This window comes from Dermacentor andersoni, chromosome 1 (assembly GCF_023375885.2).
Source record: "Dermacentor andersoni chromosome 1, qqDerAnde1_hic_scaffold, whole genome shotgun sequence".
In the NCBI taxonomy this organism is placed as follows: domain Eukaryota; kingdom Metazoa; phylum Arthropoda; class Arachnida; order Ixodida; family Ixodidae; genus Dermacentor; species Dermacentor andersoni.
The window spans coordinates 183,646,028-183,790,206 of NC_092814.1; the positions used below are offsets into that span (position 1 = coordinate 183,646,028).

General features: G+C 44.7%; 2 protein-coding genes and 1 long non-coding RNA gene across 5 annotated transcripts; 1 reads left to right on the forward strand and 2 right to left on the reverse strand.

The window, feature by feature from the left end:
* Positions 1-208: 208 nt before the first annotated feature.
* On the reverse strand, positions 209-1,456 carry LOC126547267 (palmitoyl-protein thioesterase 1-like). Its single transcript, XM_050195233.2, has one exon. The coding sequence runs from the start codon at positions 1,325-1,327 to the stop codon at positions 371-373; it is 957 nt and encodes a 318-aa protein (XP_050051190.1). The 5' UTR covers positions 1,328-1,456; the 3' UTR covers positions 209-370.
* A 240-nt stretch (positions 1,457-1,696) lies between these two features.
* Positions 1,697-82,890, forward strand: p115 (General vesicular transport factor p115). 2 transcript variants are annotated; one of them, XM_050195182.2, is made up of 20 exons: positions 1,697-1,801; positions 2,307-2,393; positions 2,488-2,626; positions 3,026-3,129; positions 5,510-5,668; positions 9,176-9,296; positions 12,176-12,540; positions 16,684-16,772; positions 19,890-20,044; positions 22,488-22,693; positions 27,108-27,218; positions 32,066-32,187; positions 34,871-35,052; positions 36,632-36,750; positions 56,271-56,409; positions 61,565-61,677; positions 71,490-71,666; positions 76,447-76,578; positions 77,743-77,757; positions 82,525-82,890. In XM_050195182.2, exons 1-20 carry the CDS (start codon positions 1,724-1,726, stop codon positions 82,618-82,620), a joined length of 2,709 nt encoding a protein of 902 aa, XP_050051139.1. In that variant the 5' UTR covers positions 1,697-1,723; the 3' UTR covers positions 82,621-82,890. The 2 variants fall into 2 exon arrangements, with proteins under 2 accessions (XP_050051139.1, XP_050051141.1); XM_050195184.2 differs by lacking the exon at positions 77,743-77,757.
* Positions 82,675-90,599, reverse strand: LOC129380820 (uncharacterized). Of its 2 annotated transcripts, none has more exons than XR_008609022.1 (2): positions 90,521-90,599; positions 82,675-87,082 (listed from the first exon to the last, which is right to left on the reverse strand). It is a non-coding gene; the product is annotated as an uncharacterized lncRNA (long non-coding RNA). The 2 variants fall into 2 exon arrangements; XR_008609021.1 differs by having other exon boundaries at positions 82,675-89,707; positions 90,521-90,585.
* Between the last annotated feature and the right edge of the window lie 53,580 nt (positions 90,600-144,179).

Here is a 144,179-nt window from a genome sequence, read left to right on the forward strand (position 1 = left end):
GGGGGGGGGGGGGGGGGGCTTCGGCATCACCGGGCGGGGGAGAGGGGGGCTCTGCCCCCTCCGGAAAACTCCGGAGAGGGCTCGGGCCCCGGAGCCACCCCGTGGTCGGCGCCTATGGCACGCGCCCTTTCCCGTGGCGCATTTGCATCGCAAGTCCGACCGCCTCCAACCACGAAAACGCACCACTGGGGCAAATAAAGCGATTCGATTTTAAAAGAAAGGAAGATTTTATTTTTCTTCGAAGTTCATTAGTAGGATTTAAAAATGCCCTAATGTGTGAAAAGCGTTCACTCAACAGCTAAATAAGTATCATTGGTATATAAGGTGTCACTGCATGGATGTATCGAGAGATGGGAGAAAAAACCCAAGCTCACAGCAAATATTGCTTAATTATGTTCTCTGTGAACCACTCGTCCTTGAACTGAAGGTGGTCGCCAAGCGTGGACAAGAAGTGAAGCCTGCCGCTCTGGTCAAGCTCCTTGAGGCCAATCCAGTCTTCCGTGTAGATCTTCTGGTCGCGCAGAGGCACTATAGTCTTGTCGTCGTGCTCCGCGTAGTAGCCGAACCAGCTGGTTGCTTTGGGATCGACCACTGTGTCGTTTTCGAACAGGACGAGCACGAGATTATTCAGCTTGAGCAGGTTGGCTTTGTACGTCTCATTCTTGACGCGCTCGTTGTTGATGTCGGAGAGGAAAAGACTCTTGGCAATGTACGTATGTCGGTCGAAAGGGTCCTGCCAGTACTGAGCGGGGACCAGATGTTGTTGAACGACGTCCCAATAGGCGCCGATGTCCAGAAGCTTCCTGGCATACTCGCAGAGCGCCGAACTTTCCCCGGGACACCTTGGAAGCCCGTAGACTCCCTGGTGCTGCCCGCCGAGAGAGATGAGGTTTCGTATGGGCGGCTCAGGACACCTCTGCGCCACTGCCCTTAGGAACTGGCCGCCCTGGGAAAAGCCGAGCGCATTGTAGCCCCCGGATAGCTTCGAGTCGTTAGCGATGATATTGCAAGCCTCTTCAACCTGCGCGTTCGTGTTCATGAAGTAGCTGTTGCCGATTTCGTCGATCATATTGGTGCCGATACGCAAGGAGTTCACGTACACGCCGGGGATAGACTGCTCGAGGAAATTCTTGAATCCGCCCAAGCTCAGCGGATTGCAGCAAGAATCACCCAGGCCGTGCCACATGACGATGGGAAAAGCTTGCGACACGCTCTCGCCATCTCTGCTCAGAGGGCGGATCCTGTCTCCATCAGTTATGTGCGCACCGCAAAACACGACACCGATGCACAGACTGAGCTGAGTCCATAAGAGCAAGTCAAATTTCATTGTAGCTGCGCAGCAATCACCTGTGAGTTGCAGCTGATGTGAGTATCTGGTCCGAACGAACTCCGCAACAGCCCAAGCAGCAAGTTTTGGAGTGCGTATCTCGCGCGATTTGAGAGACGGAGAGCGGTGACAAAGCGGCGTAACCAAGGCGACCAAGGACACAAGTAAAAGTTGGATAAAATAAAGTAAAAATTAAAATTAAAAAGAGAAAAGCAGCACCCAGAGTTAAGTGACCTAAAGGAACATCTACAGGCACATTTTAAATATCCTTTTGTTTGGTATATGCTACTACAACATGCTTACATGAAAACAAAAACCGAAAGCGAGAAACAGAGTAAATCCGTGCGGGAGCGCACCGTACGCCGGAAGTCGTCTGCGCCACGCCATAAGTGCAAGATGGAGCTGTTCAAGTCGGGCTTGAAAACTGTGCTTGGTGGACAGCCCGGTGCTCATGCTCCAACCGGGGCAGAAACGGTACTATAACTATTTATACAGTGATTGCAGCGTTTGGTCGGAAGGATGTCGGTGCCTATTATTGAGCGGGCTTGTGTCGAGGTGACATGCCCACGCTCCCGGCATCGCTGCTTTGCGAGCTCGTATGTCTTGCTCGTGTCAGTGTTTACAGTATTTCTGTGCAGCTAAGGCAGTAGGTGCTTTGCGTGAAGTATGTTTTTTTTTCTCGTTTGATTGAAATATATAGCGGCGAACGTGCATGCAATTGGGCCGGAGCTGACAGTGAAGAACACGGAGTTAGCGTTTAAGCGATGAGCTATTCGTTGCTCTGCGATGTTATTTTACCTTCACAGCTTGTAAATATTTTGCTTCGAAATGAGAATGCTCGTAAATGTTGTGACAACTATAAGGAATAAGCACCGACAAGGCTGCTTTAATGTGCTGTGCTGAATAACATTTGTTGTTCGACGAGATGCTACGTCACAAACCGAAACTCAAGATAGCGACTGCAAATCTCATCTTGTAGGTTGAGCGCCTAGTCAACAGAGTTCAGACGTCGACGCTTTTGGAAGACCGGCGAGATGCCTGCCGCGCTCTCAAGGCTTTGGCAAAGGTAACCAATATTGTATACCTATTTTACTACTGTTTAGGGCGAAACAAACTGTTTCGGCATGTGGTTAACATGGCTTGGTGCGTGCTGGTTTCAGAAATTCAGAGTGGAAGTCGGTGCTCAGGGCATGGACGCCCTGGTTCACATTCTGGAAACTGACAGAGGAGACGGCGAAATCATTGGCTACGCCCTAGATGCCCTTTCGTACGTCATATCGGGTGCAGAGGAGAACGAAGGTACTGTGTTTGCCAATGCACCGGTTTGTTTCTTGAGCTTGTTGCGTTCTGCTGCACCAACAAATACGACTTCGCCAAAAATATTGTACACTCACTGTTGCGAAAGCTTCGCAGTACTTTTAGTAGTCATGACAGTTACTTCAGCTTAGCTGTGTTTGCTACAGAAAGCTTGTTTTGGAAGAATTTTTGACAACCGGTTTTTCGTAGCATGTGCTATGGCTGTTGCTATATTTTCAAAAGTATTTATTTTTTATAGGTTGCATATCCAAATAAATATTTTAAGTTCTACACTTTTCTTCTTTCGTTGTCAGGCCATTAGGAGGCAAATAATGCTCTTTGTAAAATTGTGTTGTGGTAGCTTCACCACCTGTGTGTGTTTTTTTTTTGTTTTAAATACAGAGGACTCTCAGGATGAAAATGCAAGTCGAGAACTGGGAGAGCAGTTCACAGAAATATACATAAAGAAACCTGAGAATGTTACACTTCTGTTGGATCTCATGGAGGTAAGCCAGTTAAAAATGTTCTGTGGCACTGCTGATGCTTAGATACATTGGTACTGTTCACACTATATTGAAGGAAGCGGTAAATGATAATGGGAAGTTCAGTGGAAAGGTGAGACACCATGTGTTTGCTGAATGAATCCTCTGTACCACTTTAATTAAGGTGTGTATACACTCATTGGCATCTTAATAAAAGTAATGGTCAGGCACAAAGATGTAACAGGGCAAAGGGTCAACAGGATGCCACATGCTGGCATGGACAGCATTACACAAGGGCATTCCAATGGAGAGCATGTGTCCACATGGGAGGCAGGCACAGTGCATGTCAGCTGGGATAGTAGGCTGAACCACGCAGTGGCTACTTGGCTACTGAAGGCGTAACTTTCAGTGAAAAGCAAAATAAAGATACTGTGTTATGCTGTATACTTAGTAAGTTTGTAGCTCTTCACACATGCTTGTGGCCAGTTTCTGAACTAGAAGGTTCTGAATGCTTTGCCAAGATATTGTGTGTTGAGTCGTATTTAGATTGAACTGAATGATGCATGCATGTGCTTTCAACCACACATATGTCAGCAGGTATTATACCTTCCCATTGAAATGTGGACAGCGGAGTGCATGATTTTTGCGGAGGCTAGCAAAAAGCTAAGTTCACAAAGATGTATGATGAACTTTAATGAATCCTGAACACCTGAGTCATCAGAGTTTGTTGTACATCATTGTGCCCTTTGCTTTTTGTTAGACAGCGCAGGAGCCACACACTCTGCTGTTCATATCTCAATGTGTATGTATAGTACACCTGAAAGCTGCTCTAGAAGCTCATTAGGCCATCCGCATATTAACGCGACAGCGTTAAGGAGCTCGTGTCGCAGAAAAGCTGGTGTCGTCGGCGGCGTTGGCCGTGGGCGAAAAATCCGAGAAGGCAATTCATAAATGAAAACAACTTGCAAGATGGGCTGGGTGGGAATCGAACCAGGGTCTCCAGAGTGTGAGACGGAGACGCTACTACTCAGCCATGAGTTCGATGGTTCAACGCGGGACAAAAGCGCCTCTAGTGAATGCGGTGTTGCCTTAGAAACGTGCCCTAGAAAGTTATACTGCTATGTATATAGGTAATTATGAGCATGTAAATTACAGAAATCGCAGTTAAACGAGTAGCGAAGTACGTTTCTGCTACATTTCTTCTGTGCTGGGCGCACACGCAGAGCCTTGCGGCAAACACAGAAAACCCCCTCCTCGCAATGTATGACGCTGCCCCGACAGGTGGCTCGTCACTCGCCCGCTTCTCCCCTTCGTCTCGTTTGAGTGCATTGGGGCCGTGCGGGGACTGGTGCGAGGATGCCCCAAAGTTGTGCTGTGTACTTAGAAGTGTTGTATATGAAAACCATGTCTTTGTGTGACTCAAGAGCATGCCGAGCGAATGAATGGGCGGTGCGAACGGGGTGCGATAACGCTATCGCATTCCACTCTTGAAGGCGAAGCTTAAAGGGACACTAAAGGCAAATACTAAGTCAAGCTAAAGTGATAAATTAGTGTTTGAGAATCTCTAAGGCGTCAATATTATTGCGAACAGAGCCTTAATAATAGAGAAATTAAGGCAAATGCAGGACATGATTAGAGAGAGACTCCCCCAGGACATTCAAGCACTTGCCCGATGACAAAAATACTCCTCAGTTAAATTCTGTCATGAGTGCTCAACTACTCGTTGCAAGAAACATCCTTTTATTGCACTATACGATGAAATAAAATGCTACTTGTCCACTTTTATTTCATCTTTAGAAAAAAGAACTTGTTGAAATTGCCGTTGACAATGACGCGCGCGGTCGAAAGGTTTCGTTTGCGCTCGACTTTGTGGCGCCCATGCTTTCGCGTTTCAGCACTTTCCTGATCGCGTAGTGTTGCGCTGGTTTTGCTGGCTCGCGAAACTCACACAAACTGCAAGTAGCAGATAATTCAACTTCCATGTGATGTCACGGGATGCCCGAATGGTCTACACCACTTGACCAGAAAGCAGCTGCAGCAGCGATTCCACCGCTCTGTCTTGACTTGGTACCGCCATCTGTTGGGCGCTGTTTTACTCACCGACGGCAGAGAGCAAAGCGTGGTGATGACGTATGCAACGTCACCACTCCGCAGGAGATTTTAACTTTGAAAAAGGCATTCAGACCCTTCAGATGCAATTTTCTCGTAAATGAAGTCTTTTCCTGGCATGAGTCAAGCGTTGCGAGTTTTCTGAGATGGCATTTAAACAGTCCACGTTGACTTAGTATTAGCCTGTAGTGTCCCTTTAAGCATCTTCCAATTTTTTTTTCCATCCAAACTACCCTGACAGCATGCAGACTTTCGTGGTGCTGCTAAATAGAATGTGATTATTCATGCACTACAGGAATTTGACTTCAGAGTAAGATGGCCATCCGTACGTCTACTGACTGGCTTGCTTGTTCATCGTGCTAAAGAAGTTCAGGAGTGTGTTCTCACCAGTCCAATGGGTGTGTCCAGACTTATGGACCTTCTCTCAGACAGCCGAGAAGTCATTCGAAATGATGTGAGTATTGGATGGCATTTTCTTGTAGCGTCGCATGGCTGATGACTTGCCAGTAATTTGTTACATATGCACTTAAGCCTTTCGACTAATTGTGACATGGCTGTAGCACAAAGACTCCAACTGTGCCATTAGCTTCTGTTGTTGTTAGTGCGTGTTACAACAATCAGACATTAATCATTTGCAGTATTTCTAAGCTGCTTTAGTGATGGCTGTGTGCTCTCACCTAAGAACTTGGAGACCATCTCACAGTTACAGTGGAACCCCGCGTTAATACGTTTTTTTTTTGTGGGGCTATGGATAAATAAATTAAATCTGAAAATACAATACAGTCAAACGCCTCAACAACAAAATGACCTGTATAATGAAGGATTCTATATGTCACAACCGAATTTTTATCTTTTGTATATATTGTGAGCACCTCTACAGTGAAGACCACTATAACAAATTTGCCTGTTGTATGTACGAAGGAAATTAAGTGTCCCCAATGGTTCTGTCCTTTTGGCTGCACCACAGAGATAATATTTTGTTTATTGGCTGTGCCATAAAGCTCCATTTTCCACTTTGTTCATTCTATGGTGCTCATTTACCAGACCTTGCACTTTTGCATTGGTTATCGAAAGCTTAACGCCATCACAAAGTGGGATGTTTACCCACTTCCAAGAATCGATGACACTCTAGAAAAACTACGAGATGCAAAATTCTTTTCCTCTCTGGACCTCTAAAGTGGGTACTGGCAGGTAGAAGTGGATGTATGAGATTGTGAAAAGATGGCATTTGTGACGCCACACGGACCAATGACCTCCATTCAGCCTTTGTTACGCACCTATCACATTTTAGCTGATGATGGACACTGTGCTCACCGGTCTGAAATGGCAATCCTGTCTTGTTTATGTTGACGATGTCGTGGTTTTTTTTTCTGCTACCTTTGAGCAGCATGTAGAACAACTGCGGTTTTTGATGAAAGCTGTTAGGGCAGCAGGTTTGACGATAAAACCACAGAACTGTCATTTTGCCTTTCAAGAACTCCTTTTCCTCGGCTATGTCGTCAGTTCAAAAGGCATTCGCCCAGACCTTGAGAAGACTGCAGCACTTGAAAAATTTTCCAAAACCAACCGACAAAAAGGCAGTTAGGCAATTCTTATGACAGTGCGCCTTCTACAGACGCTTCATTAAAAATTTGTCAAGGATTGTGGAACCACTAGTGGGGCTAACAAGAGAAGACATGCCTTTTGCTTGGTTAAGTGAACAGGCGAATGCCTTCAGGGAACTACGAAAGCATGTTCAGAATTGTCCAGTTCTTGCGCATTTTGACGAAGAAGCCGAAACTGATCCACACAGATGCAAGCAATTTAGGCCTCGGGGCCGTCCTCATTAAGTGGCAAAATGGAGAGGAACATTGCGTATGCTAGTCGAACTCTTTCGGAGGCTGAGGTGAGAGAAAAGGAATGCCTGGCGGTGATATGGTTCATCAACAAGTTTAGACCATACTTTTGTGGTAGACCATTTCAAGCTATCAGCGACCATCATTCATTGTGCTGGCTTGCGAATCTCAAAGACCCATCTGGACAACTTGCAAGGTGGAGCCTCCGGCTACAGGAATACAGTATAACAGTCGTGTACAAGTCCGCTCACAAGCACACTGATGCTGATTGCTTGTCGCGTGCACCGATTGAATCCACGGAATCTACACCTGCAAATGGACAGGATTATCCGTTCCTAGGAGCTGTGACATTGTCACAAATGACGCAGCATCAGCAGTCTGACGCGGAGTTGCGTCTGCTCATTGATTACCTAGAAGGACACCCTGTCGAGCTTCCACAAGCTTTTGCCCGCAGCTTGTCATCGTTCGTTCTGAGAAGTAATATCCTGTATAAAAGAAATTTTAATATAGTTCGGAGACATTTTTACGCATTGTACCTTCAAAGTTACGACCCGAGATATTGGAAGCGGGCCACGATGACCCATCATCAGTACACTTAGGTGTGAGCTGAACATTTGCACACATCCACATGAAGTATTACTGGCCAAAGTTGTTGAATTCTTTGCAACACTATGTGAGAACCTGCCTGGATTGCCAAACATGCCACCATTGAAGCCAGCAGATCTCTTTCAGCTCATACAGCCACCCGAAGCTCCATTCACACAGGTGGCAATGGACTTAATTGGCCCCTTTCCTACGTCATCGTCACAAAATCAGTGGATTGCAATTGCAACTGACTACCTAACTCGATATGGCAAGACAGTCTCTTGTTAGGCGAATGGCCATCGAAGTAGCTGCATTTTTTGTCACCAGCATAGTGCTACGGCATGGCGCTCCTAAAGTTATCATCACGGACTGAGAAACCATACTTACTGCCCGTTTGACAGTCTATTAGGAAATGGACGCACACCAGCCACAGAAAAACCACGGCTTATCATCCGCAGACAAATGGACTGACTGAACAGCTCAACAGAACACTGACCGATATGTTGTCAATATACGTGCACATGGAGCATTGAAGGTGGGATGGGATACTACCACACGCAACATTCGCGTACGATACCGCAGTGTAAGAGATTACTCGAATGGCCCCCTTCCAACTTGTCTTTGGCCGGACTGTCACCACACCCTTTAGATGCAATGCTACCTGTAGATGAAACCTCCGAAAATGACCATGATATCAGGGACTTCACACAAAGCGCTGAAGAGGCATGACAGCTGGTACGACACCGCATTCAGCAGCAACAGCAAACCAATGCGGATTGACACAAGTTGCGACAAAGAGAGGTCCAATACACACCTGGAGACAGAGTATGGTTGTGGACTCTCATACGGATGTGCAGCCTTTCCAAAAAGCTTCTTCATGATTATTTTAGCCCGTACAGGATAATTTGCCAACTCAACCTCTTGAATTATGAAGTTGTACCAGAAGGTCAAGTAACCTCAGCACGACGATAGCATTGCACAAAAAATTGTTCATGTCGTCTGAATGAAACCTTATTACGACAGGTAGTAACTGCTTTCACCAACAAGCATTCTGAATGACAGCCTGGAAACCACTGCCTTCTTTATGAGCATCGGCGCAATGCACTTTTGGGAAGGGGACAATGACACAAGCTGCTTTCAAATCACTTGCACCAGCCATCTCCTGCACCCTTCTATTTGTTTTCGGCTACGTTTCAAAAATAGTAGCAGTGAAGCGGGCAACACATGCTCACAAGGCTCGTGCAATCGGAGCAGCATGTCATCAGCACGGGCCACGAGGAAAGGAGACATGTGGAATGCTTGGAAGAAGACTGTGTATGTTGGTGCCAGGCTCTCACTTTGCTGCTTGTTGGGCACAAGTTCACCCAACGTTCACCAAACATTCACTCTACTGTCTGTTAATATCAGCTGCCAAGTTTCATGTAAGCTCTATTAATAAATTGGTGTCTCCCGAGTGGACTGTACTATACGCATTGCAAAGATATTTGGAAACAATGCATACTGATTGCAACATGTCAACACAGTACTCTTCTTCTCTCCAGGCACTACTTCTGCTCTCTCACCTGACGAAGGCTAATGCCAACATTCAGAAGATTGTTGCATTTGAGAATGCCTTTGATCGTCTTCTAGACATTATCATTGATGAAGGCTGCAGTGATGGAGGTGAGATTACGTTGCATTGTGCAACAGCATGGTTGACAAGTGATGCTGGAATTTTTTGGAGAGCAGTTACTTATTCTCATAGTTACCTTATGCTTATTGTTTAAAAACTGCTAATAAAGTGAATGTGCCAGCTAGTTGGTTGAACATCTTGCATTTGGGAACGCCATGAAAGACGACGCAGAAGAGGCAGAAAACAACCACACGCAGTGCACCACACAGTGCTACATGTGGTTGTTTCGTGCCTCTTCTGCTTCCTCGTCTTCTGCGCTGTTTCCTAATGCAAGGTTAATAACAGCTGTGAAAGAGAAGGCAACCGTCATGTCGTCATTTGTGCTGCTGCCATAGGCATGCTACATACTCATAATGAATGTGCCATGTAAGTAGGAGTGGAAGAGTAATAATTTGTTAATGGCACTACTTTCTTTAAACCTCTGATTGACCTACTGTACCTACTTCATTCCCACTTTTCAGGGTAACTTCATTGTGCTGTACTGGTGAAATGCAACATGTGACTGAAGTTTTTGTGTGTGCTGTCTTTCTGGGCCTCATCTAAAAAATTTTCTGTTCGATTTTATATTCATCAATAAGGTGGAATGGATAGAATGACCATTTGCTTCCTCATCCTTTCCTGCTATATATTGTTATTCGTTTCATCTTTTTTGAAGCACCACAATGATAAACGAATTCTCTTGTGAGCTAAATTTCTAAAGAGACAGAAAAAGCTGAAGCCCATTTTTCTCCATATATATATATATATATATATATATATATATATATATATATATATATATATATATATATATATATATATATATACATACACATACCTTGATTGAAAATGCATAAAAATGTGTATTCAGTACCGCTGTGTGGTTTCTAATTTTGGTGATGTTAGCCATCTCATTTGTCATATTAACCTGCCGTGGTTGCTTAGTGGCTTATGTCGCGGGATCAAATCCCGGCCACGGCGGCCGCATTTCGATGGAGGCTAAATGCACAAACGCCCGTGTACCTTGCATTGGGTGCACGTTGACGAACCCCAGGGGGTCAAAATTTATCCCGAATTCCCACTACGGTGTGCCTCATAATCAGATGGTAGTTTTGGCACGTAAAACCCCATAATCTAATTTTTCTTTTTTCACTTGACACACCTGCTTCTACCTGTAATAGATTATCCATATATTAGCTTTACCAAGACATCACAGCGCAATATGTGAGAAATTCACCCCTTTTGAGTCTTCTTAAAGAGACACTAAAGGCAAATATTAAGTCAAGCTAGAGCGATAGATTAGTGCTCGAGATTCTCTAACGCGTCAACATTATCGCGAACAGAGCCTTAATGATAGAGAAATTGAGCTAAATGCAGGACATGATTAGAGACCTCCCAGGACATCCAAGTACTTGCCCGATGATGAAAGCACTCCTCAGTTAAATTCTGTCACCAGTACTCAACCATTCGTTGCAAAAAACATCCTTGTATTGTAATATAAGACGAAATAAAATGATGCTTGTCCATTTCTATATCTATTTCATTTCTAGAAAAAGAGCTCCTTGAAATTTCCCTTGACGACGCGGGTGGTCGAAAGGTTTCGTTTTCGCTCTTGTCCGCGCCGTCCACGCTTTTGTGTTTCGGTAGTTTTGTTATTGCATAGTGCTGTGCTGGTTTTGCTGGCTCGCGAAACTCGCACAAACTGCAAGTAGCAGAGAGTTCAACTTCCACGTGATTTCGCGGGATGCCCGAACGGTCCACGCCACTTGACCAAAAAGCAGCTGAAGCGGCGAATCCACAGCTCTGTCTTATCTCGGTACCACCGTCTGTCGGGTGCTGTTTTAGGCACCGATGGCAGCAAAGAGTAGTGATGGCGTATGCAACGTCACTCCTCCCCCAGTTGGGTGGCGGGAGGTTTGAATTTTGAAAAAGGTATCCGGACCCTTGAGACGCAATTTTCTCGTAAACTAAGTTTTTTTTTGGCACGAAACAAGCATTGTGATGTTTCTGGAATGGTATTTAAACAGCCCACGTCGGCTTAGTATTTGCCTTTAGTGTCCCTTTAAAACCATCTGTTTTATAATAACTTTTGAGATACTGCGCAGCCCTGACAGATGATAATTTTACAAAGGGTGCTCAATAAACTCAGCAACAAACTGGAGAGCATGCACATGTTGCTTGCATAGTGTGCTAACCTATACAAGCTGCTTCTGACCATTTTGCAGGCAGCCAGGAGGAGGTAGAAACGGAAAATGAGGATATGTATGCGTCGCTTGAGGAAAATAGCCTAGGCGGATAGTGGAACATAGAAAAGTCCTACTTTCTTTCTAATTTAAAATGTTTCTGAACTTTCAGATTTGACTTCTTGCAAACACTACTTGATGAAGAACTCAGTCATGCTTGAGACATGCTAATATGATCCATTCTCTTGTTATGTCCATCATAGTAGTTAAGTTGCACATGTGTCAACAATTTTTTGTATTGTCAGTGCGCATATCTAATGTCTCGTAGCTACACATAAGGTTAATAGTACTCATTTTTTTTTTTGCAGTCTGATAATACTAAAATAAGTTAATGAGCAGCCTGTATATGAGCAGGGCTTAACCTTAAAAAATTTATCGGTCGCTGCCTATTTATAACATCGTGATCTGTTTGAGAAAGGTCATCTTAATATGGTAGTATTGCTATAAAGGGGTTCTTTTTCCATTCATCTTTCTACATTGCTTTTCTGTTCTTGAAATGTTGCTACTCAAAATGGGTTTTTGTGCAAGACGAGGTTGCATTAACTGTGCATGTCTATGTCACTCCTTTCCTTGTTTCTGGCATCTGTAAAGGAATATGGCTGATGGAGTGCACTCACCTGAGCCTGTGTGTTGTGCTGCCTATACAGGCGTGGTTGTCGAGGACTGCCTGGTGGTCCTGCTACACCTACTGAAGAACAATAATTCAAACCAGAACTTCTTCAAGGAGGGCAGCTACATACAGCGGCTGAGCCCCTTCTTCAACTACCACCACAGCCAGCAGCAGCAACAGGAGGGCTCAGAGGCACAGCAGTCTGGTGGCGGAGGTGGATGGTCGGCCCAGAAGGTGTCCAACATCTTCCACATGCTCCAGGTGGTGCGCTCCTTGGTGTCGCCCAGTGCGCCACTCAATGTCACTTCATCATGTCAGAAGGCAATGAACCAGTCTGGCCTGCTTGAACAACTCTGCAACATCCTTATGGCCATTGGTGTTCCTGCTGATATCCTCACTGAGGTAAGCATGTGCTCCTTTCACCTGCTTTGAACTTAAGTGAACTTTGAAATTTCCATGTGAATGGCAGCTTCACTGCATGCGAGCAGGTGTGTGAGCTGTGTGCCATATGACTGCTGAAAGGGCAACTTTGGTGATTTTTTAACCAGTCGCTTCCACAGCCGGTGATCCGCCAGCTGTGACGACAAAGTCCAAAGTAAAATAATTGCTGTTTCTGGCTATTTTTCATGGATGACAGTACATTGCCAGCTATATTCCGTTTTAGGTTTCGCACACTACCTAGACATATATGTCTACACTTTCAACAGTAGTAGTTTGTAAAACTATGGGTAGCTTCCTGATCACCAGACTCTGCTATGTTGTAGCCATTGTAGTCAGAGTACCAGGCTCGAAAATAGGTCATACGGGCTCCCGAGTGGGTAAATTTTTTTTTAGCGCATACCACTGAAAACTTTGGAGCAGAATCATTCAATGCAGGAGGGCCAAGTTCATAAGTCCAACAGGCATCCTTCTTGTGTGTTCTTTCTTTTTTTGTGCTGTATCTGATGCAGAAGCCTTTTGTGAACAAAATAAATCGGACATATTGTAAATGCGATGTCTGTAGCAGATTTTAGAGCAGTTTTCGTGCAATTCAATGCATGCTCAATGCAGCAGGAAAATGTGCCACGGAACAGCAAGTCCAGCGGAGTGCCAAAAGGGTGGAAGCGAAGAGGTATACGAGCCTCAGTGAACCTTATGTTCTGAGTGGTTTGGTCAGATATTCCAACTGGGGCAATTAATTTGGAAGGTTTGCATGCGCAATCCTCATCAGTGCCCTGGAATTAATATTTTTACTGGGGCCTCTGTGCTTTCTGGCCATGGTGTTAGCACTGGAGCAGTTATGCTAACATCATTTTCGAAGCTATTATTAAATGAAATATGCAGGGCTCTTATCTTTATCTCCTTTAGCTCTTTATCTCTTTATCTGCCTTGCAGAAAGGTTTTGAAGGCAACATAACCTTCATAAAGTAATATTTTTGTTTCTTTTCTTCCAGCAAAAAGAGTTGTGTGACAGAAGAATGTTTAGAATTCATTGTAGTTGAAGACATTGTTTCAAGATAATGTTATTAGCAGTTCTGTACTTTGTGTATGCCTACTCTAACATCAACACTGGCATCTTGAGAAACAGCTCCCTGGGCTGTCCAGTCAAGTTTCAGTTTCAATGTACTGTCTTGAGTCTATTTAATTTCTTTCTATATTTTTATGTGACCTGAAAAAATTTATGCTTGACAGTAAATGCAGTAAAATTTGAAACCACCACTTTCCTGGCAGGATAAGAAAGATCAGCATAGTTGCCCTTTAATTGGGGGCGCAGTCAACTTTCTTTGTGCCACTTTGTTCCTAGTGTTATCCTTTCTTGGTATAGACACTGATAGATGAGCATGCATTTCATGCACATCAGTGACTGATACTACAATCTTCTAAAAAAATTGCTATAGCATCCACAGGCTATGCATGTTTGCAAAGGAAGTGAGGAAGGGGATGCGCAATATGGCATACTAGGGAGCATGAAAAATTGTGCTACTCCAGGACTCTAGGTTCTAACTGAAAGACGCGTGCACATTCGGACTCATTTCTTGGCTGTCTGTACTTAAAGTAGCTTGCATCAAACATTTACTTTTTGCAGCCATGACTGTCCTTATAAACATAGCACACATTGAGGCACTCAGTGGGGTGGGGAAGGGCCAACCTTCTGGTAGCAGCCCTTTCATTACTGGCTTATCTTAGCTCTATACTAATTAGCTGCAAAGTTGCCAAGCACCTCAACAGAGCCATTGCTTTAAGAATATTTCATTATAATGAAGTTACAGGAAACTTGAGCTTTAAAGGCAGCCTTAACATCCCCAGCATATACATAACTATTCTGAATTACACTTATTTTATAATAATTTTCGATCGAACATGAAACAAAATGGGCCTTCCTTTAGTAGGCCTGGGAAGGTTCATTGCCTCCTTTCCCCCACCCCACCCTTGCACACATGTCTGTACTTAAAAATATGAGTGCCTATTCATTCTTTTCATACACTGGTCCATTTTGTGCCAACAAACAGCTCATGTATAGAATGTGGGATAGTCTACTTGGCTTTGAGCAGAGTTCGCTTCACGTGTATTTTACAGGCTTTGTGTGGGGACAAGAATATAGTGAATGAAAACGTTTATTATACAGTTGTAACGTCTTTATGCAAAAATATAAAACTAAGTTACTTGCATTTTTATTGAATAAGAATAGAAGAAGCAACATTGCATTTGAAAAAAGAAACCTAAGCTGCTTCATGCTGTGACGCTTACTGTTGCGTTGGCCTGATAACTTGTATTGAAACTTGAATCCTTCAATTTTGCATTTCACTTTGATTAGAACAGCTGCCTATGTATGGTAGTAGCTGTGCTGGCCTTAAGTGCTAAGGAGAAAATTACCAAAAGTGTTGTCTCTACTACTTTTGAAATCCTGCATATTTTTTTTTTTTTTACCATGTCGTGTAGACATATCCATCTCCTACCTCTCATCTCTGTTTGCGATGAATTTCCATAACCATGAATCTCTCCTACCTGGTTAAGTTATTTTACTGTGTAACGAAAATTGGCATTCAGTGCAGCTGGCCCTACATAATTTAATTATTGTCTCTATTTTTCGTGATTCTATACAGTTCAGCTAATGTTGATTGTAAGTCATTTTTTTTTTTCGTTTCTCTTACATGTAATGCACAACTTTTTTTTCCCACTTTGTGTTGAGATATAGGTATGCTGTCTTCTGTTCAATAATGACGTATTCGCCACTTATGAGGCGGTCTTTGGTGATGTCGCTGGCCTGCAGTGTGTTGTAAATAAGAGGACTTCCGATACAAAAATGTGGGTCTGCACAGTGGGTTATGAGGGATGCTGTAGAGGAGGGCTATGGATTAATTTTGACCCCCAAAGGTTCTCTAATGTGCACACTAAGCATAGTACACGAGTGTGTCTTCAGTCTGCCTCCATCAGAATATGGCTGCTGCGGTCTGGAATCCTACCTACAGCCTCTTCCTCAACAGCTGAGTGCCATAGCTATTGAGCCACTACGGCAGGCGATGTCCCTTGAATAAAAATACCTTTTGGTGCAGTGCTTTTAGGAGTTCAATAAAGCAACTAATATTGAAGAAGAAGAAGAAGAAACCTTATTAAAGAATGGTCTGGCAGTTTATTGAAAAAAATATTGAAAAATATTAAAGCACAGTGACTTCTATATGGGAATGTAGTTGGTTTTACACTGACTGACTTGAGTAAGCAACGATGACAGAGCAACTATTGTGATGTGTAAGGTATGTGATTTTTATACCACCATGTTCTTGTCATTCTTACACCTGGGATTAAAAAAGAAATTTGTAGGGTTATGTTGATATCTGGTTTTAACACACTGGTATGCAGAAAAGAGTAAATGGAATGCAGTTCTGAGGTCATTCGTGTGATATTGTCATTAAACAATGTTCTGCCCATGCAAAAGTATGCCAGTGCTACATTTGCATGTGAGCATGTAAGAATTTCCTCTAATTCCTATTAAATTGTACTGTAGCATACATTTGGCCACAAATGTTTAAGGGACACAGGATTTGCAAGCACTAAAAAACTGAATTCCCACAAAGCCTAGGCACTTGGCATGGAGTTCAAAGCTTTTATCTGTAGTAGTTTTTGTTGCCTATGATGCCTTGACAGAGTAGAAATTCACATTTGTCATGAAACCCACATTGAGTAAACTTTTTTTGGCTGACTGCATGTTTAGATCGCAGAACTGTGTCCTTTTGACTTTGTTTCTGCTGTGAATAATAGAAGTGAGCTCAAAGCTGAAATGTCCCTGGTGTTTCTTTGTTACCAGTTGCAGAAGACTAGGACTGTTATTATGTAGTGATTCCTTCCACTTTGTTTTATGGCACTCTTATCATTAGTCACTCGTGGCCGGCTGATCTCGTTGATAACATGGGCAGAGCGCTGCTTTGACAACTGACAAAGTGTGTAGCATAGTGGCATTGGAATATAATTGTTCCATTATCCTGACCCAGGAACATTCATCTCTGCAAAATGTTCAGTTCTGCCTTATTTTCGGTGAACAAAATATTGGAAAAAAAAAATATTTTTCAGACAATAAACACAGTGGCAGAAGTCATACGAGGCCATCACAGTAACCAGGAGTACTTTGCTTCTGTGAATGCTCCTTCCAATCCCCCTAGGTAAGTCAGCTTTCCTGTAGCCATTTGAGCTTGAACATTTTTGTTAAAGCAAAAGGCATAGTAATGTGAAATACAAGGATCTTTACTGGTATCGGATAGACATATTAGTGTCGGACATTTTTGTTTTACATAAGTATAAGAGAAGTAACAGTATAGTACTTGATTGTTGATAATATATGGCGGTGAATTTTGGCTCATGAAATCTCTTAGCATCTTCATTATTGGTGCTTTGGGAGGTTTTCCACCCTGTCACCACGTGGCAGACGCAGTATACTTTCTTTGCTTTCCCAAGGTAAAGGATTTTGATGCATATTGGTGCAGTGAGTAGTACATGCATTGTATGACAATTTATCTGCTTTAACTACTGTCACTTGTTTATAGATGAGAAACATGCGGACTGACTTTTTTTTCATTGCAACAGATGTTCTGAAGGTCACCTGTGGCACAAAGCACTGTTCCATTTCTGCAGCAGGATTACATGGAGAGGCAGGTGTTACTTGCATAAGAAACCAAAACGTATATCAATTTCATGAAGATTTGATATTACTTGGGTTAGGCTTGCATTGCACAGTTGAAGCGTGTTGCTTTCCAAGGCTGTTCCATTTTGCAAAGTCATCCTAATGCAATTGCTTCAACTTTTCTGGTTTTGAATTTGAAATCTCAGTTGCCATTTGACAAACTGGCAGAGGTTTTATACCTTTAACTGGCTGACCAAGGTATCTCGTGTTGAATATTATATTGCTGAAGCAAGCATTTATTCTTTTCCATATTTTGACTGATGTTCAGGCTACCTATGTTTATTCTTGTATCTGGTGAACTAATCAGCTGCTATAATTTGTAATGCCCAACTAACACAGTATGACTCACTGCCATCATCATGCTGCCTTGCCATGTCCCAACACAGTATGGTCAAGGAAAGTTTATGAACTGTAATTTTGGCAAGATATACCTTGATACGCAATCGCTAATAAATCTTTTACAAATAGAAAAGTTTTAACAAAAGGCCTTGAAGTGGTTTCAAGTATTGCATCAGTATATACATTTGGATGCTTTTACAATGAAAACTGTTATTACAAAAAAAGACTTGAATAATAAGGGGATAAGCGTGTAAATGTGTCTAAGAGACAAGGATGAAAGGACAAGACAGGACACACATAGTACACATAGTGCCCTCGTCTTGTGTGTGCATTTACATGCTTGCATTGCTGAACCAACTGGCCCAGCTAGATTCTTATCTTCCAACGTTATTGTGAGTGCCAATACAATGAAAAATTTACTCTTGTTTAACAAAATGTTGTTGATTGCTTTTGTTTAATAAAATTATTTGTTTCTCCAATAATATTCTGGACCTCTTTATCTAATGCACCTAAGAACACAGACAAAATCTGTGGCTGTGATTTCACTTCTAATGTGCAGGATCTTAGCTTCCGAGTACTCGCATGGCTTGTGCTGTCACATTTGATTTTTGCTTGTGCAGTTTGTGCCCCCTTTAGTGGGCCTGGGAAGGGTCATTGCGTCCTTGCTGATTATTTTCCAACTCATGTGGTGATGTGAAGTAATGACTTGTTTGTCGGAGATTTGTAATTTTACAAAATGGAAGTTTTGAGAGCACATGCACTCTGTTTATGCGCGTGTGCTTGCTGCCAGAGGTAAAGCAGAGGCTGTGTGCGTGACTGAACTCCATGTAATTTAATAATTTCTTGGTTTTGCCTGTCATCAAACAGCTGTGCTCTTTGGAACTGGTTTACGAGTATGTTATCCCATGCATCAGCGTTCATCACGGGCTCTCTGCCATGAGTGTAGGTAGCTCTGGGTTTCACAACCCTTCACACAGTCGTAAAGCTGAGAAGTCACTGCTCACGTAGTACTCTGCCAAAGCAGGAGGGGTGCATGGCGTAATGACCAGTGAGTAAATCACTGTTGACAGCAGCATCCATGTGCTCGGAGCTTATGACCTATGATGTTGTTGGTACCATTAATGGAAGGACTGAATCCTGAAAAGCTGCCCCGGTGGACTGTGACAAGGATTCAGAGGCAGACCTGAAAATCATGACGACCAGTGAAGCAGTAGCAGCAGTTCATTCCTTGCAGACCTTTCTTGCATCATTGCCAGGACTTTAGGCTGAGCACGATACTATGTCTTCAGATCATCAGTTCAACAGTAGTAGACTACTCTGTGAAGTGAAGCATTCAGAAAAAAAAAAAAAGAAAAATTTCTTGAAAATGTGCTCTGAAACTTTTCTTTTGGTAGAGTTTGGTTTCGTTTGGCACACTTATTGTGCTTTATTAGGTGCTCTAGGGGGGACAGTCACTCTAATGGAGTGACCTATGCAACGGGGGAAATTCAAGGCATCATGATGTAATATTTATAATGAAAAACGTAATTAATGAAGAAGGCACTGTGGAAAGAGATGCGACCTGGCAGGGTCAAGTCAGGATGAAAAAATTTAAAAGAAGATTCAGGTGCTTTGTGCGAAGGATACTAGCTATCTTTAGTGGACAGGCTTACATTAAAAGGTAGTCTGGCTGTCAGTGTTGTGTAGAACTAAAAAAGTTATGACGAAGAAGTCTTAACAGCTTGATGATGCAAGTGTCTGAAATAGAGAGCAGTGGTGGAAATGTGGATTCGAGACGACTATGCCCTGGTAACAGCCTAAGTTGGGAGTATTTCAGAAAACGTTCAAGTTAGAAAACTAAGATGGTTTAGTTGGGTTATGAGAAGGGACAAAAGCTCTATCTTGCTAGGTTGCAAGAGGGAATCTGGTAAGCGAAAGAAAAGGTACAATGGCATATTAGGGAAGGTATCAAAAACCAAGAGGCCAAGGAAGAAATGACAGTGGAAGAAACCAATCTATGAACAGTGGTTGTATATAAAAATGACATGGCTGAATAAAGAAGTGAATTTTTGTTAATTATCCCAATGAAAATTTTAATTTGTTGTGCATGTTATGTCTGCCTCTTCATATTACCTTGCTGCAAAGACAGAGTCACAATACAGGCATATTCAACAGAGACTTTTCAAACACCTTCTGTAAATGTGTATGCATATTCTTGTAAGTGTATTTAGCTTTCTTCTTCAGCTTGACTCTACTATTTCTACACACTATTTTTTTACAGACCTGCCATAGTCGTCCTGCTAATGTCCATGGTCAACGAAAAGCAGCCTTTTGTCTTGCGATGTGCTGTCCTGTACTGTTTCCAGTGTTTCCTTTACAAAAACGAGCTTGGCCAGGCGCAGATCATCCAGACTCTTTTACCCACATGTGCAGACAGTAAGTTGATCCTGCATTTTGGATGGCCTTTTAATTTTTGCTTTATGACCTATGGTCACACTTCTGAGCACAGCTATATGGGCGAGATTTCAGGCACCCATTGGCTAATCACACTATGTCTCCAATCAGTGTGAGTGCCTTGATTGTAATGTATATGTATTGATGAACTTGTGCTAGCAATTTTATTATTTCTTGTTATTAACTTTATGGCTCATTACTCATGTTAGGCAAATTAATAGTTAAGATTAATATGCAAGGATTATAATGCCAGCCTCTACACTTCTCATTTACCTCTGTTGTGTACAAAGCTACTATGTCAAGAACAAAGTGGACTATGACAAAAGTTTAGTGGAACGTGTCAAGTGACAGGCAAATGTGATTTGTAGCTGTGAAGGAAGTGTTAGGAATGTACTATAGTAAAACTTCATAACAAAGATGAAGGGGGTCCATAATTGCTTTCTTATATGGATTGTTGCATCTATTGCAATATGGATCTATAAAAATTTCAAGGGGAATCTCAATTACTTTGTTGTAGCCATTATTTCATTATATCCCATTTCGTTGTTATGAGGTTTGATTGTATAGTGAACCCCCCTTAACCGAAGGCATAAAATGAGAAAGATAATTCAAGATAACTGGAGATTCAAGGGGTGCTATAGCGTAAAACTATTCCAAACTTTTCTATTCCAATTCTGCAATCAGCCCTCCATGATTGGTCGAACACTTTTTTGGACCACCCCCACTTAACCTGTCTGTCACGCGACGTCACAAAAGCTGTGATAGCTCCCCATCTGATATGACTTGTACACACTGATTATGCATGATTTGATCAAACAGAAGAAAAATAGTTATTTCTGATTCGACCCCTTTTTGCCATGAACCCTCGGCTATTGGCCAAAGTTTTCGGGCTGCAATCTCTTCACCTGCCTGTCACATGACGTCACAAAACCGTAAAAAACTCACCGCGTCAAAGTGACGTGTACATGATAAAAATGCATTAATATGCCGAACAAAACTGAATTTTCTTCTGAATAGCCGCAGGCTGCCCCGTTCCGAAAGGAATAAAAGATGGCTGCCGCCAATCACTCAGGCACTGGCAACTCGCACCTGCCAGAGAACATGGGTTTAATTGTGTATAATAAAACTTTTTGCGTGGCAGTGTAACGTTTTCGAGCACTTTCGGCACGTTTACGACCTCGTTCTGCCAACTCTTCTTTGCTGAGGATCCATTTCAGCGTCATTCTTAAGCTTCCGTTGCATGCTGCCACTTTTTTCGACGAGCCACCGCAAGCTAAGTAAGGGAAAGCGGACCAGTCACAGATGCCGGCATCACCCTCTTCATCCGGTTATCGATTTCCAGTGCAGTGGCTCGGCCCCATGGAATCTCTCTCCACTTGAGCGTGCTCCTCGCCTCTTGTCAGCCAATTAGATAAGACAAGCCGCCCAGTGTAGGCGATTTTATTCGTTTTTCAAGCAAAAAAAGAAGTGACCTCCTATGAATGAAGAGAGGGTTTGATTGGTCTGTTTAGACAACCCTGCGGGTGACCTCCTGATCCTTGCGTCGGCGGTTACGCAAATTTGACGTCAGGAGATTGGAATAAAAATATATTGGAGTGGTTTTACGTTATAAGGCCCAATGTATGCAAAATGTCACTGTATTGGGTGCACATTGCAAATTCAGAAGTTTAAATAAACCACAATGGTGCAGCTGCCATCTATGCATAAAAATGCATGACATAGTAGGATGTAAAGGATGCAGGTATATTGGAGTTGCCTTTTGGCACTGTCCTCGTGTGGAGCACACTGCCCAAGCACACTCTGGACTCTGTTGCTGTAGATTTGTCAAGTAGCCGTGGTCCACTCACAGTGTGCCCACATTATCATTACTTATCACGAATGTTCACGAGCTTCTTCGAATGTTCTTCAAAAATCATCACAACCACTACATTTTTTCCTTCATTCTTCTATGCTTTATGTTTTCCATTCTCGAGTGTTAAGGTCTGCTCTGTGTCTGCTACCCATCGGTAGTGTCCTTTCCTGGTCTAATGTTTAGAGATAGCACTAGCCTACCAGGAGAAGCACTCGAAATAAGGAGGTGAGAAATACATGGTGCTATGGAAGCTTACAATGTGCCATGAAAATCATTTCAACTTGGCTGATGTTTTGAGATATATGCAAGTTCGAGTTAACAGGGGTTATCTGTAGTGTGAAAGACAGGAGTTGAGCATGCTTGTCCCACGCATCTCCATGGTCTCAGCAGCATTAGCATAAGTAAGGTACTGACATCGTGGTCTTGAGCACTGAAATGGTCTTTTTCTGCATCACCCTTGAAGACTGCCCCTCCATGGTTGCCATCTCTTGTGGCACTGCTGTTTCCTTGGTTGCTGCCAGTGTGTTGTCTTCTGATGTCCCTTGCTTCCCCATCCTCCTGCTTCTCTGCCAGTGACGAGTGTGACAGCGGGTCAGCTGCTGTGTGGGGGTCTATTCAGCACAGACCCGCTGAGCAATTGGTTTGCAGCCGTGGCCCTGTCGCATGCACTTGTTGACAACCCAACGCAGAAAGAGCAGCTCCTCCGTGTGCAGCTTGCCACCAGTGTGGGCAACCCACCAGTCTCCCTCATGCGGCAGTGCACCGCTATCCTTCAGCAGGTGAGAGCCGTCTGCAGGGAGCAGAAACTGGTGATAGGCGGGCACAGTGCACTGGATTGTGATCTTAATGTTAGCAAAGAGGGCTATTTGTCTTGCACTAGTGACTGGAAGGAGTTGTTCTAATGATGATTGATGAATGTTTTATTTGGTTAAGGATTAATCATTCATCATTTTAGCCTTTAATCGATTAATTGCATTCAATGCAGGGTTTTTCATCGATTAACTGATTAATCAATATTTTTGCCGGGTACTTTTAAAAAGGTTGAAACACAGTTGTCTACTCTTGTAGGACCCTATTTTAAGGTTAGAGAGGTGGAACCAACTTTGAAACACAAGTGTATAAATGTTTGATAAAGGATAATCTTTAACTCGTTAAAGACTACGTAAAGTTGACACTAGTGGCTTTTGAGAGGATAAACAATATATGTTATAAAATGGCACTTAGTGCAGAATTTAATAAGAAACATGGCACTAGTGAATAGTACAGTTAAACAAGAAATAAGAAAAATGGCAAAAGTGAAAGGTGAAGTTAAACTAAAGTATGCAATAAATTGCACTATGCACAGGGAAAAAGAATATTACTGGTTTAGGATCTTAAATCACATGCTCTTTTCCTGAGAGCGAAGGAATGTCAATTGGCTGGGATGTTTAGGCAAAAACAACACTTTCTTTGAATGCCCACTTAACAAGCATGCGAGAATAGATGCTCGGATGCTATAGATTTGCTGGGATCGGCATGAACTCCATTGCTACGTCAAATACATAATCCAAACCAGTGTGCATGCTGTGCCATGTCTTTAGTAGACTGGAAGTGGCATGATGATCAACGACTGGGTTGCTACAGTATGCCTTGAATTGCGAGGACATTTCAAACCTCCGGCTTCAGGCGCTGTGGTGGCATGTGTGGTGTGTGGGAAGACAGGGAAAGCGCTCGGCTCCGCATCACTTGGTGCTCTGAAAAACAGCCGAAAGTCGCTCCACCACAGCTGCACAGTCATTGCTCATGTGCTGCCATTCCAGTACGATTTCATAATTTTTGCGCCACTCCTGTCAAATGCTCAAAAACAATCAAACGGGTCTAATTGATTAAGTCGATTCAATGGAAGATGGACATCGATGAAGATTAATTGTTTTGGCGGATACATTTAGTTGATTAATCGATTAATCATTCATTGATATTACCAACCCCATCTTCAGAGCAAAGCTGCTAGCTGGCTTCGCTTGCATGGTATCAATGATCACAGTATGGCAGTAGAGGCCATCCTTGAAGCATGGGAAGTTTGCACATACATGCCACAGGCATCAAAGGTATGCTTAGTGCCTGTGATTGACTGAGTTACAGCACATTTCAAGCATATGCAATGTTTTGTCAAAAAGTTTCTGGATTGGATCTCAAAAATGTTTCAGAATAAATTCATTCCCCTCTTGTACAAGTCACTGTTACTACACCAGCAAATAAAGGTACTGTCCCCAAGGTATGATGAGTCAGTGTTATAAAATTGTGTGTGATTTGCACCATGTGTGGCAGTCAAGAAAAGCAAGGAAATGTTGCATAATGTTGACTCAGCTCTAGGAGAGAAGCTATGGGTGGTCCCTCAAATTTTGTGTTGTTTTCTTTGTTTAGTGCATTCAGAAATTTGATTCATGTTGATGAGTGCTCTGGTTGACCAATGGCCAGTTCAGTGTTGAAATGATTGAAAGAGTGTGTCATATTATCTGCAAAAATCATTGTCATACCATTATTGCTACGAAAGTACTAGTAGGGATTGGTCATGCATGTTGTCAATAGAGTTTGTTGGGGAATTTCGGGAATAGGCTAGCTGCATCAACATTTGTGCTCAGACTCTGGAGTACTGACCAGAAACAGCAGCTACAGCTTTACATTTTGTTGGGCATCAAAGGGGCTCCTAGTAATCTGAACTTGCTTTCAAATGTCGATATTGGTGATGAAATCTGAGCTTGCGCCTCTGATCTGGTAACCAAAAGGAAACGCATCATTGAAAGTCCAAGGTTGCCTCAATCAAAAACGGAAAGTAAGAAGCAATGTCAAGCCAAGGTTGATTTGTTGTTTGATTACGAGGGAATTTCTTCCTCTTGCTCAAACAGTTATACTAGCTGCATTCTGCATCAAAGTAATAGACAAGAGAGGTCGGGTGGAAGTGACCTAACTAGTGTTAAAAAAAGACAAATTGCTGTTCCATCATGACAGTGTGCTAGCTCATACTGTCTTCATGACTCAGTAATTATAAAACATTACAAGAAAATAGCTTTCATGAATACTTCAACAATTCACAGCTTCTTTGGAATTGTTCTCAAGCCTCAAAGGAGGACTAGTTCAAAGGTGATGGAAACCACTAATACCTGAAGGAAGCCTGTCTGTATAGCCATAGGTCCGGAAACTTTGACAAGGCCTTGTACAGGTGGTTGATTGAAAATGTAGGAAAAAGACAATACATCCTTGATGGCACATAACTTCAAGCATCACAGAGTAGATTCACACTGCCCAAAATTCATATCACATGAAATGAAAGTACCATATATAGAAATGAAACTTAAGAAAATTTAGTTTTGGCCGAAAATTTGTATTATTTAACAGTGTATTATGGGGCTTCAACTCTAATATCCAGTTATTCAGTACCTTCTGGCATGCTAAAAGGTGCACTGTCAAGCCTTATCTTGATTCATATTGTTATCCACCTCAGTAGCTTAGTGGCTATGGCGTTGCACTGCTGAGCTCGAGGTTGCGGGTTTGATATGGCCGTAGCAGCGGCATTTCGATGGGGGTGAAGTGCAAAAACACTTGCATACTTAGATTGAGATACACATTAAAGAACCCGATGTAGTCAAAATTAATCTGGAGTCTCCCACTACACTGTGCCTTATAATCTGATTGTGGTTTTGGCACGTAAAACCCCAAAATTTTATTGAACGTTTTTGAGTGATACTGCATGTGCCTTGCCTTCTTTTTTTTTTCTTGTCACAAAAAAATTTGCCTCAGTTTGCTGACACGTTGCTCCGTCATTATTTCGTGATTGCAAAAAAACTGCATACATATGGAGTAGTGCAATATAGTATGTTAAACAACTGTTACCATGCCAGAGGCACTTACAGCTTCATCTTGTGGGGATGCCCAAGCAACTTTTCCAAGTTATTTCTCATATCTCAAAATTAATAAAGCTTCTTTTCCACATTTTTTTGCATTAGCATTTATGTACTTTCAGTAGCCCATAGTGACTATATCAGCTTCAGTTGTTTTTTATCGTTTCTGTGCAGAGTTGTCAGGTTTGACAATTTAAATTGATAGCAAAAGCAGATTGGTTAATGATTTTAATCCCCAATCAATTCCTGGGCTGTGAAAGATGCCATAGCGGAGGGCTCTTGATTGTCTGCACTTGGTTTTCCTTAATGTGCTTTTAAATTTAAGTACAGGAGCATTTGTGCCTCCTCCTCTCTTCAGACTGCAGTCATGCCATAGCTGAGCAAAAGAGAGTTGACAGGGTTCATGTTATTGGAAATGCTCTATACCGTAAGTTTTTATGCACCTAATGAAATATTTTCCCATATTGTGATTTCACCGTAGTTGAGGCGCACCACAGCTGAAGAAACTTAAGCCACTGGTTATTGATCCCTGTCTCAGTGAAGCAGTTGTTGGCATACCATTACATGTGTATACTAAATGAGTACAGCACCCCATGACAACCAGAAAAAGTTAGAGATGTTGGGTGTACGACAATAAAGTAAAAAGAAAAAAAACCTGCAGCTGGGGAAAAGAGAAAGAGTAGCCATCACATCTTGATGGTGTTGTGTTGTCAGTGTTATAACAATATTTTAGCAGCAGCTTTAGAGCGAAGCTCTTAGGTGGCCATTCCTGCGTTGAGTGTCAGTGTAACCGAGCAAATGAGTACAGCGGATGAAAGAGCAAACGCAGAGCATAGCGGGGGATGAAAAAAGTGGCAAGAGTGAATGGAGTGAGAGGGGGAAAGCAGAGGGGAAGGGTATGGTGAAAGCGTGAGAAGAAAACCATAGTGTCGTGCAAGACGCAATGGCTACGTTATAGTGCCAGAGTAACGCACGTCATCTGGGAGATCTGTCAGCGGCGTCTGCTCTGAATCGTGCCCATGCGGCACCCATGCGCTGCTTCTCACAATCTCCCGATTAGCTGGGCAGTCGCACCACACTTCGCACCATTTGCATCATACCGCATGAGACAGGTTGTCCATGCCAGCCAATATATCACAAAATGAAAACACGTATAGAGCTGCGCTGAAATTTTGCATTAGGGAGTATCGTAATCGTTGGTGAATTCTTTTCTAGGGTGAGGGGCTGATATCGTTCTGCTTTTTTTTTTTCTTGAACAATGTTTTGTGCATTGGGGCAATAATTGTCTCCTTTCCTTTTTAATACTTCCTTGCAGGGTGGAAAACTGCAGACACGGTTAGGTCTTCTGATGCTTATGAGCACGTGGCTGGCCAACTGCACACTTGCAGTGACAAGTTTCCTCAACATCCCAACAAATATCCCTTATGTATCCTTTTGTTTTCATGAAAATTAACTCTAGAGCCTTAACATGGCTGCTAGTGCAAGACTGATGCTATAACAGCCAAGACAACTTGTGTATCCAAATTTGCTCATTGATCAAAAGTGGTCGAACAAGAAATATGTCTTTGGAGCCTACGTTTTGTCAGGCGGACTTGTTGTCAGGGCAACAACTGCTTTTGCAAGTCTCTGGATCCAACTTTTCGACAAGAGGACTTGTATCTGTCAGAGTAACAACTGTTTGTACAACAGAAGAAATTTGCTGAGCACGAGGTCGCGGGATCGAATCTCGGCCACGGCAGCCGCATTTCGATGAGGGCGAAATGCGAAAACACCGGTGTGCTTAGATTTAGGCGCACGTTAAAGAACCCCAGGCGGTTGAAATTTCCGGAGTCCTCCACTACGGCGTGCCTCATAATCAGAAAGTGGTTTTGGCACGTAAAACCCCGTAATTTAAAAACAAATTGTTGGCCTAACGAAAGACCCCTTGTGGAAACGTTGGTTTCAGACTGGCATCTCTTGTTCGACCACTGTTGATAGTTTCAAGTCTCCATCTTCCTGTGTACCTCTGTCTCGTTAAAATTTGCTGCTTAGTGATAGGGTAGTTAGACAGGGCATGCTGTAAATAAGCATGTGTCACACAGCATGCAAAGAAAGCATGTGTTTCGGCATACCATGGGCCACAATGACAAGAAAGCTTACAGCCATACTATTTCAAGATAATCATAACTGGGTGTAAGCAAGTTTTGTTATGCCTAGGTATTATTTATATATAGGAAGAAATAAGAAACAAAGCTTGTAAAGGCTTTGAAGGCTGCATTATTGAAAAAGTAAATAAAATGTATATGGTGCTGCTTTACACCAAATCTTGGTGTTTCTAAAATGAAAATTAAGGTAAATGTGGTGGTATAGAGAAATTAAGATGGTTTAAAAATATTATGAAGAAATTACGCATGGTAAAGAATAATAAAGGAAAAGGTGTGCTTCAAAGGGTTTTGTAAAAATTTTCGCTGCACACTTCTCAGCACAGACGCTCTTCTTGAGTCTGCATTGATGACCTGCCCATGTGCCAAGTTCCTGAGACTGTGCCTCATTGAGTACCTCACTCTTAAAAGGAAGGTTTTGCCTTTCTATTCCGATCACAACAGTTTCAATATGGCTTTCTTTTGTTCATTGTTAATTACGAGGAAGCCGGGCCATTAGCAAGAGCAAGGGAAAGCACATTTAGTTTGGTAGCGGTGGTATGCATACTGAGTTCTGTGTACATATACAATATCCATCTTTGTTAGAGCAGTGTGCTGTACAATTAAAATGATTGTAGAATTGCTATTGTTTTACACAGGGTATAATATCTGTAGCAGAGTTATTTATAATCTTGGTGTGCAGTAACAGAAGTGGAGGCATTTTGAGATGCCCCAAGAGAGCATCCCTTGCTTTATCTGGAGAATTCGGTACCCATCTACTAAAGAATTCCTATATGCACTGATAGTTTTCTGCTTGAAAAGCACTGAAGCCGAAGTAAAAACACCTATAACAGGATCATCTTTGTACACGCAGCTTTTCATTGAGTAGCATCTCTGCATAGAAACACAGGGGTGGGACTCCTACACCAAATGCACCATTTTGATACAAACACAATTTCCCATGCCAAATTGCGCCAAACATAGAAAATTTACTAAAGTTGTGTCACACTGCACCAGAACAGCTTCGGTGATCCGGCAGTGGCCGAGAACAGTGGGCTGCTTCATTTTCCAATGAAGAGTGCAGCCGTTCACATTCCACACACCGCGTGATGGCGCCTCCCACAATTTCTCCTAATTTTCGAGCTTATAACACTAGACTGTTCTGCGCTTCCGGCAAGTGGCCGGTGTGCACGCGGCCACTCCCGGCTGTCGCTGCTGTCGGAACGGCCAGGGCGGCTGTATTCAGAGTGTACTAAAATACGGTTTAGTGGGCCGAGTGGCGTGGTGCTCCCTATTTGAGGCACAAAACAACAAAAAGTAGGCTGAGGGCGCTGCAAGCTAACTAAATATTAGGGAGGCACCCGCTGCTGCTGGTTCAGCGGGCAGGTGTCTGTCCTCAGGGTTACTGTAACACCAAACTATTCCAATCTGTTTTTGTACCCATGTGAGTGAGGCCTGAGCCATTTTGACTTATCACAATGGGCAAATGGCGGATTTGGAATAAAAAGTCACAGTTTCGCCTGTAAAGCAAAGCATCAACTGCAATAGCCAATTAGTAGACAGCTATATAAAGGAAGGATAGCAGCCTTATTGGCCATATAAACTCGTAAAGATTCACTTACTAACTAAATTAACAAGCATGATGTCATGTGCGCACAGGCAGTTATAAACACATCTAGCTCTATGAGAGCGGACACTCGCTGTCAAAAGCTGGTGTGAGCAAGAGCGGTAGCAGCAGCAGGCAGATTGACCTTTGTGATGCCTCTCGCTTCAGTGTGAACTAAGCAACGAGAACACAGCTCACACGAAGCTATGAGCCCCCGGTGCACTTAGACTCTACATGTATTCATCACAGATCACTTTCAAGATAGCGCCCGCACGGCTGCGCCACATGCAGCAGCCGTCGAAGTAGACACTCCCCCGCCCCCCTTCTTCCCCTCCTCCCGGTAGCTTGCATGCAGCGGAAGACGGTGCGCTTCCTCCATGCTTTCCACCTTTGCGTATGCGAGATTGAGCTGCCGTTGTCGACTCAGCCTCGCACGCTTTCATTTGTGCATACAGCATACGGTGCGTGGTGACGATGTTATCGGCCTTGGACTTCATACGAAACATCACAGCGACATTACGGCAGAAATGTGCTTCGATTGTTCATATAATTGCTATCGCAATAAAAACAGATTGTAATAGGTTTGCATTATATCAGCCCAGGGTCCATGCGGCTCTCTGGATCTGCGGTGACATATGGTGACCCAGAAATTATGTTGAATGAGTGAATTCTGGGGTTTTACCTGCCAAAACCACGATTTGATTATAGGGGGGGGGGACTCCGGATTAATTTTGACCATCTGGGGATTGTTAACATGTCCCTAACACACAGGACACGGGCATTTTTGCGTATCACCGTCAAGGAAATGCAGCCGCCGAGGCCAGGATTCGATCCCACGACCTCATGCTTAGCAGTGCAATAAAGCTGCAAGTCACCACAGCGGGTCAGAATTTATGTTACCACGTCGATTGGACCGCATAATTTGAGAAAATTTTTTGCTATCATCATGAGTATTGGCACGGGAACATATAGTTCCATCGTAGTGCCACCAGTATTTTCGTCTTTACAGGAAAGCGTGCGGCGTCCCATTGCTTGAACCACTCTTCCGTATTCTAGTACGCTATAGCTACAAAGCGCGCTTCTATGGCTGCGTGTTCTCATTGGCTTGTGGCAAGGTGAAACTATCCCTATTATGTAGAAATGTTCAATAAACCACAGTAGTCCATAACTATGGCTTCTTTGTGTGGTCTGTTGGTGTAGTGCATCTCCAGGCACTTCACCCACATTGTCGAGACGCTAATGAAAAATGTATTTATAAAAAGATGTGCTACTTTTCGAAGTTTTCGGATTCGATATTGCAGAATGCATGTTTTTTGTGATTGCTACCACTAATTAAAAATCTACAGGCCCTATTACCAAAATTAGCATGCACTAAACGGTTTCAGTATCAGCTAATCTGCTTAAAAATTCAGCTTAATAAGACGTTGGTTAAGGCAGTTGCAGTACAGCACTTGTGTTGGTTTATTCTGTGTTCCATTGTGGTTTCGAGGGGCGCTGCCATAGCCCATTAGCCCACCAAAATTCAGATTGGCCTGCTCCAAACGCAATTTTACTTGCTCCAAAAATTGCTCCAGAATGACTTTGGGCAGTCCCATCCCTGGAAACAGATGGTTGAACCTGAGGTTATTGGTTGGAAGTTTCAGGCATACTCTTAGTCTCCCATTAGGTTTGGGCATTGCAAATGGGCTAATGCAGTGCATAGGTCATGACCTAGTGATCGTGTCTCCAAGGTATCAACCTGCTCCACGATGCGAAGATAGCTCAAATTTCATACGAAAGCCAGTGCACCCTTCCTCTCCAGGGAGTCCTGCTGCCTGCCCGGGAATCAAGGTCACAGATAAATGCGCGTCTGTGTAAGATGCACTGCCTGCAGTGTTGCTATTTATGGTACTTGATTTTGGTACATCAAATCCAATGCAGAACACTGCGAAACTGCCACTGTAAGTGTGCGGTGCAGCAAAAAACTGAAAAAAAGAAAGGAAGAAGAAGCAGAAGGCAAACCTCTAGATGTTAACGTGTCTCAGTTCTGCAGCTCCAGTGTAGGAGAAGGCAGAGCATGAATGTTGCTTGTGGATGCTAGTTGAGGCAAAGGGAGATAGTGTCTATCATAGCAAAGAAGCTTGTCCCTCGGTAGCTTGGCAATGCATTTCAATTTCTTCTATCTCTCCTAGTAATAAACCAATTTGTAGAATTGTTGCAGTAAAACATTCTATAGACGGGACGCTATAACTTCCTGTATATAAGCAAAATTTTCAATGGAGCCTAGTCAGGGGCCCTTTAAAGCAGCAGTGCCTGTCCACAATTTCTGGTTCATGCTCATAAAGTACCACTACGCTATTGACCTTGAGACCTAGACCTGCTTTTTACTCGTAAACCACAAATATAAGATGGTTTGTAACCAGGAGTGGAAAGATGTGTCATCAGGTGAAAATATCCTATACCATACATTGCAGTGCTATGCAGTATCCACAAAAGTGAAGGGCCTGTGGGAGGGGGCAGAAGTGGGTAGCAGAACTGGATTGTGTATTCTCCTTATCTTGTTCATAGCTTACTTCGCAAGTTGGCCTTGCAGAAGGTGATGAGCACGAAGATTTAGTTCAAGGCCTGTGCGCATTTCTTTTAGGAATTTGCATTGAATTCAACGATGATTCTGTACCAAGCTTTACTAGGTGAGCACGTTTATTGATTGATGATGCTTGTGAATCTATACTAGCTGTATTGGAAATTGCAACATATGGAAATAATAAAAAAGCCTGGTGACTTTCATGCCCATTTTGTGGTGGAAAATGCTGTTAAATTTGACATTGCAGTACAGGAAAGGACATTGAAACATGGGACATCAAATTGATGTCAGTGATGCTGTGGCTGAAGTGCTGGAATAAAATAAGAAATTTAGCCTTAATTCTCTCCATTTACAACCCCTCATCCTCCTTAATCATTTATTTTGTTATTAAACATGCAAAAATGTTGGATGAGTAATCAGCCAGCATCATTTAATATTTCCCATTAGTTTCTCACCAAGTGCAGCGTTAAGGTGGTATTTTTGCCATGCTTGCTGGTAATGTCGAGTTTCAATGCAGTGAAAATGTGGATTAACTAACTCAAATTGGCTCAGTGTGTTATCAAATCGACTCGCTTATTGCTACCAGTGAACTTGTAAATTACTGTGTTGCTGGGAGACTGGCAGCATAAAAATTTCAATTTTTGTGAATAGTCATTTGAAAATGTCATGTCTTACATGCGAGTGTGCTTCAGTGTTCTGTGAGCATCTATAGAAACCTGCTTTTTTGTCCTAAAATGGGCCCTTGTATTCATCTATTTTGCACTCACTATCAGTCTTCTCAGCATTTGCAGCCAGTCTTTTTTTTTTTTTTGCTTTGACAGTAATTGTTCATGGTTACTGAGAAATTTAATGATTAACTGTGATATTTTATTCACCCTGGCACTTAGTGGAAAAAAGAGAAGACAGTGCTTTGGCGTGCAGCTTGTTTTGATACTTGCCTACTCAGAGCTGTCCTTTAAAGTATTTGTTCCACGGAAGCCACGAAAAAAGAAAGAACGAAAGAAAGAAAAGGAAAGACACTCTCTCAACCTGGGTACTCACTTAGGCTTGAAATTGCAGAATACATGCCATGCCCCTCAACTCCAGGCTGCATGCTTAGGCTGTTGGAAGTTCTGAAATTTCCTGGTTGCTGCGCTGCAAAAACCTTCATGGGCATCCCTGCTATTGTGCTTGATAGAAAAGGCCACATCAGTTCGAGGCTGCAAGGCGAGCCTCCTGACTTAGCTGTGTGTTGGACTCCAGAGAGTCTTCGACCAAACTACTATCATATCCAATCACCAAAGCTATATTTGTGGCCCAACTTCAGACTGACAATGATGTGCACATTGTGTGCCATTGCTAGTGTTTACTGCAGCCTGCTCACTCACTGCACAAATATTTCATTAGGTATCACTTTTGGTCAAAATTTCAAAATTAACTTTTTGCTTGAAAAGTCTTGCTTAAACATTCTTCTTTTGCGTGTAGTACATAAAAAAAGAAAAGCTTGTGTAATGAAGTCGTGGTGGCTCAAGAAGCTGGATGTTTTCTTCTTGTTTGACTGCCTACTGCTTGACACAGGCGTGCCTCATAATCATGTCGTGGTTGTGGCACGTAAAATCCCATAATTTTTTAAACCCTTTAATGACAGTACATATAAATTCTCCCAAATAATGTTTATTTTCTATTTAAATGTGCAATATACATCGAGAATAAACATAATCAATGAAAAGAAAAATATATTTTGCTCAAACTTTTTCAGCAATAGGGGGGAAACTACAGGAAGAAAACTGGAAGTGGGCTTCACTTTGAGCCACCCAAGGCTTCGTTTGGAATTTGTACAGACAGCTCTCATCATTTGTGAACCATATGTGTACATTTAATTTGCTTTGCATCACATGTGTGGCACCACTGTAACCAGATATCTTGCATTGGTCTCTCTCTTCTGACAGTGCTTTTAAAAGAAAGTGAGTCATGTACCAAACTTGTTTCTTGTCCTATATTTCTGCTCTAAACCAACAAATGGCTCTTGCTGCCTGTCAGTAAATGTTGTCCAAAGATACATAGCCAGAAACTTTGTACTCAATACCAAAACTTGGCAAGAAAAAATTTTTTCATCTGGTATGTTGCCTGTAGGCAACACTCATCAATAAAGGATTATTAAGGGTCAGACCACCATGGCAGTCGCATCAAACGTATAGATAAAACTGCCTGTTTTTGCATGTAGCATCGTTTCATTTGGAATTCTTTGAGTGGAGGTTTCATGCTGAATGAAAATCTTTCTGGCCTCAATCATAAAGCCATGATAAGAAAATGATTGCAAACTGTAGACAGTGTGTTCAGGAACATAAGCCAAATATTATGTCACCACTGTTTTGTTGCTCTTCAGCACGTTTGTTGGACAGCAACCTTGAATAGTTAGTGCACAGCCCCCCAAAAAAGTAAGTGATAAAGGAGCAGTAGCTAGAGCATTGTCCCCGCTGTGCAAAAATGTGCTGAGGGGGAACAGGGAAAGTAAACATTGCGCTCTTTATTATTATCGTGTCCTTTTCTAACATTTCTCTGGTAATACATCACACTTACTCCAGTGTGTTACCAGTTTTGAAGAAAAGGTGTTGCAGGGTCCCTTTAAAAGCGATGAACCTGAGGACTCCCGAAATATTTTATGGACTCCCGATAGGGTCATAAGCTTTCTTATTTAAAACTGCTTACACTATATGCTATATTCCTTTTTCATACTATTACTGGATGGTTTGTGTCTTTCATCAGAGCTATAGCAACTTGCTTGTTTTGTATTCCTTGCTGGCGCACAGCGAGTCCCTCTGCCAGCTGCTGATGAAGCGTGTGGGCCTGGACACATTTGTGGATAAGCTGGTGGCCATACCGAAGCAGGAGTGCTACAGTCAAGCAGCCCAGAAGCCGCAGCTCAAATACAAGCACCCCTCAGAAGTGTTCTTTGACTACGAGTTTTGTCGCCTATTTAAATCCCTTGAAGGTAATGGAACAATGCTTTAAGAAGAGATATATTGGCAGGGACAAAGAGAAAAGATAGACAGGAAGGAGCATGCACACACACACAAACGCTAGTTTCATCCATCTATTGCTTACATCTGCTGAAACTTCTTGCATACACATATGCTGCCTGTTTCAGCCAAGATGAAGTAAAATTTTTAAGGCACTGAAAACGGAAATAAATGTTTTCTTAGCATGACATGGTAAAGAATTACATCTTATGTGCAATAGCAGTCTAGTTAATCCAATTCTGCTAATTTTTAATTAACTTTATGGCAGATAATACTCTTGCGAAATTGAAGCTGTTAAAAGCCCAAGGCATCCTTGGAATCATAAGACCATCACCAGTTGTGACTTATTTGTCCCTAAAATTTGCTACGAAATGCGTTGTCATTTCATGCAGTTTTATCTTGCAGTTCATAAACAGAGGTCTTTTTCTTTAGTAGCATGCAATAAAAACCCAGCAGTTTGTATCTCATGGTACCCATACAGGGCTAGATTGCACAAACGTTGAAAGCACATAGAAAATACATGCACTAGTTGGAGCCTTTGCTTCGGATTAGATTACTTTAGATTAAGCAACATTATGTTCTGGCAACGTCACAGCATTGTCAACTATAGCATCAGTGTGTATTTTGCATCCCTTTTGTGCTCTCATTATAGCTGGAACACTTAAGCATGGCACATGCACTACAATATCTTCTCAAGTTAACCAATGAACATTAAATTGGCATAAAACTGCAATTTTACACTGTATACTTCCACATATGTTTGACAAGACCATTTCATCTGCTAAAATCTTGATTTTCAAACTAGTGAGAGCTAAAGTAATGTTTTCCTGTACTACGTTGAACAAAACTTATTTTATAACACATTTTGAAAATGAATATATTGAATCTGGCTTTAGTTTCAGGGCTTTTAAAACTTACCTTGCACAAGCTGTCTTTGACTGTGCATTTGAAACAGCCTTGTGTTATCTAAATGACTTGTCCAGAAGCTCGTAAAGTGATGTAACATTTTTAGAGGGAAAGTTGGGGGCATCTACCTTGAAGTAGCTGCATGCTGCTCCTCAGACGCACCAACTCATAGTTAACATAAATCATTATTGATTTGTTGTTATTAATATTGTGTCATTTCATACATATTTCACACATTCCCCTGGTGGTTCTACATTCAAGCTGCACAGTGCAGTACTGTCAATTGTAGGCTGGAGTTTCGCTGCTAGTTAAATTCTGCACATTGTTGTTAAATGCTAACAATGGAATATTTAACTTCATGTTATTCTAATTACCATCACATTATATTTACTACAAGAAAGAAGTTGATCCATTGCAGTTTTATATTTTTTAGCGCTTAATTGGAGATAGATTTAAAGTTGTTTAAGAATGGTAATTTACATTCAGTGACATTCACTGCTAGGTTTCTGTGACAGTAAATAAATTCATTCCACACAAAGTGGCAATGCCTTTACAATGGGCTACTCACACAACCATGTATGACTGTTGGTACACTGATGCAGATTATAAAATGAGTAACAGAAAGAAATTCTCTCTTGGTTTCAGGCACAATTATAAAGGCAGTGCAACCGCGACCAAAAGATTTACAGAATGGGCCTGAGTCCAACATGACAGCACAGCAGCATTCATTGCTGTTGCAATACAAGACAGTTATCAGAGATCAGGTAAGCCAAGACAGGGACATAAGCCAGGGAATCTTTAAAGCTTCTGTAAAGGGTAAAGGCTGGCCCTCATGACATATGCAGTTTGCACAACAATTTGGCTAACAAGATAGGTGTGAGCACAGTAGTTGTGGGAGGCCCCAGTGTTCTGCTGCTGAGCATCAGGTTGCGTGTTCGATCACCAGCTACATTCTGATGGGGATGCTGTGCAAGAACAGTCTTGTGCTTAGGTTTACACGCACTTTAAAGAACTTCAGGTGGTCAAAATTAAACTGGAGCCCTCCGCTACAGCACCTCTCGTGCTTTTGGGTGCTAAATGCAAAAATTTTATTTGATTTCAGTGATGCAGCCAGTGCCTCCCCTTCCTTCCTTCTTAAGCAGGAAAAGGGGGCACAACTTTGCTGCATGCACGTGGCATTCTTTATAGAATGCATGGATAGTCGGGAACGGCCAGTAATTTTGAACAGCATCATGTGTGTTGGTGAATTCAAGGGTGCCAAATAGCTGTAATGTGCAATTAAACATGTGCAGTCAGTTTGTGACTGTGTAATTGCAGTGCACTGCTGTAAGCAAATGAATCTCAAGGCAGCAGCACTTTTATTTGCTTGCACATTCTAGCTCAACGAAACCCTGCGTTTTAAGTCATCTGGAGGTGTGCAATAGCTGTGTCTTACCAGTACTCACCTACGGGGCAGAAACCTGAAGGATTACGAAAAGGGTTCTACTTAAATTGAGGACGACGCAACGAGGTATGGAAAGAAGAATAATGGGTGTAACGTTAATGGATAAGGAAAGAGCAGATTGGGTGAGGGAACAAACGCGAGTTAATGACATCTTAGTTGAAATCAAGAAAAAGAAATGGGCATGGGCAGGACATGTAATGAGGAGGGAAGATAACCGATGGTCATTAAGGGTTATGGACTGGATTCCAAGGGAAGGGAAGCGTAGCAGGGGGCGGCAGAAAGTTAGGTGGGCGATCAGATTAAGAAGTTTGCAGGGATGGCATGGTCACAATTAGTACATGACCGGGGATGTTGGAGAAGTATGGGAGAGGCCTTTGCCCTGCAGTGGGCGTAACCAGGCTGATGATGATGATGAGGTGTGCAAGCTGCTGAGGGTCGTCGCGCTGCAGATTTCTCCTGATCACTGTTGCAAATTTCGCCTAGTGCCTCCTATGTTAAATTACAGTGTGTGACTGCATATGGAGTCCACCTTCCAGTAGGGCCATACAGCCCAAGCTGAACTTTCTGTCCCATCTCCTTTGCTGGCACCTTTCTTTCATGATTTAATCTCACTCCTTCCACCACCCGCCATAATCCTTGTTCACTTAATATACTCGCGTTCTAATGTGTGACCACACTACAGTTTGGGCACCCACAAAACAGCGAGGCAGTAATGGTGTCTACTGCCACACCTTTTTCTCTTTTCCCTCCACTGTTCCATTTTATTTTTGATACAGTATGTGAAAAAACATCCAGTCACTCAGCACTGACTGTCGACCATGTAGTGGCAATCAGTGTCTATGAGCTTAATACTCAGTCCAGCAGGTGGCTTGTCATGGCATAAGCACAGGTCACTAAGCTTGTCTTTTAAAGGGGCCCTGAAAAATTTTAAACATAGTAAAAAAACATTGCTGATCTGTTAGTGAAGCTCGTGTGAACATGCAAGCCAAATATGATTGCACTGCATGCAACAGGGAATTAACATTCTCTTGTCGAAGGCACTCAAAAATAACTTTCTCACTCCTTGGCAATGTCATCATGCAGTGTTATTGCAAGCAGCTGGACCCACTACAGCATGTCTCATAATCAAATTGAGGTTTTGGCATGTATAAACCCAGAATTGATACTTTGATGCCTTGAACAAGCTAAGAGCCGCTGTATCACACATCACATCACGAGGCTACCCAACACTGCTGCTACATCGACATGTGAGAGTCGACCGCGTCAGAATATTCCCTGTGACGACGTAACCCGTATTGTTCGCTGCGAGCTCGAGGCTGCCTGTTCGCCAGCTTTCTCCGCGACGCCTCCCGATCCACCAGCAACCACGATTGCGTTGATTCAGGCCGTCGTCAGACAGGAATTTGAGAACATGGGTCTCAACTCCGTGTGTTCATCGTTCCCACCCACGGTTCCCCAGTTCTCTAGCAGCCCTCCTCGTCCCCGGCAGTCCTTTTCTGCCACATCTCGCCGCAACCCGTCCGAATGGCGTACCCCTGATGACAGGGGTACGCCCTGTCATCTGCCCTGCTCGACATTCTCTGCCCGACATTCCACTACAGTATGACGTTACCGTGCCTCAAAGTATACTTACTATTACTGCGAACCGCACTTTCATGCCTATCTTTAACTTTGGATTGGCAAAGGAAATTCTACCGCAAGGTATTTGCCTTGCCAACGTTGATTGTCTCAGCGACCGATGCTTCTTGCGAGCTTAACAGGCCCATCGTGCCAGCCTCGGCCGCTGATCCCAAGATACAGAAAATGGTTGCGACGGACCTGTCTTCTGTGCAGGCTGAAGACCTTTACCAAGTATTATCGTCCTACTGTGATATTTTCGACTTCGACGATCGCCCTTTAGGCCAGACGCTCGCGGTCAAGCATCGGATTCTTACTGGCAATGCTACTCATATTCACCAACAACCGTATCGAGTTTCTGCGTCGGAACGCCGAGTAATTCAAAACGAAGTCAACAAAATGCTAGATAAAAACATCATTGAGCCTTCTTCGAGTCCCTGGGGTTCGAGTCCCTGGGTATCACCTGTGGTGTTGGTTAAAAAGAAGGACGGCACATGGAGCTTCTGTGTAGATACCTTCATCGGAACAACATTACTAAGAAGGATGTCTACCCGCTCCCACGTATAGACAATGCCCTTGACTGCCTCCACAGTTCCAGCTATTTCTCTTCTATTGATCTTCGTTCTGGATACTGGCAGATTGCTGTTGACGATATGGAAAGTGAAAAAACCTCGTTCATCACACCTGATGGCCTATACCAATTTAAAGTAATGCCGTTTGGATTATGCAATGCCCCTGCCACCTTTGAGCGTATGATGGACTCCTTGCTCTGAGGTTTCAAATGGTCCACATGTCTCTGCTACCTCGACGACGTCATTGTCTTCTCGCCCACGTTCGACACTCACCTTGAGCGTCTAACAGCTATACTTGATGCATTTCGAAAGGCGAAGCTGCAACTCAACTCGTCCAAATGTCGTTTCGGCCGCCGCCAAATTACTGTTCTGGGCCACCTCGTTGACGCTTCCGGAGTACAGCCTGATCCCGACAAAACTTGCGCTGTCCGAAACTTTCCGGTTCAGAAGACAGCCGCAGACGTTCAAACTTTTGTAGGGCTATGCTCGTACTTTCGTCGTTTTGTTCAAGATTTTGCGGCAATTGCTAGACCCCTCACTAATCTTTTGAAGAAAGGCGTACAATTCTCGTGGAGTACTGCAGAAGCTGCCGCCTTCTCTCGTCTCATCACTCTTCTCTCCTCACCACCCATTCTCGCCTACTTCGACCCTGATGCCCCTACAGAATTGTGTACAGATGCCAGCGGTCATGGCGTAGGTGCCGTCTTAGCCCAGCGTCAGCGTGGCCAGGATCGCGTTATTGCTTATGCGAGCTGCCTCCTCACACCATCGGAGCGCAACTATCCATTACGGAACGAGAATGCCTTGCTGTAGTCTGGGCGGTTGCGAAATTCCATCCTTACCTTTATGGTCGCCCTTTTTCCGTAGTCACTGACCATCATGCTCTCTGCTGGCTCTCATCGCTAAAAGATCCTACAGGCCAGCTTGGTCGATGGGCTTTGAGGCTACAAGAATTTTCATATTCCGTGGTCTACAAGTCTGGCCACCTGCACCAAGACGCTGACAGCTTGTTGCGTTACCCTGTTGACGACCCTGACTTCTCCAATATTACCATTGCTGCTTGCGTATTCTCTGTATCGCAGCTGCTTCATTTCGCCTATGAGCAACGTCGTGACGCCTTCATCAGAGCACTCAACGACCGTTTTGAACACTCTCCGGCCGATGCCACTCTACGCCTCTTCGTCTTCTGCGACGGTACTTTGTACCGTCGTAACCTTCATCCGGACGGCTCTGAGTTCCTACTTGTCATACCTAAACGCCTCCGCTCAACCATTCTAGAAGAGCTTCATGACGCACCAACGGCAGGACACCTTGGCGTATCTCGAACCTGTGACCGTATACGTCGCCGTTTTTTCTGGCCGGGCCTGGCCCGTTCCGTACGACGTTACGTCGCCGCTTCTGAACTTTGCCAATGACGCAAGAAGCCTTCCCAGCTCCCCGCTGGTTACCTGCAGCCACTCGACATCCCTGCCGAGCCCTTCCATCGTGTCGGCTTGGACCTTCTCGGCCCATTTCCGGAATCTACATCAGGAAACAAGTGGGTTGCAGTCGCAGCGGACTACGCGACCCACTACACCGTAACCCGTGCTCTTCCGACCAGTTGCGCAACTGATGTTGCGGACTTCCTCCTGCATGATATCATTTTGATTCGTGGTGCTCCGCGTCAATTTCTAACAGACCGTGGCTGTACGTTCTTAGCCAAAGTCATTGACGACATCATGCGTGCCTGCTTAATACAGCATAAATTTACCACCTCCTACCACCCTCAAATGAACAGCCTCACTGAGCGTTTGAACCACACCCTTACAGACATGCTATCCAAATACGTTTCAGACGACCACTGTGACTGGGACCAGGGTCTACCATACATTACGTTTGCATACAACTCTTCCCGTCACGAAACTGCTGGCTTTTCGCCTTTTTACCTCTTGTATAGCCGTGAACCGACGCTACCACTGGACACTGTGCTTCCGTCCACCACAGCTTCAACTAGCGCTTATGCCCGTGATGCTATCGCCCATGCTGACCATGCTCGTCAACTTGCGCGTGCTCGTCTACAAGTCTCTCAAGGCAAACAAAAGCAACTCTAGGACCTCCGTCACCGTGATGTCTATTTTATGCCCGGCACCCTCGTGTTGCTTTGGTAACCATCGCGTAAAGTTGGCCTGTGTTAAAAACTGCTTTCCTGCTACACAGGCCCATATCGCGTGCTCCGCCAAGTGACCGATGTCACCTATGAAATCGTTCTAGCCACGCCCACTACGTCATCCGCTGTGACAACCAGTGACATTGTCCACGTCGCCCAACTCAAACCCTACAATTCTCCATGCGCCTTGGATATTTAACAGCACCGTGACGGCACTTTTGCCGCCGGGGGGTAGTATTACGATGTCATCGAGCGATGCTCAAGGGACGAGCCCCCGCGAGAACGACGACGAAGTGGGTCTGTGCCCTTGGCGCGAGCGAGTGTCTGACTCAAGTGTAAATAGCATGTATATAGCCTTTTTCATCTGTCTTTCCACACGTAGCAATATAAAGGAGATTTATTGAAGTTCGTAGTGACTGCCTACACTTCTAGGATGCACCGAGCAGTCTCCTAGCTCGAGCCTGTGCTGCACGCTTGATACTGCTGATGCTGCTGACTCTGCGCTCATGTTCGTTATCTTCCTTACAATGGCCCCGCGGAAATAAAGGAGCCATCCTGGCGACTTAGTTTTCTGGAAGGATGGTAGAATGGTGATAGGGCTTGAGACGCTGAACGTGAACAACTTCGCGGTTACGTCGCATGTCGGACGGCGGTGTTAGCGGCTCAACCAGGTAATTAACGGGTGATGTTCTCTAGAGAGCTATGGAAAGAAGAACGAAATGATTGGTATAACGTTACGGGATAAGAAAAGAGCGGATTGGGTGAGGGAACAAACGCGAGTTAATGATATCTTAGTTGAAATCAAGAAAAAGAAATGGGCATGGGCAGGACACGTAATGAGGAGGGAAGATAACCGATGGTCATTAAGAGTTGCGGAATGGATTCCAAGGGAAGGAAAGCGTAGCAGAGGGCGGCAGAAAGTTAGGTGGGCGGATGAAATTAAGAAGTTTGCAGGGACAACATGGCCACAATTAGTACATGACCGGGGTAGTTGGAGACGTATAGGAGAGGCCTTTGCCCTGCAGTGGGCATAACCAGGCTGATGATGTTCTCTCTAGAACACGGTATGGCCCATCGTACTTCGAAGGAGTTATGAAGCGAGCCCATGCGTGCGGTGTGGCACTAACAACCAGACGAAAGTACCCGGGAGAAAAGTGGGTGTCGAGTTCTGGCCGTCGAGAATGGCTTTTTGATGGTCCTGGTCGTCCGAAGTGAATCGCCGGGCCAGCTGGCGACATTCTTCGGCGTGTCTGGCAGCTTCTGAGATCGGCACGATTTCGGATGGGTCCGGCCAGTAGGGCAGAATGGTGTCGATTGTGTGCGAAGGATGACAGCCGTAAGGAAGGTAAAAGGGTGAGAATCCAGTAGTGGCCTGAGTGGCGGTGTTGTAGGCGTAGGTAACAAACGGAAGAACTAGGTCCCAATTAGAGTGATGAGGTGAGACATACATGGCGAGCATGTCACCAAGAGTTCGATTAAAGCGTTCCGTGGTACCCTTAGTCTGCGGATGATAAGCAGTGCATTTACGATGAAGAATAGCGCATTCAGCAAGCAGTTGTTCGATGACTTCAGATAAGAAGGCACGGCCTCTGTCGCTTAAAAGTTCATGTTTACCTCCATGATGAAGGAGAAAACGGCGAAGTATGAAATTGGCGACCTCCTGCGCTGTAGCATTTGGTAGAGCAGCAGTCTCCGCACAATGGGTTAAGTGGTCTACTGCAACGATTATCCACCTGTTGCCGGTAGGAGTCAACGGAAGTGGCCCGTAGAGATCTATGCCCACGCGATCAAAGGGTCAGATGGGCATTGTAAAGGCTGGAGTTCACCGGCGGAGTTGTGCGGTGGCGCTTTGCGGCGTTGGCACTTATGATAAGAGCGGACGAAGTTTCGAACAAAATTGTACATTCCTCGCCAGTAATAGCAGTGTCGAAGTCTTTCGTAGGTCTTGAAGACTCCCGCTTGGCCACATTGAGGGTCGACGTGGAACGAGGAGCAGAACTCTGGGCGCAAGATTCTCGGAATGACGAGTAACCAGGTGCGTCCCTCTGGGGCATAGTTGCTTCGATACAGTAGCTGGTCTTGAATCGCAAAATGAAAAACTTGGCGCCAAAGCGTACGTGACGCTGGAACTTATGACGTATCCGAGAGAAGGTCAAGCAGAGATGCAGTCCAGGGATCATTACGCTGTGCAGCAGCGATAGTGTCAAAGTCCAGAGAGGACAATGTGCACTCGCAGGAGGAGTTGTGACTGGCCTTCGGGGGAAGCGGTGATCGAGATAGCGTGTCAGCGTTGGAGTGCTTTCGCCCGGAACGGTAAACCATGCAGATGTCGTATTCTTGGATTCGCAATGCCCAGCGGGCAAGGCGGCCCGGTAGGTCTTTGAGTGTCGACAGCCAACATAGTGCGTGGTGGTCGGTCACTACATCAAAAGATCGGCCGTATAAATATGGGCGAAACTTTCCAAGCGCCCACACAATGGCCAAACACTCCTTTTCTGTAACGCTGTAATTGGTCTCCGCCTTGGTTAACGTGCGACTCGCGTATATGAGGACGTATTCTGTGTGGCCAGGTTGACGCTGTGCCAACACAGTGCCAAGGGCTACACCGCTTGCATCGGTATGGATTTCGGTTGGCGCTTGAGGGTCAAAATGGCGAAGAATGGGTGGCATGAGAAGACGGTGCAAGGTTGTGAAGGCGTTGTCACACTATGGAGACCATGATGAGAGATCTCTAGTGCCACCAAGGAGCTGCGTGAGAGGCGATATAATTGATGCAAAGTTTCGAATGAATCGCCGGAAGTGAGAGCAGAGGCCGATGAAACTGCATAGCTCTTTCATAGTGGTAGGTTTTTATAATTAATTTAATTATGGGGTTTTACGTGCCAAAATCAATTTCTGATTATGAGGCACACCGTAGTGGGGGAAACCAAAAATTTTGACCACCTATAGCACCTAAATCTAAGTACACGGGTGTTCTCGCATTTTGACTTCGTGCGACTTCGTGCTCAGCAGCCCAACACCATAGCCACTGAGCAACCATGGCGGCTGGTGGTAGGTTTTGGGTATGCAGTAACGTAGCTTCTTGAGATCCGGGCGAATGCTTTCCTTTGACACAACATGGCCTAAAATTGTGAGCTGACGAACAGCAAATCGACACTTCTTCAGGTTAAGTTGCAGCCCGGCGTTGGTCAAGCAAGTGAGTACGTGCTGGAGGCGGAGCAGGTGCGTTGCGAAATCAGGGGCGAACACCACAATGTCGTCAAGATAGCAATGACAGATTTTCCATTTCAGGTCACGCAGAACGTTATCCATCATTCTTTCGAACGTAGCAGGTGCATTGCAAAGTTCGAAAGGCATGACGGTGAATTCATACAAGCCATCTGGTGTAACAAAGGCAGTTTTTGGGCGATCGGCCTCCGCCATCGGAACCTGCCAGTAGCCTGATCGCAAATCCAGCGAAGAAAAGAACTCGACTCCCTGCAAAGAGTCCAGAGCATCATCGATGCGTGGTAATGGGTAGACGTCTTTCAACATGATCTTGTTCAACCGCTGAAAATCAACACAGAAGCGGATGGAACCGTCTTACTTTGTGACGAGGACCACGGGAGAGGCCCATGGGCTCTGCAAAGGTTGAATGACGCCTTGACTGAGCATGTCATCGACCTGGTCTGCAACGATGCGACGTTCCGTAGTGGACACGCAATATGGTCTTTGTCGCAGGGGTGAGTGAGAGCCAGTGTCGATGTACCGGTAATGCTCGACCGTCGATGCACGGCCAAGATATGTTTGCGCAACGTCAAAAGAACGGCGGAAGTGCTGAAGGATTGCGAGAAGTTGAGATCGCTGCGAATGCGTCAGATCTTCGGTGATGAATGGGCTGAACACACCAGTCCATGTTAAAGGGAAGCTGAAAGGTTTTCCAGAAAAAATGAGTGAAGAGCAGTACGCCGTGGTTTTCAACCCTCTGAATTCGAATATCGCATCGAAATTGAGTGAAAGAAAGCGCAAACATATTTTATTTCGACGAAAAGTACAGCAGCAGACACGCCCAGCTCGCGCGCCTCGTTTCCGCCTGTGATTGGTCAGGCGCCTCGTGACGTCAACAATGGTGTTCGTCCGGACCGACTGCTGCTGCTACACACGAAGCACGGTGCAAAGTAGTTTGGTGGTGTTTTGCTGAGACGGTCATGGAAATTTTCGAGAGCTTGCGTTTCCCTGAGGAGTTCGGCGTTAAGTCCAAACTCTACGAGAGCGATTTTGCGCGCGACGGTGACGGGTGACGGCTTCGAGCGACAAAACGGGCCGTCGCTTGAACAAATCGCTCGGTGTTGTCGCTCGATCGCTCGTTTCTAGAAATCTAGAACTCGTCACTCGTCGCCCGGAAATGCTATGAGCGACTAGCCAATTGTGCGAAGCCGAAACTGGATGTACATAACTCAAATACTGCTGTTTGTCGCACGGAACAAACAAACTATTGAATTTTACACGTGCAAGAATAAGAACCTAGTGCAAGACCTTCAGAAATATTTTATGCTCCTTCTTCAGTAAAATACATAAACTTAAATTGATAAAGCATGCGTCACGCTAGTTTCGGCGCGTATATTGCTGCCCTCATTCCGGGAAGTCGTCGCTCAAAGCCGTCGCTCGCGTGGAGTTCGGCTTGCAGACGACAAGTGAACGCGACAGCCATCGCCTCGCTTGTAGCGCTGTCGCTGTCGCGTGCAAGATCACTTGTAAGGGGTTTATACTTGTACATACTACACGTACGTACATACTTGTACATACTACATGTCGCGAGCCGATTGCGAAGAGCCGGCCTCTCCAAGAAGAAAAAAATGCTGGTGCAAGCACTGCTTTCCACGCGAACGAAGGCGAAGTGTTAGCATCTCCTTGTGTTGGAAATGTTCTTTGGCGAGTATGTTTTTTTCTAAGCTGCATTCAGCGTTCCAGTGAGTACGTTTCCGGGCAAACAACTGTAGTGTTATGTTCCTGCATGCCTCCTCGTAGAACGTAAGCGGTGATGCGATCTTCAGGATTTGTGCGCTGCCCCAAAGCTGTCGGCAATCTACACAGACGGTTTAAACGCAGGAAAAGTTTACCGGCTGTTGTAGCACGTGTAGTATAGAACCTTCATCAGCGCGCCATCCGCACGCTACTCGTAACCGACGAATTCCGTCGGCTGCGTGAGATTGTCGGTTTCTTATGTGTGCGAGAGAAGGGGGAGTGCAGCGTCTTGGCGTGAGCAGGCTTTCCAACACATGCAAACTTTACGCTTTCACTGCGTTATGGTAGCTGCATGCAGGCTGTTTCACAACACACGTGCGAATAGAAAATTCGCGGCGCTTGGCGATGAAACGTGCGTCAAGGGTGGGCGATAAACATGCACCTTCCATTCAGCGTGCTAACTATCTTTTTTTTAGGAGAACCCAAAGCACGCATTATTGATAAACTCTGGTAGTATCGTCACGAAAGTGGTTAGAGCACAACACTTGTTCTTGAGCACTTGACAGCAGCCTCCCACTTAGCTGAAAGCTTCTTGTCTTGCAGGAACTAATGGAACATCGGAACATCGTCGCGGCCGCTGGTGTTCGTGCAAGCGTAGGCTGCACAGAACGCCGGCAAGATCGGCCTACAAGTTCAATTGATGCTGCGCACGTCAACTACCACTCCTACATACACACAAATAAAGGAATGTAGGGTCGAGCAAAGCAGATTAGGACGGCACGCACGCAGGAATAAGCCCGGTCAGGCACGGTCGCGGAGGCTGCGAAGGAGCGGAACACCAGTGTTGACGTCACTACGCCGCTGTTTCCGGCCTGCGCTCGCATCGTCAGCGTCAGCAGCAGGGCACGGCGCTCGACGGGGGGCGGAGCTATAGCGCAATTTTAAACGACAATTGTGTCGCTCCTAAGTGAAAAATCCCCCCAAAATTTTACCTTCATGGTTTATAAGGTTCCCGCATCCGTATATGAGCGTCTTATTGAATTTGACAGACTCTTCAGCTTCCCTTTAAGTCGGGTACGGAGAGGGCACTCAGTTCTTAGACGGCAGTAGAAGGCACTTCGTCGAGGACGGAGACAATTCGTGTTGAATCGACCGACTCGACGTAACCAAGGGATTCGCGGTGGAGCAGTGATAGCGGGGATGAAAGATGATTGTAAATGCGCATTGTGCTGACACCGGCAGCAAGGTCAAGAGCTGCAAAGGGCAAAGGAAGTGTTTTTCAGGTAACAAAGTGATGAGAGGGCATGAAGAAGACTGTCCCGTTGGATATGGTACTACAGAAGACCACCTTTGCGTCTTGTACAAGCACACACCCAGGTACCAAAATTGGGGCCCACCATCCTGCTGGAATTTTCAGAGCTGTTCGAACCACCCTCGCCAGATCGTCCAATAGTGCACAATGTCACACACCACATTGTGACTAAAGGACCACCAGTATATGCCCGACCTCACGACTTGGCACCAGACCGTCTGAAAATTGCAAAGCAAGAATTCGAACACATGCTCGTGTTGGGCTTCATTCGTCCTTCCGCTAGCCCTTGGTCATCTGCTTTACACATGGTGTCCAAGAAGACAGCTGATTGGCTATCGTGTGGCAATTACCGTGCCTTAAACAAAGTGATGATTCCCAATAGGTGGTACCCTGTACCCCACATCCACGATTTCACCAATTCGCTTCATGGTTGCTGCATATTTAGCAAGATGGATCTAGTAAAAGCCTACCACCAGATTCCTGTCGAGCCTTCCGACATTCCTAAAAACGCAATCATTACCCCTTTTGGCATGTTTGAATATGTACGTATGGCATTCAGCCTCTGTAATGCCACTCAAACATTTCATTGGTTTGTTGATCAAGTACGCCGTGGCCTGACTTGTTGTTTTGTCTATTTAGATGACATTCTTGTATTCAGTTGCTCTGCCGTGGAACACTAATCTGACCTGTGTAAGGTGTTTGAACACCTCCGTCAATATGGCCTGGTTGTAAACATCTCGAAGAGTGAGTTTGGCGTTGCTTCTCTCAATTTCCTGGGCCATCGAGTAGATGAGCATGGCATCCAACCCGTCCCATCCCTGTCCAAGCCATTAAAGATTTTCCACGTCTGCCTTCATCACTACGGGGGGAGCCATGTAATGTACAGTACTCGTAAAGCCCCGCGGTGGAAGAAGAGACTTGACTAGCGCCATCAGGTGTATAGGCTTGACGATGGTAGCCGCGACATCAACGCAGTCACCTGATGAATAAATGGCAATTCTTTGTGGGCTTTCTGTTCCTACACTTTTCTTCCGTGCAGCGTGGCCAACCATTCGATCAAGTACCAGAAATGAGAAGCTCTTCAACAACACAAAGGCCTGATGGGAAGCAACGATTCCCCCAAGTTTTATGCACGTGCTTGTCCCATCTTTATCTGTGTGTGGAATTTTTAGCGCTCATCCCCCCTCAGTAGTTACGGTTAACTTGATCCGTAATGAAGTAGAGGCACGCCATGAGTGGGGCTGCAATGCATGTGCATAGGAGAGGGGATCGCCCTCATGACAGCACCCCCTTCGGACCACCACTAGCCCTCGCCTTGCTTTCAGATTCAAGCTTTCCCTTTCATCCATGTCGCTCTTTCGGAGCATACCTCCTGAAACTTTCTGTTCCGTGGAAAAGGGGAGGGTGTTAGTGGGCGGGGGGGTTCTACCCCCCAAACCACACCCTAGCTACGCTAATGCTTTGTGGTGTCATTAGAGACTTTTAGCCTGTCCGCTATTCCGGTAAACGGGAACGGTTTGGGCAGATTGCCGGATTTGCGGGGGCGTAAACGTGAGCGGCCAGAGCAGTGCAGCCGCCTGGTAGCGTAGAGTTCAACCAGACAAACGCAGTGCTAAAACTGCAGTAACCCACTATATCCTGCTTCGCTAGTGGTGAAAATTTTTGGCAGCGGCGTAATTGTGAACACAATTACGCCACTGTCGAAAATTTACACCAGCAGCTAAGCAGAATATAGTAATTAGCTTAGTGTTTGTGTGGTTGAGCTTTGCGCCACCAGCCGGCGCCACCAATCTGGCCGCTCACGTTTACGCCCCCGCTAAACCAGCAAACCGCCCACGCTTTCCGGAATACCGGACACGCTAAAAGTCTCTATTGCCAGATGGTGCAACATGTCTAGAGAAGTGCGATAATGAAGCCCGGCTACATACACGAGTCATACATGACTCGTTTTAGTGGTGAACGTATGGTATGTTGCTATATTGCTTTAGTGCTAATTTCATTAACATAACCATTCTTCATGAGATGGGTTCTGTCAGAATTTTTTCCCTGATCATGAGCTAAGATTGCATCAGCTTCATTCAGAGTGGCTCTGTACTTTCATGAATGTAAAGCAGGCAAGCACGCCTCACAGTAGTTATTTCGTAGGTCGGTGTTGTATACTATTCTCACCGCACTTGGAAGTGGCAAAACTACATCTGAAGCATGTTCACTGCAGGTGTGCTTGGGACAATAGCTTCCTTCATATTCTTTCAAGGTTTTTCAAGGTTTTCTGCTGTTTTGCGAAGCCGACCCACGGAAACTGTACCTTTTATGAAGCGGCAAGTTCCGAGGAATGCGCAGATAGTGGACTCTTATCGGTGGGTGGACTTTTCACCATTTTATGACATCTTGAATCTCCGACCACGCCACGAGAGCGCCAACCCTAACGGGCTACGCCTACTTACGGCGCGGCAACGCGAGAAGGCGTAGGCCTAGCCCGGTTGCCGGCACGGACGACCGGCGTTCCAAGCGAACTACTGAGCAACAGAAACCATGCCAGGGACCATAGTTGTCGAGGGGATGGAAATCGCCCCGGAGGAGCTCGATGAAGCGGGATGGACCACCGCCCTCGGCAGCAAGCGAAAACAACCAACGAGTACGCCGTCGTATAGCGGGCAACGTTTCACCAAGAATATGCCGGCTGGCAGCCGCACGGCCAACTGCCCGGCCAAAAGGTTCATGAAGCAGGTAACGGCAGCCTCGAGGCTACCTAAATTACCGAAGGACCAAATCAAGATCATCGTGCGCCCCAAGGGAGGCCTCGACGTTTCCAAAACGGATATCATACTCCTCGCCCAAGCCCTAGCCATGGCGGCGGCCCTGACGGAACAGCAGACTGCCGAGGACACCGTGTGCCCAAACAAGATGCAGAACATTTTGGTTATCTCTACCCCTCACGATCAAAACGCCAGGGCATATGCAAAAATCAGCAAAATACATACTAAACTCGGCGCCTTTGAGGTGTCAGCCTACATTTCTGCGCCTGATGACACGTGCAAAGGTGTAATAAGAAACATCGACCCTTCATTTGACGAAGCAGCCCTTAGGAGGATGATTCTGAACCCAAGAAACCCTACGGCATTAGAAGTCAGAAGAATTAAGAACACGCAAGTAGTTGTTATACTCTTTGACGGCATGCGAGTGCCCAACACGGTCATGTGTGGAGCCGCCCTCGTTCCATGCTTTCTGTACAAACGGCAGGTGGATGTATGCTACGCGTGTGGTCACGTGGGTCACAGAGCCGACGTGTGCCCCAGTAGCGAAGAGGAAAAGAACAAGTGCCGTGGCTGTGGGAAAATGAAGTCTTCAGAGTCGCAAGAGAAGGAACACCAATGCACACCCAAATGTGAAGCATGCGGCGGCCCCCATATCACCCGGGATAGGACATGCAAACAACGCTACCAGATCCCATATATCGTTAGGCGTCGGCGTCGAAGGCGACGGCAAATGGAGCGAAGAATACAGATGGACAGCGGCGAAGACATCATGATCTCCTACGCACAGAGCTCGGCGACACCTGCGGCAGCCCATGGTGGATCCACCCTGCGAGCCCGCTCACAATCGAGGGGGCGCTCTCGCTCCAGGAGGCGAACCGGCTCAGGGAAAGGCGGGAATTCCAGCGCATCCAGATCGAGATCCCGGTCCCGGTCTCGCTCCCAGCCCGCCAAGCGGGCCACGTGGGCTGACAAAGTCAAGGGCTCCGGCACAGCGCCGTCGATGGGAAAGAAGACTACGACGGCCAAAGGAGCAAGTGGTGAGGCACAGTCAGAGCAAGTGAATGATCCCCGAATCCAATCACTTGAGGCGGAAAATCAACAGCTCAGGCGCGAACTTGCAGAACTTAAGGAGGCCTTAAATAGCATTAGAGGGCAAATTTCGAACCGCGACGAGGATAAAATTAAAGCTCTAGGCCCGCTTGCTGGCAAATCCAAGCGTAAAGCTCCCAACCCAGAACCGGTGAGCGAGACAGAAGAGGAGGATGAGATGGCCGAGCCGAGCGAAGCCACAGCTACCGCCGCCGATCCTCCGGCCAAAATAAACAACAGAGGCAAGCTAGCTGCCATAGAAAAGACCCTAGGACGCATGATGGAAATGCTCTGCGGGATGGAGACGAGATTAACTCAACTAGAGAGGCCCAAGGTCCAAGCCAAAGGCAGGCTTACGGTGTCGACAGTGCAGAATCAGGCGAACCCGAACCCCGAAAGTAGGGCTAAAGAGCTAATTGATCATTCTCAGTAGACAAAATGGCGAACACAAATAGCAACAACCTCAAAATTTGGCAGTGGAACTGCCCAAGTTTCCAGAGGCGCAAGGCCCCATTGGGACAGCTTATCAGATCTATTGCGGACAAGCCGCAAGTTATATTGTTACAAGAAACGCTATGTACAGCAGAATTTTCACTCTCGGGGTACCGCACCATAGCATACAGGAGTGAAAAGGGCAGAGGTATCGCTACCCTAATCAGAAAGAACATCTCGTTCGTTGAGCACGAGGTCCGCGCGTACAAAGCGGGCCTCGAGGCCCAGTTAATAGAAATCGTACCCAACAGAACAATCAATTCTAACATTTTCATTCTCAACGTGTACAGCGCACCATCGGACAGGAAAAGAGACTTCAAAACATTATTAGGCACCACGTCTAGGGCGGCGAGAAGCGCGCCTCTCGTTGTCGCGGGTGACTTTAACGCACCCAATACGGAATGGGGGTATGGTTACAAAAGTTCAAAAGGAACGAACTTAGCCTTCAACGCTGCAGAGCTCGGCTTAATACTCGTCACAGACCCAAGGCTCCCCACCAGATCCGGTAATTCGGTCAGTCGAGATACGACCCCCGATCTCACCTTCCTCCGAGGTATCGAAGGCACGTGGGACAACCTCCAGGAGGGGCTAGGCAGTGACCATTACATACTTGAAATTCTGTTGCGTGTCAAACCCAGACCACCCGTGAGATACGAGTATGTGGACTGGGACCTCTTTCGAAAAATCAGAAATGACACAGTCCCGCCAGACGAGACGTATGCAGATCTGCTAGAGAATCTGAACTTGGCAGTTAAAGGAGCAACCAAAGAAATCATCACGGATCTTGAAGTTCCTAAAATGGACTCGAGACTCGCTCACCTTCTGGAAGCCAAACACGCCCTCTCAGCAAGGTGGAAGACCCAAAAGCTTAATCGTAGACTAAGATCCAAAATCGCGCTTCTTAACAAGGAGATTGATACCTATTCGGCCCAGCTCGCGCGGCAGCAATGGGATGAGACGTGTACCGAAACGGACGGGCGTATGCGAAGTGGTAGCAAATGGAGCTTATTGAAAAGTCTTCTCAACGATAAACAGTCTAAGGTCACCCTTAACCTTGCAACGGATAGGCTCATTAAGAAGCAAATTGCAATCGGTCTCACCGACATCGAATTAGCCAACAACTTAGCTCATACTTATCTCCCCCTCGCTAAAGATGCGGATCGCCCGGTAGAGCGTGTGAACTACATGGGATTCTCGGCACCTGATCTAGACGAACCTTTCACCGTGTCAGAGATCAGACACGTTCTCTTCAATCTAAACGGCAGGTCAGCCCCGGGACCTGATGGAATCACGAACAAACTTCTCAGGAACTTAGATGATAGGGCAATCGAGATAGTCACGGCCAAAATAAATGAGGTATGGAAAAGTGGACAGGTCCCGATAGAATGGCGTACCGCAAAAGTGGTACTCATACCCAAACCAGGAAAACCCCCACATATAAATAATCTGCGGCCTATATCCCTTACATCATGCATCGCCAAGGTTGCGGAGCACGCGATACATAACAGGATAACCGAACATATTGAAAACAAGGAGCTCTTTAGACACAACCTAATTGGCTTTAGACAGGCGTTGTCCACACAGGACGCTATGCTTTTGCTTAAGAAAGCAATCTTTGATAACCCTACTCGCGACGTGAGAGGGATCCTCGCACTGGACCTCTCCAAGGCCTTCGACAGGGTCACGCATAAACACATACTGACGGAAATTTCGTCTCTCAACCTGGGCCAGCGGTTTCATGATTACACCAGATCTTTCCTCGCGGATCGCAAGGCACACCTCCGATTAGGCATGGTCACAGGAGGACCCTACGATCTAGGCACCTGCGGCACCCCGCAGGGCTCGGTCCTGTCCCCACTCTTATTTAATATAGCCATGCACAAGCTCTCCACTCGCCTCGCTGCAATCCCAAACGTTGGTCACGCCATTTATGCGGATGATATCACGATCTGGGCACCGGGCGGATCGCTAGCCATGCTCGAACACTCGTTACAGAGCGCGTTGGAGGCTACTGAAGACTTTCTTTCAAACACGGGCCTTGAACTCTCCCCCGCTAAATCAGAGCTATTGTTATACCGCCAGTCCAGACAGGGGGTCAGAAACCTTGCGCCTCTGGAAACTCTGCCGATAGAAATTCGAGCTAAAAATGGGCATCCTATACCGAGGATGGACTCGGTGAAAATTCTAGGTCTCCTCATTAATGCCAAGGGCTGTAACTCAACGGCCCTCAACAGGCTCACTGGACAGGCTAGTAATGTCCTAAGACTTGTAGCCCGCGTCTCAAATCGAAGAGGCGGTCTCAAAGAGGACAATTTGCTCAGAGCCTATCAAGCATTCTTCTTGAGTCATGTTATCTACATCGCACCGTACCTTAATTGGGGTAAAGCGGAAAAGGCCAAGCTCGACTCCCTAATCGGAACCGGCCTCAAGCGCGTGCTCGGCCTTCCGCAGTCCACAAGCACTGAGAAGATGCTGGAGCTAGGACTCCATAACACCATCGATGAGCTAATAGAAGCTCACACAGCGGCTCAGATAATGAGACTTTCATCCACTAAGCCAGGGATTAAGATTTTAGAAGAAGCAGGAATCCAACCCAGACATGAACCGGCGACCAAAGTTAGCTTGACCCGGGAAACCAGAGCTCGCATCATGGTTGAGCCCGTTCCGCGAAACATCCACCCAGTGCATAACGAGGGTAGGAGATTGGCGAGAGCCAAGTCCATCCTTAAAAAGATAAATCAGAAGAAACTAGATGCCCTCTTTGTCGATGCTGCCAGATATGACAGTGGGGATAAGTTCGCTGTCTCGGTGGTAGACGCGGCAGGCAACCTGGTCAATGCAGCCTCTGTTTATACGAAGTTTGCCCATGTGGCGGAGGAAGCGGCGATCGCTCTGGCTTTTCACAGCTCAAAAGTTCCCACTATCATCTTCTCGGACTCGCGCACGGCGGTGAGATCCTTCTCGTCCGCTATCGTATCGGAACAGGCGAACAGTATTTTGCTTAAAGCACTTCAAAAGACTAGGGCGAGCAGCGAAACATACCACATCTCGTGGTTCCCAGCCCATCTAGATAGCTCAGTTAACCCGCTTGGATGTAATCCTAACGAGCAGGCCCACCGGAGAGCGCGTGATTTCACGTACCGCGCTGTCGCGGGTAGCCAGGCTCGTAACGAGGTCAACATCCACAAAGATCCATTATGTACTTTCCATGAAATTGTTTCCCATTATCGACTGGGCAGGAGGACATTTCCACCCCCTCACCCTAAATTGAACAAACCTCAGGCTAGCACACTCAGACTTCTGCAAACCCGTTCGTATCCCTCTCCTCGGTCTCTTAACAGGATAGATCCTGCCCACTCACAGTCGTGCCTCAAATGTGGTCATGACTCATGCTCTTTTGAACACATGCTCTGGCTGTGTCCAGCCCTTAACGCCTCTCCACCCATCACGAAAGAACAATGGCAGGAATCGCTCAAGAGCAGCAATCTCCACATGCAACTCCAGGCTGTCCAGAGGGCCCACGACATTGCGGCGGAACTTCATCTCCCGGTCCCATCGTGGGTGGCGCCACCGACTTGATCTTCGGGAGCCTTCGGTTTTAGCTCCCCAAGATCTCAGTCCCTCAGGACTCAAATAAAGTTCTTGTCATGTCATGTCATGTGCTTTAGTATTAGTCTGCCGGGCATCAGTCTGAAAGTATTTATTTCCGCTGCTACTAGAAGGGATCCAGGTGGGTTTCCTCTCTTTTGAATCCGACTCCGACATACCTGCTGAGTTGAAACTTCAATCAAATGACTGGGCATGAAATTTGGCTCTTACATTTGTCTCCTTTTTTTTCTCTCTCATCACTCTAGTTCGTACTAGTTGCATGCTGTGTTTCCTACGTCATTCACTATGGTATGTTGTTTCCAGGATGAAAGAATCAAGTCCATGACCTCTGAGCTGGAGACACTGCGGCGGGAGCATCAGGAGAGTACTCGCGAGCTCAAGGAAATGGTGGAAACAGTGCAACAACTGAAGGACCAAAATGCTCTCCTCAAAGCACAAAGAGGTTAGGGCATGCAGAGGCACAGAAAGTGGTGTTATTTATCCATGATGAAGGGCGAGCACCTACTTGGTACTGATTAATGTACTAAAGAGTGAACATCACATATGTATTAGGCTTGATAGGTACTGATAGGTAATACATATGTATTAGGCTTGCAGTCAGCTATGGCTGACTGCAATTACAAATTTCACTTAACTTATACCATTGTAAAGCTTTGGCTGGCTTGATGTTTTTAATTTTGAAACCGCTTAGTTAGACCAAAGCTTTCGGCTAATTCACACACTTTGGTTTACTAAGGCAGAGTAAACTGCTAAAAAATCAGCTGAAGAGAGGACAATCATGTAGAATGAGTAGTCGGAATAAGCCCACATTTTTTTTTTATTTAATACCTACTGCAGTCCGAAGACCAAGCAGGAGGGGAAAAAAATGAACATAGTGAACAAAATTGAACAAGTTATACAACAGAATATAGAAAGTACTACTACTTGGACAAATATAGACTAAAAATATGATTCGAAAGACATTGCAGACAAAAGTTGCACAAATTTGTAAAACCACTTTTATGCGCACAAAGAAAAAGCAAACACTAGTTCATGAGTTGTCAAAATCTGATAGCAAGGTTGCTGTATGTGTTAAGGGGTGCAGCTACAAGATGGTGCCACTGACCCACTTATGCATTCACGACTCTGATATCCTGGATGCACAGAGTGTGGTTGCTCTGTCTCTCTCTCCCTCCTCTAGCTGACTGCTTTGGCAACTGGCAGTGGCCATTCGATAAAGGTTTAATTTCATGTAATTATGTATCTGTTGACTTAACATTTTATTTTGAATCATATTTATTTCAGCTTGCAGTAGTTCAGTCTTCTGATCATTCAAACTTCTGTGTTGTCTAGGAGTTCGAGCTAGCCGTGTTCACTGTAAACATCTTTGTTGAATAGTGCAGTGCCATTATTGAGTGTTTTGCGAAGTGCCGGCTTTTTAAATTTTGCTTTTCTGTTACTGTTCTGATTGTGCACTTTGACAGCATTGGTGGTCCTCAGACTGGTTGATTGAGTAACTAGGGTTAACATATATATATATATATTTGTGAACTCCCAAAACGTGTTAATATAAAGCTTAAGAGCAGTTCTTGAGGGCCTGGTTGATAAATAGGAACCAAAGACAAACTAAGTATATAATTACCTTTAGGTTAGTGTGAAGGAATAAGCAAAAATAAAATGATGTAGTGTTCCACACAAAAGAATGCCACAGATGAATCACTTGAATGAATGTGTGGTTTTTATTGGCACAAGGGCCAGGTATGGCCAAAGAGCGCCATGCCAGTTTTAGTGATTTCGCAATGGAGTGATGGATTCTATGAAGTTGAAGTGACATGGCTGTAAAGTGCGTAAAATCTACATGTATTAAGGTTGTGGTGATGACTAAGAGCACCATGCCAGTTATAGTGATTTGGCAGTGGAGTGGTGGATTCTATGAAGTTGAAGTGACGTGGCTGTAAAGTGCGTAAAATCTACGTGCAATAAGATTGTGGTGATGACTAATGACGTGTACTATGAGCCTTAAAGTACATTGCGAAAAATTATATGATATACAAAACATGTCAGATGCAAAGATTGGCCACAGCACTATGGTGTCACCAGAGCCCTTGAGACACAAGGGCGTGGAGGCATGTGCTATACAATACTGCTATCGCAGCCGCATCCTCTGAAGACAGGAAGCGCTATGAATGTATGGGACTGATAACATGTAGGACAACATGATTGAAGAAACCGAGGACTGCTTCAGCGTTAAAAAGCAGTTCTTTGCCAAGAAACATAGCCGGGTGAAGTGGGGTACAATAGCGGTATGCCAGAGGAAAATGTTTTTCTCCCAGCTTCAGCTTCCCGACACCCCAGTAGGACGTGGAGCACGGTCAGCCTCTCCCCGCATCTACCACAGGTTGGAGGTTCATTTCCAGAGAGTAGAAAATTATGGCTCCCAAATGTGTGTCCTATTCCCAGTTGACAAAATAGGACATCTGTTCGCCATGATTTTGTTACGGAGGGACAAAAACCTAACTGTGGCTTTATCACGTGCAGCTTGTTATTTGTTTCTGCGTCCCACAGGCGTTGCCAGTGGTTCCGCAGTTTCCTTTGTAAGAAAGGCTTCAGATCAGTAGCAGGGACCACAGTGGTAAGAGTAGCTTGCAATGTAATTGATCTGGCCATTTGGTCTGCTAGAACATTTCCCTCAATGCCTCTATGGCCAGGTACCCAGCATATAATGATATGCTGGTTAGATACTGTATGTACGCTCTGCACAGAATGGAGTAGAGCTCAATAAGTACAGGGTTTTTGTGTTTACAGAATGACTTTAGGGCTTTTACGATGCTTAGAGATAAATATGACTGTTTTTCGCAGTTTTGATTTCATTATGTGCTTCACTGTCGACAATAGTGCATGGGCTTCTGCCGTAAATATACTAGATTCCGGGTGCAGTGCACCAGATTCTGAAACAGATGGGATAGCTGCGTAAGAAACCCCTGCATCTGACTTGGAAGCGTCCGTGTAAAACTCAGTGCAAGAGTACTTATACTGGAGTTCTAAAAAATGCATTTTAATATGTGCCTCTGGCGCATGTTTCGTGACATCTACAAACGACATATCACAGTCTATGAGCTGCCACTGCCATGGCGGTAACAGTTTCGCTTGAGTCATAGGACAGTGTTCAAGAAGTGGAACACCCACACGCAAAGCAAACAGTTTCCTCACTGCAGGTCGGTTATGGAAGAGTGTAGCAGCGGCGATATCGTTTATGGTGAATAACAAGGATGTTCAATGTTCACTTGTACTCTCAGAAAATATGTAAAACTGCTATATGACCGCTGCAGATGAAATGACCACTGATTTGACTCTACATATAGGCTCTGGATTGGACTTGTCCAGAAAGCACCAGTCACAAGACGGATACCCAGCAGGTGGACGGGGTATAGGATTTTTAATGCACTTGGTGTTGCAGAATTATAAATTATTGCTCCATAATCAAGGCAGGAGCACACAAGACTGTTATATAAGTCCAGAAGGCACTTTCGATCACTACCCCATGTAGTGCGTGACAGAAGCTTGAGAAGGTTCATTGTTTTCAGACATTTTATTTTCAGATTTTGAATATGGGGAATAAACGTGAGCTTTGAGTCTAAAGTGATTCCCAGGAATTTATGTTGGTTGCTCACAGAGAGTTGGTCTCCCTTGACTGTAATACTGGGCAGTTGTGCTACCCCTCTCTTGTTTGAGAAGAGTATGAAGGTACTTTTTTTTTGTTTATTTTGAAGCCGTTCTCATCCGCTCATTTAGACAATTTGTTTATCCCAAGCTGCACTTGTCGTTCGCAGATAGCAATATTGCATGATTTGAAACTTACTTATACATCATCAACATAAACGGAATAAAACATTGCGTGTGGAACGACTGTATGCAGGCTGTTCATTTTTACAATAAATAGCGTGCAACTAAGTACGCCCCGTTGCGGAACACCAGTTTCTTGGGTGATTGATTTAGATAAAGCATTACCAACTTTTATGTGAAAACTCCGGTTAGACAGATAGCTTTCAATTGTGTTTAACATGTTCCCATGGACGCCCATCGCGGAGGACCCCGAATCGCCATGCCATGTTGTATGCTTTCTCCAGGTCTAGAAATACTGAAAGTAAAAACTGCTTATGAATGAATGCATCTCTAATGTTTGCCTCGATGCGGACAAGGGGGTCTATTGTTGACCTTCCCTCTTGGAAACCACATTGAAGGGGGTCTAATTTGTTGTTACCTTCTAGGAAGCTGATTAAGCACCAGTTTACCATTATTTTTTAATAAACATTTTTAAATAAAATGGTGCAGTGTTCCACACAAAAGAATGTCACAGATGAATCACTTATTAGAAAAAATATGTTTATGCACGTAGCAGAAATATGTTCATTAAGGGTTAGGGGAGGAGTCATGTCCTGCTGTGGGTGCCATAACTGTCTAGCTTAAGAGAGGTAACCAAATAATTCTGCAGCAGAAGTGGAGCCATCAGATCCACACTGTTCTTGGGTGGTCTTCCTTACAAGTACTGACCAAGCGCAGTGCTGCTTAGTCTTGGTGACCTGATGAGAACAGGCATGTTCAGCGTAGCATAGCCAATGGCCATTTACCAAAACATCTCTGAAAACATTAATTTCATCCATAATCACTGAAGTGATGATTGCTGGTATGGCTAATGGCAAGTACGTGATCCTAACCCTGGATTTTATTTAAAGTTTCACACTCAAGCTTTCTTCATATTTCTTCTCTTAGTGTTGTCTGTTTCACGTCTCGCACAATGAGCATCGGACCTTAATGATCAACCGACTAGGCCTGCAAGATGTTCTGCTCAACTTTTATGAGTTGTGCTGCTACAGTCGTTACTAATAATGTCTATATTGCCTTTATCTGAGTATTCAAGGCATATTTGTGAAAGTTTGCCTTTCATGTGAGCAAAGAGTAAGCAAGTTCATTCTTGATGTCGCATAGGTCATGTCAGTATGCAGTATGCATTCTACATCGTAGTGCTTAGAAGTAGTGGTGCATTTTTCTTTTTTTACAGCACCCGTGCCCTGCAACTTTTGCTTAGTGAAGCAGTTTAGCATTCAGAGTGTGTGTATCCATCATGTGTCTGTGTAATGTTGTTTCCTGTTGTCAAAATGGCATTGAAACTTTTCGCTCAATGTGCATGTAACACTTGTATGTCATGCCTAGAGGTAGCAGGGAGGCAGGGGTTGTGGTGACATCTGGGGAAGCCTCTTTGAAACAAAGTGTGTAGAACCCTGCAGGTGAATATGTGCCTGTATTTGCGTGCCCTTACGGCTACATATTAACCTTAGCACTAGTTTTGTCTGTGTTAAACCAAGAAGAGTATTGCAAACAGTACAGTTTGCAACAGCTTTCAATTTAACACAGTTTCACTATATGTTGGCACCAGTGTTACAGCATTTGACTGTGTTCTCAGGATCACACTGTTGTGGTAATGGTGATGTGTATGTATTTAACTTTAAGGCACTGTTGCAGATCAAACAAGTTGCTAAAATGGCTGTGAAGGTTAATGATGTGAACAAGCTGACTAGGCAGCTCGAGTGTAGCCCTTATTCTTGAAGCATCTTTCACAGTGGCAGCTGGTGGTGGCCAGGGGGACAGCAAGAGTCCCAGCCCTGAGCTGGATCAGACCAAGAGAGAGCTGGAGGACCTTCGGAAACAGCATGAGCAGATATTACAAGAACTGGTGAGGCTTTTATATCCCTGGTTGTTAATTTGAGATTGGATAGAAGCTGAAAAACTCTCCAGAGGGAACTTTGGCACTGTAATTGTTCAGCTACCATGGGAATTATGGTTAGTACATGGATCCAACTGATCTTCATGCTTGTGGCTTCAGATGTTTTTGTGGCTTTGTTTACTACACTTTATCTGCCTTCAAAGCAGTCTATGCTTTTCTAACTAGGGAAGGTTGTAAGACTCCGTGCACACATGTATTTACTGCAAACAGGTCTAGTCGATATTCTAATTGACATTAAGAGAGAAAAATGGAGCTGGACAGGTCATGTACTGTGTAGGTTAGATAACCGGTGGACTATTAGGGTTACAGAATGGGTGCCAAGAGAAGCGAAGCACAGTCGAGGATGGCAGAAGACTAGGTGGGGCGATGGAATTAGGAAATTCGCGGGCGCTAGTTGGAATTGGTTGTCGCAGGACAGCGGTAATGGGAGATAGCAGGGAGAGGTTTTCGTCCTGCAGTGGACATAAAATAGGCTGATAATGATGATGATGAGTCTGCTTGCAAAGTCACAAAGCTGTTTGAAGCTAGTATAAAGAAAAAGTTTAGGCAGAATGTGCAAATAGCCATCATTCCCATGAAGGCTGAACTGCCATGCTTGGAGCTCCTATAGACACTAGTGCCAGAGTTCTTTCTAGCGATTTTGTTAGGAAACTCAATGGTGCTTACAAGCTTTAAAGGGTGTTGCATTACAGAATCTGAAAATTTAAAAAAAATGGTGAAATGGATCATACATTCTAAGTGGGCGTTTCTTTTCTTTTTTTTAAGCTTTTGAACATTCATTTAGAAACGTAGAGAACACCACAAGATGCCAGGAGCAGCTTAGTAGCAATTGTATGCTGGTGTTGTGTAGTTGCTACCTTGGCTTTCCATGCTTAATGTGTTCCATGCTACAGTTGAGCCTCGATTTAGCAAAGTCAGTGGGACTCTAGAATTATTTCATTAAATTGAAGGCACTTAAAACAAAACTGATGCAAATATTGCACAAGTGTTTAAGTGTTTCTTATGTCCTTATGCTGTATGTTTTACCTATACTCCGTTTTGAACATTAGGTGCAACGCTGTGGAAGCTATGCAAGAGGTTCAGTCACAAAAATGTATAGCTCTGTGCATTCTCTCGATGCTTCACTGTGCATTCTGTCCACACTTCGCTGTGTGCCAATGGCATTTTCTCACATGAGCATGTATGTGAGGCTGTCATGATGGCCTGCAAATAAAAAACCCTAAAAGGAAAACAACAGAAAGCAAAATTATCTAAAACAGTGCATTAGCAGCCGTATACCACAGTTTATTTCTAAGGAATAAAAATTTTTTAGAACAGTTAGGCACAATTGCGGTCAAGAAACATCGAAATATTTCTAAGTGCAAACACAGCCACTCCAAGAAGTCTCTCTAGCCTCCACAATGTTGCACCTGATGTCCGAAACTGAGTATGGAGTCTTATCTCTACTCTTGGTGCCCGACTTCTCAGCCATTGCTACGTGCTTGAAACAAATTTGCCAGGCAAATGCCCAATTATCTTATTTTGATATTCCCAACTTCTGAAAAAAAAAAAAAAAGTACGTACACCCGTGAGCAAAAGTATGCAGACCACAGGGTCGCCGATAAAACAGAATTTCTTTGTAATTAACACGTATAAACGGAAACTGAAAAGTGCACTTTTAAATTCGTAATGCCAAGTTTGGACTGCAATCTTTAATTTCAAGTTGAATTCAAAGAGAGGGGAGAAAATTAGTTTTATCACACAATTCCTGGTCCATATACTTTTTGCTCACGGGTGTACTTACTGTAGACAGTGAGCTCGTTGAGCATGTCACGTGTCCATCATGGTAGCAGCAAATCCTTTTAAAAGATCATCTGTTACCTGAACTAAAACCCTGTATACCGATATTTTTTGCACATTTTATCCATATTTCAGAAAAAATCTTCCATTAAATTGGGTGAGACTAAAGTTCACTTCATTGCTTTGGGTTTTTCAATGGATTAAGATCTGAATATGTGTATCAAAAACACTTCATTAAACCGAAAATTTCATTAAATCTGGTTTCATTAAATATAGGTATGACTGTGCTGATGTCACCTCTTGCCCCCTCAACCCCACATACTATGTAGCTATCCCCCGCAGGGGCGTCTGCGTCAGCAAGCGTTTGGTGTGTTGCGACACCACGTACCTGAGCACATGGGGGTCAGACCTTCCCGCATCTAACCGTGCGCGGCTTAGCCATTGCTGGGGAAAGGGGATCCGGGGGGTTGAGCCGATGCCGAGTGTTTGGACCTTAAAGGCCCTTCAGCGGAGGCAACACACCTCTTTGGTCTCGGCTTCATGTAGACTGCACGCCCGGACTGACCCACCCGGGGGAAATCGGGAGTTGCCTTTTCCTGTCCCCATCTCTAATTTTCATCTTACTCTCTCAATTTCAACCTTTCCTGTCTCCTACCCACTTCATGTTACTTCACGCTTTCCAGGCAGCAAGGGTTAACCGTGTGCATCTACCCAGTCTCAGGTACATATATTAGGTTATATCAGTGTTGTATAGCTGATGTCTAGGTATCTTCCTAACCTCATAGCATCCCCTTGTTGGGCTCCATGGCGGATGGCTGGCACCACTGCCCATAACTCCATGATACTAATTGCTAGCTCCTTCGCCTCTCTTCCTGACCGCCCTCAGAAACGAGGGCGCACCGAGGATGTTCTCAAATTTTTTGGCAACAGATTACAAAGCTTCTCCCGATTCCACGTCATCCATTCTGAAAACCTGAAAAGACTATGAGAATGATTTCACCTTTCCTAATGTCGAAATGTCTCACCGAAGCACTTGGCGCAGGCTACAAGGCATCAAAGATGGCTAGTGGAGATCTCCTTTTCGAACTTTGCAATGCGAAACAGCATGAAAGGCTTCCGAAACTAGTTACATTCGGGGAAATCCCAGTGACAATATCCCCGCACCGAACTTATGAAAACCAGCCGTGGTGTTGTCTCTGATGATGACCTAATGGAGCTGACAGAAGCTGAATTATTGGAAGGCTGGAGCGATCAAAACGTAATCAATGTTGATGTAATAGTTCTGCGGAAACCCGCAAGGTGGTGAGAAGTAATCAATAAAGGGAAAATGAGACATCAACCCAAACGTAGCTAAGTGCTACAAATGCTACAAGTGCTACAAGTGCCTTTGCTTCTGAGTTGTTGATAAATTTGACTTCGCCTGCCATCTGCTAGCCGCCTGGTTAGCTAGATTGTAGAGCGGCTGCCCCAGAAAGGCGGTGGTCCCGGGTTCGAGTCCCAGACCAGGACGAATTTTTCTTCAACTGCGAAGCTTTTCTTTCGAGGAACTCGTACGAGTTTCCTTTGTAGCACTTAGCTATGTTTGGGTGGATGTCTCATTTTCCCTTTATTAAGTAAACAATGTTAAGAGATTCTGCTAAGGCACAACGGAAAAGAGATTAAAGCAAAGCATCTAATACTTACGTTTGGTTCAAGTGTGCTCCCTGAGAATATTGAGTCAGGGTATGTGAAGCTCCGGGTCAGACCATACGTCCCAAACCCCCAAGAGATGTTTTAAATGCCAGCGATTTAGCCACAGTTCACAGAACTGCCGAGGCCACCAAAGTTGTGCTAAATGCAGTGCTCATGAGCATCCTCTCCATCGTGTGAAAACTCTCTCCACTGTGTAAACTGTGATGGGGAGCACGCCGCGTACTCGTGGTCATGCCCATAATGGAAAAAAGAAAAAGAAATTGTGACAATAAAAGTAAAAGAAAACATCTCATTCAAGGAAGCACACAAGCGGGTGTGCTACCTGCCTAAAGTCAGTTTTGCCGAAGTGACGTGTTGGGGGGCAGGGCCACTACGGCCTCTGGCGGCTGTCTGGCCTGCACACAGTGGGCCGGCGGTGACGCCATCCGTCCCCTTGGTGGCTGTAGCTGGCGCTGCTCCGCCGCCCCAACAGAAGGGACCATTAACCTCTGGGCCAGTGGCCTCAAAGGTCTCGCCTACTGAGACGAGGCCTTCAAATCAAATGCAGCGCTCACAAGAGCGCGTGTCCAGTGCCTCGCAAGAGGCAATGGACACAACAACCAGCCAGATGGCGCCGCCAGCGCCAAAGGAGTGCTCTCGTGATCGCTCCAAAAAAGAAAAAACTCGCGTCATGGCACCTGGAAAGGGTCCGTGAGCTAATCTTCATCTCTTAAACACATAGCACAAAACACATTTATCATAATGGAGACCCAAGTACTACAATGGAATGTTAGAGGACTTCTTCATAACCTTGACGATATTAGAGAACTCTTACACAAACATAATCCAAAGTTGCTGTTTATTCAAAAGACACATCTGAAACCTACGAACGTAAATTTTCTTCGAAATTACACTACCTTCTGAAAAGACCGTGATGAGGTTAATGCCTCTGGCGGTGTAGCAATACTAGCCAACAAGTCTGTAACTTGCTGACATGTCGCCCTTCAGACGCCCCTTAAGGCAGTGTCAGTTTGGGCCATTCTTCTTAATAAGTTGGTAACTGTATGTTCCATTTATATACCCCCGAACCATCATTAAAGAAAAAAAACCTTTTATAACCTCATTGATCAGCTTTCCGAGCCTTACATACTCGTGGGAGATTTTAACGCTCATAATACGATGTGGGGAGACTCGCGATGTGATATGAGAGGTCGACTCATAGAAAATTTTCTTTTAACCTCTGGTGCGTGCCTCTTCAATAAGAAAGGACCAACATATTATAATCCACATCATAATTAATACTCGTCAATAGACCTGTCGATTGGCTCCGCTTCTATCTTCCCTGATTTATAATGGGGTGTAATTAAACATCCATTTGGAAATGATCACTTCCCAGTGACACTGAACGTAGTAAACTAAGATGACTTCCCTCCGCACTTCCTTCGCTGGAAACTGGCCTCACCTAACTGTGAATGTTTTAAGGAATCCACCTACTTCTCACACGATTTTGCAGATAATTTTAGTGTAGATCGTGCTGTTTCATACTTTACCGCTTTTATCATTGACACCGCTGAAAGGTTCATTCCTCAAACAAGTGGCTCTTCATTCAGAAGACGGGTCCTCTGGTGGAATGACGATTGTAGAGAGGCACGGAGGAGACAAAATAAAGCTTGGGGCAAACTACGTAAGTGTCCTACGGCCGAAAATCTAATAGAATTTAAACAGGTTAGATTTCAGGGAAGAAGAATGTGACGACAGGCAATGAAGGCACATTGGCAGAGGTTTCTCTCAGGCATAAATACGTATACTCAAGAAGCTAAAGTATGGGACAGGCTCAGAAGGCCAAAGGGATGAGAAATCCATCCATTGCCCCTAATGAATGATGAAGCGAACAGCTTGGAAGACCAAGCTGGCGCTCTTGATGAACACTTTCGGCGCATTTCCAGTTGTAACTATTATTCCGAGGTATTCCTAAAACATAAAACAAGTAGTAGAACGCAAGGCCATTGACCGCAAATGCAGACAGAACGAACCACATAACCTGCCTTTTAACAGCACTGCACCTGGACCTGACTAAACACCTCCCCAGTGATACTCAAATAACGCTACTCGCACTTTTCAACGCTATATGGGCTGCGGGGTACCTCCTCGCTGCTTGGAAAGAAAACCTTGTCATTCCGATTCTGAAAAAAGGCGAAGACCCCACTTTAGTAACAAGTTACTGCGGCCATGGCAGCCGCATTTCGATGGAGGCGAAATGCGAAAACACCCGTGTACTTAGATTTAGGTGCACATTAAAGATCCCCAGGTGGTCGAAATTTCCGGAGTCTTCCACTATGGCATGCCTCATAATCAGAAAGTGGTTTTGGCACGTAAAACCCCATAATTTTCTTTTCTTTTTAACAAATTACCGTCCAGCCGCCCTCACAAGTTGGGTTTGTAAACTTTTTTGAAAAAATTATAAACCGTCGCCTTTTACACTTCCTTGAGTCAAACAAAATTTTTGATCCATATCAGTGTGGTTTTAGAGAAGGACGATCCGCAACCGACCATGTCATGCACATTGAAGCAAGCATTCGCCATGCCTTCGTACATAAACAATCCTTCTTATCCGTGTTTCTTGATATGGAAAAGGCACACGATACAACTTGGCGTTGCGGAATCCTGCGCGACCTGGCAGCGCTGGGCATCCGTGGCAATATGTTACACTTTATAGAAAGCTACCTACACAACCATACATTCTGTGTAAAAATAGGTAATGCACTGTCGCGTACATTCATACAGGACACAGGGGTACCCCAGTGAGGCGTACTCAGTTGCACGGTCTTTGTGGTTAAGATGAACACGGTTCGTACATCATTACCACCAGCTATTTCTTATTCCATCTACGCAGACGACATACAAATAAACAGGTTTCAAATCCTGCAACCTAACAGTCTGTGAGAGACAGGTACAAGAGTTCTTGAACAAAGTTTCTAAGTGGGCAGACGAAAACGGGTTCAAAGTGAACCCCAACAAAGTTTTTGCGTTCTTTTCACCATGAAGAAATCGCTTGCTGCAGATCCCACTGTGGAAATGTATGGGCAACAAATACCTGTGAACAAAGTCCACAAATTTCTAGGTGTTATACTTCAGATTTACTTTCATTCCACACATAAAATATAATCAAAATATCTAAAAACAATGAGCTTGCTTAAAGTCATATCCCACATAACATGGGGCAGCGACAGAAAGTGTTTATTGAATCTTTACAGGAGCCTAATTCAATCACGATTGGAATATGGTGCCATGGTAGAGTATCACTCTGCTGCCCCGAGCGTCCTAAAGATACTACATCCTGTCCACCATCTGGGTATCCATCTGGCTACTGGCACATATAGAACAAGCCCTGTTGAAAGCCTAAATGTAGAGTCAGATGAATGGTCACTTCATTTTCAGAGAACATACATCAGTTTCACCTATTTTCTCAAAGTGCACTCTAATCAGGAACACCCGTTTTCCACAACCGTTAACGACTTGACGTGTGCAACACTGTTTCGTAATAGACCCTCTCTGAGACTACCTTTCTCACTGTGTGTGAAAGAACTTAGCGAAGGAATGGATGTCCCAATTCTTGAACATTGCCTAATGTCTCCAGCTAAGCTATTACTGCCCTGGGAGTGGCAGGTGATAGAATGTGATGCATCCTTTGTAGAGGTCACAAAGCACGCTCCTGAGCTCGAAATCGCTATGCATTTCCGTGAACTTTAATCGAAGTACTCCCGCTCTGTAATCTACACAGACACGTCAAAATCACATGCTGGCGTATCTTACGCTGCTGTTGGCCCCTCTTTTTCTAAATCTGATGTACCGTATTTATTCGAATCTAGGCCGATAGTTTTTTTCAAATAATCATATTCCAAGCTCTAGGGTCGGCTTAGATTCGAGGATTTTTAACAAACGCGCCAGTTTTTCATTGAAACTGCTAAATATGGTGCATAGCTAGCGCCATCTAGAAAAGTCAGTATCACAGCCACTACTAGTTGTGCCAATAGCCAACCGTACACAAGCGAGGTCGCCATTTTGACCTGTGTCATGTCGGCCATATCGGTGTGCGGCTGGTGTCATCGCGAAGGCAATGGGCTACATCAAATGTGCATCACTATCGCAGCTGGTGGGCTGGGTAGCTGCAGCGTGGGACGACATCCCAGGTACGTTGATCGTGCACGCCTTTAAAAAGTGCAGCATATCTAATGCGCTTGACGGTACTGAAGATAGTGCACTGTTTGAAGGTGACAGTGACAAGGAACACAGCGACGAGTCTAGCAGCGACGACGACGTTGAATGAGCTCTGCACGTTCAGATTCAATAAATGCTGTTTGCATTTTGTGAACACTGTCCTCGCTTTTTTTTGTTCGGCCTACATTCGAGGTAATGTATATATTTTTTGTTGGCTTCGGACTTTAGGGGTCGGCTTAGAATTGGGGTCATCATAGATTCGAGTAAATACGGTACTTAACCCTCTAACAAGTATCTTGACTGCAGAAGCCTATGCAGTGCTGTCTGCGGTAAAACATATAAAGAAATTAAACCTTGACAAAGCAGTCATATTTACAGACTCGTTAAGTCTTGTAAAAGCGTTAATGTCTTTACAAAAGCATACAAATCCTGTTTTTATTGAACTTTACTCAATCTTGTGCAACATTTATTTATCTTGTAGACACGTAGTGATATGCTGGGTTCCTGGCCATAGAGGAATCGAAGGTAATGTGCTTGCCGACGAAATCGCCAAATCAATACCATCGCAAGGCATTTGTTCTGCTGTTGTTCCTGCCACAGACATGAAGCCTTTCCTATGAAACAAGCTGTGAAGCCGCAACGCTTGTGGGATGCTGAAACGAGCAATAAGCTTCACATGACTAAGCCAAAGTTAGGTTTCTGGCCCCCAACTATGAAAATGCGAAGAAGAGATGTCCTATTCACTAGACTCAGAATAGGACACACATTTGGCACTCATAACTTTCTCTTGACTGGTAACGAGCCTCCAACCTGTGGTAGATGTGGTGACAGGCTGACCATTCTCCACATCCCTGGAGTGTCGGGAAGCCAAAAGAGACAGGAAGAAACATTTTCCTCTTGCACACTGCTATTGTGTCCCTCTTCATCCAGCTATGTTTTTTGGTGAAGAACCGCTTTTTAAGACCAAAGCAGTCCTCGCTTTGAATGACGTTGTGCTACACGTTATAAGCCCATTAAATTCGTAGCGCATCCTCTTTCTAGAGGATGCCGCTATGATAGTTGTTTTGTATAGCACATGCTTCTAGGCCCATGTGTTTCAAGGGCTCTGGTGAGGCAGTAGTGCTCTAGCCAATTTTAGCATCTCACATATTTTGTATATTGCATCATTCTTTTGCAACGCATTTTGATGCTCATAGTACACGTCATTAGTCATTGGCATAATCTTATTACATATAGATTTTATGCAATCTACAGCAACTATTTTAGGCCCCTTTACAGCCTCGTCAAAGCACTTCACAGAATTCTATCCACTGCGAACTCATTAACACTGGCATGGCACTCCTTGGCCATACCTGGCCCTTGCACCACTAAGCATCACACATTCATTCATACTACGTAGCTATGGTATCTTACTCCATGTATCATAATAATGACATTGTTATTGCTATGTCCCTCTTGACAGAGCATGCGGGGCAATACAAATAGTTTTCTCCGACACTTATCATAGTTCTACCCTTAGATAGTGAACCTCCATTGAGTGGTGTGCTTGCAGCTTTAAAACATAACCTAACCCGATTTTACTGCCTTCACTTCAAGCCAAAAAGTATTCTTGTTAACATATGAAGTCATTTAAGCTTCTCATGGTGCCCCAAAGTAAGCCATCTCATGGCATCTCATGCGATATTATTTATTGAGAAGGTAGATAAACCAAGATTCAGTGATTATTTTTCTAATGTTCAAGTGCTCGATGTTATCTCAGTATATTACCCATTTGTACTTTTGCCCCCCCCCCCCCCCCCTTTTTTTTGGACAAGTAATTGGACAAACCCTGTCCAATTACCAACCATGCCTCATGCCCTTGTACAAATGTTATCAGTAAGTCTTATTGCTTTGCATTCTCTAAGTGTATCTCAAAGTCCTTATGCTGTACGTTTAACTAGAGCTGTATCTGCACTCTTGGTCTCTGACTTAATCTTTAGATATCCCTCTTCTTCTGCAGTCTCATCTGCTTGCAGCATTTGTTTCAAGTATGCAGTTAACACTCTCCTCCTTCATATTCACCTTGGATGTGCCCCTCCCACTTAACATTGCAGGAAACCTTGAAGGCACAAAAGGTGAGCCAGGCATTTGTCACAGAGCCAGCCCATACGCCATCTTCCGAAACAGTTGCTGACCCATCGCTGAAGGCCGAGCTTGATTCTGCCAAGGAGCGAATTGCAGCTCTTGAAGCAGAGGTCTCTTCACTTCGCGAGGCTAGTGAGCTTCTCAAGGTGGGCCTTCCCTTTTATAAGCCTGCTCAATTGAGCATTTGTAGCTGCAGGTTACTGGTTGTCACTTACACAAATGAGGACATTACAGTGTGCTTATCTCCTCCAGAAGCTAGTGTTGGAGTAGGACCTTATGGTCAGGATTGCCAGCACAACTCTTGCTGCTCACTGATCTGGTGGCGCTTATGATTCCTATAATATTTTGATGGACTGACAATGCTCAGCAGTAACCCTCACCTTTGTGCTAAGTAGCTAAGGTGTAACTTTTTGTTGCGGGATACCTAACAACTTTTGAGTGCAAACATGCTATGAAACGGTACTACCATAAATCATATATAATGACCAGAAGCCATTAGTACACTTTACTTTCATGTGCTACAGTTATACCAGATGTTTTAATCAGTATTGATTGGTTGCATGTATTAGAAATATGAGATTCAAGACAAAATTATAATTTCTGTTGGCAAAAATTCATAGCATTGACAGATATCAGAAATTGAACTATATATATATATATATATATATATATATATATATATATATATATATATATATATATTTCCAATGAGAATTTGAACTATGTTTTGTGAATTCATTTTTTAATTAGCAACTTATTGCACGTGTTGCAGTTGCAGAATTGAAGCCAGTCAATGATTAAGACATGTTTTTGAGCAGGAATCATGATTAGCAACATTTGCAAGATATTCATCCCCAACCTTGTGGTGAAATACATTGGTGTCCCACATGTCATTTCCCCAAAGCCTTTCTCAAGCACTGCAAGATGGAAATGGAAAACAGTATGGTATTTCATTGCTGATTTTGCAGACAAATACTTTAAAGTTTTTGGTAGTCTCAAGCTTCCTATTCGAGCGAACGGGCCTTGAACATTGATCGATTTCAGTTCTGTAGTGGCAGTATGTGGTGATTAAGCAATTAATTTAAAGATTGATCAGTACATTTAAAGAACATTTGCTTTTAGTAATTAGTACCACACAATCTTCATTTTATATTGCAACCAGTGGCTAGTAACTGCCAAAATTACGCTATTATATAGAGTTTTATCCCGAAGCCTCAAACACCGGAGATCAGGTTGAATTGTCTGAACTGTCAAAACTGATCAACAAGTGGAAAGTAAGTGGCATGTAGCATTGACTGGGGGGGAACAAGGATGTACACAAAAATAAACAGGGAAAGATAAGCAATTTAGATGATACTACATACATAATGGCAGCAGAGGATCTAGCTTAGACTGAACTGTACAGTATCTAAAACAGCCATGGAGCCACGATTAGATGTAATTGCTGAGAAGATAATTAAGTCCCATTTGTGACTAGGAATGCTGTTAGAAGGACTTTGTAAGGTAAAAGCAGCAGGAAATGGAATAACAGTCAGCCTGATAAACTATGGCGGGGATATTGTGCTTGAAAAAATTGAAATCTTTCTTTAGTGTATGGAGTGTTTTCCTTTAGCTTTAACAGTTCTCTTTAACAAAATTTTTAAACAGAAAATTTAAACAGACTAGTCCAAAAGAATTTTTTTAAATCACCCGTGACATGTAGCACAATTTTACTTCTTGAGCTAGATTATACTCTCAGAAGCATACATTATTTGCAAAGGAAATGAAAGGTAGTATTTGGCTAATTCACAAGTTTTGCTAATTAACTTTTAACCCAATTACTATGCACCACATATTGCAATTTATGAATTGTAGCCAGTGACTTTTAAAGTTGCATCCACTTGGAACGAATTCAGAGAATAACACCATTTTAGAGATATGCGTTCCCGAAGTTTGCAAAGAAATGCATTGGTGTTCCAGTAACTTATCAGCTTTTAGTGCACATAAAGGCATTTTGTTAAAAAGGTTAAAAAGGTAAGTGGACCAGCAGTGCAGCTTTACAGTAAGTTTGACTGCACTTATCTGAAAATTGTTGCTAGTTTCAAAATTTTTTCCAAGTGGATGTGCCTTGTGAAATCACTGGTTTCAATTCATGAACTGCAGTATGTACACTAAAGTAATTAGTCAAAAAGCTAATTAGTGAGTTTTTGTTCATTGTCAATTATGCATATTGATTTCCAGTATAAGTAATGTATGTCTCTTCTGAGTATTCCAGCTCAATAAATATATTTGTGCTTCATGCCACAGGCGATTTAAAATATGTTTTGCTAACGCTGAACTAAAACACCCGGTATAATGTCTCATTTCTTCAAATGTAACCGAGGCTTAGAAGAATGCGAAAAGGGTATGAATCCATAAGAAAGAAGACATTGAAAGATTGAATATAGGGCCATAGTTTGCTTTTAGTACTGTACGAGGTATCTATTAGAGTGATTCCAAATAGAATCAGATTAACACTTCAATCAGCCCAAAGAACAAGCTGGCTTTGGAAATTCAACTACGGATCAAATGCATCTCATGAGCCAAGTATAATTAAATAGTCTCTGGAACATAACCAACAACCCTAGATAGCCTTCATACATTGCAAAATCATTGAGGCATTGCATAGTAAACATATAGAGCAGGCATACTTCAATATTTTAATATCTACCGAGGTTTCATAGCAACTGTAATCCTTCTCAAGTTAAAAAGGGTGTGAAGCAGGAACACTACTCAATTTCTCATTGCTATTTACTGCATACTTGCAAGCACTCAAGGTGGCAGGTTGGAAAGGATTAGGTATAAAGAACATGGGGTAAATCTCTACAACCTGCTGTTTGCAATTGATATTGTCCTGTTCAGTAGTAAAGTTTATGACGTGCAACAAAGGGTTGTGGATTTGAACTAGCAATGTATACGAGTAAGTTTCAGTATTAATATGCAAAAGACTAAGGTAGTGTTAAGTAGCCTGACAAGGCAACAATAGTTTGATTGTTAGTCATCCTCGTGAAACTGTGACAGGGGACTCTGCATGAAATTTACCAGTCAATAAAAATGAGTTGGAGCACATACGGCAAACACTGAAGGTAGCTTGACGATATCTTTAACAAGAAAATGATGTAATCAGTGGATTCTACCTGTGCTAACATATGGGGCTGAAATTCAGAAGATAACAAACTTGAACCCACCAAGGTGACATTGTGCTGCTAAGCCTGAGGGTGCGGGATCAAATCCTGACTGTTGCAGCCGTTATTCAATGTGAGCGAAATGCAAAAATGCTCATGTAGTGTGCATTTGGTACATGTTAAAGAACCCCAGGTGGTCAAAATTAATCCCAAGTCCCCCACTACGTCATGCCTCATAATCATATTGTGGTTTTGCCACATAAAACCCCTGAATTTAAAGAAACTTGAGTGGAAGCTAAGGACCATTCAGTGACCAATGGAACAGAAAATAATAGGTGTAAAATTAGCAGAAAATAATAGGTGTAAAATTAGAGACAAAGGCAGCAGTATGGATGAGAGAGTAAACATGGGTAACTGATATTGTACTGGTTCATATTAAAAGGAAGGGCAGGTCATGTAATGCATATAGAACAGGTAACTTTTGCTCTATTAAAAGTGAGAGAATGGGTGCCAAGAAAAAGGAAGTGCAGTTGAGGAGGGCGTAGGATTAGGTAATGTGAATGTGATAAGATTAGGAAAATTGCAACCATATATAGGATAGAGGTGGCTGATTCAAGACAGTGCTAATTGGAGACAGCTGGGAGAGGCCTTCAGCCTGCAGTGGACATGAAGCAGGCTGATGATGGTTATTTTAATGCGTCTATTGCGATCTTCTGCATTTTGTCAGAAAAGACAAACCCACAAGGTGCGTAAATGTTTCTGAATTCTCTAGTGTGATGTCATGGAACATCTTTACTAGAGAGCTCTGAAGGGTGGACATAAGTTTGTTTTCCTCTCCAGAGCTTTTGAGCAGTAGGGATGCAGTGAGAGGGTAGCTAGACGTCTTGCACTCAGCTGCAGTTGTGTGTAGTAGCTTCATCTCTTTTAAGAAAAGCTTTATTTAGTGTCCAACAAGATCTATTTGGCATCCTATAGGCCAACCTTATCCCTTTGTTATATTTTTTCAAGCCTAAAGAGTTTGTTATACCAAAATGTGTTTGAATTTATAATTTTTTTTATAACAAATGTGTACTGCATCATCACAAATTTGAGAAAATTTTGCAATTGGACTGTTGGCGAAATTTCAAAAAGTTACATTACAGCTTCCCAACCCTGCCTAATTTCACCATAACAATGTAGCCTGTTTTTGAGGCAGAACTTGGGTAAATACAGTTTGGTGTCTTCTAGTATCTGGTTTCTCTCTACAGGTACCTAGCTGTACCACACTGAAAGAGGTGAAGGAACTCACCAGCATCCTTGAGGTGGAGGTTTCACTGAATAAATGCAGCAATGACAAGCTTGTGCTCAGCAGTTACATGTGGGGAACACTTGTGCAGCTGTCTCATGCGATAAGCAGCCAGCATTTCACCAAAGCTTTACTTTAGCTTAAGCTGACTTGATGGCAAAGGGCCTATAGGCCTTTCCAACAAGAGCTCCCTAGGCTTCTTCAACGCATAGACTTGGCGCTCTTTGGCCAAAGATGCCCTTGCATCATTAAAACCCATCAATTAATTCTTCAACACAGTGCCCTCTGTACTGTTATGAGCCCATGTGAGAACCTGCTCAAAAGCATTGGGACAGAAGCAGAATGTGTACTTTGTACCCACATGCAACAATCCAGAGAGAGGTGTCATCTTATTCCAATGGAAACGTCTATAGAGATGTTTACTTGTGCAAGCTTTTGCCATGGTATGTTGGTGTGTGGGCACAGTATCTAATTAATTTGTGTATTTGTGACCTGCAGAAAGAGAAGGAGGCATCAGAGGAAGAGCTACAGACTCTGCGGAAAGAGCAAGAAGATCTTCTTGTGATGCTCACGGAGCAGGACACAAAAATCTTCAAGCTCAAATCCAAGTTCAAAGAGCTTGGGGTAGAGGTACACTGGACTCTTCCTACATAGATTGCTATAATGACATGGAACTTGATGCATAAGCCTCACTTCAAGACTTCTGCTTTGCACGTTCTTCTGCATTCTGCCTCTGTTGCAACTAACTGTTTGTTCCTTGTTTTCACCCCTGCCAAATATACTGCTTCCTTTGTCTTGTGTCATGTGTTGGTGGCATGGTGCTGGTGCTGTGGCAGAACCTTGGTTATGTGCCCCACATTTATGCAACAACTCACACAGCAATATTGTGCCTGGTGCAACAACACACAGGAACCACCAAGTACTTGACAGTTAAGGGTGGGTGTAGGCTACAATGCGCGAAAAATGGCAAAAAGCATTTCCTGGCTCAGTGTGGCTGCAATAGTGTCATTTTTTTTCTTACCTTCCATCAAATTGTGTTGCATATTTAGAGAGACAGAATGGGGAGTGAGAGGTTTGTGTATGTTTCTGGCTTTACAGGTACTAATTGCGCGACTGAAGAATGCACTGTCAATGTTCAATGTGCTCTTTATCAATGTCAATGTGCCAGCAGTAAAGCTTCTGTTGTGCAAAGTAATAAGAAAAGGGACTAAAATGGGTGCTCGTGAAATGTTGAGATTTTTTTCTTTGTTTAAAAATTAAGTAGAGCAACTGATAGGACATAATAGGTTATTTTGGACCCTCCCCCACTTTATTTTAGTAAAATTTCATAGCCATTATGTCATAGGTGTATAATTGCATTTTTAATAATCTTTTTGCGTATTCGTTTTGAAGTTGTACACAGTATTTACTAAATTTAGTAGTAACTGGGCTCTACGCCACGACTTCCAAGACTTTTTGTTAAAGAATTAGCCTTTTTTTGCTTGTTTTCCTTGGCATGCAATCTTTTGTTTCGAAACATGCTTTGCTACAGAATCTTCGCTTAAGCGCCATTTTTAAGCCAAGGATAGGCATACTGTCACTTCTAAGCATTGCCTTTATTGGGTATGCGAGCTTGCCTTCTAGCAGCACCTCAAGTGGCATGGAATGCTTAGATGCTTGTGCATTTTACTTCTTGGTTGCTGCATTCATTCTGTTTGTCAAATCGGGACACCATTGCAGATTTCTGAACAGCACACTACATTTACTGTCTCATTTTTCAATGACCCTTTGTTTCCTGCTTTTTGAAACTTTCAGGCAGAACCAGATGCGGTGAGTGTTGTGCCTGTTTAACAAGATGGTAACAGTGGTGAAGGGAAGGCATGATGAAGGGAGGCATGTGGTGCAGTGATCTTTTATTTTCTCTTGGACAAGAGGGTGGCAGCAAAAGAATGTCTTAAAAGCTACCATGCTTCTGCAAAAGTGTGGTGGTGCAATACTTTTTATGTTTAGCAGACTTTGTACTACTACAGTTCTCTTACCAAAGCACCATAATTGTAGTACAAACATATTTGTGAAGGATTTGTATAAGATGGTGTAGCAACAAAGCCGCCTTTTTTCTGTTTTCAGTTCGTTGTGCCCCTTTTTTTTTGTGGGAAAGCTGCAACATAAAGCCTTGTCATAACCATGGCTTGATGAGTGCTGCTACCCGTCGTGTGTATTTGTTAAGCCATAGTCTCTCACCTGAGACTTCACTCATGAATTCCTATGGAATGGCTGTGCTATAGTCCAGTTTGCAGTAAGGTGAAGTGAAAGACCTTAATGAATCTATGTGTGCTTTCACTGGTTCGTAGTACCTGCTCCCTGTGTTTGCTGTCGCTTAAAAGGAACATTTTGCTAAACTTAGTAAGGCATGTTGCAAAAAATCCATCTGGTACAATTTCTAACTGGAGCTGGCAACTCTTTCCTTACCAAGCATAAAAAATCAACCAATTCAATCAACAGCCTTACACGCTGTGTTACATTGGTATCAGTGGCGTTCAACAAGTGTAGCCATGTAATATGTAGCTTGAATTGTATATTGTCACTATGGGTTGCATTGTTTTGTTGCTGATTGAGAAACCTTAAGAACTAAAGCTTCAGCTAGGAGCAATACAATTTAAGCTTGTTATAACAAAGTTAAAGGAGCAGTAAAATTTGTTACAAACACTTTTATTTGTAACCATTAACCACTGCAACAGCAAATACTAAACCACAGTCGCACTATTTAAATATGGTATGCAAGTTGCCATTACCAATGCCTGTTCATTGCTTATTGACTGTGTGTGCAATTAACTGTTTCTCTGTGCTCGGAGCAAAAGGCAAAAGCAAAAGAAAATTCCTGTTGCAACATAAGAGCAAAAATAATCACTAGCTGTGTTTTTTATTGTGTAGAAGCTTGTTACAAAATATCCATGGTGGTTTCTTAGTTACCTATTAGGCAGACAAGATCAAACATCCTCTGTTTCCATTTTCATGTGAACCAAGCTAGTGCAGGAGTTGTCTAATGGCTTATGCCTCCAGTCACATTGGCATGATAGACACGCATGCACTTAGCATTTTGTAGCCTTTGGCACTTTCGTCATCACACACTTCAAGTGTTCTAGTGAAAATATTGTTTTTCATCCTGTATTTCCGTCGCCATGTCTCCTACATTCCCTCATCATGTGGTAGTAGCACCATAAGACATTGTGAAAGGTCCACCATCAGGCAGGACAAGATGCACAGCGACGGTCACTGTGTGGCAACCAATGCAAGTAGCACATTATGTGCAATAACTAGTGCTTTGCATAGAACAGAAATGCTGATTTTGTGCCAGGTGCACTGGAGTGTGCTATGACAGATTGATGGATCTGTGGCACTTTGCCTGATGTTGCAGAACTTTAAAGAGCCCCCACGAGATAAACAATGTGCATAGATCCCACATTAACAATTGTTTCTGCAAAGCTTTACACTGATGTATGGCTTGATGAAAGCAGCTGAAAATTCTAATGAAAGCCTGTGTGCTGCTTCTCGGAGGAGCCACTCTTCCCGCCAGCAGAGATGCCACAGCTATCGTCTGCATGTCACATATACAACCAGTAGCTTACAAATAGCCAGCATGAATGTGAAAAATCTGAGATTCTCACGATAGTAGAGCACGGGAAACCACCACTGGAAATGCGCTGCCCAGCAAGAAAAGAAGGGAGAGAGAAAAAAAGAAAAGAAAGTAAAGGTCGTGAAGTAAATGTCCTGCGAGTCCTTAGCTCCTGCATAGAAGGCAGGGGAGTAATGCCATCCACGGCCATTGGTTGTAGGAGAGAGCCTCTGCTGCGAGAAAGGTAGCTTGTCTCCTCATGATAAGTCCTCATAACATTTACTTTGACTTTGATATTACTAAACCGTGCTTAGAAATTATTTCACTAGAGCATTCTCAGGTTGGAACTCTTTGTACAACTAAAATTTCCATTGGGACTAAGCAATGTGCCCTTTAAAATACATTGCCCATGAAGGTGCTAACATGATATTGATGTGAATGCTGTTTTTTTTTTGTTTTTTTTTTCACTGCATCAGAATTGCTTACGTGCATGAACAATTTTGTTTGTTAGACATACCAGATGCATCATCCAGCAGTTCTCCAGTCATGCGAAAGTATGTGCATGTTTTCTATGTGATGGCTATTGCATCAAGCATTACAAATGTAGAACAAATGGAACAGAAGGCCCTGGTACAAGGAGGTTGAAAGTGCAGTTCATTCTCGCAGTACTACTATACTACTACACATCATGTGGAGTAGTATAGTAGTACTGTCATAGTAATTGGTGCCATGTGACATTCCATAATTGTCATAGTGGCTAGCTTCTTTGCCCACCAAAAGTCAGCTTTTCTAATATTTTTCTTTTTATGCTTGACTTGCCTAAACTAGTTACAGCATGGGCATGGTGCAAGACTTGAAGCCTTAAATGATTCTTTTTATTGGTGCCTTATTCAGCTTTTGTTCCATACTTTGCAAGTATGTGATGGATTATTTCTGCAGTGCCTCTTTAAAAGATGAACACTTAAAAAGACTCACCAAAGGCCAAAAATTTCTTTTTGAATAAAAGAAAAAGGAAACATTTCTTTTTTATATAACCACAGAGAAGCAACACTTCATTCCCGTGGTAAGGAAAGAGTTAACACATGCATTTGGTGTAGACGAAACAGTTCTTGCATCATGCTGTGTTAAGAATGTAGTGGAGTAAAAGTGTAGCTAATGAATATAAAATGCCTTAAAAATGTTTACTTGCAGTTGTGTGCTGCTTAGAAAAATGTCTTCATTACAGTCCCCTTTCTCAAACCATGCTTGGCATCTCTACCACACTTGACAATTGTCTTATGCTTGGCATGCTAACAAAGGCAAGCACATTATTCCTTAAAGGAGCCCTTAACCACCACTTGAGTTTGGTGAGCAAAACATTTCGCAAGTACAGAGCACAGAGCAGTGAACACCTTGGCCAAGTTCTGTAGTTGTATGCAGTGTGGACTTCGTAAGTGAAACATAAAAGACAGCTTCTGCCCCTCTAATCAAACGGAGGGCTCTTGCTTACCGCTTACAGAGCTACTGGCTGCCAGCCAGCTGACATGGGGCAACAGCAGCCCATAGACAGCAGTCACTGACTGACCCATCATTTTGACCATGAATTACCTGTGCACACAATCTTGCACATGTGTGTGCCCTTTCATATATATTGAGAGCCACTGAGAAACGGTGAAAATGGTAGTTAATGCATCCCATCCATCAAATCACTGTTCCTTTGTTGCCCTCAGGCAGCTTTGTAATATAGCCATCTCAAAATACACTTGGGGATTTTCAGTGATGGGCGAGTCCCAGGCGTGACCTCTGATTGAATCGGTATTGGTAGCAGCCATAATTTGGCATAGACAATTTGTTACAATTGGTGTTACTTGCTATGTTACAATTGTTACACTATGTTACAATTGGTGTCGCTTGCAGTGGCATGATGAAAAAAAATGAAAATTTCAAAAGTATGCACTACATGTGGAGCATTGCTACCAGTGACACCCCACTGAGGAACATGGACGAGTTGAGGGTGAATTGAGGAAGTAAACATTCCATTCTTAATATCTATGTTCACATCATGTTCTTTTCAAACACATAAGCGAGAAAACAACACGACACCGGAGCGCAATAACTCTTGCCAATTTTAATTATGTCTAACCAACTAGCCCACTGCAGAATTTTACGTATTCCTTGAAAGGCATTGCACTCCTTTCACTGTGCTCAATATTGGAAAAAAGGTGCTCCAGGGCCTCTTAAAAGCAAAAGGATGTTTTTATTTAGGGCTCACTGCTTTGCATGTTTTTGCACACTGTGCGCAGGGACCTACCTGCTTGGCCTCTTTAGTTCGCATCATCTGTTTGCCTGAATAACCCAAAATTTGTAGATTTGTGGATTTGCTGTTGATAGTGATCATGCTCCTTTCTAAACACTTAATATTGTCTTTTTTTATGAACACATTAAAACAATAATAATGTAGAAGAAAACACATAGTGCGACAAAGCAGTTTATTTACTAGCATAGCTAGCATGAATGTCGTATCAACATAAACCCGCTGCAGTAGCCTAGTGGCTATGGTGCTGAGCTTGAGCTCTCTGGTTCGATCATGGTCACGACAGCCACATTCCGATGGGGGTGGAATGCAAAAAATGCTTGTGTACTGTGCATTGTGTGGACATTAAATAACCCCATGTGGCCAGAATTAATCCAGAGCCCCCCTACTATGGTTGGCCTCATAATCAGGTCATAGTTTTGGCACATAAAACCCCCAAACTTAATAATGAGCCTACTTTCTTAGATACATTGCCATACCTGAAAAATTGACATGAAAGGTGATGGCGATAAAAACTGTAGAATATGCTCTGGTTTTTGTTTAAGGTTGGGTTAAGTTTAATGCACCTAAGTTTAGATAATGATCTGGAAATTGAGGTAAGTAAAAAGGTTTTGCTTTTTGTGCCTGAATGCACAAAAGCAATCCTCAGAGCACTCTTGCACTTGTCCAATTTTGCGTGCAACCTTTGCAGGTTCCCGATCTTGGTGAAAGTGACGACGATTTGGGCAGCGACCTTGGCGAGACAGAGGACCTTGTTGTGGTTGGCGAGCCAAATGAGGAAGTGTGACTACTGCACCAGTAATGGCACTGAGAGTTGCATAGACTGTAAACAAAACAGCTGTTGCTTGTACAAAATTGCTTTATTTACATGTTTTTTTTTCTTCAGTGGAAAAGGGTGGAAGGTTGGGCTACTGCGAGGAAATAGTTACACATTATAATTAGCTTTTTCCACATTGCGCAAGACTGACCTACTGCTGCATCAAATGCTTGTGGTGATGGCCCTGAGCTACGAGCAACAAGGTCTTCTTGGTGAATAAAGAAATGGTTGTACATGTTGCATTGGTCTCAAACTGTTCGTACAAGAAACACAAATTTTGCAAGTGTACAGTATTATTGTTTGGCTGGTGACAACAAACTACAGCAGTGTTTGAGCAGACTTCTACATTTGAAGGTAGCTTCAAGAATATAAAAAACTCGAGCATACTTTAACAATGCTGGAGTATTATTGTAGCACAGAACATATCTGAGCACTAGTTTGAACTCTTTGAATTGCAGAAATCAAGTATAATCTTGGTGTCTTGAGGTGCTCGCTATGATTGAAGCAGCATTGCCAAGTGTGCTGGAGCATTTGCTTCAACTATGTTCTGTCAGCTTTCTTTTGCAGCCATGCAAGTGCTACGCTTCTAAAACTTCAGGAACAGCTAAGAAACAATTGTTCGGTTCATTACAGCAAATACTCCTAAAATCACAGCAACGTGGGCATTCTTGGAGCAAAAGTAGCTGATAAGACAAGCGACTAAAGAGGAAGTGTACAAAGAAAATAGCTGCATCCAGTAAATTATTGAGATTACAGTAGACCCTTTCGTACTCAATTTGCTGTCTGTTTCTCTCTCTCTCTCCCTGATTCCCACCCACGCGGTCACTTAGCGGCTGTGGTGTTTGGCTGCTAAACACGAGGTCGCAGGACCGAATGCCGGCCATGGTGGCCGCATTTCGATGGGGGCAAAATGCAAAAACACCCGCATACTTAGATTTAGGTGCATGTTAAAGAACCCCAGGTGGTCCAAATTATTCCGAAACCCCTCACTATGGCGTGCCTCATAATCAAATTGTGGTGTTGGCATGTACAACCCCATAATTTTTTTTTGATAATTACCAGTTGTCTATTTGCACTTTGTTGCCCTGTACTTGGATGCACTCGATTTTCCTGTTAACTGAACATGAAGTTAACAAATGCATTTTAAGAAACCTAAAAGGCCTCCAAACTGTCCAGCTTATCAGGAAATAAACCTAAATATTGTTCCTGCCCTAGAGAAACTTGCTTGGTCACTACACTTGTGCTGCTCCAAACCATTGGGACAATCTAAGCTCGTCCTTGCACATAAACTAATACAGCTAGATACTACTAAAGGCTGCCCCACATACAGCATACTTACCGGCCTTTTCTGGCGCAGACCAGTTCTGATTGGTCTGTGCTCATCGAGCTGCTTCTGGCGGCGACGGCAAGATCTGGTGTCTCTTGGGCGCATCTCCCTCCACGTTGACGCCAGGTGATGAAACAGCAGAAAACGCTGAATGTGGGGCGGCCTTAAGAACTGCATGTCTATGAGTAGCCCCTGTATTCGTTAAGTACACAGTGGTATTTTTAAATAGAGTGATTGTTCACAGCTCAACTATTTGGTACCAATTTTCGGTGCTGAGTGCCTGCAAAAGCATTACTGTGAATGCTGACATTTTTTTTTCTGTTTAATATATTGAAATAAATTGTTTCTGCAATTTATTTTTGGGTTTATTTGTTGTGTTGATGTCATCAGAAAAATCTAAATTGCTTAACAACCAGTAAAAAAGGGGTGTGAAGCAAAACTAGCAATTGTAGTACAGACACAGTTTTCACTTGACAAACAAGGAAGCAAAATACAAAACTACATGTACGAGGGGGTGCTGATAAGTACTGAGCCTTATACAGAGAAAACATTTAGCTAGAAAACTAACTGCTACACTATTTACACATTCCCCAAGGAAGTCTATGCACTAGCGACATGTTCTGCAGCTTATTACAGCAAATAAAATTGTCTGCTGGTGTAGCTCATACTCATTTGCAGCACTAGTTGCCTCCAGAACACTCCCCAATCACTGTCCCTTTAGGTATTTTTTTAGACTAGGAAAAAGATGACTGTTGGACGACAAGGGTGGATGGGCCATCACTTGAAATATTGAGGTGGTAAGTTTTGCACAATTGGTTTCCAGCAGAATGTTCCGACATGGACAAAAAGAGATGACACACGCTGGACTAGCAATCAGTACACCACCAATACTACTAGCAGAAAAAGAAAAGGGCTACTTGTGCAAAGACGATATTTCAACCTAAGGAGTCTGATAATCGGCATGACAGAAAAAAAAAAAAAAAAGCATTGGCTGTCTTGTGCCATGAAAAGTGTAGGAAATCGATAACAAACATTCAGTTGCTAGTCCAGCGAGTATAGTTTTCTCTTTCTGCCTGTGTTAGAATGTTCTGCTGGAAACCAATTGTGCTGTGTGCAACCAACGAGCTCAGGCAAACACTATTCTATCAGTTTTGCTATTGTTTCGTCTGCAGTGTGTGATGAGGCAATGTTATGTAACAGGACAACACTTTTGGAGAGCTTTCCTGAATGTTTTTATAGATGTTGAACCTTGCGAAATACTGGCACGTACCCACTCTGGGGGGTTGTCCAAGAATCGGTTAGGTCAAAAGTACGACATATGAAGCCAAAATTTTATAATAGGCAAGTTAGAATTAAAAGACAGAGACGGAGAGCCTGCATAATTTTATGAAAACAAAAAATACCATAATCATAAAAATGAATTCAATTTGGGTGAAAGAAAAGGAGGCTTGCATTATTGTATTATAAGTTTAAATTTCATTGATCCTAAAACAAAATCTTGGATGGCAGTGCTAACGTTCCCGTTGCTGTGCTCTGGTGTAGAGGCACCCAAAGACAGTAAACTTTGAAGAGTTAAATATAATCCAAGAAGGCTGAGTGGTATTTTTTTCTAAGGTGAGCTTTCCTAACTAAAAAATTGTAGACAAAAAATTAAAGTTTTTATGGTCTCGTCTTCCCTACAGATATTACAAATCAGTGAGTGTGCCAGGTCAGTCGTGTGTAAATAAAAATTTAAAGAAGGTATGTGACAGCGAAGCCTACTTGGAGCTACTTGAATTTTTCTTGTTTGATGTAGAACACATTTCCAAGGGTAAAATAAGTGTTTAAATCCAAGGAATTTGTTATATATAGTACAAAGGATTCTCAAAGCATCACTTGCCTCCGAAATCTTGCAGGTTCAATGTATTTTTTATGTTTTGCCTCAACTTCGTCCATAAAGCACAGTAACATTTTGCATCGATGGTTACACCTGGGTGGTGGTAATTAACTAGCAGAACCACTCCTTATCCCAAAAAACTGTTTCCATTTGCTTCTGCACTGACCTTGCCACACGAAACTTCCTTGGCAGCCAGGGGAACCACTGTGCCTATATTCCTTAGACTGTGCCTTTTTCTCAGGATCATAACAGCAGATCCATGTCTTGTCACCAGTTGCCAGTTCCAAAACACCACCAATATCTTAACATGTTTCCTCTTATGCTGAGATTGTCAAAAGTTTAGGATCCACTTTGGTGCAACATTTTTCATTTCCAAGTCGTCGTGGACAATGACACCAACTCTCCCACACGATACTCCCAGATATGTAGCAATACTTTTAGCTGATATATCGTGGTCCTCTATGATCATGTCATTAGTGGCTTTCTGAAACGCCTTCCACTGGGTTTCTCATTTCCGACACCAAAATGGCCAATTCTAAAATTGGCAACCCAACGTTTAACGAGAGCGTATGAAGGGCCTCTGCCAACCAAAGTTTGTGAGACTTCATTATGCATCTGCTTTTCACCTATGCCTTGGAGAAACAGGAACTTGATTATGGTCCCATGGTTTTTCCACACATAACGTTTTCTGGAAAAGCCGACTCTTGCACCATTGAATATAGACAAATTGGCCAATACATTTTTTTTTCTGGTTAAGGCTGAATATACTGATCATCCCCCTCATACCAAACTGCACTTATTGATATCACACTTCGGGAAAAATAACAAGCAACATTCCAACATACATACTCCCCGAGAACAGAGACTCCCCTTCCACATACAATGAAATCACGACGTATTACCTTCTTAATCGCAGGGTTTACGGTTTGCCGCATCCTAAACTAAACAGGGCTCAGGCACTTGCATTACGCTTACTACAGACTGGTACTTATCCTTGCCCACGGAGACTGAACATGTTTTATCTGGAGACGTATACAGAGCCTTATTGCCAAGATTGTGGTGCTTTAGCCACGCTCGAACACATGCTCTGGTCTTGCGAAAGAATTGAAGACTCGGCGATCAAGGATGCGTCCAGGTGGGAGGCTGCACTTCGCAGCCCGGACCTGGATGAACAATTCTGGGCTGTCCAGCAGGCTCATGACGTGGCCGTGAGGCCAGGCCTTCCGGTCCTGACGTGGGAGCGGCCCGCTTAGTGGTTAATTATCACTACTTGCAGGACCAAATAAAGTTTCCATCTATCCATCCAACATACATTTGCATTGATTCACAAAATTGAACAGCATAAAGATGCAATTAAAGATAAGCAGTATTATAACTGCTTTGGGCCTATTTCCTTTACTACTGTACTGTTATTGATCTATTCCCCAACATTAAGCAGCCCTTTCATTATTTTTTTTCCAACGTTGGTGAACATGAAATACAAACAGGGCTGTGCATGTGTGTTTCACGTTAGGAACAAGTAAAAATACTATGGGTCTGTTCGATTCGCCTGCACCACTGTGAACCAGTTCACGGTGGTTCACGAGAAGTTTAGAAACTGTGCAGCTCAATTCCGGAGGTGCAGGCCCAGCGAAACACTCGAAACGAATGCAAAGGTGCAGACAGGGTGTAGACGTTAAGCAATGTCAGACTAATGTGCATGGAGTGCGTAAGTTTGAGAGGTCCTGAACTGCAGGTATGATCGGTTTCTGGGGCGTAAATACACACTACAGTTGCGTAGACACATCACACATGTGTAAGCGGGCTTTTTACGGTGCTCGCGCCGGTGTGCTGCGTCGTCTGCTGCGTCGCTGCTTCGCACCTGTATGCCTGCACCAAGTCGGCACCGACAGTGGAGCAGGTGCAGCAAAATCATGAACCAGCCCTGCACCTTTTCTGCACCTTTTGAAACGAACGTCGTGGTTCTGCAGGCGTGATTGCTGCACCGCTGAAACGAATGGCAGGGTGCAGCACCTCGTGAACTGGTTCAAGTGGTGCAGGTGAATCGAACGTACCTTATATGTGTGAGAAATAGAGAAGGGCGTATAGTTTCTGGAGAATTAATGGTTCGTGGTTTACGAACAACTAAATCTTATGCACGCTACTCTTGCCTTGCTGGAAACTTAAAAGCCCATCGGTCTTATATATATGGTAAGAGTTCTATTTTGATCTTTTAAATTAAGCGAACCGATAATTATAGCACCTAGTTCCCTGGCAGCTAGCTGCGGTCATTCGAGCCCCTTGCTGTGCCCTTAAAAAATAAATGCAACACAAATGTAGCTTTCGATGGTCCACTGGCACCAGTAAGGCTATTTTTAACGCTCTTTTTTTCTTGAAATGGTATGATTGATGCCCCTGGCGGCATCTAAATTCTAAACCACGCGAAAAAAAAAAAAGAAAACGCAAAAGCTACAAACGATAAATTTCCAGAAGCATTTTATGCTCCATAATAATTTCGAATAATCCACCCATTTTCTTGGCCAATCCCCCATCGTGGGTAGGAGCCACACGCATCACAGGCTACAACAACAACAACAGCTTATTTTTGTGTTCCTAGTTTCTCACAAATATCGTCTACTTTCATAGACTATCGGGTATCGTAAGCAAAAAAGGTGCGAATGACTCACGAACACATGCGGGAAAAGTGGCGCTTGTTATTCTACGTTGCTAACAATATAAAACATATATTACCATGTACAATGAAATGTTTCGTTCTGCATGATGCAGAAAACTTTTGTATCTCTGTTTAACGCAGCTCACTGTAGTAGCACTCAACGTGTAGCTGTAGCACTGGCATGGCCGGTCATCCTAGCAGTAAGACTCTTGCTATGCTCTTGCACACATTACCGTGCCGATTACTGTACGTCATTCAACGCGCCAAATACCTGCAGCCTCCTTGAAACGCGTTGCATTTGCGCGTTGCCTGCTGGTGAATACTAGCATTTGCGCAGAACACCTACAACGTTATTTCTGTGCACAGTGCTTACACAGCGTTCGTGTGAAAACGCCCAACCAGAACCCCAGGTGCCCCCACTACGGCGTGCCTCATAATCAGAAAGTGGGTTTGGCACGTAAAACCCCATAATTTATTTATTTTTCATCAACACAACGAATTCATCACAAGGAGCAAAAGTGAAACCAAAGCTTAACGATAGAAATAATATAAAACTCTATGGCGTCTGTCAACAAACGCAGGCAAATATTTCAGATAGAAATATCTCATTTTGCCATTATCATTTAGTACTTGATAAAAATAATATTGTAAAAAGTATTACACAGCTTGCATTTAAAAAACAATTTTGAAGAGATATTTTCTTCTACACATGTAGAAAGTAACTGTATCGGCTTTAAAAATTTTCTTGGACGTCTCTACATTGTTATTTAGTTTTAAAATGTAATACATATGTTGGCAGTTATGGACATTTCACCTGGGAACACTGACACATGTTGACCCACAGTTAGCAGATTTTTGTGATTTTTCATAGTTGCCTAAATTTAACGCCGTTTTTTCCCTAGAAAAACGACATGTTGGCAGATTTTTGTGTACTACAGTGTTGCCAGACTTTCGTTAATGCTCATATTTCCTTGAATACTTTTCAAATTCCCTAGGTCCTTGCAAAAGAAATGCATTGCTGCAAAATTATGTGACACAGGCATTAAATGCACATTCCGTTTGGTGACAAAAACATTTGATGTCGACTGTGGCGTTGTGGCTGTCATGGGGTTGTGGCGTTGCGGTGCCCAGCGATATTTACGTTGGCGTTCGCGCCAATGTAGATCGTTTTGCAGCATGTACCACTTGGAACATATTTATCCTGCATGGATTTCATAGTTAATGCGTACACGCACATGCATACACAGGGATAATGTAGATAATACAGGGATAATGCAATAACTTTGAATTTGAACACTCAGTGCATTAGCGCAGGACGACACAAAAAGGACAAACAACACAGTGCGCTGCGTTTTTCGATCATTTTACCGTCTTCCTGTGCTACCTTAGCGCTGCCTTGATTACCAGCTAGGCCAGCAAAGTGTTAGTTTGCAAGCTTCGCTTCGAGCGTGTGCTAGGGCAATACAGAATTACAATGTTTCATCTCCAAATTTTACGGTGTGTAGACTACCATTAGCGAGTCATGTGTTGTCATTCTACTGGAAATACACCACAAGATGATCATTCATTCGCGAAAACAAACCACACACAGTCACAGACTTCAGCCTGCGTTTCGCATACACTCATTAAAAAGCTTACACCCTCTGGAGCTCATCTTGTGCTACAACGGAAATCGTCATCCGCCTTATTTGAGTTTCCTTTCTTCGAAACTCTCCACTCGCTGCTTTCTTGTGGAGAACACTACATCACGGTGGTAACGCGCATGCCATTCGTGACCTGGAACTACCGGGCTCGCAGCTTTAAATAAAGTAAATACGGGCAAGATAGATGGCGATTATCGTTGTGGGGCAATTAAGATAAGTCCCAAAGGGTGCAAACTTGTTTAAGAGTGTAGGCTGGCGTACGCAAAAGCTGTGGTGCGGATGCCACACTAAATCTGAACCCAGACAACACTACACAGCAAGTATTCACGTCAAAAATGAATATATGAGAAAATCATCACTGTGTTCCTGACCTTCGCAGATGAGAAAGGCCCTTGGACCCGAGACACACATGAACTGCGCCAGAACAGTCTTCGTAATGTTGGATGACTGTGATAAAGACGTGGTACCTAGTGACCATTTCGTCCTTGCCAACGAGAAAATATCCCCAGTAGCGGTTTCATAGGAAAACCCCCTTCCTTTGCTGTTGCGACCCAAAGATCCCCTTCTTTCCCTGTTGTTGGACGCGGATTCCCCTAGGCCGAAAACGCGCGCACGCCAAGCTGGTTTTTTATTCATGTGCACACTGTCTTGCCGACGAAAACAAATGTCGCATGTAAAAAGTAAATCAGTTCACTCATGCGCAGCGTCCTCAGGAGATTGACGCCCCTGGTACCTCAGGGGGCCGTGTCTATACGAGGGAGAACCGATCCCACGCGGGAAAAAAAGAAAATGCGGTTTTGCGTACGCAGCTGAGTAATCAGTGAAGTTGCTTCATAGTACAGGTTTAGACGCACCTTCGCTAAGTTTAAAGCTCATAAAACGCATTCGTTTACCCAGCATTTACTTCCATTTGGTGAGTGCCATGCGCGCGAGTCGATACCACACGGGAACGTTAAAGTTCGTCTTTTTTTAGATTTAGAAGCAGTGTCATACTCTGATTACGGTGCATGTTGCATTGCCAGTGTGGAATCGCTCTCAGTAAACATGCCGACAGAGTCCTCTAAAACGTGCTGCCTCCATGTATGCAGCCTGAGTGAATTAAAAACAAAACTATGGTTGAAAATTTGACATGAATGCAGGAGAGGTCTTCTTACTATTTCATTGCCATATGCTGAAGACCTGAAGACCATCATGTTTCTCTGAATTAACATATATGCAATAGTGTTAAAAGCAAAAGAGTGCTAACTTGGGCCGGTCTGCACATGTTGAAGCAAAATAGAGCATCAGCGCATATGGGACAGAACGAAAGAGTTGATGTGGACGATTCGTGCCTCATGAGAAAGCCCCAAGCAGTGTCTACAGAGCAAGCGTCTGCCAAAAGGGAGTTGTTTTTTCATTGATGTGAAAAGCTTCTATTATTCATTACTGCACAATCTGGCTTGTGTAGAATTGAGCCAGTGCATCGACCGCTATGTGTGCATTTGTTTCCGGTACTTGTACAGCATTAGCATTAGCTATTTCTTAAAAATTTGTAACTGTTATTTGCACTCCACATTCATTGAGTACAATGGTCAGTTTTTTTATTAAAAAAGAAGATGTGTGCATTGACTTGTGTCTTGCTCTATTTCTTAGCAACCTGCTGCTAGCAAGTTATGACAGATGCCTTATGAACAGCCTGCATAAACAGCCACTATGAAGGTCTTCAGATTTGTAGACAATTTTGTAATTATTTCTGAATATAACCATTAAACATAGCACTTCATTTGTTTGCTAGTTCAAAACATGTGCCAAGTGCAGTGGGGTTTTGGACGAAAAGTGGGAGACTATTCACATCACCAAAACCTGATGTGGCGATGTCATGTTGCCAGACACCACAGATGTACAGTCGCGGACAGAATAAAATGGACCACGGGATCTCCGAAAACGTTCAATTCCCGAGCAGCCTGTAGCAGTAACCAGTAAAACTGCCCACGACAACGTTGTTAGCATATTCTAGTCGAGGTCCAAAATGCAAATACCAGATTGCGTTGTGAGGTTGCGGAGATATTCAGCTTTTTCTTAGATTTCATGGTCCATAATATTCTGTCCGCGACTGTGCGTGTACACAAACATCTATGATGATGCTGCTGAAAGTTGGGACGATTCATCACTTGACAAGATAACAAGGGGAGAAAGGGTCTCCTTGCATTTTGAAGGATAAGTGCACAATTAATTGCAAGGACCAATTTAGCAGCTTTCAGCGACCCAAATCATTGCACTATGCAGGCTGGCTGGCACGTCCTTGAGTTGTTTGTAACACCATGTGTCTGCCACCCCGAGTTTCAGTGACATGAACAGTCTCTTGTGTCATGCCCAAAGCCATGCTGCACTTGGTGCACATTTTGAACTGTCCGAATAAAAGTTGGTGTAATTAATTATTTGTGGTGCTCTCAAAGAATGGAGGCTTTCAAATAAACAAAAAAAAGCAGGCACAACAATTTCATTTCATTACGCCCATAAAATGATTAGCCTGTGAGAGCTACAGGTATGTAAAGGTTTCGCAAACTTTATATATAACATTTATTTTAGAAGGTACAGTGGGGGGGGTGATGGTCGAGTTCACTAAAGCATGCAGAAAATGTAAGTATTCAATGTGGCGATGAGTTGTAGGTGAGGTTAGGTTCAGTCTGAGAAAGTCGGACGAAGGTGAAAAGTCCCTGTCATATCTGTGAAAGTTAAAATCCTATAAATAAATTGAAGATATATAAATACTGGAATCCTTATGTACTGCAGGGCATGTCAAAGATAAAGTTGCTGGTGATGTATGTTTACAACATAGCAAGTGAATAATGCATATATGCATGCAATAAGATATACTAAGGATCCAGGACCCAGCTTCTGACTTCCTTCTGTTCTACCTATGTCAGTGCATGGTGCATCATACCCCATCTGCTTCTGTACTACAGGCTGGTGGCAATGAAAGCAATGCTTGAATGAGGATGGCACTGTGCACCAATTGTGTCTGAAATCTTTTCCATAACTGCAGAGTCTTCATGAGGTTTAAGCACAAGAAAAATTTATTTGAGGGAGATCTGGTGCTGACTTGTAGCTAGGGGGCACCTAGCTTATCAAAGTAAATGGAGGTATTTAAGTTGATCGCTTTTAATTGGCAGCAACAAAATAAGCTCTGTTGCCATTTTTTTATCGCAGCTAAGTAGAGTTAAAAATTTGGTATATTTAAAATCTACTAAGATATAGAACTTCATTAAGAAAGAACGTGAACGATCGAGTAAAGAGGCATTTTTAAAGACCGCACAAGTGTAAGTTGTTATACTATATGGTAGCTAGTGACAGTGCAAACGAAGGAAAGGTAGATCTAATCTTTCTCTGATGTAGATAGTCTCTCTGCGGAGACTTCGGATCAGGGCAACCGTTACACGTATCAACTGCCTGTTGTAGCTTTGAAATATGTGCAGGGAAATGTCTTGTCAAAAGTCTTTGAAACGGAGTTCATCCAGAGTCCTCAGAATTAATTGTCAGGATATGCATTATATATTAATTATTATACAATGTTATACAATTATATTATACAATTATACTGTGTTGGGAGACCATAGTCTTACTATGGTCTCTCAACACAACTGCATGGAAGCAGTTGGGGATGCCCTCATGTGACACTGACATAAATTCCAACACTGTTTGAGGCTGTGGTTACAGTATAGTACTTGCAATAAACACTTTGTAGCCGAGTATAGCATCTCTGGTGGCCATTCATCAATGCATTCAAGAAAGATGTGCAATCTCAAAAAACACTGATGTATGGTGTCCCATTCCTTTAATTGCTTCTTTGATCTTATGTGTAGCTAATGAGCATGCACTAAAGGAATATCCTTGAAAGTGATCGATCAAGAACACAGGCCGATATGTGATCTTAGCTCAGTAATATAATTTGCAATTAACCTGCCTTCTTTTCACCCACTCTAGTCACAGGTGTACGTGATTTTGAGGTGCATATATGAATTTCTATGTGTGTGCCACAACTTTCCACCGGTGAACTTCCATCTAGGTTCTCCCTGCTCCCATCCAACCCTTCCCACCTCAGAAATAAATAAAAAAAATTGGTAAATGGGTGCACGTTACATGTATGCCATGTGCAACAAATAACAATTCCTGGGATGTGAAATGCTGGGAAATGTAAACAAGTATGTTAGTGTGTTGAATTCTTCTTCAAAATTACCTGTGATGTAAGCTGACAGTATCACATTGCTCTGTACATGCTAATGTGTACTGGGAGACATGTCCGTTGTTACATCTATTTTTTGCCATATTGTGCATGTTATATATTGATTGTATTTATTACTTTTTATATGGCATCGGTTAATGTTTCTTCTATGGTTTCAGTATACCTGTTTTGAATGAAAACAGTGCTGCTATACTGAAATCAGCAGGGTCAGGACATAGGCCATTTGGGCTGTAAGTCACATTTATATACCTATATGGGATGCATTTAATAGGGATATTACTTCCTGTTCATGCCACAGCTCCCATGAGAATAATTTTCAGATTGCATTCCTGAAAGTGTCGCTGCAGTCAGGCATTTCTATGAATGGTATGTGCGTACATAGAAGTATCCCTTAAAACAGCTTCTGAAAATAAAAATATATACAGCTTTGTTTTGCGTTATCGGCAAGATGATGTGTTATTGCCTCGTCAAAAGTATATGGGCTTATCTGAGGAGTTTTGCCATATTAATAAATATTCTCTGCTCTAAGCTGCTTGATCACTTGTTGTGGAGCATGCAGATGGAACGCTGGCAGAAATGGTTGAGAACTGCGTAATGGACTTACACTTACCATCTACCTGCTATACAGGCTTTCAATTTTAGCATGAAAAGTGTGCTGCTGAAGAGGAGGCTACAGCAAAAGTTGCTGACTGACTTTGCGTATATGGGTACCATATTTAGCAAGTATTCTCTAGCTGTTCTCTACCCTTGATAAATCTGCAGGCTCCCAAATTTAGCACAAAACATGCAACTGAAGAAAAAAATATGTTGATGTGATTTCTAGCAACCAGTAGTCTTTGTAAAGTCTAGGGCATACACACTATACCAGGAAGTATATCATGCCGAAATACATATCCCCTACTGTAACGGTAATACTGTAAATTAATAGCTTGGCACTTTATGTTAATTTCTCTTTAACTTATTGATGCTGTAATTGTGTACCGGATAATGCAGAATACATATGTACTTTTTGCAAATACTTTTCAGCACAGCTAGGTGGCAATGTTTTCCCAATTGTGAAGCATGAACAATTACGTGGATTATTGTTTGCAGTCACTTTATAAATTTGAGGCATGTGCAGTTTAAATTCGACGTAACAAACTTCAGTATAGCGAAATTCTCGATATAACGAGGCATTTAAACTTTTTAACGGATTTTCGATTGAACACCCTGTATTTTTGACCTCATTGTAATGAAGTGTGTTTATACGTTATTTCAATAAAACAAAATTCCACTGTCGCCGCGAAGGAATACTGACGCATTAAATGGCATACTGCCGCGGGCGTAGATGATCAAACGGTTGAATTACATGCCATTGCTTGCTATCGCACCTCTCAAATCGCGGTGCGCGCGACTGAGAGCAGCCACCGAATTGCAGCGTCTTCGCCGGTAGCGGCGAATTCAGCTGGTCATGACCTCCGAAATCTAAAGTCCCTTGAGCTGAGGAGAAAAATGGCGCGAACGAAAAAGAAAAACACAAGCAAAACGCAAGATCCATGCGTTTCCAAGGGCGACGGCAGGGAGACCAATCGTCGTGCAGAAAAACGGGGGAAAAACTGGTTGCCGCGACGGGGACGCGCAAGGGGCGAGAAGGAAAAAAAAATTATCGGGTTTTACGTGCCAAAACCACTTTCTGATTATGAGGCACGCCGTAGTGGAGGACTCCGGAAATTTCGACCACCTGGGGTTCTTTAGCGTGCACCTAAATATAAGTATACACGGGTGTTTTCGCATTTCGCCCCCATCGAAATGCGGCGCCGCCGTGGCCGCGATTCGATCCCGCGACCTCGTGCTCAGCAGCCCAACACCATAGCCACTGAGCAACCACGGCGGGTAGGGCGAGAAGGAGGCGAGGAGGTCACGCGGTGGCGACAGAGTTCAAAGAGTGGCGGTACTTTCAAATTATCAAGGGACTTTAGGTTGGCTCGGCGCTTTAGCCCATTAGCTCGGCGCAGCGAACGTTTTTGCTGCCTGTGCTACCGCTATGCCGTGCTGTTGCGCATATAACTACAGCAAGAAGCTTGAAGATGGTTATGCCGTTTTTATGATACCACAAGGAAAGCGTGACGGCTTGTGGAGGAAGCAGTGATTGCATAACATTGGCTGAAAGAACTTTGTTGCGACAAAGAACAGCGTGGTTTGCGAGCTGAGGCATCTTTCTTATTGCTCGTAGTAAAGCATCGCGTAATGCTGCATTTTTTTTATTCTTCCGGCCTGCTCAACAGCGTTTTTGTTGCGGCAATTTGTACGTTGCATAAAAATGCGGTTGTTCTCAGTATGCTTAAAGGGACACTAAAGCGAAACAATAAATCAGTTTAGACTAATGAAGCATTGTTTGAGAACCCTGCAGGCAGTCATTTCAAAAATACAGTTTGATTATTAGATGAGAAAATGAAGGTCCAAGTATCAGTATTTGAATTTCGCGCTGAAACCCCAGCGCCGGTACGTCAGCGTGACGTCAGGGATTCCAAAGTATGTTTTCGCATTTGGGCCGCGTTGGCTGAATAAAGGTTCCCGAAACTTGCCATGTTTAATATTTGGTTCCTTTAGAACACAATGTAGTCAATCTGTACCGCTATATGTAATTAGTAGGCCCTAGAAGATGCCATCAAAATCCAAGGCGTCACAGCCCCCAGGTGCGGGAACTCAAGTAGGCGTCGCCACCCGTATTTCGTTCTTGCTCTTTTTCTGGCTTACCAAACGTCTTACCGTTTTAAAAGTGGCGTTTTTGGTGTTGTAGAACGGTAATTTACTGATGCAAAAGAAATCATTTTTCACTTTAGTGTCCCTTTAATATTCTGCGGCGGCTCCATTACCTCGCACGCCGCCAACTGTTGTTATTCAGTCGGAAACGCGGCACTATAGATTCTGCTTTCCGCTGTGAACAATTATGTGCGAAGATACAGCCTCTCGATCGCACTTTTCGCGATTGTTAGGATCCGCTGCCTGTTTTACTGAAAATGGAAATAGCGGCTTGTAGAGGAGCTATTATTTCTAGCTTACGTCGATCTGTGCGTCGGTCAGATCCAATGAATGCAAGCCCTGAAAAAATTAGTGGCAAGTATACCCGCCATGGTATTGCAGGTGATGAGCGCTAGCTAGTCCACATTGCGTTTTTTTTCTCCAAGCTTTAAAGCGAAAGCCTTTAGATCTCTATGCTTCAAGGTGGCGTTGTGAACAGAAAATATCACGGGACCTAAAGAAGGCCAGAGGCGACCCAAAGCATGGCCACTCCTGTTTAAGAAATTGATGAGCCAAATTAACTAATGATTCATTAGTGATTGAATTAAGATGGATTAGAGTGTATTAAGGAGGATTAAAGTGCACGAATAAGGATTAAGGTGGATGAAGGAGGATTAGGGTGCATGAAGGTGAATTATGGTTGATGGAGTATTAAGACCGATTAGGGTACATGAACAAGGATTAGGGAGGATTAAGGTGGATTAGGGTAGATTAAGGTAAACTAGGGTCGATAAAAGAGGATTAAGACCGAATAGGATGGATTGGGGTAGATTAAGGTGGATTAGGGTTGATGAAGGTGAATTATGGTGTATTAAGGTGGATTAAGGTGTAGTAAGCAGGACTAAGGTGGATGAAGGATCATTAAGTTGGATTAGGGTGGATTAAGGTGAATTAGGATTGATGAAGGAGTATTAAGACCGATTAGGGTGCATTAGGGAGGTATAAGGTGCATGAACAAGGATTAGGGTGGATTAAGGTTGATGAAGGAGGATTAAGGTTGTAAGCCCTACTGTACTTAGCCTTAATCCAAATAATCCATCATCCACCTTAATCAGTCATTAATCCTCCCTAATTTACCTTAATACATCTTAATTCACATTCATCCTCTTTCATCGACCTTAATCCATGCTAATCCTCCTTAATGCACCTTAATCCTCCTTAATCCGCCCCAATCCTCCTCCATCCACAGCTATTCTCCTTAATCCGCCCTAATCCTCCTTCGTTCACCTTAATCCACGATAATTCTCTTAATACACCCTAATCTACCTTCACCGAGTTTAATCCACCCTGCTCCTCCTTAATCCACCCTAATACTCCTTCATTCTCCTTAATCCATGATAATTTTCATTAATGCACCCTAATCCACATTCATCGACTTAATCCACCCTAATCCTCCTTAATGCACCTTAATCCTCCTTTATCCACCCTAATCATTCTTCATTCACTTTAATCCCCCGAATCCAGCACAATCCTCTCTAATGCACCTTTATCCACCTTCATTCACTCTCTACCCGCCGTGGTTGCTCAGTGGCTATGGTGTTGGGCTGCTGAGCACGAGGTCGCGGGATCGAATCCCGGCCACGGCGGCCGCATTTCGATGGGGGCGAAATGCGAAAACACCCGTGTGCTTAGATTTAGGTTCACGTTAAAGAACCCCAGGTGGTCCAAATTTCCGGAGTCCTCCACTACGGCGTGCCTCATAATCAGAAAGTGGTTTTGGCACGTAAAACCCCAAATATTATTATTATTATTCATTCACTCTAATACACCTTCATCGACTTTAATCCACCTTAATTATCCGTAATACACCTTAATACTCCTTAATAACCTTAATTCATCTTAATCTAATCACTAATCAATCATCAGCAGCAGCCTGGCTACGCCCACTGCAGGGCAAAGGCCTCTCCCATACTTCTTCAACTACCCCGGTCATGTACTAATTGGGGCCATGTCCCTGCCAACTTAATCTCATCCGCCCACCAATCTTTCTGCCGCCCCCTGCTACGTTCCCTACTTTACGCTTCCCTTCCCTTGGAATCCAGTCCGTAACCCCTAATGACCATCGGTTATCTTCCCTCCTCATTACATGTCCTGCCCATGGGTGGATGGATGGATGCAAAACTTTAATAAGGTCCTGAGGTACGCGACTCAGCGCGCTGCGGGCCGCTCCCACGTTGGGACAGTCAGGCCTTGCCCGACCGCCGCATCGTGGGCCCTCTGGACAGCACATAGTTGCGCCCCGGCATCGGGGCTCTTGATAGCATGCCCATTTCTTTTTCTTGATTTCAACTAAGATGTCATAACTCGCGTTTGTTCCCTCACCCAATCTGTTCTTTTCTTATCTCTTAACGTTACACCCATCATTCTTCTTTCCATAGCTCGTTGCGTCGTCCTCAATTTAAGTAGAACCCTTTTCGTAAGCATCCAGGTTTCTGCCCAGTTCGTGAGTACTGGCAAGACACATCTGTTATACACTATTCTCTTGAGGGATAATGACAACCTGCTGTTCATGATCTGAGAATGCCTGCCAAACGCACCCCAGCCCACTCTTATTCTTCTGATAATTTCGGTCTCATGATCCGGATCCGCGGTCACTATCTGCCCTAAGTAGATGTATTCCCTTACCTCTTCCAGTGCCTCGCTACCTATCGTAAACTTCTGTTTTCTTCCGAGACTGTTAAACATTACTTTAGGTTTCCGCAGATTAATTTTTAGACCCACCCTTCTGCTTTGCCTTGAGTTGAGTTGAGTGGTTGTAGGCTACTGGTGGGATTAGCCTTGCAGTTGCTGCCGGCAATTGCTCCACCGTAGTGACACTTACAATAAATAAATAAATAAATAAATCACATAAATCAGACACAGACCTCACAATTACAAATAGTCACTCCTAAGGACACCATGTGGAGGCCAAATCCGTGTCGTGCAGGTAATTTAAAACAAGGCGATAAACCTCCTTCCTACACAACTGGTTCCCGCGCGGGAAAACGAATGTCCTGAAGAGAACTGTGTGGAACTCCTAGCTGTCTTCTTGAGGGACCCGAATAACACACTCCGCGCTATACAGAGTACATCAAATAAGGTAATGTTCTATGTCACCGCACACACCACATGTTGAACATAATGGAGACAACGCCAGGCCAGTCTTATACATCCACGCAGGGGTACGAGCAGAGCCCGTGCGAATGCGGAGCAATAAAGTGGCTTGGTTTCTTTTGAGACCCTTGGTCACACATGGCTTGTGAGGTGAGCTCCACAAAGAACTGAAGTGGCACAACACCGCTTCTCTGAAGAGTCTCTTGTCCTCTTGAGGCACTTTTCTCAATGGTTTCCCAGACAGCGCTCTATGGGCGAGGCTGTCCGCCATCTCGTTGCCTATGATACCTATGTGCGAGGGCACCCACTGGAAACGTATGGAGCAGCCTTTGATATGGAGATTGTGCACCGAGCGTAGGGAGCTAAGACATAAGGCATCAGTAGGGAACTCGTGCTGTAACCTTTGAAGGGCATATTTTGAATCTGTAAGAATGACAACAGGTTGAGGCATACAAAACCGTAGCTTCTTTAGAGCTGCCTCAATGGCAACGCTTTCGGCCGTTGTGGAGGGTACGACTGCAGTGAAGCGAACAGACCAATCAGCTGCACTAGATCCTCTGACCTTGTCCACAGAGCCATCAGTAAAAATTTGAAGATGACGTGCATAATTCAGTCTCAAGATGCTCCAGTACGAGCGAACGCGTTGCCGCTAAAGGAGAACTCCGCTTAGAGCGAGCGTGAGGAATTGTCAACGAACAGTCGAGGCTCGCGAAACACCAAAGTGGTTTCAGCCTCTTAGTTCGGCCTCTAGCGTCAAGACCCAGGTAACCACGAGTATTAAGGGCCAAGTACGCTCGGGACTCAGATCTCTTTCGAAGGCGCTGTAGAAGGGCTCGCCCGGCTACCGTCTGTTTGAGGAGGCCAATTTGCATCAATAACCTTTGTGAAGCGACTAGGCTAAGAGGTCTCGACAGAGACTCATAAAGTACTGCATTGTTAGGAGTAGTCTGCGGAACGCCAAGAGCCCTCCATAGGCCCTTTCTGTGCAAAATCTCAAGTCGTTCCAGCTGTGATAACGAGGGGGAAATTAAAGGGAGCTGGTACATTATTCGGCTCGTCACCATGTGCATCGTGCAGCCTGATCATTGATGAAAGGTGATTTCCCCATTGCTCACTTGCAACTCTACGGATCACATTGAGACGCGAAGACAGCGATGTCACAATCGAGTCCTCAGTTCGTCGCCACTGTAGACGGTAGTCAATAATGACGCCCAAAAAGCGCTTGTGCTTCAATTGACGAAGGCAAGATTGATCAAGGTCTCTCTTCAGCCGCGCATACCGACTTCCTCTCCCTGGAAACATGAGGAATCCAGATTTTTCCACAGAGAGAGTTAACCTAACACCTTGAAGGTAATTTTGAACTGAAAGTAATGCCTGTCGAGCTAACAGAGCTAAACGCTTGTGTTGATATCCGGTTAACCAAAGACAAATATCGTCCGCATATATCGAGATATGCATACGCCTGCAATGTTTTTGCACTTCAGCGGGAAGACCGGCCATTACAACATTAAAGAGCGTTGGGGAAAGAACACTTCCCTCAGGTACCCCTCGCGATACCGCCCTTTCGGTGCTTATGGCACTTCGTAACCGCACTTGAATTTTACGATCACTGATAAATGATTGAATGAATCGCAGAAGATAGCCCTGTACGCCTATGGCCTGCAAACTATTTAGTATTGAGCTCTGAAGGACGCTATCATAAGTATTTGAAACGTCTAGGAAGATAGATAGTGTTGAAAGGCCGAAAGCTCTATGATGTTCAATGTGGCTTATCAAGTCCAAGACGCTATCTTGAGCGCTTAAACCTGTGCGGAATCCAGTCATGCATGTTGGCAGAGCCCTTCTATCTTCGATCCACCAAGATAAACGCTTACTTGCCAGCTTCTCCATGAGCTTAGCCACACACGACGTCAGTGATACAGGACGCTACGAAGCCAAGTCTGTCATTTCTTTGCCGGGTTTCAGCACTGGGATAACACAAGCCACCTTCCATAAAGGAGGAACGTCGCCAGTCTCCCACACTTGATTGTGATATCTTAGAAGCATCTTCCGGTGTTCCAGAGGTAGGTTCTGCATCGTCTGGTTGGTAATGCCGTCAGGACCTGGTGCACATCGACGCCGCAAGCTGCTGAGTGCTGTCTGTAGCTCTCGAAGTGTGAACAGAGCGTCCATAACAGACGTAGGTGATGCAGGCAGAGCGCAGGGATGAATTCCTGAACTTGCACCTACAAATGTATCTGCAAATTCCTTTGCCAAACACGCGAGAGGTTTCTGCTTGCGCAGTGCAAGCGCTTCGAAAGGCTTACTAGGACGAGAATCACCAGCAAGACTGCCAATGACTCACCAAATTCTCGTCATCGGTGAGAAAACGGTCAAGCTAGCGCAGAAGGACGCCCACTGCGACCTACAGAGCTTGTTCGTATGGCGTTGACTGGCAGAGACACGCTTATTCAAGGTTGTCTTCAAGGATCTGTCGTCCTTCTGCATCAGTTGTCGCTCCGCCCTTCTGCACGCTGCGCAAAGGTTCCTGAGTTTTGAATCCGGAGTCGGAAAATGATTAGGCAACCTTACCGCCGTGGTAGCAGCCACCTTACCAAAAATAATTTTGTCTATAACATCACCAGAAACACATGCAAGTTGCTCCCTGTATTTGTCCCAATTAACAAAATGGCTAATTTCAGAGCCGCGCATACGGAAGTCGGCAGTAAACACTAAAATTGGATAGTGATCACTTCCCATGCGGGCAGGTGCAGTTGACCACTTCACACGGACGTCAGGTGAATGCAAGGTTAGGTGTGGCTGAGGCTGGAGGCCGGAAGAAAGTGGGACTTCCGTCATTGGCCAGGCACAGGTCCAAACTGTCGATAACTTCTACAAGTTTGCGTCCGCGGGAATCTGTGTTCCTGTCACCCTAGACAGAGTGATGGGCGTTGAAGTCACCGCAGATAATTCGGGGCGCTGGGCAACGGTCACAAAGCTGCTGGAGAAACAAATCCATTGCTACCTTCTTTCGCGGAGACACGTATACGGATGCAACAGAAAGAGTTCGGAAGCCGAGCCGTATCCTCACAGCCGCTACATCAATACTATCGGTGCAAAGATCGGTGACGTTCAAAGCCACATGAGGAATCTATCTTCGTATGTAAAGGGCGGCACTTCGTGCGGGAAATGACATTATGCTGCAATTCTTGTGGGCGACATATCCAGTCAAAGACATCCCGCTTGGTAGGCCAGCCTCCGAGAGGGCCAATACTGAAACGCAAGTTTCATTAAATAATAATTTCAGTTCTGCTAATCGACTTATAATCCCAGCGCAGTTCCATTGCATAATAAACGGCACATTATAAGGTAAAGTTCGCTGCGAAGGCGGTAACCATGGACTCAAAGGAAAGAACGAGCTGTAGAAAGTTCTTCAAGGTGCCAGTCAGCATCGCTTGAACATATGAACGCAGGACTTCAAACAAAACTCGCAGAAGTTCGAACAGATCCCGATTTTTGAGCTCCTTATTTTGCTGTACGCACTGCCTCACAACTTCAACAAAAGATGCGGACTGGGACCCACTCTTGGCCACTGCAGCTGGTTCCAGCTCAGTGAGCATGCATTGCAATTGGTGGCAAGCAAGGCGATATCATCAGCGAATCGCAAGTTACTAAAGTATTCCCCATTAACTCTTATCCTCAATTCTTTCCAATCCAGGTCTCTGAATACATCCTGTAAAACGCTGTGAATAGCAATGGAGAGATCGTATCTCCCTGCCTGATGCCTTTCTTTATTGGGATTTTGTTGCTTTCTTTATGGAGGATCGACTACGGTGGCTGTGGAGCCGCTGTAGATATCTTTCAGTATTTTTACATACGGCTCGTTTACACCCTGACTCCATAATGCCTCCATGACTGCTGAGGTTTCGTCTGAATCAAACGCTTTCTCGTAACCTATGAAAGCTATATATAAGGGTTGGTTATATTCCGCACATTTCTCTATCACCTGATTGATAGTGTGAATACGGTCTATTGTTGAGTAGCCTTTACGGAATCCTGCCTGGTCCTTTGGTTGACAGAAGTCTAAGGTGTTCCTGATTCTATTTCCGATTACCTTAGTAAATACTTTGTGGGCAACGGACAGTAAGCTGATCGGTCTACAATTTTTCAACTCTTTGGCGTCCCCTTTCTTATGGATTAGGATTATGTTACCGTTCTTCCAAGATTCCGGTACGCTCGAGCTCATGAGGCACTGTGTATATAGGGTGCCCAGTCTTTCTAGGACAATGTTCCCAGCATCCTTCAACAAATATGCTGTTACCTGATCCTCCCCAGCTGCCTTCCCCCTTTGCATAGCTCCCAAGGCGTTCTTTACTTCTTCCGGCGTTACTTGTGGGATTTCAAGTTCCTCTAGACTATTCTCTCTCACATTATCGTCGTGGGTGCTACTGGTACTGTAAAAATCTCCATAGAACTCCTCAGCCACTTGAACTATCTCATCCATATTAGTAACGATATTGCCGGCTTTGTCTCTTAGCGCATACATCTGATTCTTGCCTATTCCTATTTTCTTCTTTACTGCTTTTAGGCTTCCTCCGTTCCTGAGAGCCTGTTCAATTCTATCCATATTATAGTTCCTTATGTCAGCTGTCTTACGCTTGTTGATTAACTTAGAAAGTTCTGACAGTTCTATTCTAGCTGTAGGGTTAGAGGCTTTCATACATTGGCGTTTCTTGATCAGATCTTTCGTCTCCTGCGATAGCTTACTGCTATCCTGTCTAACGGAGTTACCACCGACTTCTATTGCGCACTTCTTAATGATGCCCATAAGATTGTCGTTCATTGCTTCAACACTATGGTCCTCTTCCTGGGTTAAAGCCGAATACCTGTTCTGTAGCTTGATCCGGAATTCCTCTAGTTTCCCTCTTACCGCTAACTCATTGATTGGTTTCTTATGTACCAGTTTCTTTCGTTCCTTCCTCAAGTCAAGGCTAATTCGAGTTCTTACCATCCTATGGTCACTGCAGCGCACCTTGTTGAGCACGTCTACATATTGTATGATGCCAGGGTTCGCGCAGAATATAAAGTCGATTTTATTTCTAGTCTCACCATTCGGGCTCCTCCACGTCCACTTTCGGCTAACCCGCTTGCGGAAAAAAGTATTCATTATCCGCATATTATTCTGTTCTGCAAACTCTACCAATAACTCTCCTCTGCTATTCCTAGAGCCTATGCCATATTCCCCCACTGACTTGTCTCCGGCCTGCTTCTTGCCTACCCTGGCATTGAAATCGCCCATCAGTATGCTGTATTTTGTTTTGACTTTACCCATCGCCGATTCCACGTCTTCATAGAAGCTTTCGACTTCCTGGTCATCATGACTAGATGTAGGGGCGTAGACCTGTACAACCTTCATTTTGTACCTCTTATTAAGTTTCGCAACAAGACATGCCACCCTCTCGTTAATGCTATAGAATTCCTGTATGTTACCAGCTATGTTCTTATTAATCAGGAATCCGACTCCTAGTTCTCGTCTCTCTGCTAAGCCCCGGTAGCACAGGACGTGCCCGCTATTTAGCACTGTATATGCTTCTTTCGGCCTCCTAACTTCACTGAGCCCTATTATATCCCATTTACTGCCCTCTAATTCCTCCAATAGCACTGCTAGACTCGCCTCACTAGATAACGTTCTAGCGTTAAACGTTGCCAGGTTCATTTACTACCCTTTACTACGTTGCCAGGTTCATTTACTACCCTCTAATTCCTCCAATAACACTGCTAGACTCGCCTCACTAGATAACGTTCTGACGTTAAACGTTGCCAGGTTCAGATTCCAATGGCGGCCTGTCCGGAGCCGGGGATTCTTAGCACCCTCTGCTGCGTCACAGATCTGACCGCCGCCGTGGTCAGTTGCTTCGCGGCGGCGGGGGACTGAGGGCCGGGGTTTGATTGTTGTATTCATATAGGAGGTTGTGGCCAAGTACTGTACCAGGGTGGCCAATCCTGCTCTGGTGAGAGAGTGCGTTACCGGTTCTGGTCACCGGGATCAGGCCGCACTTTAGGCCTGTTTGTGCAATTTTCTCATCACACGTTTTTTTTGTCCGGTGGAGAATTGTTCGGCACCGGGATTCGAACCACGGTCCTCTTGCACGCGAGGCGGATACTCTACCGCCCCTGCAGGAGTTGTACACCTCATTTAACCTACAGTGGTGTCTTATTTGATCAGTCTAGGTGGACCAATCTGAGCTCGGTTATACCGCACAGATGGCACTCAACTAGAGAACCTGGTATTTATGACCTGCACATGTGTGGCCATACATAATAGAGGAGATTGTTTTTTTTTTCTTTTTTCTTTAGGAGGGTCCCCGTACAGTGATAAACTAAAAGAAAAGACATATTAAAAAGGGAAAAAAATGGAAAACAAAAAAAAAGGAAGAAAACAGGTGATTTGAACTCGTGACCCTTGGATGTTGCCCGGAGAGATAGCTCAGTCGGTTGGTCCGTTAGTCCCCAGGTTACTTTCAAGCGCCATAGCTCCTGTCCAGAGCCTCATGCTTACGTGGAAAGGGACTGATGATGTCCGCGATGGTTGATTTTTTTTCGAATGCGAGCGCTGTTGCTTTGTCTCTGCGTGTAGTAGTTAAGAGAACGAGTTTAAGGGAAAAGAAGAAGAAAGGAAAGGAAAGTCTCTGAAGCATAATTGCAGCGCCCTGGTTTTAAAGCGCACCCACGGCAGGCCTCACAGCACACATATAATACACATATACGCTCCAAGAATTATGCCTTAAGGCAAGTCTCTATCGCAAAAAAAAAAAAAAAAAAAAGAAACGGAAGGAGATATAAACGTGCGTGGCCATGATACACACACGACAAACTGCCTTAATAAATTTAGAGACTTGAGAGAAAGTGTCGTTAACAACCGATAACATGGCAATCAGCACTCGAATACGATACAGGTTAGCAAAGCTGGCAATTGAATTAAAGCTGCAAGCATGGGCAGAGAGTAACGGCATTTTGGGAGAACTTCAGAATGGCTTCAGAATAGGTAGGCGCCTGGATGATAACCCACTTGTCCTTGCTCAGTGTACTGAAATGTCCAGAGAAGAAAGGGGACCGTTATATGTGCCTTCTTAGACATTATAGGAGCGTATGACAACGTAGAGTGCAACATTTTGGGGGATATTCTGGAAGGCGAAGGCTTGGGCGACTATTGTATACGGCTTTTGAGAGAGATTTACCTTGAAAATAGCGTTTGCGTTGAATGGGAAAAAATGAGGAGCGAAGAGAAAGTTGAAATCAACAAGGGACTGAGGTAGGGGTGCCCTTTATCCCTATTGCTGTTTATGACGTACATGGTGAGGATGGAGAGGGCGCTAGGGAAAAGTAATAGCGGGTTTAATCTTTCATTCAAACAGGCGGGTACAGTAGGAGAGCAGCAGCTTCCAGGTTTGTTTTATGCGGACGATATTGTGTTGCTAGCTAACGAGCAAAGGATATGCAACGTCTGGCTGATATCTGTGTACAGGAAGGCAACAATTTAGGTCTGAAATTGAGCGTTAAAAATCAGGGTCTATGGTATTCAATGAAAACAGTGGACAGTGTCAATTCACGGCCAGGAAATGCCTCGGGTAATGGAATATGAATACCTCGGTATATGGATAAACGAAGGCAATAGATATATGGAAGCACAGGAAAAACCAATAACAGCAATGGGGAAGAGAAATGCGGCCATAATGAAACACAGAGCGCTAGGGGGTTAAATAGGTACAAGGTGCACCGGGGTATGTGGAAAGGTGCAATGGTTCCAGGACTTACTTTTGGAACTGTGGTTGTTTGCTTGAAATCAGGGATATTATCAGGACTCGATGACAACCAAAGGTCAGCGGGACGCCTCGCATAGGGCGCTCACGGGAAGACTACGGCCTGGAATGAAGCCGTGCAGGGTGATATGGGTGCCAACTACGGCGGCTGGGGGGTTTCGGGGCCCGAGCCCCCTCAGGAGTTTTCCAGGGCTGGGGAGAGGGGGTGGGGCTGAGCCCCTCCGGCGATGCCGAAGCCACCCCCACCCCATCCCCCGATCTAACGTGTCAGTTGGGCAGGAGGTCGCCGGAGTTTTGTAACCCACATCATTTGAGGTTCTTTTTTACTTGCCTCGACCTTTACACTTAACATTTTATTGTGGCTAATACCGTACTGCATCATTCTTGGCGCAGATGTGCACGGATTTTAATTCGCACTTTGCTTTATTTCTGCAAATCCTGACAATAGGAGAACAAGCGCATTAGAAGTACCAGCGGCGGCTGCCTCACCCGTATTTTCTCAGTTCAACTTTATTTTAAATTTCGACTGTAAACACCATGCATATGCACAATATATTTAAATATATAGACAGGACAAAGTTTATTATATATTTAAAGAGAAGGAAGTAGCCAATTAACAATTATTTCTGAAGATGTGGATAGCTTATGCCTGGAGAATAAATATGTTGCTGTATGTTCACCTTGCTTCAAAATGCTTCACGTGCTTTTTTGACCCTGAAAAAACCTGTAAACTTTAGTGACCCCTTCGGCGGAGTTTTTTATCAATGGCGTGTAAAATGCATGTGAATGATATGTGTCCCAGTATCGTTTATCTTTCCAGTAAGCAAAGCAAATGACTCATTAAAAACACTTGTAATAATTTAGAACATTTATTAGGGACGGAAATATCGTCACTTGCATGCAGAGGTCATAAATGTATACAGGTGTCCTAATTAACTATTGATACGATCTTGACCGGGTGAGGTGGCTCATCATCGCAAGAATCAGGAAACAACGACGAAGCCGGGCATCATGATGGCTAGAAAGGTAGAAGAGATTGTATTAACTTTATTGGTACATGGTGGTGACTCTTATCCGAGTCTCGAGCGGTTCTGATTAATACGAGGGCCAGGACGGCCTTAAATAACCACTCGTGGTCTTGTGATCGTCGCTGTTTCCTTGGGGAGCCTGTGGAAGCATTAGTGCTTTCGTCAGGATCAGTCGTCGACGACCTCCTGCCCTTCGATTTGCCTTCCCTTTGTCCCTCTCTTTGTGTCAGCTCTGGGCTGACGCTGTTTCGGAGAAGAGGGTAATTATGTCGACATGGGGACGCCCCCTTGAACGCTTCTCACACCTGAAAGGTTCATGTCCAGGCTTATCGTAACAGCCTTTTCTGGGACGACGCAAATCATCTTGTCATGGGAACGTACGCCTGAATGTCTCTCACACTAGACAGGTCGATCGTCTAATGTGAGACGATCATGCACACTATCATGCACCAAGATTAAAAAAAGAAGCAATGCGTTACTCGAAGAAAACCTAGTACATATTGTTTCCAGTACAGTGCAGCAGCTGCCAGTATTTTTTTTCGTTACAGAGATTTAATTAAGTAATTGTAATAATTTATGTAACTCGAGACGTACTATCATAATTATCAAAGTGTCAATGAGGCATCTTTAGGCACAACCAAGGGACATCTAAGTGCGGTATTTTCAGCGACGTACTAAGGTATACTAAGTTTTTCCGACTGATAAATAAACCCTGCGAAATATGGCGAATACGATATGACTGCGCTCTCACCCGCATCATAAAGCAGCGCCCTCGAACAGGCTCCTTCTGTGTTAGCTAGAACGAAATGAAGAAAATAAAGAAGAAAATCACCGCCCAAGCACTCCGTACGGATGGTCAACAAGCGAAGCTGAAACGTGCGGCCCCGGTGTTTATCACTGGGTTAATCCTGACGGTTCATTAAACGACGGCGTGGTAGGCTGCCGGATCCTCGGTACGCAGTTGCTGCCTGCGCTCGGCTGCACGAGCCTGTTCTTGTGTCCGGACTGCAGCATTGGGACGGCGTAGACGAGCTCGTAACCGGTTCTGCTCGCGGCGTTGCTGATCGAAAGCTGCCTGCTCCTCAGGATTACGTATGACGCCTGGCCTACACGTTTCGGAGCCGGACAGAAACTGCTGCGCGCCCGCTCGGCTGCGACGGAGAACAACGACGTCACTACTGGCGCAGCCAATCGCGCGCCTATCTATCGCTTTTTTTTCTCGTGCATTCGCATGGGGTTGCGCCGGAGGAGTTTTCGGCGTACAGGGGTGCGATCGGAGATGGTTGTTCGGCGCGTTCGTTCGGTTACCGGCGCGCGCGATTGGCCTACTCCGCGCCGACGTCGCCAGCCGCGGGGCGCCGCCCCGTTTTTGGTGACGTCAAAATGACGACACGCTCCTGTCAATCATCCGCCCACCGAGCATTTCGTCCGAACGCGACGGGAGTTGAGAAGTTTGGAGCGATCATACGGCTTCGTATGGCGCGTCTGGTGGATTGGATTGGATCAAACAGGCGGCCTTTTCGGCTGCGGAATAGCACGTTTGAATCCAATCCATAGTTTAATTCGAGAAAATGCGCTTCCGTTGGGAACTTAGGTTGTTGCGCTGGCGTTTCTAGAGGAAGGAGGAGAGCGGGTGGCGGTGCGAAACGCGTTTGAAGAAATGGCAGAAAGTGAATTCCGGCGTCGTTTTTGTTTCTCGAAACAAATAATTCGTTGGTTGTACAGATAAATCGACAACATCATTGGTGCCAGCGAGCCACTGGAATGTTGTCGCTGCCCCTTGAAAAGTGCGCCACTACTCCCGTCGTTTTCTTTTTCTTTTTTCTTCTCGCTGTGCGCGACACCACCTAGGGACGACGCAAAGAACCTAATAGTTATAAATTGCAGTAGTCACACGTACTACTATTCGAAAACGTGTTTGGGCTTGAGAAGAAAAAATACATTTTTTTAGATAAAGATTTAATTCATTTGGAAGACGAGAAACATTTGGTTTTGTAGTATACCGTTTGCTAGCAGACGACAAACGACGGAAGTAAACTTCCGGGGAGGTCACCGCTTCTGATTGGCTGCTCTCTCCGCCCCGCTGTCACAAATTTTGCATACTGCAACTTTGTGACGTTGCAGCAACAGAACAGAACGCGTATCGAACAGAATATCTCCGATCGCGCCCCAGGTGTCAGACGGACGAACTGGCTAGTCATACGCAGCTTCGCTGTAAAACGTCGTGATCGAGCTAGTGCCTTATCTACGGCGCCTCGGCCGAAGTAACACATCGCGTTTGGTGTTGGAAACAAGCTGTGGTAGCCGTTGTCTTAGCATAGATAAAGTGCACGGATGGTTTTTCTTCTTTTTCTTTCCCACAAAACCTGTCGCCACAAAAGCGAATTGACAACGTCAGTGCAAATGTTTGAAGGTGTGGTTTGTTTCGTCCCAGTCGCCATGTCTTTTTCTAATGAGCAGAAGGTAAAAATGATCCTAGCCTTGGGAGCTGCGAATGACAACAAGAGGAAGGCCGCAAATGTACACATCAGTCATGGAAGTGTGGCGGTAGACGAAACGCGTCGACTATCCGAAATGATGAAAACCTGAGACAAACCGGCAGCTTCAAGGAACAGTGGCGTAGGACTTCATCTTTGAGTCCTCGCCTATGCACGGATGTTCTAGCATTCCTGGCTTCAAACCCTCGTGCTAGCGTGCGGGACGTGGCTGCCCAGGTACCTACTTCCAAGTCTGGAGGATTCTAAGTGACGGCCTTTTACCCGTATCACCTTAACTAGCACAAATGCTTGGTAGAAAGGGACATGTCGAATCGTCTAGATTTCTCGAATTGGGTCCTCACAAAAGCCGATGAGTCACCAGACAGACTTTTTGAGCAACATCATCTGCACAGATGGAGCCAATTTTCCCAGAAACGTCAAGGTAAATTCGCATAACGCACTCTATTCGACTGACTACAATGCACACTGGGTAAAGCGCAATCGGCACCAGTACCAGTGGTCGTTCAATGTGGGGTGCGGAATTTGCGTCGATGCTGTAATCAGTCTTATCTTCTTCGAACACACACTGACTGGACAGCGTTACATGGACGAAATTTTCGAAGGAGTAGTGGATGAGTTTCTCAGCGAAGTCCCACTGTCACGTCTTCCACGTCTTCTGTGTTATTAGCAAGATGGGGCACCAGCGCACAGCAGCAGCCGAGCACAAAACTGGCTGGATGTGACTTTTCATGCGCAATAGATTGGAAGGCACGGGCCTGTAAATTGGCCGGCTAGGTCACCTGACCTCACTCCAGTCGATTTCTTTCCTTGCGGTTATGTGAAAGGTCTTGATTACATTATCAAGACGGAGGATAACGTTATCCGTTATCCTCAAGGCGAGGATAACGGATGCCAGCCGTAGAATTCCAGCGTCGGTCATCAAGAAAGCCAGTGGAGACGTGATAAAGCAGACTCAGTACCGCGTAGCTGCAGAAGGAGTCCTATTCAAACACGTCCTATAGGCAGCAGCTGGTGTTCAACGGCTCTTCCGAATTCATAGATAATAAGGGCACGCTGAAATCTGATGCGTTTTTTTTTTCTGTGCAGGCGTCCCGATTTCCAATTCGGCTCAGAAATTATATATATATATATATATATATATATATATATATATATATATATATATATATATATATATATATATATATATATATATATATATATATATAATTTCTTGCACTTGAAGAAATTGCTTTTAACCTCGAAGAGTTGTTCACTGAAGTGACGGCCTTATATGAAAATTTACAAGACCTCATAATAGGAGAAAGTTCAATTTCACAGCCCGAGTCCTCTCCCACCACCAAGAAACTGGTGTCTCTCGGTGATGTAATCTTCCTTCATGTAATTGTCGTATACTTCGCGATTACTAATACTGCTTCGAGGTCAGAAGAAGTTTCTGCAAGTGGAAGAAATTATATATATATATATATATATATATATATATCTGAGGAAATCACGCTGGCCCCGGTAGTAAAATGAAGAAAAAGAGTACGACGTACGTTGAACTAGCACAGTGTATTTCACTGACGTTCTGGCTGGTGGACCAGCCTTTGTCAAAGTGCTGGTCCATCGGCCAGAACGTCAGTGAAATACACTGTTCTAATTCAACGTACGTCGTACTCCCTTTTTCTTCACACGCACACACACACACACACACACACACATACACACACACACACACATATATATATATATATATATATATATATATATATATATATATATATATATATATATATATATATATTTATATATATAGTGGGCAGTGGGTCGTCCTTGGGTGTGTGCCATGTCAGAAGCCCGCAAAACTCTCGGTGCCTCCTTCGTTGTTCAAAGCAGCTTATCGTTGCGCTGCCGTCATGGGACACTAAAGTTGCTGCGTCGCTGCGCCGCTTCGTTGCCCAGTAAACCACAGTGGCCGGGGACCTACGCCACACGCGTCTCAACACCTTTGACGCGCGCAGCCGTCTGCTGGTCTCTGCAATTATTGTGCCAATGGGGCCGTTGAAAGGCGCTCGCAGTTTGCGCACCGTCGCCTGGCTGTCCGTATCTATGGACATAAAAAAAAAAAAATCCCAATTTCTCTTAAAATAGCCAGAGAAATTAACCCATCCGCTTAATGCTTAACAATTCAACGGGGAAACTATGAACAAATAATAAACAGCCGTGGTGTCCTACTTTGATAACTTGCAAATTTTATTGGAAAACCTTATTGGTAACTTGTAAACAATGACGTGTTAATTGTCTCCTAGACATACCTAATTGCGTGGTCCCTAGTGGTTTCTGGCTCATTGTGACGTGGGCAACATTCAAGCTGACCAGTACTTGTTGGAAATACGCATGGCAATCACCAGAAGTTTCCATAATTTTCTCTCTAAAGTAAACAGGTAAGTTCTCGTCCGTGCCATTGTGTGGTGCCATCACACATGGTGCGATATGATGCGAATGCTCCCGAAGGTTTGATCCCAAGTGTGATTTCACATGTCAGATCATGATGCATGTATACAATATTCAGCTTGGTTTACTTTAAGAAAAACTACTACTTGTTCAAATTACAGTAGGCACACCAATGACCTAAGGCACGTCATATGCTTTTGCAGGTGCTTTGCATCACACTGGGTCCTCAAGTCCATTTTCAACGTAGATTATTGGCTGTACCTTGAGTTGCACAACCTACTTGTACTTTCGAGCAGTACCTTAGTTTACGTGTACGGAACAAAAGTGCTCATATTAATTGTTCCTCCAGTATACTGGTCTTGGTGACACTTCAATTATGTGTACTTTTTACATTGTGTCCATGCACATTCTGCGTCTGTACAAATGTCATGCGCCGTCCGTATCATCTGGTACAGTATTCTAGGCATGTGTGAAAGAGAGAGAGAGAGAGAGAGAAAGAGAAAACATCTTCATTGAGCCTAAAGATGGCTTGATTTGCAGGAGTGGTTCCCACTTCACAGGAATCCATTGGCCGTCTTCGCTGCGACCGCCCTCTCAACCAACATGATCTGGTCCGAGAGGCGGGCGCTGGACAGCAGCGTTTCCGACTGCTCTTGGGGGTGGTGGGTAGAGGGTAGAGGAGGCAAGGCTGCATTTTGTTTACAATCTATGACAATGTGTCGGAGGGTTCCTAGCTGTTCGCAGTATTTGCATTGTTCGTCATATTGAGTAGGGAACATGAGATGAAGCCTCCTGGGGTGCAGGAACGCGTTGGTTTGCAACAATCTGAGTGTAGTCTCTTGGGTCTTTGTGAGCTGTGGATGCGGTGGTGGGAGTGTTCTGCGGTTGAGTGTGTAGTGTTGAGTGATTTCTTTGCATGTTGTCAGTCTAGTAAGCTCGTGTGTGTCCTCCGGGGCCTGGTCGACAAGTTCTCAGGCCTTGGAGTGGGCGAGTTCCTTGCCCTCCAGGAATGCGTGAGCGGGTGTCCACACTATTTTAACATTTATTTCTGGCAGCTTGGCTTTTAGTATGCATCAAGTCGTTGATGCCACCCAGCCCGACGTAAAGCTCCTGCAAACTTCTTGAGAATCAATTATAATGACTGCTGTCATAGTCTGTGGAGGGCTAATGCCACGGCTAGTTCCTCTGCTTCTTGTGTTGTTGCATTTGGTATGGTGGCGCTGACATCTGGTATGTTGGCGCTGACGAGGGGATCCGTCTTTGTCGTCACCACGACGGCTTTGGGTCTTCTGCCACGGTATGCGGCTGCATCTATGTAGACCACCTCCTGGGCCCGTAAGTCCTGCCCTGGGCCTTGGCTCTTGCTTCGCGACGGCCTTGGCGGTGGTCAGGGTGCATATTTTTTGGTAAGAGATGGATCATAACGTGACGTTTCCAATCTTCTGGAAGTTGTCTGGGTGGTTTAGCATCTGCAGGGGAGTTCCACTTGATTTGTTTAAGAACTTTCCGTCCTGTTTGGATCATATCCAGGCGCATTTTCTGAGTGTAGAGGTGGCCCTCTATTAGTTCCTCAACCGTTCTATAGTGACCCATACGGAGAAGGCTGTGTGTGGACGTGCTCACGGGGAGACTAAGGGCTTGCTTTGTGGCTTTTCGAATGAATGTGTTTAGTTTGTCTTTGTTGGTTTTCGTAGTACTACATACGGCGCTGCATACGTCACCCTAGAGAGGATGAAGGCTCGAACAAGGCGGAGGGTGTCGTTCTCTTTCATGCCTTGGTGTCTGTTTGTTATTCTACGAATCATGTGTAAGACCTGCTGTGTCGTCCTGGTGAGGCGTTGGAGCATCCGGCCGCATTTCCAACGCATGCCACTAGGCAAATCTCATCACTGTACATCAAAGAATCTCTCTGTCCCTCTCTGTCTATTCAATGAATGCGAACCCGCCGCGTAGGCTTAGCGGCTATGGTGTTTCGCATTTTGATGGGGGCGAAATGCAAAAGCGCCGGTGTCCCGTGCATTGGGGGCCCGTCAAAGATTCCATGGTGGTCAAAATTATTCCGGAGTCCCCCACTACGGTGCGCCTCATAATCAAATCACCACGATTTGATTATGGCATGTAAAACCCCAGAATTCAACTAAATCAATGCATGCGAATAGTATTGCGACTCCTGCCTGTATTGCGACTCCGGCGTTACTATTGGGTAGCGTGGCGTTGTCGGCAGGCTGCAGGCGTCCGGTAGACCATGGCGATTTCTAGTGCGAAACTTGCACTGTTTATTCAATGGTGGGTAAAGAATGCAGAAGAATTAAGAGAATGAATAATTTAAAAAGTGCATTGCGGGGCCGCTTAAGTAGGCCCGATAAAATCGTAGGCGGGATCTTGCTCACGCCAACGTCACGTGACATGCACTGAGTCTGGTCGGGGATGGGCGGCTGATCCTTTCTCCTAGGCGACGTTGCACGTGCTTGCCTCCTCTGGCGGCTGATCCCTTTTCCAGGCGACGTTGCACATGCATGCCTCCTCTGGCGGCAACCAGCGGGTCCTGTTTGGTTCGCGGAAAGGGTCTCCCCTAGAGTCGTACAGTTCGCGAAACGGGTGCTCCCCTAGCGTCGCACAGTTTGTGAAAAGGGTTCTCCCTCAGAGTCGCACACATACAAAGGGGCCTGTAATCACTGCGGGGTGCCTGCCAGACCGGCAATCACTCGAGGCAACCATAGCAACCTTTTAGCCCCTGGTGTTACACGCCAATCGTAACAATAGTTAAACCACGATATAACGCAGTTAATATAATCGGCACTTTGCTTTTTTGTATCGAAATATGGAAATTGGTGATTGTGATGAATGGGATATTGTGGCGCAAGGCCAAGGGAAGGCCAAGTAGCGCAGAAAAAATTCATCGATGATTACGATACTCCCTAATGCGTAATTTCAGGGCAGCTCGATCGCACAAGTTTCTTGGTGTCATAATCGACAAGGACTTGTCATGGAGCCCATACGTATCATACGTGAAAAAACGGTTGACAGGCATCTGCCACCTGTTCAAGTTTTTCGCTGGCAAGACCTGAGGAATGTCGCCAAGTGCCATGTTACAACTGTACAGGGTGCTTTTTCTAGGATTTCTGCGATACAGCTTGCCAGTAATAACCAACACAGGTAAAACGAATCTACGCACAATACAAAGTCTTCAGGGTCAAGTGCTCCGGATCTGTCTAGGCCTGCCTCAGAGTGCTTCATCAGTGGCTACGATAGCAATCGCTAGAGACCACCTTGCCAAGACCCACATTGAAATTGAAGTACTCAGGACCCATATAAGGCATCTAGCCAGGACTCCTCGTCACCATTTAGCCTCTCTACCAGCGGACAGAGCACACACATCTTTCAGCCAAAAGATAACCGCATATGATGAATCATTGCCAGCTTGTTTCACTCCGGCTGCGAGACCTTCGATCCCTCCATGGTGCCTAGCTCAGCCAAAAATCAACCTTGTAATACCTGGTATCTCGAAAAAAGCTGATCTATCATCACCAGCCCTTAGACAGCTCACGCTACTACATTTGTACGAGAACTACCGTGACTGTACGCATATTTACACTGATGGATCTGTCCTTCCAAGCAGCTACGCGGCGGCAATCGTCATACCAGCGAAAGCTACAACAATCAAATTTAAGACGACCCACGCGACATCGACGGCAGCAGAGCTCGCAGCGCTCTTTACTGCCCTTCATCACATTGGTGATGAACCACCACACAAGTGGACAATATTCTGCGATTCAAAGGCGGCACTGCAGTCTCTACTGTCACCTTTACGACGCGGACCGCACGAACAACTTATATTCCAAATTACAGAGACGTTACACCTTATAACTGATGCAGGCCATGAAATAACCTTCGAGTGGCTTCCAAGTCACTGCGGGATTATCGGCAATGAACGGGCGGATCACGCTGCCCGCTCAGCCCATACTGAGGAGCGCCACGTCCCAATTCCTCTTTCTAGAACTGACGCAGCACCGAAGCTTCGCCTACTTGCTCGGCAGTGCACCGCGTCGCAATGGAATGAGCCACATTTAAGAAATACGCGACTGTACTCACTTGATCCCACACTAAGTCTACGAGCGCCATCACAGTTTCGCCGTAGAGACGCCACGCTTTTATATCGACTTTGGTTGGGCATTGCCTTTACCAAAGCCTATGCATTCCGCATAGGGATGACCGACACCCCAACCTGTGCATGAAGAATCAATTGACCATATTCTGTGCGCCTGCCCGCAGTACAGTCCACAGAGGGCATGCCTTCGCCACGAACTTGAACAATTAGACGACCAACCGCTATACGAAAAAATAATTCTACAACATCGAAAGGACCTACCGTCACAGAAAAATGCCGTGCAAGTGCTATTGCGCTTTTTGCGATCTACCGGCCTGTGTGAACGACTTTAACTGGAACGCCTTTTGTGTGTGTGTGTCTCCATGTGCGCGTGTTTCTTTTTTTCCCCTTTTTTTAGCGTTTTCCTCTTTGTCATCTTTCTAACCCCTATCCCCCATCCCCAGTGTAGGGTAGCAAACCGGAGACTCATATCTGGTTAACCTCCCTGCCTTTCCTCTTCATTCTCTCTCTCTCTCTCTCTCTCAGCGCAGCTCTTTACGCCTTTTGGTATTGCGATATATTGGCTGGCACGGACATGTCTTGTGCGGCATGCTGCAAACGGAGCGAAGTGTGGCGCGACTGCCTCGCTAATCGGGAGGTCGTGAGAGGCAGCGCGTGGGTGATGCGTGGGCGCGATTCACAGCAGCCGAGACCTCCGCTCGTGCAGCGCTTTGTTTCCATACAGAAGACACGCGCTACTCTGGCGCTATCTCGTAGCCATCGTCGCCGCAAGGTCCGTCTTACGCGGCCCTACGATTTTCTTTCGCCATACCCTCCTCCCCCGCTTTCTTCCTCGCGCTCTCTTCGCTATTGCCGTGTTTCATCTCCAGCTGCGCTCTGCGTTCGCTTTCATCATTCGCTGTTTTCGTTCGCTCGGTTACGAGGGACAACGCCGACGCTCGCCGCAAGAACGGGCGCCCGGCGCTCTAAAAGAAAGAATGGTACGATGTAGTCGATGGTGTGGTCAATGAAAAAGGATACATATGACGCGGCTGTATACAGTGGCCTAAAACATTCGCTGTAAAGTGCGTAAAATATACACCTAAATAAAATTATGGCAATGATACATAGTTAGTACAATGATACGTTGGATTAAAATAAAATATATGCTACAAAGAGTTGGTATACTAAAATGCATTATTGACAATAGCACTACTGCGTCATCAGGGCCCTTCTAAAGTAACGGCCTGGAGGCGTGTACTGTACGAAGCACAGCCATCGCAACAGCGGCCTCTCAAGAGAGGCCGCGCTACGAATTCTTTTGGCTGATAACATGTAGTAGGCGGATTTCGTTGAAAAAATATAAAACTGATTTCATGTTGAATAACGGTTCCTCACTGAGAAACATCGCTGGATGAAGAGGGATATGTTGTCTGTAAGGTAAAAAGGGAAGTGTTTTTTCCTTTCAGATTTTGCTTCCCGGCACTCAAGCAAGACAGGGTGGATAGTCAACTTCTTGCTGCGTTTACCGCAGACCGCAGGGCTCGTCAACCGGTAGTTGTATGTGCCGTACGTGTGAGCTATTCTCAACTCAGTTAAGAGGACATGGGCTTCCCGTGATTTCGTTGTTGATGGCCAAATGCCTAAATGAGGTTTCATTAGTTGAAGCTTATGAGACGCTTCAGCATCGCGAAGGTATTGGCAACAGCTTCATAGTTTTCTCCGCAGGAATGGTTTCAAATCTGTGGCTGTGACAGCTATAGGAGCGTTTTGCTATGGGCGTGGCGAGTTCATCGGAAAGCATGGGCGCTATAACGTAAAGCTATTCCAAACTTTTCTATTCCAATTCTGCAATCAGCCCTGCGCGATTGGTCAAAAACTTTTTTGAATCACCCCCACTTCGCCTGCCTGTCAGGCGATGTCACGAAAACCGCGATGGCTCCCCATCTGATATGATGCGTACACACTGATTATGCATCATTGGACCGAACAAAAGAAAAATAGTTATTTCTGATTCGACGCCTTTTCGCCATTAGCCCTCGGCTATTGGTCAAAATTTTTGGGGCTGCACCCACTTCACCTGCCTGTCACGCGACGTCACAAAACCGCGAAAACTCGGCGCGTCAAAGTGACGTGTACGCATTAAAGATGTATTAATATGCCGAAAAAAACTGAATTCTTTTTCTGAATAGCCGCAGGCTGCCCCGTTCCGAAAGGAATAAAAGATGGCTGCCACCGATCGCTCAGCTAGGCACTGGGCACTCGCATATGTCGGAAAGCATCAGTTTATTCGCACCCGCCGTGGTTGCTCAGTGGCTACGGTGTTAGGCTGCTGAGCACGAGGTCGCGGGATCGAATCCCGGCCTCGGCGGCCGCATTTCGATGGGGGCGAAATGCGAAAACACCCGTGTACTTAGATTTAGGTGCACGTTAAAGAACCCCAGGTGGTCGAAATTTCCGGAGTCCTCCACTACGGCGTGCCTCATAATCAGAAAATGGTTTTGGCACGTAAAACCCCAAAATTTAATTTTAATCAGTTTATTTGCGTACAATAAAACTTTTTGCGTGGCCGTGTAACGTTTTCGAGCGCTTTCGGCACGTTTACGACCTCGCTCTGCCAACTCTTCTTTGCTGAGGATCCGTTTCAGGGGCATTCTTAACCTTCCGTTGCATGCCGCTGCGATTTTCGACCAGCCACTTCAAGCTAAGTAAGGGAAACCGGACCAATCGCAGACGCCGGCGCCACCTTCTTCATCCGGTTATTGATTTTCAGTGCACTGGCTCGGCCCCATCCAATCCCTCTCCCCTTAAGCGTGCTCCTCGCCTCTTGTCCACCAATTCGACAAGAGAAGCAGCTCACTGTACGCAATGTTATTTGTTTTTAAAGCAAACAAAAGTGACCGCCTATAAACGAGGAGGGCGTTTGGTTGGTGTGTTGAGACAACCCTGCGGGTCACCGCCCGATGCTCGCGTTGGCGGTTACGCAAATTTGACGTCAGGAGATTGGAAAGAAACATATTGGAATAGTTTTACGTTATAGGGCCCCATATTGCCTTCGGTTCCTCCGAGGCCAGGAACCCAGCATATTAAGATACGTTGTTCGGCTGCATAAATAATGCATAGAAACGAATATCGTTCAATGATTAATGCGAAAGCATTATATGCCCCATTACGCGAAAATCTGGCGTTGTAGTCGGCAGCGTGACCGAATGATGGTACCAAAAATGGTCGACGGCAAAAAGTAAAACCACATCAAAACGTACTCGGATTGACGTCAAATTTCTCAGGGAGGTCTTTGTAAACAAAATTAATGCCGTTGGAAAGAATATTAGGTAAATTTCGCTACGAGCACGCTTCCCCGACGCCACGGCGACTCCACTGTTCTGATTGAGTAAGTGTGTGCCTAGTGCATGCGTCGACGTCACGTCGAAGCCACCTGGCTGAGTAAACGTGTGACCAAATGTACCTGTATATGCTCCCGCAGGGAGCATATACAGATGGTCCGCCGCTGTGTACATAGGTCCGCCGCTGTGTTCCAGCTCTGCAGTGAAGCAAATCCTCGAGCGCGCAGGAAGCAAATGCCGCGCGGTGTTCCAATTGCTTTTTTGTCTGCTCGTCGCGAGCAACACGCGGCAATTATTCGCAAGTGCTGAGCAAAATGACACTGTTTAATGCAGGCTACGCTCGAACGATTGGCGTAGCCGGAGGGGTACGAACCCCCCGATATATTTAGTTTGTATGTACATATATACACTCACATGTGCAAACACACGCACGAATGTACATATAAGGAGTAGGACCCCCTCGATCCCTCTAAATGAAAGCCTGACTGCGCCCGTCGCTCGAACAGCTCAAAAGTTCGCATGCAAACGCACATGACCTTGCAACAAAAAGTGGTGCAATGTTGTGCAATGTTTTTCAGCGTACATATGAAGTTTTCTCGCGGATGCCGGAAGGCAAGAAATATTTTAAATGGTGTTTAGAGAAAACTTCGCACACATGTGGTGGACAATTATGTGAGCACATTTTGGCTGCCGAAACCAGACGAATAATGATCGTGGCCAAGAGAACTATGGTGCCTGCAGTTATGTCAGTGACCGTTAACTGTGACCGTCATTCATCACTAGCCGTCATTCACAGCTGCTGCACGTTTTCGATATATGCGGTACAGACACGTAGATTTAAACGCATTTCTAATACATGCGCACATTTTATGCAAAGGTTATTTTTACGATTCATACCGCAAATTTAACAGCTGCTTCGTAGCAGATATTCTGCGAGTGGAAAAGGATTCAAGATGCATAAGCTTCTAGATCAAATTTATTTCGTACAAGGGAATGGATGAGCAATGGCTGGTGGCAGCAGGGGATGAGTGCTGGTTCTTGGAGCCTTTGGGGCAGAATTCAAAGCCACTGGAAAGGCAACAAGTTATTAAGAGTAACAACGGGTTATTTTTATAGCACTAATCACTTGAGATGGCAAACTTACAAAGTAATTATTCACACATTGCAGACTGTAATATGACAACACATCTTTCTTTATCTCTTCGTACTACTCAGGTTAATTTACTATAACACAGCGCTTATTAAACGTACAAAAATAATTACACATTCCTCATGTCGACTAAGGCTGATCGAACAAGCAACATATTGCGTGCGGTAAATGCTGAAGCTGTCACAGCTGCCTCATCAGCGGGAGCGCACGATGTTTTCGCATACTACAAAACAATGAACATGAGTACATTAATCGACCTTACATGAAAAATCATAACGCCGACAAAAAAAATTGTAGAGAAAAGCCAGTATGCAGCGGGCAAATCGTACCTGCTAGTATTTACTCTGTTTTGAACACTGTTATAGAGCCGCATAATCAGAACAATCGTACAAGCCACACAGCGAATTGGGCGAGTTGGTAAGTTAGCATTCTTGGCGTATATGTGCAGCGCGACACGGACTTGTCGTACATTCTTTGTCCCGCGTCTGTGTGGCGCTGCACATATATTCAAAAAATTGCGCAAGTGAACAGCCTCTCATTTCAGACGTACGCATTTCAGCGTGTACAGGAGTGTTACTCGAGATAAATGCTGCTTTAGTGTAAACAAGCCGAACTCACCTTACAGAGGTGAGTTCGGCTTGTGATTTTTCAGGTGATTTTTCACAAGGCGAACGCACCTCGCATATCCTGGTCCCTTTCGGAGCTGGCCGGTCTCGTCCGTCCGCACGGCACCGCGTAAAAATCTTTGCCACCTTCTGTGCAATTTGTGCAGTTTGGTGCACTGCACCCCGTCATAGTGGAACACAAGTTTCAAAATGATGTGTTTCGTACCACTTCACCAAAGTCATTACCTTAATATCACCGTGCACCGTACCTGCAACACGGAGCCGATCGACGCAACGCACGCTCGACGGTCCACTGATTGCAATTTCGATGGCACTGGCAGAAACGAGTCGGCGCCGCGCCCGTAAAGTTGGCTTCGCAGCGGCGAAGTTGAACATTAGACGTCATTTTTGTACCACGTGATAGCGCTCGGCGAATAGCGGTGCGAGCGGCACCGGAAACGTTATGCGCAACTCTGCTCCCTGCGGGGAGCATATACAGGAACATTATTAGTGTGACCTAGTGCATGCGTGCACGTGACGGTGCAGTCAATGGTGGCGCCACGTCAAAGTGCTCGCCAAGGGCGTCTGCCTGCTCTTTCAAGGTATTTACTTGATCATCGACCAAGGGTAATGGCTTGGTTTGCTGCCCGTTAAGCCTTCCGAGCCCATTCCAAACTTTCGCTTCCTGCGTGTAGTAATTTATGTTTGAAAGAAATCGCTCCCAGCTCGTTCTCCTTACCTGTCGCCTCGTCTGCCTTCCTTGAGATTTGATGTGTTTAAATTCTACGAGATTTTCTGCAGCTGGCGATCGACGCAGTATGTCCAATGTCTTGTTTTGCTTCTTTCGTAACTGTATGCACGCTTCATTCCACCATGGAACACGTCGCTTACTTGAACGATCATTTGTTTGAGAAATGGATTTTTCTGCTGCGTCGATAATAAAAGCTGCAAAATACCGTACTGCGTCATCTATACTAAGATCACAGATGAAATCTCGTGTTAAGTTGATTCATTAAGCTGTTTCCAGTCAGCCGTTCCTAGCTTCCACCGAGTCATACATGGTAAACAGTCATGTTGCTAGTTAAGTATTATGGGGAAGTAGTCACTCCCTAGTGGATTTTTTATTACCTCCCATTTCAGGTCATGAATTAGTGAGGTAGAGCCAATGGCTAAATCAATGAATGAGTACGAGTTATGAGTGAAGTTAAATTATGTAGATTCTTTTTTTTATTAAAAAGGCATGCACCATGAGCTTAAAACGATGGCTGGATGGATGGATGGATGCTATGATCGCCCCCTTTGGAACGGGGCGGTGGGTTGCGCCACCAAACTTTTGTTATTATATTGCCTAATGTCCCACCCGTGTTAAAAAAGAAGAAAAAAAAGAAAGAAGAAACAAACAACGAAGTTATGATATTGACAAAAACAATGCGCCGGAGCGATGAACGCTGTTGCGCAAACGCTAGTCCATGACGATGTGTGTCGAAATCAGTGTATATGTATATAAAGAAAGAACAACTAGAAATCTAAAAAAATAAAATAAATAATAAAAAGGACGAAACAAACTACGAAGTTATGGTCTTGCCTTTATTCAACTAATATAGCATAACCAGCATACAGAACTTAATATAGCTATTGAGCAATACAGCTAGCTTCAGCTTCGCTGGTCTTCCATCTTCACATAGCGGAAGGGCTCTGATTTTTTTTTACCTTTACACTGAGATATTGACCGCAAATTTCCCGAAGAAGGGCGAACGTATTGCTCGACGATAGTTACGATTCATGGAATTGAAAGAATAAATAGCGCGGCCTTAGAGAGACAAGTTCCTTTATTTTTATCCCCAAGTTCGGGTGATATTTATTTTTCTCCAAGGGAAAGTTTCCTTCTTTCTTTTCTTTTTAACGGAACGTCCCTGGTCGCGCCCCGGTTCTGTCATCTGTCATTGTGAACAACGCACCTCGTTCGTTTTTCTTCTGCAGCAAGTCCAATTAATAGATATCTAACTAATTCCATCTCGCTACAGCCCATTCGCATACATTTCGTGCAGTTCACTGGAAAAGGTTTTGTTCGCGCAATAGCTCATTGCGGCATTTCCATGAAATGAGGAAAATAATGCCTGCCACTGGAGTAAAGAAACTAAAATAGAGCTGAGTTACTCCTGAACTGATAGCTCAACACGCACACGCGCACACGCACGCACACAAAAGTAAAATGTTGGCACTCGAAGCGAAGACTGACGACATTTGTAAAGCTCACTGTGTGTAAGTAGGTAACAAAAAAAGTGCCAACTATAATGCATGCGGCGGCCCCTCCTGGTTCATCTGAGAGAAAGAAAACAAAAGGTGCATGAACTTTGTTAGTATTGCAAGTGTGCAAAAACGATTTCGTCGACGACTTCAGAAACACGGCAACGCTAATGGAGCCCGAACGCTAATCATTGACTTAATCGAAATCGCGCAAGGAAGGATCGACGCAACGTGAGCTCGCCGTGAATCCATCTGTAATTTGCTCCGGAAGTGAGCGACACCGATGGATGTTGCACAAGAAAAGAAAAAAAAAAAAAGCGGTGGGCGGCAGAACCTAAAAATGCGAGCAAAAGGTTGACGCCGAGCAGTCCAAATAGGAACACTTAATGGGAGGACTCATTTGTGTTCCATTCCGACAGCCGAAGGCGTGCGCAAAGGGGGCGAAGTTCGATACCGCCTTGTTGCAGTGCAAGCGGTAAGAGTCCATCGTCTCGGGGAGGTTGCACATCGTGAAACAGGCGGAGAGGAAGAACAGCTGTTCGTCGCTGATCGAGCTCGAGACCCTCCGTTCGCTGTCATTTCTGCTGGCGACCGATTCCTTGAACGCTTGGTACGCGAACTCCAACGCCGGTATCTCGGGAAAGGGCGTGCCGTAGAAGGGGCTGAGGCACGAAGCGCGGCGCCTCGACGCCACCGCCCAAGCATTCGGCGGCCGGAACAGCGCCGCCTGTCCTCGCATGTCGACCGGCACTGTGAACGGGTCGAAGGACCTCGCCAGTTCGCGTGCGAAGGAGAAGCCTACAGTGCCGTACGACATCGCCTTGGTGCCGTCGGCATAGTACCACGGCCTGGATAACGCGGCCAGAGAGATCGACACCCTGTTGAGAACGTGCGTGTACTTGAAATACGGAAGCGCGTAGTTGCGCGGACTGTTATCACTTTCACTGTACGTGGGATCATCGCGGAGGCTGCGCCATTTCTTCATGGCCCAAATCCACTGCTGAACAAAAAGGTTGTTTTCGTCCACAAACAGGAATTCTTCCAACTTGTATATTGATTTGTCGGTTAACAAACTCTTGCCTGGCCATAGCACCACCGTGACATTTCGGACGTGATCGACGAGTGCCTGCTTCGAAGCATCATCGGCCCAGGCCACGCTGTAAATCTTATCGACAGCCGCTTGCGTCACGCTGGCCAGGAGAGTGTCGATGCCGTTTCTTGTTTGGGTAGTGAAGTGGTCCTTAGCGTACGTTGACGTGAACAGCCACTGGTAAGCAATTTCAATCTGCGTGGCGCAGAAGATGTGCCGGTGCGCAGCCGCTGTCCTCCTGTCTCCATACTGCTTCACGAGCAGCTCTCTATCTGCGAGTGGGCCAAAGTTCTGCACAAAAGTCCAAGATATGTGCTCCAGCAGCTCTTCTCTCGTGTAATTGACGAACATTTCATTCACAGCGTAAAGCAGATCTCTGTCCCAGACGGTCACGCTGTCATTACGGTGAAAATCGCCCAAACTTTTCACATTACTGCTGAGTTGGTCAATCCAGCGTGATTCCGGTATGTTCGGCGTCACGTGATGTATGCTGCCGAGCTCGAATTGCACCGGTTGAACGGCAATTTTCTTGCCGACAAGCAGGAACCGATCAAAGACGCTCCTTTCCACCATTGCTATCCGGTTGATGTGTTCCTCGGAGCGGTCCGGATAGCCAGGAGCAAAGAAGGCATTACTAAATCTGTTCCAGTACGTCATGTAAGATTTAAGAGCAGACAGATCCCGCTGCAAGTTCACACGGACGGTGAAGAAGCTAGTGGCATCGAGCAGGATGTGTCTGCCGCCGCTCGCCGCACAGCCGTGCGGACATCGGCGAAGCGTCGCACTGAGCCAAATGTCTAGGCGCCAGTTGAGCGACAAGTCCAGGATCACGCCCAAGGGATCGACACCTGCCAGCGGTGCGTCCGGCCACGGGATCCTTAGCTGGCCCATGAAAGCCTTCAGCTCGCTGATTCCCCTCGTCGAGTCCTCGGGACTGGTCAACATGCAAGATGCGAACGCGGCGTCCACCTTCCTGCCGAACCGCTGCTGACGGGACCCGTCGAGAAAGATGTTGCGGAAGCCCTCGTACCAGGCGCCCATAGCGCTGCTCATGGAAGCCATGCCGTAGCTGTAAGGGTGCGCGAAAGGGGCCCAGCTGGAGCAGGCGTAACCCTCGAAGTCGTCGCACGGGCTTATCGTGGCGTTTACCGCGCCCGCCAAGATCTCGGCGTAGTAGCGGCAACCCACAGTGCGGCACAACGCCTCGCGTCCTTGAATCTGTTCGGGTGAGCGCGATTTTGAGGGCATAAGGAAGAAGAGCAGCACGACCAGCGTGAGCAGCACGGTCATTGTTGCGGCGGTGGCGATCAGGGTGCCGTTGTCTCGGTCCTTCGTGTGTCGCCGCCCCCTGGGAGACAGCGTGAGCTGCGAAAGGGAAGAAGAAAAAAAGGACGTCAACTTCTTGCATATGTAATGTTTTAGGGCAGGGATACCAAAACTGAGTTCCCTGGAACCCATGGATTCCGCGAACGGCATTTTATGGTTCCCCGAGCGGCCAAAACGAATCCGACTCCATTCCTCCTTCGGTGGATTTTTAAAGTTTGAATTTAAGTTTTAAAACCTCCACATCCACACTCAGTAGACCTTGCGAGAAAGAACATCGCGGCAGCGGTGCTCAAGACGCATTGCTGTGCGATTCGGGGGCCCATAGTGTCCGCGCTAGACGCAATTCATTCGTACGCGCAGCTTGGTCTGTACGTGAATGAACTTTTGTGTCCTGCAAGCTGAAAGCAACTTTCGAATCTAACGGCGTGTCGACTTGCTAACGTATGGCAATGGTCTTCGGCGTATTGTAACTACATGATGCAGGGCGCATCTGCGGTAAAGGCACGGAGCTGTATATCGGCACTAAGGCGCACAATGATTGATTACCCTGTTTAAATTATGACATAATTTGTGCACTTCTTCTGTTCTCATTTTTAAGCCGTTCAATTGTTTCATCGTAACTATGATCGGGAGCCCGGGTTAAGTACATCGGTGGGGAAAAAGTGTGCGTGCGTGCATGCGTGCGTGTTGGGGGGGGGGACACTGGAAAGGCAGATTGGGTTCCACAAGGCCAAGAGTTTGGGAACCCCTGCTTTCGGGGAAGCCCGTTGTTCGGTAACATAACGGGGGTCCTTGAACGTATCAAGGGCATTAGCATTCGATGGGCTGCTGGAAGGCAACGTAAAGTGGAGGGGTCAGCTACAGGGTCGCTCCTGCCTTTTTCAGAACTCGTTTGGTTTTTGTCAGGAACTATTCATTTATAAACCTTGGGATTGAGGTCAGATTACTGTATATCTCCTCGCGCGCTTCGGGACTTGGAGAATTTGGCCCTAAGTTGCAGCAGCAAGATATACCCGCTTTATTAGGGGTACATCCCAGAGACTAATTATCCTTGTCAAGAAACCTAGGTTTATCAAAGTTGACGTGATCACTATGCAGTTTTGTACGCTCTCCCTCTTGACCGCAGTTCGTTCTCATGCAGATATATTTATTTTTTATTTAGGCTATAGAAGCACAAAAAACTTTTATTGTGCTAGCTTTGTCACACTAGTCTTTCACTATATTTATCGTGAAATATCTCATTTTGCTCATTCTGTCAAGAAATTCTACTGTTAAATGTTCCTAATGTGGTTTTCTCTCAACATATTTTGACGATGATGATCTATTGGCATCCCCTTCGAAACGCGGCCGAGACAAATAATCATCTAACTTGCTTGAGTTAATCAAGTAATCTTTAGATATCTATCATTGTAGCATTTTGTATGTCTCCTTATTTTTTTCTCCCTTCCTTCTAACCTCTACATTTATTTATGCGAATACATGCAGCGCCACAAGGGCATTGTAGCAGAGAGGGGGGGGGGGGGGCATTTCAGGGAGGCATTTCTATATCTACCTTGTATAGTTACCTATGGCTGTAACGAATCCGGTCCTATCAATTTCTTCCCTGTTTTTTTTTCTTCCACCACTACTCTAAACCTCTCTTGTTTATCTCGACTGCTGACCGTTTAATGCTTCCAGCCACCTTAAATTCCAGCGCTTCTGGAAGGTGGACGTTTCCTACAGGTCTCGCTGAGTGAATAGCTTCACATTTGACTAGGATGTGCTGAGTTGCACCCGGATTTTTTCTCCAGCACACACGTGCCTCCACGTGTTGCGAATATTTGCTTCGGTATGTTTTTGTCCTTGGGAAAGCTGCTCAGGCCTCAAATAGCAAGGCAGTGCCCTTTGTATTAACGCACAGATTTTCCTTTCTAAATTCTTTTTAGCCCTTGTAAATCTCCATGGTCTTCTTTGTTTCCATCTTTTGCATCCAATTTACTGTCTCTGTTTCTCTCACTTTATTTTTGGTGACCCCTGATTGGTCTATTTACACTTTCAATTACTCTGTACCTGGAAGCCAACTTTCTTCACCGCTTCCTCCATTCTGTGAACGCGCTTTTGAGGTGCAGATACTTCTGCGCTTTAGTCACCCATATATTTTCACCTATGTCACCGAGTCTTTCTTCGAAACTAATCTTGCTCTGTGCTTCTCTGACTTCAAAACAAGCCCGACCCGTGTCTCCCTGCACTGCCTCATTTGTTGTTTTACCGTAGCCCAACCGGCGTACCGATATTTGGTTAACTTCCAACGCCGACAAGACGACTGATTTTAAGCACAGAATGACATTTGCGAACGTTAGCGCTGACACTGTTGCTTCTTTCCAGGTCCTTCCACATCCGTCGACAAAAAGCGCCCCACATGCCTCACCTCGCCAACACGAGTGCCAAGTTTTCTTAACGAAGATGCCGTCGACCTGGTAAATGAATTTCTCGAATATTATTACGCCTTTTTTCATGCTCGTCGTGACCAAAGTGTAAAATCAAACAATATTAATAACCTATTTCGTTTTTTCAAACGTAATAAAAAAAGAAAGTTATGCCCAGCTGGGTGATTTGCTGCTCGCTGTCACCACGCACCTTTGTAAAGCACGTGCTCACGCTGGGACTTTACACAGCGTCTTTCGACTCTCCGTCTGCGCACCTGCCGTTCTGCCATCGTCGTCCCGTAAAATGCTGTCCTCGATTCATTCGGAGGCGGTTCGAGGTGCAGCGCTTTCAAGAAGCCTTCGCCGCGACATCGGCGCGGACATAGACAGCAATTGTTCGAATACAACGAGACGCTTAGCCTATGTTTGCGCAACAATTATTTTTCTGGACATGCTATCCTAAGAACAGGGAGGGGAACAGGGGCGCTTAAATAAATAAACGAAAGTGTGTGTGAGTGCGTAGGGGCGGGAAGAGATGTTTGAGAAAAATGCGCTAACATCAGTGCATGGAGCCGTATCCTGACGCACTGCAGCTGATATGAGCTTATCAGACAGCGTAGTTGTAGGAATAAACGCTCTCTGTCTCTCTCTTTCGAGTTCCGGCTACTTCCTTCAGAGGCCCGAAACGTGGGATTGAACTCTGTAAAGACACCAGCAGGAAGCTAATTTCAACGCGTGTTATAACTATCCCCTGTTCCTCACGCGCACAAGCACGACGTATCCACGTCCTGTTTCGTTTCGGCTGCAGCAACTTTTGCGGAGGGGGACATTCGATGGCCTTGCAGGTTCTAGCAACGGATACTTTGACGCACAGTGAAGGTAACGAGAATGTTATCAAACGTAATGGCCTTGGGAAGTCGTAAACCTCAAGTGTGCGATATGAATGTGTATGCTAATTTGGTTGCTAAAAATTTAGTTGACAAATATTTTTGTTAGTCGTTGCAGTTGGCGGCGCAATTCGTTGGTCGCTTGTTTTACGTTGGCCACCTAAGTGGGCTACACAAATACTGCAGGTGATTGGCAATATCTGTTCGAAGCGGACAAAGAGAAAGGGCATATCTTCAGTTTGGCTTTCCTATAGGTGCATGCGACAACTGCGTGGACCCGCCGTAGGGGGCAGTGGTTTTGGCGTTGCTCTGGGGGATCAATCCCAGCCACGGCGGTCGCATTTCGATGAGGGCGAAATGCAAAAAACGCCCGCGTACCGTGTATTGGGTGCATGTTAAGGAAACCCAGGTGGTCAAACGTAATCCACAGTCCCCCGCTATATACGGCGTGCCTCATAATCATATAGTGGTTTTGGCACTGAAAACCCCACAATTTAATTAATGAAATTTGATTTAACAACTGGGCGGGACTTTTTAAACTTCCTTAGCACTTTGGAAGCCGCGAGGTAGTATACGAGGGCTTATTGGCCAGTTTGCCTGCTTCCACGCACGATGCGCGACGCTTGCGGTTGGAAGGATGTTCCACATCCGCTGCCGTCGTCGTGAGTGATGCTGACAACTATTCGTGCACGGCTAGATGTACACGCGTAGTACCCAGACACACACAGCCACGAAGAAAGTGAACGGGAGGACGGCCGCCGCGCTATAGTTTAATTGGTGAAGCGCTCTATGCGGCGTGATGCTGAAGGTATGGGTATGGCTCCCACCTTCGGCAAGTTGTCATTCTGACCACTTTCAATTCCCTTTTTCTTTATTATTTCAACATTTAAATTTAAAGTAACAGTTGTACTTTTCCCCCCATGCTTTCCGTAGCTTCATGTGATTGTAATTACTAGATGGTCAAATTTTTCGCGCCACACGTGGATGATCGACAAAGAACCAGGTGGTCCGTTTCACCTTTCGAATATGTGATAACCGAGGCCACCGCTCGCTCTTTGGTCTAGTATGGCATAATAAAAGCAAGCTCGGAAATAACGTCACCACCTGTAAAGCTGGTTTACCTGGCTTGCATTTAGCTCACTTGTAGGAAAGCCGCTTTGTTCTATCGCGTGCTTCTGCGACGAATGCCTCTTAATATTAAAAATAGGGGTCTACAAACAAAATAGTAACTTTTGCTGATAAAGTTTCTTATAGCACTGGCAAACATGAAAATTCGCGCGCTAATTGACAGTAGACTTAGAATTAAAAAAATTTCACTATTTTACATTTTAATTAATGTCTTTATGAGGCATGTTGTAATTGCATAATTGAAGCCAGCCAGTACGCGAACGGTACCTTAGGCTAGAAGCTGTTTTTTAGCACCTGTTTAAAAAATTGGCTGAAGGCTTAGCTTGGTTAAGCCTGGAAGATTGCGAAAGCAATACCCTTGGCTGCGCCTTGGTTCGGCTGATGGTGTGGACATGGTTGCCCTTTGTTAAACTTATGGCTATACATCATCCGACATAGCGCAAGGCAGCGCGCCGACCACTGCGAGGAGCCGAGCTGTAGCCCCATTTATCCTCCTAGCGTGACGTCACACCAGCGAGCGCCCTCTCTCGGTAGCGCCGCAGCAGCGGCGCGCAAGGCTTCGCCTCCACCATCGATGCCGCGAGCTGGGGCCCCGTCTCTCGGTCTGGCGCGACGTCACACGGTCACGTGAGGCGTAGCTGTGTAAGGAGGCGCCACGACCACCGATGGGCCGAAAGAGCGAGCAGTATTGCTTTCGCAATAAAAAATATGGACTCGAAGAAACGTGCCGTGAAATGCGTCGCTCCTCCAGTTAACGCTTTTCTGCGTTGCGTTTTTCCACGGGGCGGATACATGCTAACTGGGAAAGCAATGCATTTTGTTGCAAATTTTACTTCTTTTTCGAAATGAAAGCAAGGCACAAAATTTCTGGCAAAACGGTATCTTTTGAGCATTCAATGACTGATAATCTTGGTAAATAGCAATTGTATTCGCCATTCCAGCGCACATTTTGATATCCGCGCTGCTGCGTAGCTTGGTCAGTAAAATTATAATTTTGTCTTGAATCATGGATTTTTGATAGTCAGTGACAGTCGTCACAGAAATGAGTGGTATATTTCTATGCTCTACAATGTGTACATATGGGGCCGCATTTACAAAGCTTTTCCTTTGTAAGTGCTGTTTGAATTGGCTGGCTGCCTTCGCTAATAACATGCCCAATATCATGATTGGCTGGCGTTCCCACTTATGACCGATTACTGCGTAAGAACTTTTCTGTGAATACGGACCATGGGGCCCTATAACGTAACACTACTCCAATCTGTTTTTATTCCAATCTCCTGACGTCAAACTTACGTAACCGTCGACGTAAACATTGGGCGGTGATCCGCAGAGTTGTGTGAACCGTCCAATCAAACGCTCTCTTCTTTTACAGGAGGTCACTTTTGTTTGATCTCAAAGCGAATAGGATTGTTTTTCTTATCTATATGGCTGACAAGAGGCGAGGAGCACGCAGAACAGGAGAGGGTTTCGGTGGCGCCGAGCTAGCGCAGTGAAAGTAGATAACCGGATGAGGAGGGTGGTGTCGGCGTCTGGGATTCGTCCGCTTCTCCTTGCTTAGCTTGCAGTGGCTGGTCGAAAATTGTGGCGGCGTGCATGCAACGGAAAGTTAAAAATGCCGCTAAAACGGGTCCTCAGTGAAGAAGAGTTGACAGCGATGTCATATACGTGCCGAAAGCGCTCGACAAAGTTATGCTACCACGTAAACTTTTCTATTATGCGCAAACAAACCCGTTCTTCCTGACAGCTCCAAGTAACCAGTACCAGAGCGATCGGTAGGCGGAAGTCTTTTCGCGGTTTTGTGACGTCGCGTGACCGCAAGGCGAAGTGGCCGCAGCCTGGACACTTTTGACCAATAGCCGAGTGCTAATGCCGAAAAACGTTGTGGAATCACAAATAGTTATTTTTCTTTTGTTCGTTCTAATAATGCATCAACTTTCAGGTGACTTTTCGCGGTTTTGTGACATCGCGTGACAGACAGGCAAAGCGGGGGCAGCCATAAAAATTTTTTTTGACCAATCGTGGCTGATTGCATACATGGAATAGAAACAGTTTGGAACAGCTTTACGTCATGGCGCCCGTTATCCGTCTGGATGCGACGATGTAGCGCGCGGTGTCTATACATTGCCGTTTCGAACAGCTGTTAGAAATTGTGGCCAGACCCAATGTAACATAGGTTCAAGAAGGGGGATCTTTGGGCCAGTTGGTCCGACATGTTTAAAGAGGAAGACAACCGTGACCTAGACCGGACGTGACGAAGGAGTGGTCAGGACAAGCGGAATCTTCTTTTCCTCTTTAAACCAATGTAAAATAGTTTCTGATAGCATGCATCTCGCACGGTATGATCGATGCTCTTTTCCTTGACTGCGCGACTGAGACCGCGCGGAAAGCGTGACAATGAGAAAGACGAGGAGAGCGCCGACTTCCACCCGGTGTATTTGTTCTGTTCGGATGGAAGGCATATAAATTTTTCAGCAAAGAAGAATATATGGTTTTCTAGTAAGCATGTGCGGTCCATTTAGAAACCAGGAAAGTGAATTTTATGAACTTGGAATATGTTAGTTCCCTGATAGGAGGAACATATACATTACGCACCTGTTCAGTTTTTTTCCTTCTGTTCTTTCTTTTATGTTTTATTTCTATTTTTCACACGCTACTTTCGTTTAGTTACATTCTCTTCTACATGTATCCCGCCATACACTTTCGTTCAGAAAGAACTAAAGAACTGGCAAGTCAGCGCTGCTGTAATCGTGTCGATACGAAATCGCCAAATTTGCACGATGCCTCTTACGTGGTTTAAGGCGGTATACATTTTTAATGCATTGGTGGCCCAACTGCACCATTTGCGCCATTTTGCTACAATTCGACATTCCTGCTCCTCGCTGCGCCCACTCAAGAGCCATTTGCGTCAACTGCGCAAAAGTGTGATATTTTCGCCTTTTTACGGCAATGCAATGTTTACAGTAGGGTTATGCGAATAGAGTAAACTACCGTCTTTCCGGAAGCCCGATTTTTCGGACATGCCCGATCATTCAGACGCCCTCGTGGTACCGCCATGGTGCCCCATAGAGTGAGTCTATAAGAAAGTCTGAAATTTCGGACGCAAACACCCTTCGCCATCCGATTTTCCGGACTTTTTGCCATGACCGCAGGTCCGAAATGGCATTGATCGAAGCCACCACCACCACCATTTTGATTATCTCGCCGCTCGAAGAGGCGCTCTCGCACGCAGAACTGCTGGCAGCCGTAGCCACCACCGCGGCAACGCTATAGCTAGCTACTTCGACGTTCGCTACCAAGCTTCTTGCTGTTCTGTGCCGTGTCAGCTTCTTGCTGTTCCCGAAAGTCAACTTCACCTCAGTATAGCAATGTTACGGAGTAAAGCATACACAAAGTATTGCGGTGAAACATATTAGGAGGACAACATTCATTTGGGCTAGATGGTGCATGCTTGAATAAGGAAGGAACATCGCCAACTAAGACAATCACGAGTGGGAGAATGACACAGGACAAGCGCGTGTGTCCTGGCGCTTGTCCTGTGTCGTTCTCCCTCTCGTGATCGTCTTAGTTGGCGCTGTTCCTTCCTAATTCACTTATCAGGAGTGTGAAGAGGCAATTGTCACGGGACACGGTATGTATTCCTTAATTATACACGCCTGCACCCGCCGTTTCCTGTCACAGTACGAGAACCGATACGCCTAATAATTGTACCGGCAGGCCTTCAGAGCTATTTCGAACGTGCTTGTGGCAATTTGAGTTCTTGGGAGCAGAAAAAGGTAGTGCTTCGAGAGGTCGCTCGGATGTCGGTGACAAAAGTTACGGTTTTTCGCCGAATCGACTCGTATCTATTCGCAGAGGCCACACGGGAAGCCGACAAACCACCTCACAACAAAAGTGAGTGTGCGGGATGGTACGAACGTTGTTCTCCACTGCCATTGCATAGTCTCTTGTCTAGCTTCTAGCGCTGTTATTGGGCGTAATACAAATTTTGTCTAGCGCTGTAAAGCATGTCAAAGCACAGCTGTAATTTGGAATGCACATAAGATATTTACCATCACTTTTTGTCTTGTGTCTGATGGCGCAACTTGTTCCAGCTCATTTGCACTTTTATGTCTGTCTTGTGCCTAGGCGCATATCTTTGTTCTCGTTAGGGCTACAAAATTTCATTTATATATTTACAAATTTAAGTTCCTTGCCTACCCAAATAAATATGCCTGCAACATACCGTACATGGTATACCATCCGTGGGGCGCAAGCTTAGTTGGTTGCTGTTGGCTTTGTGTCTTATTTCACTCTTGGGCAGCACTTACTCATTGCACAGTAGTAACAAGCTTCGCCAAATGGCTACAGATTACTGCTGTACTACTCCAAATGTTTCAAAAAGACAAATTTTTCTGCTCTGAAACTGCTCCAAAATGCTGATGTGGATGCTCCTAAACTGCTACAGAACGCCATTTTTTCTACTCCAAAAACTGCTCCAGATCCTGAAATGGCTGGACCATGACTGTTAATGTGTTAGCATTGGGAGTGTCGAAGTGTAAAAAAACATGTATGTGTGTGAAATGTGGGAAGCCGGTCACGTGGTTTATTTAATATAATGAGAGAGCAGCAAAGCCTCCTGACCCCTGGAAAACTTCATTTACTTCTACTTCCTCTTTCCCCTTCCTCCGAGTTCCTATCCAGTTCAGTTCTTCTGCTTCTTTCTTTACACTTTACACTTTACACTCGGCCACACTGCATGGTAGACAGGTGCAAATCGCAGCAGTCATTCTTCTCATTCTGGCGCGCGACGAATCCTCTTCTTAAGTCGTGCTGTGTAGACAGCAAAATGGTTCTTTCGCGGTCGGTCGTGGTCTCCTTCGTCTTCTGGGTGGCCTACACGCCAATTGTTGTCACCTAGGTGTTCGGTGATGATGAAGGGTCCTTCAAGTTTCTGACCTGGTGTCTGTGCCCCTTTCTATACTCAGATCTCGTCGCCGACCTGATACCGTGGTGCCGCAGGATGCCGGCGATCGAAATAGCGTTTTTGTGTCTTTTGTGCTGGCTGAACACTCTTGCATGCTTCTGCCCTGATCTTCTGGCAGGCCGTTTTTCTCGCATCGGTAAGCCGACTTTGATGGGCGTTTCCCAGCTAAGCATTGCTGTCAGGTTGTGTAGCTGTCCGTAAGCAATCTCGTAGGGAAAATCTGCAATCGCGCGTGAAACTCTGCAAGCAAGTGTCGACTGCATAAGCGGCCGCCCTGAGATGTATGTCCTAGTGCGCATCTCGCGGTGTCTTTTTTCTGCAGTGTGGCGCCAGTCGGGCTTGACAGAGCGTCAGCAAATTTGACGCTCGTGACGGAGCGTCAGAAACTAGATTCAGACTCCCAGGGCGGTGTCGCGCGCTGTAGTTATATTCTTATAGCTTTATAATCCACCGGGCGAACTTGTGCTTTAGGTGTTGCTTCACAAACATCCAAGTGATAGCTACATCGTCTGTCACGACCGCAAACTTTCGTCCAACCAGCCTGATCTTGTCGACACGCCTTCGTTTATGAGCTGTGCGTCGTCTGACAGCAGGTAACCAGCTCTCAAAATAATGTCGACAGGCAAGGTTGTCAAAGACGGAAACTCTCTCTCGCATCAGTACAGATGTGCAGGTCCACGACACCTGCTGGCAGAGTGCTTCCCCCGAGCTCTCGAAGAGGAGCTTCCGTCCAGGGATGGGGTGCCGTCGAAGTAACACTGTGCGCTCCGATCCAGTATCGAAAAGGGCCATGAAATTTCCGATACCTTCGACATACATACGTACCTTCGATACCTGCAACATACGGTGGTCTGCTTCGGACCATCGTCAGTTGCACGTCGTTCCCCGAAGAGGCAGGACGTGTGCCGAGTGAGCCCCTGTATAACACTTTGTAATGTGGCGAAAACGGTTTAATTCATGGGTCCGGGACCTCAAACAGGGGCGACGTAATAGTAACGCATTCCTCTTGCATTTACCGCTAAATCGTCCACTGAATATTTATATATAGCAAATTTCTGCAACATTTTGAAAATGTTCAGTTTTTCAGGTGTTATTATATCTTATTTATTTATTTATTTATTTATTTATTTATTTATTTATTTATTTATTTGACCAGCCGCGGTTGCTTAGTGACTATGGTGTTGGGCTGCTAAGCACGAGGTCGCGGGATAGAATCCCGGCTACGGCGGCCGCATTTCGATGGGGGCGAAATGCTAAAACACCCGTATCCTTAGATTTAGGTGCACGTTAAAGAACTCCAGGTGGTCCAAATTGTTCTGGAGTCCCTCTCTACGGCGTGCCTCATAATCATGTCGTGGTTTTGGCTCGTAAAACCCCATAATTTAACTTCTTAAATTCATTTATTCATCTATTTATTTATATAAAGTTTGTGTGTGCTGGTGTGCGTACGCAAGCGCACTTTTGGAGACTCACGGATAATCACGGTAATGATACTCGCAAATATCTTCTGATTTCTTCAATCTCAAGTAACTGGGTGGTCATGACTGGATTTACACAATGTGTCAAACTCAGCTCATTGCCATGTGTTGAAGAACCTCGTAACTTATCACTTGAAAGTCGGATGTTTGGAGTGCATGCGCGTTCCTTGGTTATGTGCTCGATGATGCATATGAGAGGATGTTTGCTCTCTCTGTTACTGCATGGCTACATCGAAAAGCGCAAGAAATCACTGGAGAAACTCCCTAGTGGGACCTGTCAGATAGTGCGTAAGCATTGTTTCCAGTCTCTCATCTTGCACTCGTGCAACGAATGATTGATTGAGTGGCCGAGTTACACACACCACCGCTCCCTTCGTCGAGGATGACGCAATGTGCTGCAAGTATTGCAATCACCTGTTGCAGTTGCCGAATTGGTAAACCTAATTAGTCGGAACTAATCATATTGAATGAAATTAATTTAATCGTGTAACTAATTTGAATTAGGGTTATGTAATGTAATGCTAAATAATAATCATTACAATTATTAATCGTGATTGATATTAAGCAATGTAATCGCAATTTACCATGATTAGACTTAAGTAATTTTAATTATTCTTAAGTAATCCTGCTTAGCCTTAATCAATTTAATGTAATTCAAGTGAAATTAGCCTTAGGTTATCTTAAGTACGCTTAATTAATCTTGATTAGGCGAATTATTTTAACATCGGTGTATCTTAATTGGCCTTACTATATTTAATTACACTAGATTAATCATCATTACGCTTAATTTATTCGCATTTAGATGGGGGCGAAATGCGAAAACACCCGTGTACTTAGATTTAGGTGCACGTTAAAGAACCCCAGGTGGTCCAACGTTCCGGAGTCGACCACTACGGCGTGCCTCATAATCAGATCGTGGTTTTGGCACGTAAAGCCCCATAATTGAATTTTTTTTAATTTCATCGTGATTTACATAATGATCCCTTAGCCTTCATTAACTTAGGAAGTCGCATTTAGGCCTAACTAATTTCATCGTAATTAATATTAGTATTTTATTAACGGTAATTACTCGCAACACCTCCTCAGTACTCGCTGTCATACGCAGTCATAAGGCATTCTATGCCCCCATATGACTCTACGTATACCTATGCAGCGCATCGTGTCTCGCGTTGCAAACAGGCGGACGGAGGAACAGAATTCCGAGGAAGGTAACCATATAGAATGCTTGCGCATTAAAAAAGAAAAACGTGCGCACGTTGAGTTGTGGTGTTCCGGTACGTCAATTTTTAGCGCTTTCAGTTTACAGCGACAAGCCAGAGGCAAAGCGACGACTGTTTTACAATACCGGCAGGCTGGCGGCCCTGGCGGTCTGCATGAATGGCACCCGGCTGATGCGGCGCTCAAAGTCCACCAGGTTGCCGATCACGATGCGCCGGCGTTTGGCGCACGCCGCGTAGCGCCCTCGGCCGTGGCCGTGGCCGGCCTCCGGACTGGAGCTGCAGGTGCTCGGATCTGTTGGCAGTGCAGCAGCCCCCTTATCGGCCGGTGAAGCCGCACCTGATAAAGCGAGAGTGCATGTATAGTGCAATTGACGTATGGGGTTGGTGCGGTACGTGCACTTGGGACATATGTGGTACGGTATAGTCGCATATGACACTACCCACTCGATGCATTCCTGGATCTTCTACACCCTTATCGACCACGTGCTTGCTAATTACACCTGGCGACTGCGGTGTTCTCGAACTGAATATTACCGACCAGTATCCGTTTTTTTTTTCGCTTTCAGCATGACTCGCCGAATGTTGTTCGCTCGTTTAAATATGTCGCAGTTTCGCCCGAAAGGCGGAGCATCGATTGCGGTAGCAAATTATTAGACAGCTATACGAAGTAAGCATATTAGTTTTATCGGCCGTATAAACTTGCAAACATTCGCTTACTAACTAATTTAACAAGCACGGTGTCACACATGCACAAGTAAATATGAACAAATCTCGCTCGATGACCGCGCAAGCTCGCTGTCATAACTCTAACACCCCCCCCCCCCCCCCCCCCATGACATCATAACTCTAACTCATAACTCGCTGTCGTAAGTGCGGCTGCAGCAGCGAGCGAATTGACATTCGTGCTGTCTCTCGCTGCAACGTGAACTAAACGCCGAAAGTACAGCGTATACGAAGCTACCGGCACTCTGCGCACTTTGACCACATCGCAGATCGCTTGCAAGACACGGCGGCCGTGGCGCCATAAGCAGCAGCTGCCGGAGTATAACCGTATAACGCCGCCTCTTCCCTCACCTCCCCCTCGTGCCTCGCGCGCGACAGAAGACTGCGTGCTTCCGCTCCGCCTTCCTCCCTTGCGCGCGCGAGGTTGAGCCGCGATCGTCGGCTGACCCTCGCAAGCTTTCACTTGTACATACAGCGTACGACGCGCGGCGACGATGTTGTCGTGTTTGGACTTTCTACGGAGCAGCACGGCGACAACGACGGCGACGGCAGAAATGCGCTTGGAGTGTCCACATAACTGCTATCGCAATAAAAAAAAAAAACAATACTTAACAAACAAGAGTTCACTGACCGGATTGCTCAAACAAAATGGTCCGCCATAACAAAAAAGAAAGAAAAACGGGCGCTAATATGGCAATTGACGAGTTTCCAGCAGCAATCCGTAGGTGTATAAGTGAGTCTTCTCGAGAAGTAAAATGTCACAGGAACCTCTCAGCTAATCCCAGTCCATAGATGACTACCAGCTTACTGAAATGTATGCGCAGAAAGGAAAATTTGTGCTAAAAGTGAAAAGAAAAGCCCGTTTAACACGTGATTAAAACCGCGATGTAACATGTACTGCAACCCACTTAACAAATTATTAAAGAAAGCTGAAAGAAACTACTATGAATCTAAAATGTCTAATGCTGGCAATGACTTCAAACAGCAATGGAAGATAATAAATTCGGTTTTGAATAAGAATAACAACCAGATGAGCATTAGTGAAATAAATTATTCCGTTTTTTTTACTTACTAATCCCTTAGAAATCGCTAACGCGTTCAATTAATTAGTTTGCAGTAATACATTTGATCATGCTGTTACTCCTTGAGAATCATTTTAACGTTGCACACAAGCTGTTTATCTTTTTCCTACAGGCCCGAATGAAGTCTTAAAAAGCATGAATAATTTAAAGGTATCCAGTGCAGGTGCTGATGAGATTCATTCCGCAAGTGTAAAAATGATAGCGCATCTTACATCTTCTCCTCTTTCAAATATCGTCAATCTTATGGCGTTTTTCACTAGTCGATCTGGAGCGGCCGCCGAAATGTTCGAGTGAGCGCTCGGGTTTCACAAATCCGAATAGCCAGCGGAGCGCGAAAACGCTCCGCGGGGGATCGCACAACCGGTTCCGGAAACCATGCCCGACTTCCGCTCTGTACGTTTCCACGGCAACCAAACTCGCCGTCCTCCGTCATTTGCATGTCGCGCCCGCAAGGATTGTGCCTAGACAACGTGCATAGAAAGCTTCGTACAGCACCTGCGTCACCTCGTAATCGCTGTCGTCCGAGCTCTCGTCGCTAAACGCGAGCTCCGCAGCAGCACCGAACGCAGCCATTTTGCGAAGCAACACAATGTTGCGCGTCCCAACCGGGTACCGATTTCGCTTGAAGACGGAAGCGACGCGAGCTATTTCCGCCCGAATCCGCGCATCGGCAGCGGAGCAAGTGAGGGCGATCCGGCGCGAGTTAATCCGAAACGACCAGTGGAACGCACGAACCCGCTCCAGATCGACCAGTGAAATTCGGATTCGTTGCCGCGGAGCAAGAAATCCTGCTCTGAATCGACCAATGAAAAACGCCATTATATTCAGGACGAGAACATTTCCAGAGCAACTAAAAAAGGAAAACGTAATCCCGATACATAGAAAGGGCGACAGAGCCAGTCCTTCTAACTGTCGACCAATCTCCATCCTGCCTTTTTCTGTAAGGTGATAGAAAAATGCATAGAAAGACGGTTAAGTAAATATCTGTCTAAATTAAATATAGCGTCGCCTAAACAATTCGGGTTTAGAGCCGGCTTCTCTACTAAGCTTGCACTCGTATCTTTTACTGACAAAATTAATCAGGCCATCGATAAAGACGACTACGCTGGGGCTGTATTTATCGATCTAACCAAAGCGTTGGACACCATAGTTCACTGTATTCTTTTTGATAAACTTAACTCTGTCGGTACTGTTGATGCTGCGCTAAGCCTCTTTAAAAGCTATTTATGTAACAGGCAGCAAGGTGTTTATATTAATCCAACACTATCATATTACTTATCCATTTAGAGAGGTGTACCCCAGGGGTCGATTATCGGGCCACTTCTATTTGTTATCTATATTAATGAGCCACTTCTATTTGTTGTCTATATTAATGATCTCCCTAATTCTTTAACTCATGCTGAAGCATTCCTTTATGCCGATAATACTACGATACTTTCTACTGACCAGTCTCTTGGTTTTCTTACTACTAGACTAATCACTGATCTAAATAACATATTTGAAGGGTGCCGGTGTAACTCCCTCGAAATTAACCTGTCCAAAACGACATTCATGATTTTCCATTCTGCCCAGAAAAGTCTCTCACATACAGTGGCAGTAACCATTAAATCTCACTCCATTTGCGCTGTTAATCAGTATTCATTTGTCTGCGTCACCCTAGACTCTCATTTAAAGTACACAGCTCAAATCGCTAACTTGCTGCGAAAAACAGCTCATGTAACAAGAATAATGTTAAAGACGTGACATTATTTTGCTACCCCAACATTGGTAACGCTTTATTTTGCTTTTATTCTGTCACTTTACCTACTGTATTGCCACCAGCGGTGAAACATGTCCTGCACATATAACCCCATTACAACACATTCAAGCAATCAGGATTCTCAGCTTCAGTTCATTTCGTTGCAGTGCCTCTCAACTACTTCGCAATTACCGAATATTAGCAATTGCTCAACTGTACAAATTTGATCTTGTAATAATATTGTCGTCGTCATCATCATCATCATCATCGTTATCATAATCATCATCATCATACTTGATGTCCACTGCAGGACGAAGGCCTCTCCCTGCGATCTCCAATTATCCCTGTCCTGCGCCAACCGATTCTAAGCAGCGCCCGCGAATTTCCTAATTTCGTCACCCACCTAGCCTTCTGCCGTCCTCGACTACGCTTCCCTCCTCTTGGCACCCATTCTGTTACCCTAATGGTACACCGGTTATTTAACCTGCGCATTACATGACCTGCCCAGCTCCATTCTTTCCTCTTAATGTCAATTAAAATATCGGCTATAGCCGTTTGCTCTCTGATCCAAGCCGCTCTCTATTTGTTTCTTAACGTTATGCCTAGCATTATTCGTTCCATCGCTCTTTTGCGCGGTCCTTGATTTGTTCTCTAGCCTGTTTGTCAGTCTGCAAGTTTCTGCCCCATATGTCAGCACCGG

What these genes read in the sequence shown, in the direction of transcription:
- LOC126547267 (XM_050195233.2), bottom strand. Translation starts at nt 1,327, where the DNA reads ATGAAATTTGACTTGCTCTTATGGACTCAGCTCAGTCTGTGCATCGGT.
- p115 (XM_050195182.2), top strand. Translation starts at nt 1,724, where the DNA reads ATGGAGCTGTTCAAGTCGGGCTTGAAAACTGTGCTTGGTGGACAGCCC. An exon ending in CTGCTGATATCCTCACTGAG is followed by an intron (nt 12,541 to 16,683) that starts GTAAGCATGTGC and finishes AATATTTTTCAG; the next exon opens with ACAATAAACACAGTGGCAGA. An exon ending in CCTATTTAAATCCCTTGAAG is followed by an intron (nt 35,053 to 36,631) that starts GTAATGGAACAA and finishes TCTTGGTTTCAG; the next exon opens with GCACAATTATAAAGGCAGTG.